Raw genomic sequence first — 144,179 nt, forward strand, 5'->3', positions numbered from 1 at the left:
ACAGTTAGCTGTTTTCTGATTCTATGCTTCAAAATGTTGTGTTAATTGAATACAAACTATATACTCCTACTAAATACGTGTCTAAACAGTTTCTGAGTTTAAACCACATTCTATAGTGAAGAGAAAATCTGAACTAGTCACATTAAGGTCAAACAATAAATTAATTGTGCAAAGGGAAAGCTTCTGGTTAAAGGCCTGTGAAAATCAAAGACTTATGTTTTCATTTCAGCACCAAATGACTGTGTGTTACGTTTTGAAATGCTTTTTTATGTTTGAAGCCAAGGCAGATTTGTCATTAGTAGTACTTAATTTCATAGGATTTTTTCATGCTCAATCACCCCATTTCTTAGCCAATAGGAAGGTGATTACTGCAAACCGCATTGTAGATACTGGAAGGTCCTTGACATATATTAGCAATGCCAATTAGGATGAGGACACAAAACGTACCCACCATATCAGCTATGAAGCCTAACGTTTGACAGCAAAACTCTTACACTGGGAGGAGGCGGGGTGCAGCATGGCCATGCTACATGCAAGACGTCCGCTCCCGGGAGATGACATCCTGTACAACCGGGGTCACCTCCAACCCGAAGGATTTCATTCACATAGGGGTTTAATACAGCCAATGAAGGCATTTGTAGTGTATAAGCCAGTGCATACTGTTTCAGATTATCTAGCACATCTGGAAGCAGCAGTATCTCCAATGCTCATCTGTAAGTGTTGTATCAAATCTACATTCCAGTGTTGTCTAGCTTCAGTCTCCTCAGCCTGTTTAACATTCACAGCGCACATCATCACGCAATCTTACAGTAAGAATACGTCCAACAGCTTTGTTTAGCTGGGGTTTTTAATTGGTCAGTGGTCAGGAATGTCCTCATGAAAAACAGATCTCCTGGATGCAATTTTTTCTACATTTGTAACATTTTCTCAGTTTGGAAGCATAGCCTTTTTTTCAAAATGTTGATATTACTGTGCTGGAGTTTAGCTCACAAAAAATAAATCATATATGAAAAGCGCAAAATAAATAAGAACCCATTTAACATAATTCAAAGAGTAAACATGCAAGCCCTTGCCTGAGCTTCACAGCTCCCCTATCTGGTATCTGTACACAAAGTGCATTATACATTAGTAAGATGGGCGACAGTAAGTAAGAACATGATAGACTAAAAGGTGCTTATAAAAAAAGGCACATTCTTATTAAAACAAGCGTTGGAAGCCCGCTACAAGTCCAATGCAGACTGTTCTGTAGTAGCACACTGTGGGAAGACCAGGGCCACTAACAGTCCTGGTCTTTTTAATTAAAGCAATTTTGGCTCTATGTAGCAAGCAGAATGCACAAAGATCTTTCTTTTACTCTTGCCTTGTTCTTTCCAACTTGTTAGGGCAATACATATAAAATTTGTTTCCGATCATTTGGTGGCGTGAAAGGTAACTGGTTGTTAATATCTAGAAGATAATGGAAAAGTAAGGCTGGAATCAGTCAATTAGATTTGACTACTCATTTGCCAGGCCTGGGGGATGATCGGGTCGCCAAGTAGTCCATGATGATAGTTGGAAAGTACGATAAGGGTATATAGAAAAACTTGCAGTCCCATCCGGGGGTGTAGCGGCTTCGTGGGTAGACAGCAGTGAGAGCGTGCTGTAGTGAGTCCACCACAAGGTGCAGGTTAGGGTTGCCTGTGGTCGACAGGTCCACAAGATTTTTGACGTCTAAGGAGAGAATATTGAACATGAGCAAACAGTTAATTTTCATATGCCAACTCTTGCAGTACCGCACTGGCTCTGCTCTTGGATCACCCATCTCTGCTCCTCCCCTTTAGCAATAACACCTTTATTCCCTCCTGTGGCACTATCTCTGCTATTATTTATGACTATTCTATTTTACTTTATGTCGCCAAGGCATTCATTACGGGTGAGCTGTGGGTGTGATAAATAGCCCTTACTCCAAGTTTTTGCCTTGTTAGGGAGGACTAACATGCATATATTTATGTTTGCTACATCAAAATCAACATATTTTTTAAATTAGCATACATTTCCCCCACTAAAACTGACCTAAGGAAAATTGCGATGGTCATTACTCCTTTAAGTATTTATCGCATTACACAAAATTCAATATATGTGACTTAAAGAGTCCCAGCATATACTTACTGGCTCACACGTAATGAAGGCCTCACTCTGCTGTCAGTCTCGAGCACAGACACTATTGTATCATATCATCACTCTTGTTTTGTTATTCTATAGCTAAACACTCAAACACTAACACTTCATAGTTCCTACAGCACAAACTAAATTGCCTTCTCTGCCATCTTCCTTGAAGCAGTCCTAACAAGTTGAAAAAATATCTTTCCCACAGTTGTGTCCCAGCTGATGAAAAATACTTCCCCCAACATGTCTGCCAATTTCCAGCAGTCTATACGAGGGGAGAAACTTAATAAATACTTCCTATATAGGTCTCGCCTACGCAGTGCTCATGCACAGTACAGGTGGACCTTTAGCCGGCGCACTGGTCATTTTCAAGCACACACTCATAGTAGCATCCACCTTGCGGGAGCGAGCAGGGGTGCGCCACAAGCATGTGTGCAGTGCTTGAAAATGAGAAGACTGTGCGCGCACGCACTCACCACTCGCAGAGCTGCTTATGTTGACAGGCCTCGCCGTTCTGAAATTTAGCCCTGATAATAGCGAGCGAATATTATTTTGGGCGCACGTTTTCCTCCCGTATGGTTTAATCTATGGCAGAAGCTGGTATAGGCTTTCCCCATACTCAGTTTACAATGTAGGTTAAGTGTTTGGTATCACATGATGTATCAAATTATTAATTTTCATCATACATGAATTGTTTGCATTCCACTGCAAGTTTGAAAGATGGCTTATTTTCCTGCACACTGCCCCTGTATATAAAATGTCTAAACAGAAACTCTCAGTTTCATGTGCTGCTGCATTTTACAACACCCCTCCCCCCCGCCTTAAGCCAGCCCCGTCACTCGATAGACAGGAGGGAGGTATAGGCAGTGCAGCAACACTGTCCAAGCCGTTTCCACTAAAAGCCTTGCTCAGACAGTACAGTATAGGGGGCGAAGTATCATGTCCATCTGTAAGTGCTGCTTACCTGTTATGTGATCAAACACATTGACACACACCGTGAAAAGTGAACGATTTAACAGAATGTTGTCAGAGACGTTCTCTCTGGGTACAATGGCACAATGCTATGCCCTGTTGCCAGTTACCGCATTTAGTTATGACTACCAATCAGAAGTAATGTGACAAGGAGGTGCCCTGCAAGTGAAGGGGGCTTCAGAGGCAGCATAGGCAACTGAAATACAAAGGCTCTTTCATACAGAACACGCAGTAGAGCAACTTACATAATCATGTATGGTTGGATGGAACTTGACAGAGGCATGGAAAAACGTCATGTAGGACTTTGACTATATAAGTATTAGTTCTGTTCTTTGCTGTGTTTTTCTCTTAATTGCAGAGGGCACTATACTTATCCACACAGATCCAAACATGTGTATTGTTATGCTGTTTTCCTACAAAACTGAGGATTTTGAATATGTTTTGACTTGCTTTAACATGCCAAGGAGGGCTTTTCTGCAAGCTAATTTATTTCTGATGCAACATGAAGGTTGAGTTCCTTGCCACCTTCTCAGATCTCCTCTGTAACCAGGACAGTTTATTGCTTGCGATCGCTCTCAAAACGCATTTGTGGTTCATCTCTTAAGGCTGGTGGATTTCCTGATGCACTGACAATGATTAGTTATTCGTTTCTCACGAGTCAATGATGAAAAGATAACAGGAGTTTTCACTCGTTTAGATGCATAGGACTCATTATATTGCCCATTCCTTTGAACTCTGCATCTTGCTTTGCGTATACCTAATGCAGTTTTTTCCCCAATACTGTTTAATCTGTCATGCCTTAGTAGTGCAGACCGCTGTTTGCACTTTCCTTCTTCAGCGACTTTAAATTAACAATTAGCAGTATGCCTTGCCAAGAGTTCAATTAGAAATTGATTTCTAACTGGTAGGCCCACTTAGCATTTCCTGAGATTACCTGTGCTGACCAGTTCCTGTTGAGTAATACGGAGATCTTTGTTAGGTCTTAATACAAATCTGTTTTCCAAGGGACAATATTAAACACCAAACCAAGTTATGTACCTGGAAAAATGTTAAATAGTTGAGTAGCTTGGAGTAAAAGGGCTAAAAAAGTTTACCAGATTTTTTGAGGTGGCACTCTTCAAATGGGTGGATTGTTTTTATGTTCTTCTGTGTTCAAGTAAATGGTCAATCTTCTCCTATAAGGAGAAGTTCCTAAGTTTACTTTGCGTAAATGTTGCCTTTGCATTCGCTAACAATTTTTTTTTACAATTAGATCTATTGGAGTTTAAGGGCTGCACTTTCAGTCGGGGTTTACTTTTTGTTTCTAGTAATAAAAGTATGCGTTTATAAAATTTAATGGTCTTTCAACTCTCCCTTGCCCCTATAAAAAAACATGCGTTTGCAATGCAATAGGTCTTGCATTTACGCAAGTTCAAGATTTTGGCATTGTAAATGACAATGCCTTTTATTTATATTTTTTTAAAAACCAAAACATAAATAAGAGGCATTGTCTTTTACAATGCCAATAGCTCCAACGCACGTAAATGCGAGACCTATTGCATTGCAAATGCTTGTTTCTGTAGGGCTTCGCAGACTAAAAACAAGTAAAGCAATGTTTTTCTTTTTCATTGTAAATGTTAATTTTTTTCCTTCTAAAACAGTAGATTAGCTATATCAATCTCCTCAATTACATACACAGTCATTACTGCCTAGCTTTAGTAGGTTGGGGCGCTTCATATGCTCGCTGCACTTAAGTATTAGACTTGCTTGAGCAGTCTAGTCTTCAATGATGCAGCTATGTTGATCATAATCTCCCTCCTCAACAAATTTGGAGGTCTAATTTATAATTTTGTAATAAGTATCAACTCAGTGTACCGATCGGTAGTCCGCATAATCCAGGATGGCGCCTCCCGCCAGTGTACGCTTGAGATCTCAGTTATTTAGAAACTAGCAGAAACAGGTGGTTTGGTTTGGTTTTCGATCTCAGAGTGCCCGAATCCTAGGGAGATGCTCCTTTCTCCGCTGGCAGCTGTTTTGAAATACTTGTGCTTTTTAACTTTCCTGTGTATTGGCAAGTTATTTCTTGGCATTGTGACTCATGGAAGATTCAATGAGTGATGAAGGTGGGCCATCCACAGGTCCCAACTATAGCCAATTTAAAACGTTTGATAGAAGCTGCAATTGAGGTGGCCTTTAAAGCTAGACAGGGTCCGCCTCCTGCTAAAATTCCTATGGTTCAAGCAGTTGGGGATACGATTAATGATCCTGATGAGGAGGAGAGAAAAAGCCGATTTATTAAGTGTCCACACTCGGCAGAAATTCTCCAGCATTTACGAGATAACTTAAGTTTGCCAACTTCTGTCTTATCGGCAGAAGAAGAGGATTTCTTTACATAGTACCAGTGGCTGTAGCCAGAGTCTGTTCCGCTGCATAGTGCCACATGCTGTGTGCTGTCCCATGAATGGAAGGAAGCAGACAACACCTCCTTTCCCAGTTATCTTTCCAGACCCTACCCTGTAGATAAGTGTGCAGATGAATTCCCTGCAGTAGTGAAGGTTGGCAGCATCATGACTAATCTGTCCTTGCAGGGTCATATAATTTTGGAAGATGCCTTTTCTCCTAGCTCTACAACTAAAAAGGTGGAAAGGGCGATCAAGAGATCATATGCAGCTTCCAACTTTTCTTTCAGGGCGAAAATATACTACCTACACTGTCTAATCTCTTCTTAAAGATTTTCAGTCACTTGCAGATCAGGTGAATGAGGGAGTAGACTGTTCGGCAACTCTGGCCAATATGGAACAATAAGTCAGGTTCCCATCAGATTTTTTTTGACAATCTATATGCCTTAGCTGCTGCTTCAGGAGCATTGATTGTCATTCATTGTCACCTTTGCCTACACTTCTGGTAGGTCGATGCCATGCAAAAATCATTCTTGGTGAAATTACCATTCAATGGGTCCCGACTCTTTGAGTAACAGTTAAAGGATATGGTAAAAAAAAGTTAAAAAATAAGAAACACTTATTTCTAGTCCAATCCTTTTCTAAAGGAATGGGTTTTGGATAGAGAAAGGCTTTTCCAACTGGTTCTTCCAGAGGTTCTTTCCAACCCTTTCAATGGAGGGGTCACAGCTGTGGGACCTCAAATCCAGGTTCCAGTCATCTGGTTCCACTCCCAATCCCCCTCCAACAAAAGCATGACTACTTGAACGTCATCCATGAGGGAAGCTGCTTGTTACTGTTTTAGGAGACTTGGCATCATTCAGTAACAGACCGTGGGCTTTAGATGTAGTCTCACAAGGATATCAGAAAGAGTTTACACAGACATTGAACTCATTTTTCAGATCAACTCCTCTTTCAAGGCAACCACTTCCGCGACAAGCTCTTCTAGTGGGAATCCATATGCTGCTTCAAAAAAATGTTATTATTACAGTGCCTCCAGTTGAGCAATGCCGAGAATTCTACAATTTTCTTTTCCTTGTACAAAAAGCCTCAGGGGATTGTGGTCCAACGTTGGACCTGAAGGACATGAATGATTTCATCTGTCATCACACTTTCAAGATGGTGACTCTGTAGAATATTTTTCAATTGATGAACAAAGGAGGCTACCTAGCATCACAAAATATGTTGGATACCTGTTTTCACATCACAATTCATCCAAGCCACCAGAAGTACCTCAGAGTTTTGGTGCAAGATCAGCACTACCAGTTTTCTGTTATAGAATTTGGTTTGCATTCAGTGCAAAGAGTTTTTAGAAAGCTCTTGGCCCCATTCATGGGTATTCTGCATGCTGAATGAATGCAAGTCTATTCCTAACTTGATAGCTGGTTAATTGCATCTTCTTCTTTCCTAAAGGCATAGAAGGGCATTGGGCAGATTTACCATATTCTGTTGGATCACAGGTTCAACCTGAATCTCAGCAAATCACATCTTCATCCGTTCCAGTCGAATTGATGCAGTATTCTCTCTTTCTCCATTTCTGGGAGATAGGTCTGTGGGCAGAACACACTCTCTCCACTCTCTTAACTGCAGTGTATCTTCTTGGGGGAAGGGGTGAATGGGCCTGCTGACTAGCTCAGTCAGAGATTCCCATTATCAGAATACCTATTTCGTTCCCCTCACATTTTTCAAGAGCTCTTGCAGAGGTTTGGTCATCCTTGGCTAGACCTTGTTGGCACAGAGTCCAACTCCCTCTTACCACAGTTCTGCTCTCTGATTCCCTCCACAGCAGCTTGGGCAAAATATGTTATTTCAATCCAGTGGCCAAGGGGGCTTCTTTATTATGTCCTCCTTTTAACTAATCCAACAAGTGTTAAAGTAAATTCAAGAAGATGAGGTATTCTTAGTGGTACCAGAGTGGTCTAGGAAAACTTGATTTCTTCTCTTACTTCAGACAGCGGTCCATCCTCCCTGGCAGTTTCCATTACTTCCCGCTCCAGTGAGATTATCTCCTTTGTCACGAGTCCCTGAAGTACCTCCATCTTGGTGTATGGCTGTTGAATGGCAAATCCTATTAGGACAGGGTTACTCATCAAGTAGTGGAATGTATTCAGAATTCTAGATGCCAGTCAACACACAAATCATATCGTTGTCACTGGTGACATTTTTAATCATAATGCCATAGTAGTAATCTTATCCCTACAACTTGTGCTTCTGTCAACATTTTAGACTTCTTACAAGATAGTTTTGAACTAGGTCTAGTTGTATCCACAATTAGGAAACAATGGGCAGCTATCCAATCTTTAAGTTTGGTGGGGTGGTCAGTGTTTCAGCAGTGGCTCCTCTAGCATCGTGTCACTTCTGGAGCTTTTTTCTCAAAAGATCCAATTTCCTTTCCATCTTGGGACTTACCCTTGGTCCTTCATGTATTAACGGGTCCTCCCGTTAAGCTTTTGGAAAAGTCTTTATTAAAAATACCTGACCTCTAAGGTGGTATTCATAGTTGCCATTTATTCAAGGAGAAATATTGGGGAAATTAGAGCTTTGCTTTCCTTCATCCGTTTTTTTCCAGGTAAGGTTTGTCGGAGCACCCTCTTCTTGCCCAACATACCCTCTTCTTTTCAATGCTCATAGGACATTGTCCTTCCAGTGATCTATCCTCTTCCATCCTACACAACTCCACACACTCTTGACGTGCAAAGAGCATTTTTCGTCTACTTAGAGAGAATGTAAATGTAAATGTAAATGTACAGGAATTTATATAGCGCAAATCACCAACCGGTTTCTAAGCGCTTGCTTAGGGAACCCGTCCTGGTATTCCCCTGTGAGATAACCCCGGCAGGGTATCCGCAAGGTGAAAGGCAGGCATCCCGCCGCGAGGGGCTGTTGTGGAGATTAAGCAAGCTATTGCCCAGAGTCGCAGAGTGTGAACACGTGAATCGAGTAGGCACCGGAGCGAGAATTCTCGAGTCCATAGACATTTTAGGACTCAAGACCCCGCTGAGCCAGGAATTGAACCCTGGTCCCGGGCTGACCTCTGCTTCCAGGTCTGCCTCCTCTAACCAGTGAGCCACAAGTGAGAACTTCCTCCTTTCGGAAAGTAGACTCTCTGTTCATTACTTTTGGCCTTTTGAGTAGAGGTATTCGTCCATCCACATCAACTGCTTCAAGATGGATCATGACAGCCATAATCAAACGTTATGAAATGTCAGGTTCAGAGGTTCCCACTCAGTTACACAGTAGATGCACTAGGGGAATTTCAACATCATGTGCATCAAACATCACTAAAAGGGATTTTTTGTGCATCTAAATCAAAATCCGCTCACACCTTTCACATTACCAGTTGCATTTTAGTGGGAATTTTCCATTGGATTTTGGGAACCATGTATAGTGTCTTCTCTGTCTGAAACATAAGATGTCATAATGCAACCGCACGTTTAAAATAACATTAGAAAGAGGAGATTTGATAAAAAGAAAAATATTCACAGATGTGCAGCAAATCTATTGACACATTGATTTATTAAGTGTGTTGGAAAATAAAGTGTTCAATCATTTCTGCTTGGGTATTGTTTAAACTTTTAAGGAAAGCTTTGAGGAAGATGGACGAGGAGGCCGGCAATGGCCTAGTTATTGACCAGTAATCTTTAATTGTTCTAGTCCAGGTCTTCTTCAATGCAGTACTGAAACTAACTCCCCCCTCGGGTGTAAGGGTTGATTATTTAATATCCTAATCTTTTTTAAAGGCTTGATGTGCAACAGGAAGCATTCACTAAGTTCCTCCCCTTTTATAGACTGCTGGGTAATGGCAGCCATGTTGGGGGTACTATTTTCGTCAGCTGGGGAACAACTTTGGAGGGAACGTTATTTTCTCTGCTTGCCAGGACTGTGGCGGGGAAGAACTTGACTCGGAGTAATGAAGATTACTGGCAAGTAACCAGGCTATTGGATCCTACAGTTCTAACTTTGCTATTGCAACGTAGAGCACAGACAACACTGCATACTACAGTACAAACACCAATACTTGCCGCGGCATTAACTCTGCCAATAAATTGTACAGCTTAAACACTGTTCTACCCTACCGCAATAACTTTGCTATTAGATCCAAAAGTCAGTTGCATGTTCTTAGATGCAGCAATGTGATAATTGAATTTCAAAACATATATGTAACACCCCTCATAAACAAGGGGATATAGTTATTTTAATACTCTTATGAGAAAATGAATGTAAAACAGTAAGTCAATAGATCTCCTACAGATGCCTTCCCCAACCCACAATAGATGACCAAGGAACTCACAGGTGTTGTAATATTGCTGTCCATAGCTCTCCTTGACATCGTTCGGCACACGGGTCCACACGGCATGTAAACTTTCCTCCACTATTTGCTTGGTGGAAAAATTAGTCTTGAAGCAGCCAGGCTCCACAATTGAGACATTAACGCCAAATGCCTTGAGGTCACGCCTAATGATTGACACAGAACACGCAGAAAAAGGTTGAGGAATGGTTCTGAATCGCAAGACACTCTATAAAAAAACAAGCACTGCAAGCATAAGACCACACACTGAGAATGTAATGCTCAGGGTCACATTGCTGCTGGAACACTCCATTTTAAAATCTCAGTAACATTGAAACATCTCAAGTGAAATAAATTCCATGTTATGAAACGTATGCCCGTTTCCATCTAAAATACCTACTCTCGAGATCTGTACACCTTATTAGGCTCACATCTCTACCGAATCTTCTTGAGTAGCATTTTCATGGAAGAGAAAGGGGCTTTGCTGGAGCACTGGAAAGTTGAATGGGGGATTATATGGTCTTAGTTAGAGGTTTGTGGACACTGTACTGAGGCACAGAAGTTGTGGAGTAGCTTATATGCCAAACTTGTAGGTCCTCACCATATTTCTGCTCGGGGAGCTGCCATTTTTCTACCTGAGATGCTTCTGCTGGGTTCGCCCTCAGAAACCCTTGACCACTGGCTCGACTGACATTGGACGACCAGCCAAAGTTCCTTTGTCCTTTCAACATATTTAAGCTGGATGTTCTGATTTATTTTTCACTTGTTCGGGGCCACCAAGGAAAGCCTGGCTGTTCCAAACAGGATAGCAAATAAATTACCTCCGCACACTTAGAGAAAACTCCCGGCATTTCTTATTTGTTTTTCAAAACAATGTTCTGCTTGGTAAGTTTTTATTTACAAAAACAAAGAAGTTTTCTGTGCAGGTGTTGTCCACACAACAAGCCTTCAGGGCTTTCAGTGGGGCCGCCATGGTATCTCTCCTCTGAGGGCACAGAGATCTTGGTGCGGGTCTCTAAATAAGGCACGCTGAAATCCACCAGGGCAGCCAAGAACATCCCTCTGCTGCCCTGGCAGAACAGAGTATAGCCTCACGATCCATAAATGAGGGCTTAAGTACGTATGTAATGTCTTTATATAGGGGCAGCAACTAATCTGAAGTAATCCATGTTTTTTTCTTTTTAAATGTGTCTTATTTTAATTTTGACACAATTTGGTCAACGCAGTTGTAAAAAGATGACAGGTTAAAAAAACTTTTTCCTCCAAACTCATGTCAGTCATTTGACTGGATGGCCATGCCAGCAATGTGTTCCTTACCTCAAGCTGTCAGAGAAAGCCTCCACTCCATACTTAGAAATGGAGTACCCTCCGGCAACGAGTGCGATCCTCCCAAAAGCACTGCTCACATTGGCAATCCTGCCCTTGCACTTCCTCACCAGGGACACCAGGCTGAGGGTCACATCGATGAGGCCTAACAAGTTCACGTCGATCACCTTTGCAAAATCGTCTTTTGTCAACCACTCATTGGGTGCCATGGGGAAGCCCATACCGGCATTGTTCACGAGACCCCAGAGTCCTGGTAAAAGAACAAAATAATAGAGTGAAGCATTTATACCCTTGAATCTTTTATACCCACACTGAAGGAAGGTAATTATTTTAGGAAATAGTAAAAAAGAGTGGGAAAGCCCTTGGTTTAGGCGGATTAAGCTTCTTGCTTGAGACATCCATTTATAGCTGGACAACGACAACAAAAAGTTCTGCAGTAAGCATAAGTGGATCGCAGTGCAAATTCTCCATTTGTATTTTTTCTGTCTACTGTGAAAGGAAACAAAAGGTGGAAGGCACCTGTTAATCATGTAGCAAACCTCAAACCACAGCAAGAATACAAACCTGCCCATTTTATCACTGTCTCTATCTTATCAAAATATAATTTGTAGTTAATCTCTTCTCATTTACTGATGGAAGCTGATTTAAAGAAAAAATAAATCAATTGCCTGGTTATGCTTCTTAGCATTTTTTAGGAGAGTATGGCATATGACCAGATGCAATTTTTTGTTCTTTCGCAAATAACTCCACAGTTTCTTCTCGTTCATCTGGTAATGGTCGTCGTTTTTTTTGTCCCTGATATGAGGAATTATCTGCATTAATTATGATGTGTGAAGTTGCTCAATGTCCCTTCCTTTCCCATCTTTTGGCCAGTAGCCTGTACTCCTACTTTTAGTACAGGTGCTACAGCAATGCCAACTACCTTTTTCAGATTGACTCCAATGACCACCAAATCCCCATCTGACTTGAAAAAAATTGTAAGTAGTTGGATTGTATAAATCTATGAATTATAAAGAACATTATCTGCTATACCAGAGCCAAACTTCATGTCCTTTCAATTAACATACCAGCTTAGGATCTTTAAAAGACATGCCACAAAAACGTAGTAATCTGACATAGATCTTCCATTTGAGCCACAGGTCAATGCTGTGGTCTACATAGTCCTAAGAGAATGATTTACTGATTGACTGCAAAGACTTCAAAGCGGGGTCACAGGGCTGTGTTACACTCTGCAGAAACATAACAATGTGAAACAGTCCTCAAAGTGATGAAAATTCATACAATGGTCCATAGTGGAGTCAAGCACTAAGTTCAAAACACTCTGCATCTTGTGCAATGTTAACAGAGCGAAGACGAATGGTACCATTGTTATCTTATGACTTTCTACTCAATAAACAGAATCATACACTTTGCCACCTAAGACCTACCGTTAATACATTTTCAAGAGATAAAGTCACATAGACATCAGTCGTTAGGAGTCCTGGGGTCTCACACTCTGGATAACTGTGGACCGGTATCTAATGCAGAAGTGAACCATTTTTCCAACTCTACACTTAAAATATAGCTGTGCAGGATTATCATTCATCTCAAGCCATAGCACCAAAGACTGTAATTGATGAATGCTTGGTAGAGTATCGTCCCTGCATCGTACTGAACTCTAAGTTTTCCATTGGATGCCCAGGGTAATACTAGGTGTCTGTGATAAAGCATGCAACGTGATGAGTGGTGAGGAGAAGTCAGCAAAGGAGCGGTCAGTTGCCCTGCTGGTAGGTGGAAGTGCTTTACTTCGTCTCATCCAGGATTTTAAAAAGCCAAACTGTTGCTTGAATGAAACTGGAAAAGGTTGCAGATCTTCACTATGCCTCTGTTTTAAAAATAAATACAAATATTCTCCTGAAAAAATTTTTTATTCCCCACAAAGTATTTGGCACTTATTGAGAGAACTGTGTGTCAACTATTTTAAACTGTAACTAAGAAAGAACAGTTTCTTTCCAAAGGAAGTAGGGATTGTATGAGACAGGTGGACCAACACCACCAAACATCAAAAGATGAGATAAGGGAAAACTCCAGTCCTATGCATAGCAATAATCTGGAGAAAGAAGAACATTACCCGATCTTCGAGATATGGAGCCTGTCTCCTGAACTTTGGCTTCCCTTCCTGGTTAACAAGCTATTTCTCCAGTAACAATAATGATTTTAAATCTCCATGAACAACCCTCAAATACCCCATATCTGTCTGAACTAGTTATCAACAAGGACCAACCATCGTACAGAGATGATTTCAAATATGCCACATCTTCCTAAAAAATCATCACAAAACTAACTTTTTATAAATCTGAAATTTCTCAGTGGCCATCACACTTGGAGAGCTCAATAACAATAATCTCCAATTGGTCAAAATTTGCATACAAATTCTGGTTGTCATTTTGGCTCCCTCTACCATAAGCGTCAGCAATTTACACAATATCTATCGTTTTGCATAGACACCCTTTTGGAACACCAGCCAGTAGAAGAAACACTAAAAATGCACTGTGTATCCTCTTATACACATCTATATTTAGAATGAATTACTTTTTATGTCCTATAATAGAGTAGTTTGATTTGTTTGTGAGCACATCAATCGCCCAGCAAAAATATGTCAATGTAAAACAAAATATTGTATTATCAAATTTAAATTTCTGTGTTTAAAATCTGATAGTCAGCCACTTGATGTACTTTTTGTTCAATGCCAATCAATTGATTTTACAAATGCTATTTATATTTTCCATTTATTGGGTGTAATGTATTTTTATAGACCTTTGTATTTGCATTTCCATTTTGTAAATCAACATACGCTACATTCAAAAGAGATTCAAAGATTTTTATTATGATTTGGAACTCAGAGGCCCACATAATGTACAATAATGATTTATTTAACGCAGTTTATGCAATGTAAATATATAAAATTATGAAATACAAAAGGAAACCAATCGGCGTACAACTATACTATAATTTAGATAAAATAGGTCCTACGCACAAAAAAAAGTGCAAATGCGCAATCAAATTAATTAAACTTTATAACACAATACTAAACATATTAAACATTATAACGCAATACTAAACAAGCATAATAAATGTTACAAACAAGTGGTGCAGAATGTTTTACAATACACCACTAAGAAGGTAGTTCTGTTTGTGCAATACGTCCAGCAGAACAAGCAAAATGGATACAATAATTTTATTTATTTAATGCAAAGTATTTGAGACCTAAAATGCAACATTCCACAAATTCATGACGAAATACAGTTATTATAAAATTACAAAAATTCAAACATTTTAAAAATAATTTAAAATTGTTTAAAAATTTAGAAAATATTTGCACAAATTATTTCTGCTGGTGGCACAAGGAGATATTTCTGGGCCTCGGCTACAATATTTATGCTGTACTTTAAAAACAATGTCTTAGCAATTGGCGCCACAATGAATGAAGGTGAGGACATACAAAAAGGGCATAATTTAAATCTTAAACACTTTACCACTAGAGATCACAAAACCTCTCCTTCCTTGGTAGCCCCTCCCAGGATCCAGTAATAATTTGTAACGGAAGCAGATTCAACGTTAATAACAAAATAGTTTTGCGCACACCATGGGGGAGGTTTCATAGTACATACGGTTGTGATTTTTACAAATGCTACTCGCCAGCAGTATTTTGTTCCAGGCATGCGGAGCACACAGTATGATGTCTTTTTTCCGGCTCACTTCATAAATTAATTTTTTAATCACATTTTCTAAGGTGATCTTTGGAAGGGGTGCAATCTTATTCTGACCAATTTTAATCATATCCAAGAGCTTTCATATAGTTTGAAAAGACAGCACTTCTTTCTTTCCAACAGTAAACAATTTCATATTTTAATGCAGCTTTGATGGAACCAGATTCACTATTCAGTAAGTTATCCCCCCACCTTAAAACAGAAGCCATAGCAAACACATTCGTAGATAGAAGCCCAAATTCAAGCCGAAATGCCAATGGTACGGCAGAAAATTTTAATTCCAGATTTGGCACCAAATATGCCCTTCAGCCTTCTCAAAAAAGGACCAATGCCGCTCACCCTTTACCTCACAGGCATAACTCCATGAAGGCGGAATCTTAAAGCTATAAAGCGCCAAAACATGGCCTTTGCCCGTAATACTTATATTGTCTGGTTAAGGCCCAGGTGTGAGATAAAACCTTGCTTCTACACTGACTGATGTGATCTTTATTTAAGCAATTGCTAGCAAAAAATCTACTTAGATATGGATCCAACTTCACCACTTCCAACTTGTCATTCCTCGGAAACCAGTACAAACCCTTCCTAATTCTGCACCCCTGGGACCTAAAAACCCTGATTTTACTCATAAAGATATTTATTTTTAGAAAGACTTAATCAGCTTAATTTCCTAACTCTGAGAGAAGCCTCTGTAGTTCTATCAGGGTTAAATCCAACATAACATCATCATCAGCGTAGAGTAGACAGCCAATGCTCATTGTTCCTAATTTATGGTGGGCCCCCCTTAGGCTGTCAAACTCTGCAAGGTAGGTCATGGATGAAAAGGAAGAAAAGAAGGGGTGCAAGTAAGCCTCCTGCTTCAGTCCATTGTACATCTCTACTTTTCTGGGCAGACCCTGGTTCCCTCCAATCAGAACCTGAGTCCAAGTTGAAGAGTGCAGAGCAGCAATCAACCTAATCAAATGTGTGAGGATCTCCAATGCCACCAATTTCCTACACAGCGTCCCACGGTCAACCATATCAAACGCTGTGGAGAAATCAATAAAAGCAGACTAAAAGGCCATTCCCTCGTCCACAGGATACTTCTTTATCAGTGTTTAGCAGGCCATAATATTATCTAAGGTTCCACAGATCTTACAAAAACCATCTTGTTCCACAGGAACAAGGTTATTACTAAATGCCCAGTGCTGAAGATGCAGGAGAATAGTCTTGAAGAACAGTTTGTCAATCACGTCCAATAGTGTAATTTGCCTGAAACTAGAAGGAAACGTTTTAGGACCCTTTTTAAATAGAGGCACAACAACACTTCTTTTCCAAGGAGATGGTATAACCCACAGAACAAAGCCCATGCTGAAACCTCTTGTTTAATAACAAATATCGGGAGTTCATCTGGACCCATTGCGCCAAAGAACCTTCCATCCTTAATAAAATTCTCCATCTCCTCACAAGAGGGTGGGGCATCCCTCGACTCCAACATCCCGCAACTGGAGATGACATCATAAATTGCGAGACACTTTGGGTCCACTTTGCATCGGATACAGGAATGGCCTCAGGCAAGAGAAGAAGCCATGTCCCAAATTGTTTTTCTTGGGACAATGATCAGAGTGTCAGCAAAACAATAAAGGAGCCTGGGGACTCGGGGGGAGTATCATCATTTTGAACATTGCCCAGCTACAGATAATGGCAGCTATCTCCAAAAGGTCACTTGTAAAAAGCAATGCCCCTATCCTACACCACCGGGAGTGATAGAGGTTCATCCCCAGATATCTTAAGGAAGTGGATTGCCAATTAATAATTTCTTCCCCAATTACCACCAAACTGCTTGATATGTCTGATTTCATTAGGTATAAATAGGACATTTCCCAATTCAGTTTGAGTCGTGAGATATTTCCAAATCATCGTAGAACATTCACCATAGGATTCAGATCCATCCTAATAGGTGTTATATAAAGTAGAAGTTTATTCACATGCAAGAAAACTATTTGAGTATCAGAATTCCCCAGTCCAACCCTTCTCGCCACATCCTGGAAGCAAATGGTTTCATTGCCAGGGCAAATAACAGCAGCAACATATTTATATATTTAATTCAAAAATTCATCAAGACCTAAAACAAATATTGCCATCTCAGGAAATTGAAGGCGTTCTCTGTGTCTAAAGACAATAGCACAGAACGGAGTACTTTTGTAACAGCCCCATCCATTACTTCAAGTACACTCCTCAGATTTTGTAATGTGCTACTTCCAGGTAATAACCCTTTTTGATATAGACGAAAAAGCGTTGGCATGTGAGGAAGCAGTCTTTGGGTCAGGATTTTAACCACAATTTTGCAATCTAGGTTCAAGATCAAGAGAGGACAGTGTCATGTCATATTTAACTGATATTTTCCTGGCTTCAACAAGGACACTATCTAGTTAGTTTATTGAGATACATGCTGCTTAGGTCCTGTGGGAGCTTACTCATACCTGGGACATTCCCAGTAGCTAAGTCAAGTAGAGCCCCTATGATTTCTTGACCCAAAATTGGTTATTCCATTTCCTCTCTTTCTCCTAGGTCCATTTGTGGTAGATCTAGTCCCGCTAAGTATGCTGCCATCTCCTTGTGTATGCATTTTCTTCGAGCATTGTATAAGGTAACATAGTAATAGCATTAATACTGTTGTACGTATGCCGAATATCCCCACAAACATCCCTTATTGCTGTCAAGGGTATCCCCAGGATCTCAGGTTTAAACCCAACTCATCTCCCTCCCAGTGGTGCTTTGCTATGTAAGCTGCATAATCTAAGAACAATATATTTCTACTAAGGAGGCATGCTCTTCCTTTGCAACATGAATGCCCCATGTTCAAATTGCTTCCAATCAGCACCCGGAAAGTAGTCAGTCCTACCCGTTTGTAAGCAAGATGGACTAGGTAACACTCTCCATGCAAGGATCAGGAAAAAACGAATCAGAAGGCTGCAGACTATTCAGAACTCAGCGGCCAGAATCCCTCTCAGCTTCCCATAACACTCACATAACACACCTGAAGAAGCTCCACCGGCTCCCCATACACAAACAAGCACAATTGAAACTCATCACCCACACCTTAAAGGCACTTCAAACACTGGTTCCTCAACTAGGAGCCAAAGGGGGTGAGAACAGGAACAGGTCGCCCCCCGACTCAATAGCTACACCACAACAAGAGACCTGCTCCTACTATATGTATGGACAATGATCCATCATGTGTCTCTTAAAGGAGACACCCAATTTTGAGTGTCACAGCAGTGGATCTAATTCTCACAACTGCCTCTCAATGTCCTAGATCACAACTTAAATTAAAATATGTGGTACTGTGTCTGCTAGTCCGCCCTCCCATCAATGTGTGAAGGACCTGAAAGAGGAGAAAAGGATGAGGAAAAGTTGGCAGAGCCTCACGGGAGTAACACCATGGGAGGTTACAGGCTGGTAATCGCCTGTGTCCTCAGGTTCTCATCATTAGCATCTGCCAACTGTAAGAAATATTAAGTAGATAGTGCAGAGAAAGAATAACACCAAAAGTGTGGTGTGTATTCTGAATATGACCCTATAGGGGTTCTGATATCTGACGTAGAAACCCGGTATCCCCCAGTTTAAAAATAAGCTAGGCAACACTGGCTATACTATTTTATTCCTTGCTGTGTGCCTGCTCAATTAAAACCAACATGTTTCATTGCCTTACAAAATTTTGTGGCAATTTCATCAGGGTTAGGGTCAGCGGCTTCATTGCACCTCATTTCTCCTCGTTTATTGTACCTGCAGAGAAACAACATACCACATTACATCAACATATACACCAGACAAGCATCAAATTAGAAGGATATATCTGTGGGAAATCAAAGATACCACGTGTGATCTATTTACTGGGTAGTTGCCACTCAGCGGCATACCTGCAACCCCGTAGGAGAAACTAATACACCCCCTGTAAATTCTTTACAGGTCTCGTTATGGTCACTGCAATAAGTCAGTCTGTGTAGGAAAGTTAGAGAAATCATTGCCAGTCTGATCAACCTCCTTGAATATTCCTAATACCCATAACACTTTGATCATGCCCTCAGGTCAGGGTGTACTGAATGCTGTATCTCACGCTGTTAATTACTACTCTATACGTGTCTCCCGTATGTGCATATACAACTCAGAGCACTACAAGTGGCACTGAGTGATTTTAGCCCATATTAGATGATAGGGATATGCCCAGAAAAGACAGAGGGTATCCCATTATTGTTGCATGAGAATCATGGGGCAGCAAGCGTAGGAAGGGCAGCGGAGCGACATAGCAGATTAAGTACCACATATTTTAGCTACAAACACTGGCCCAGCATCAGCTATCACAATCTTCAAGGCACATTCACTTGTTCAGACTCCTATTTGCAAACATCCTGTGCATTAGGAAATCTACATCTGGCGGTCAAGCCTTCTTCTACATCACTCCAAAAGTGTTGAATTACCTGCCACTAGACATGAAAGCCTCCTCTTCACATCATGAATTTACAAGGAGCTGCAGACTAGGCTTTTCGAGTAGTCGATCTAGGCTCTAGGTTTTGCTAGACTCACACCTGCTCTGCCCCAGGATACCCTCCCAGGTGATAGTGCACTCTACAAATTTGTATACCATAACATAACTCTATTCTGGTCAATTAAAAGTATGTGGATGATGCTGCCCAGCCCTGTCCTCAAATATTAGTAGATGGCCTCCCTCAGTGATGTCCAGAAGGCCAAGTCCTTCGGCATCGTACTCTGCACTCACCAAGTTGAAATGATAGTGAGTCTTCTTCCCCATAAGATGGTAGTTGCCTGGAGTTTGTGTTATTTCTCTGGCAACACCCTTCTGGAACAGACCATGTATCGAAGGCTACCATGTAAATTATATATCAGTGGTCAAAATAAATAGTCTCAGGTTTGTGGGTTCTTAGTATGTCAAGCATCACCTAATGCCCAATTCCCAAGCCAGTCACCTAAGGCCATAGCAGTTTTATACAACTTGAAATTGTGGGAATGAAGGGTAAGAGCAATCCAACTGAACAACAAGTACACTGTTAAAGCTTTCCCCACGGTATTAGGAAAAGAATAATCCACTCTGCCAGCATTTTGGTCGTGGAGTTATACTATGTTGACTGATTTATGCTGGGTTCAAAGAAACTAACGTTAATGGCAGGCCCACCAGTCAGCCTCACTAAAACAGTACATGCTTTTCTCACTGTCCATCAGTTTGCTAACTGCTTCAAAGAAGCAGTGGGTAATTTATAAAACTGTAGTGAGGCTCTCGTCAGGAGGCGGCTTGCACCAGCCCATTTCATGTGTTAGCACCGCCTAAAACAGAACCAAGTACTAACCATGAAAGTGGGGAGAGGGTGTGGCATAATGGCCAGAGCTGCCAACTTCAGAGCTGAGGAACCAGGTTCAAGTCTCGGCTCAACATCATGTGATTCTTGACAAATCACTTATTCTCCAAGTAATTAATGTGTCTTTAATGGGTGCTCATGAAAAGCTCTGGTGGTGATGATTAAGTGCCGGTGCTAAGCACCAGAAACCACTGGTTCAAATTAAGCAATGCAGAGATCCAAGTATCTTACACCTGTCCCCTCTATCTGGATTGCAGCCTTATACTCTTAGCACCTGTCAGGTGATATTCTTGCAACAGTGCCACATGAACCCCACTATGCCACAAGAATTTTGTTGTCACTGACCATGTCATGAGTGTTGTAATATGTGAGGTCATAAACAGTGCATTGCGGGGTCGCAAGTTATAGTTAGCTCAGCTAACTATAACTGCAGAATTTCTCTGGTTTTGTACAGGTGAAATATCAGCCTAACTATAACGTCCCTGTAACCCTTGTTTTTTCAGTGATATATATATATATATATATATATATATATATATGCAACACGAAATTCCAACCACCTCCGACTTGCAGCGAAGAAGGAAACTCAGACCACCACAGCTCTTCAGGCGAAGTTTGTTTTATTCACATCACATCCTGCAACGACGCGTTTCGGGCTACCAGAGCCCTTGATCACATTCAGCTAAGTACAGCGCCATTTTACTTTTTTATATATGCGTGTAAAGTGCACACCTCCTCACAAATGCATTTCTGGTCATATGATCATAAACATAGGCAACAGACTTTTGTGTCTGACGTGTTTTAGCAGGTATCTTCGCGTAAATGCATGTTTATATTGCTAGTTAAAAACAATAGTGCATTTTAACTTAAGCAAAATCCAAAAGCAACAATTAATGTATAAATACAAAAATGTTAGTCAAAGATAGAACATATTTTAGTTCATCTTAATTACTGGATAAATCCAACAGGAGAGTCTTTGTAAAGAATGTTCCCACTATTCTTTTCGAAAAAACCTCACTAATGTATTATACATTTTTCACGGTATTGTAAAGGATAAATCCAGACTATGTTTTAGAATAAAGTGTCCAAGTGCCAAACAATCTCCTAAGTGCAAATATAATTCTAAAGTGCAATATAATATGTGCAACAATCAGCAAATATTAAATATTAAATATAAACTGCAGTACTATATATAATAAGATCAAAGTTAATATAATTATATTAAATAGCAAACATACATTCCATATTTTCAACAGTAAAAATACTTTTCCAGCCGGAAAAATACCATTAAAACAATATATAAAAAAGATTAAAAGTTTGCTAAAAACATAATATCAACATTGATCATAGAAAAATTTGATTTGAGAGAAGATACATTTCATATATTCATATGATCGCAGACTGCAACAACACATCCAAGAACCATCCTACTACTGTAAACAAATATATCCATAAATATCTCACAATAAATACATTTACAGAAAATTGTGCATATCTTCTGCATTGTTCAACCCCTGTGGCCATTTACTATCAAGTTCAAGGATAAACTTAGTCTCTAGCTGTCTTAATTGTTGTTCCCTGTTGCCCCCCGTTTTAGATTTGGGTACGGCACTGATGACAAAATAGGAAAGGCAATTTATATCCTTGTTATGACATTTACAAAAATTACGTATATATATATATATATATATATATATATATATATATATATATATATATATATATATATATATATATATATATATATTCACTGAAAAAACCATAGGTTATAGACCATATATAGTTAGGAATTAGCATTTACAAAACCTTGAAAATTCACTGAAAAAACCATAGGTTATAGACCATATATAGTTAGGAATTCGCATTTACAAAACCTTATTTTACTCACACAAAACCATTGAAATTCCATATATAGTTAGTTGCACTAACTATATATCGCGCACCCGCAATCCACTGCTGATGATGTCACATATTACATCATTCATGACATGGTCAGTGACATCACTGATGACATCACTGATGACATCACTGATGACAACATCCAGTGACTGTATGTTTCTGTAAAGTTAAAATATGTCTTACATATTGAAGAATGAGTGGATGTATAAGTGTCTGGATGAAGGATTTAGTAGGTGCATGACTGACTGTATGAGTGAGTGATTAAATGTGTCTCACTGAGTGCATGGGTTAGTGACTAAACTGTCTTAATTTGTGCATCATTGTGTCTGTTGTTCTGTAAACTGTTGCATGTGTTGATAAGTAGCTATATGAGTAACTATATGGGTTATTGATTGGCTGCCCAAGTATTTGTATGGGAGACTGAGTGTGTGTGTGGGTGGCTGGGAGGTGTATGACTCTGTGCATAGATGTGTGAGCAGTTGATTCACTAGATGTATGGTTTCAAAAGTGCATGTGGAAACAGCTGTATGGGCGGTTGACTGTGTGCATGAGTGTATTGGTGAGTGAATGGATATCTCAGTGCTACATGTCAAAGTAAGTACATATGTAAAACACAGTACATGTGAGAGTTGACATATATAAATAACTGTGCATAAGAGCCAGTGAATGTGTGAGTGGCTGTATGGATCATTGTGAACTTGTATCAGGGATTGTATAAGAGAGTAAATATGTGTTAGTATATGTTTGAATAAGTAAAGTTTGTATAACTGTATAGTTGAGGAAATGGAGGTGTGATTGATTCTTTGCATGACTGACTAGGTGTGTGAGTAACTCCATGGATGAGTGACAGTCTGTGAGTGTCTGTTTACACTGATTGTATCTAAGGTTATATTAGAGTCTGAAGAGGTTCATCGTATTATCACATGAATGATATCATCAGTGATGTGATCAGTAATGTCAAATGAGATGTCATCAGTGATGTCATCAGTGATGTCATTTGAGATGTCATCAGTGATGTCATTTGAGATGTCATCAGTGATGTCATCAGTGATGTCACTGACCATGTCATGAATGATGTAATATGTGACATCATCAGCAGTGGATTGCGGGTGCGCGATATATAGTTAGTGCAACTAACTATATATGGAATTTCAATGGTTTTGTGTGAGTAAAATAAGGTTTTGTAAATGCGAATTCCTAACTATATATGGTCTATAACCTATGGTTTTTTCAGTGAATTTTCAAGGTTTTGTAAATGCTAATTCCTAACTATATATGGTCTATAACCTATGTTTTTTTCAGTGAATTTTCAAGGTTTTGTAAATGCTAACTCCTAACTATATATGGTCTATAGCCTATGGTTTTTTCAGTGAATATATATATATACATACATATATAAACATATATCATCTGTATATCTATATAAATACAAACATAAATGAATGCATACATATACTTATATGCATACAGATGCATGTTATTTACATGAAAGTTGAAAAAACACTAATAAAAGCAAAGCTAAAAAGCCACCTCATTACAAACAGAATGGCTTTAACTTAAACGAGGGCGAGATCTATTGCATTTTCAAAGCTTGTTTACTTTGGTTCCATCAAGAAGGCATTCAGATGTGTCACACATTTGCCATAAATTCTGAATGTTAGCACTCTAGTTGCACATTAGATCACTGTAGTAAAGCTACTGCTCACCAGGGACGTCTGCTGCTGGTATTCAAAGTGCATGTTTCAGTCTGCATGTCAGAATTTTTTTAATAAAATAGAAGAGGATTTGAGAAGTCACTCAAAATGATCCCTAATTTTTCTTTCTGAAGCACTAATCATACTTTCTATGGCAAAATTAACCCTCTCATGTTGTTCCTTTATAAATTGAGTGTTTTCAGACTTACCACTTCATTCCAATCAAGATGGCTTCTGGTGTGCCATACTTTTGTCATAAGTAAGACTGTTAGCGCTCTAGTTGTTCTTTAGAACACTCTGGGACATTCTGTCATTGGGCTATACTTGGGGTACATCTGGGTGATATTTGGGCTACATTTAGGCTCTTTTGTCTCTGGTGGCCATCTTGGGAGACTGTATGTCAGAATTTTTTAATGAAATTGAAGAGGGTTTAAGAAGTCACTCAAAATGTGCCCTAATTTTTCTTTCTGCAGCACTAATCATAATTCATATGGCAAAATGTACCCCCTCATTTTGTTCCTTTTTAAATTAAATGTTTTAAGAGTTACCACTTTATTCCAATCAAGATGGCTTCAGGTGTGCCATACCTTTGTAATAAGTAACCCTGGGCGTAGTGGGCATAGTGGGGCTTCGCGGAGCTACACGGAGTGGGAGAGAAGCTACGCCCACCCCGGCACTCCGCGTAGCCCCACTACGCACCTCCCTCCCGCTCTCCCCTACATACATTATTTAAGCAAAAGAGCATTAAAACAGCAAGTTTAAAGCACTTACTGTGTCCGGGGCTCGTCCAGGGCTCCCTCTTGGAATCGCGTCCGTCATGGGTATTAATGCGCATGCGCGAGCGGCCGCGCATGCGCATTTCTCCCGAGAAATGCGCATGCGCGGGTGGCCGCGCATGCGCATTGGTATCTAAGATGGGACGCTATTCCAAGAAGGAGCCCCGGACGAGCCCCGGACACGGTAAGTGCCTTAAACTTGATGTTTTAAATCTCTTTTGCTTAAATAATGTATGTAGGGCAGGGCGGGAGGGAGGCGGGTGGCGGCCGACTCGGCTACGCTCACGGAGTGGGCGTAGTGTAGCCGGCTACGCTGTCTACGCAAAATGCGGAGGAGGCAACACTACGCCTACTCCGTGAGCGTAGCCGATTCGGGCGCCCAGGGTTAGTAATAAGTAGGACTGTTAGCGCTCTAGTTGTTCTTTAGAACACTATGGGACATTCTGTCATTGGGCTATACTTGGGCTACATCTGGGTGATATTTGGGCTATATTTGGGCTCTTTTGTCTCTGGTGGCCATTTTGGGAGACTGCATGTCAGAATGTTTAATGAAATAGAAAAGGATTTGAGAAGTCACTCAAAATGTGCCCTAATTTTTCATTCTGCAGCACTAATCATACTTTCTATGGCAAAATATACCCCCTCATGTTGTTTCTTTTTAAATTAAATGTTTTAAGAGTTACCACTTTATTCCAATCAAGATGGCTTCAGGTGTGCCATACCTTTGTAATAAGTAGGACTGTTAGCGCTCTAGTTGTTCTTTAGAACACTCTGGGACATTCTGTCATTGGGCTATACTTGGGCTACATCTGGGTGATATTTGGGCTACATTTGGGCTCTTTTGTCTCTGGTGGCCATTTTTGGAGACTGCATGTCAGAATGTTTTAATGAAATAGAAAAGGATTTGAGAAGTCACTCAAAATGTGCCCTAATTTTTCATTCTGCAGCACTAATCATACTTTCTATGGCAAAATATACCCCCTCATGTTGTTTCTTTTTAAATTAAATGTTTTAAGAGTTACCACTTTATTCCAGTCAAGATGGCTTCAGGTGTGCCATACCTTTGTAATAAGTAGGACTGTTAGCGCTCTAGTTGTTCTTTAGAACACTCTAGGAGGCTGCAGTAGAACACAAAGGAATCAACTGACAGTCTCTGTCCTTGTTGGATGTACATGTTTTACTGAGAATGTCAGACTTCATTTTCACATGACTGAGAAAGATAATGTGAATTTACAGAAAATATGCTTTCAGTTTAGCTTATAGATCCCCTTCCAAACCACTGTGGGAAAATCATGAGATATTAGTTTTCTTTCAAACAATATTCATGATATCACAGCAGAAGGTTTTTTCACATGGTAAAATCACCTTAGAACCCACCACAATTCCTAAAACGAGTATGGTACCATCAACAAATGATTTATAATGTAACTAAAGTCCTAAAACCCTCTATTAACTACAATGCTTTTTAATGAGGTGCTATCATGTATATTGGTCCCAAGATGGCTGCCAACACTTCTTGGATGAAGTGCTGACAGCCAATCAGATCAGATGTGTGGTTAGGCTCCGCCCAGATATATATCTTTTTTTGAACTTAAATTACTCAAAATCCACTGGAGCACATATATTGAGACCTAGCAAAGGCACATCGGGCTAACAGTCCCTACAATTTTGCCAAGTTTCGTGCAAATCCATTCAGCCGTTCGAGCTAAAAGTGAGGCCAACCGCCCTATGGAAATTAACATGGGAAAAACGCGTTTTGGGACCCCCCTTTTTTCTCGGACCCCCCTTGATGAAACCCCCCCCCCCAAATTGTCAGGGGCTGCTCAGAAACAAAATGTTCCATTTTCCTGAAAATTTCAGCTAATTCCGTCCACAAACGCCAAAGTTATTAGACATAGAATTTTCAAAAATCCCATAGAGAAAAAATCCTAACTATATATACCTACTGGCGACCGCCAGTAGGTAATATATATATATATATATATATATATATATATATATATATGGTTCAATGTAAACAGAAAAACTGCACTCACAGGGGTCAAATCCAGCCGGATTTTATTGCACACAAGTTAAAGATAAAGACGCGTTTCGGCAGTACGCCTTCGTCAGTTACAGGTGGCCGCCATTAAGCTGCAAACATATACACATAACGCCTCACTGATTCTCGCGGGAATTGTCTCACCAAGACGCCATTTTTACATCAGGCAGTTTCACTGGCGTAAGATAGTAAAGAAAAATTCGATCAGGTTCCGTATATCATATAAGCATATAGTGGGGTAAATTATATCTAACAGACATAGTTTGAAGCAAAGCGGCAAAAACAATTAATTGTGTGGCATGGATAAATCAAATGTATCTGACGGGGAAAAACAAACAATATGTTATAATTCAACGTGTTAATACATGAATCGAATGTTTTAAGTTGATTAATGCCCTTCTATTTACAAAAAGTAAAATGAAGCCCTGAATGGGCAAATTCATAGATGTATCCAAAGCAAAAGGTATAATATACAATTCAATCTCTTTTAAATCTAACCAATACTCCCTTACTCCAACTAAAAAGGTGATATATACAGATGAATATGTACAATATATACAGAACTCGTAATCAATGTAAATAGAGATTATCTCTCAATATATCTGATGAGCTCCAAAATCCCAAGGTGAGGCTTATGTGAAAAAATATATCAGTAAATATATACAATTCTGTACAGTATTTACAGGTGTACCTTCAACTCCTCCCCCATGTTCAGACCCAAAGGAGTCTTAGTTGCTAGATCGATTATGTAGCGAGACTCTGGTCTCCTGAGTCGTTTCTCTCGATCCCCTCCCCTAGAGTCTGCAGCAACATGATCTAGACAAAAATAACTCAGAAGTTTGCGATTGCTGTTATGGTGTGTATGAAAATGGCGAGCCACTGGGTAACTGCTGTCATTGTTTTGAATCGCTCTTTGGTGTTCTAAAATGCGGATCTTAGCTTGATGTTTCGTACTGCCTATGTATCTGAGGCCACATGGGCAACTCAGAACTGTCTGACATAGGGTGCCAGACAGTTCATGAATTTTTTGATCATGACTGGATCACTTTTGCCAGGTACCTGATAGTTGTTGACTTTCTTGCTATCGGCACAAGCCTTGCATTTATTGCAGGGATAGAAGCCTTTAAGACCTTGGATCCCCCTGCTGACTGGTGCTAGATGGCTCTGTACGAGCAGATCTTTTATTGATCTTGTCTTGCGAAAGGTTATGGATGGTTGCGCAGGTATGTCTCGGCCGATGATCGGGTCGGATTTAAGAATTTTCCAATTGGAAACGATTATTTTCTTCAGGCTCTTTGCAGCGTTTGAGAAGTTAGTAATGAGCCTGCGATTGGTGTTGGTGACAGTTCTACAGTTCTTGATAAGATCTGTTCTGTCTCTGCTCTGCGCCTTTTTCCAAGCCTCTCTCAAGATCCTTGTTCTGTAACCTCGCTGTTTGAATCTATTGAGGCTCTCTGCACTCGCTTGGCAAAAGTCATCTGGTCTGGAACTGTTGCGCTTAATGCGCAAGAGTTCCCCATAGGGGATGCTGTTCTTGAGGCTTGTTGGATGGCTACTGCGTGCATGAAGCGCTGAGTTTCCCGCAGTCGGCTTTCTGAAAAGTGATGTGTGCAATTTGTTTTCACTGACAAACACTTTAACGTCAAGATAGGTTACCTCAGTCTCGCTAATTTCTCCAGAGAATCTTAGATTTAAGGTATTGTTGTTGAGATGTTTGAGATACTCCTCAACTGACTTTTTGTCCCCTTTCCAGACCAATAAGAGGTTGTCGATATAACGCCTCCAAATTATGGTCTTCTCGACCCAATGATCACAGGAGTCAGACCATGCCGCCCGCTTCTCCCACCAGCCAACGAATAAATTTGCATAGCTGGGGGCGAAGCAGGCTCCCATGGCAGTCCCCCGTCGTTGGCGATATAGTTGCTCCTGAAAGGTAAAAATGTTGTTAAACAGACAAAAGTGTAAAAATTCAATGAGCATCTCACTGTGTTCTCTGAGTTCGTGTGGTCTCTGCAACAAAGTCTGAGTGATAGCATCTATACCTAGTTCATGGGAAATGCTGGTATATAAACTAGCTATATCTAGAGTCACCATCAAGAAATCCGGATCCCAAGGGCTTCCCTCAATGTAGCACAGGAAGTCTTTGGTGTCTCTAGTGTAGCTGGTGAGTTCCTCCACAAAAGGAAACATATAGAAGTCTATGAATTTGGACATGTTTTCTAACAGTCCTCCGATTGAAGAAATTATAGGACGGCCTGGAGGTTTCAACTGGTCCTTATGCACCTTCGGAAGGTGATAGAAGGTAGGTAGCCTGGGTTCAGGAACCTGCAGAAATTGAAATTTCTCAATCGATAACATCCCTTTTTGATGCCATTTTCGGGTCAGTGCTTCATATTGCATGATGCTCTCCAAATAATCTTTCATAGAAATTGGAGTGTAACTGTCACGATTGCTCAGTTGAGACAGAGCTTCCTTGCAATAGTTTGTTCTGGTCTGCAGCACCACGTTGCCGCCCTTGTCGGAGGGTTTGATTATTATATTTCAGTCCGCTTCCAAGTTCTTTAATGCACTCCTTTGTGCGAATGTCAAGTTCCATTATGGTCTGGTACTCTCCAATGGGTCCTCCCTCATTTTTTTGAGGTCACATATGACGCGTTCATGAAACAAGTCAATCATATCCATAGTCGTTGGTGGAACAAATTTTGATGTTGGTTTGAATGGGCTTGGTTGGCGTTTTTGAACGGTGTTGCTGGAGGGTGTAGGATGAGTGTATGCTTCTTGGCTTGCTGTTGAACCTTCCACATTCAGGTCTTCCATAATGGCCAAGAGTTCCAGCTCCTTTTCATTGATGCTAGTCTGGTTGGAAATTGTCATGTTCTCCATTCCATTTAAATTTTTAAGTTTGAAAAATTTATGTAATTTGATTTTCCTAACCAGTTTGAAAATGTCTATTCGTGTTTGCACGAATTCGAAGCTGCTGGTGGGGCAAAAAGTTAATCCTAATTGTAGGACTGTTGTCTCTGCAGGTGTCAACGTTTTTGGAGTCAGGTTGATGATTGTCAAGTTCTCTGTTTCACTTGCTGTTATCAGTGGCATAGGCGTTACTGGGTTGGGTTCTCCTTCTTTTTGTTGTAATTGTTTGCACCTCTTTTTGGACGGGTGCCCCCCACCTCTCCTTGTGCGCCTGTGGCTAGTTCGGGTGGTCTCCCCTTCCCTCCCCTCAGCCACGCTAGCCTGACAAGTTCAATTTCCTCGCGAAAATGGGAGGTCGTTGGTGTACTTAATCCTGATGCTCCTGGTGCCTCGTTATCTGAAAGCTCAGCACCTGATACCTCCGATTCCGAGGTGGCCGGTGTGGTAGTAGGTTGTTGTTGTTGTTTCAGACGATTCTTTCTCAGATCCCTCCTTGGAGCATCATATTTACGAGCGAGCGTCAGAATTCTCCCTTGCTCGTAATCTTGCGCGAACTTTTGGTGTTTGCGTTGTTTTATTTTGCCCTCATAGGATTCCAGTCTCTTCTTCATTGCAGCTCTTAAAGCTTCATGTTCATCCTTCTCCCCTTCTTCAGCAATTTTGGCTTCGAGATCGCTAATCTGGTCCAAAGTTTCTTGTCGGTCAATCCACACAAATTTTACTAGGATGACCAATAGACCTTTGGAGGAAGCCGCAGTGTACTCCGCCCATTCATCCAGCAACTTAGGATTCGGGTTCTCATATGCCGGGATAGTGTATATTCTTAATCCTCTGGGCACCCGATTAACATCTATGTAGTGTTGGAGCGATGTCGCCTCCCACCACTTCCTAGTCTCACGTTCGTACAGCCTTTCCAATGTAAGATACTTGGCTTTGAGTCCTTGAAGGGGTTGAGTTGAAGTCCCCGGGTCTGCTGTCGGACGACCACGGAGGACCTATATCATTTCCTATAAGTTGGTTTATGTAATCATAAACAGATGCGTCTATACCTTAACATTTCTGTCCGTCTGGTTGCTCTTTTGTTCCGTGAGGTTTCCGGTTAAGCTTCTCGCCTTCCCTCATTGTTTTTTCTTCCAGTCATTTTTTCCTTTAATTATATAATTTTTGCACTGGGGGCTATCTTAATTAAGAATGGATTATATTACTTTCCATTTCGAGTTCAACACAACATATTATGGTGTTATCAGCACATTTAAGTTTAAACATAGAGATCTACCAGATGGGTTGTGAACTAATGAGAATTACTGGGTTGCCATCATTAGTAGATGTCCCTAAACAATTGGTTATGACTCACAGGGTTGTCATCATGTACAGATGTCCCTACAGGATTGTAAATAGTATTTATGTGGTCTTAACAGTAGAAGTATCTATATTTTGCAATTTGCACAGAGTGTAGAAGTTTACAGTTTTGCATTTTTTAAATACTTGCATAAGGCAGTTTTTTATAAATAACAATTTATTTTGAATTGAGAAGTTTTTAAGTATTTATACTTTTATAACTGAATTGCCTGTTTTGCACTGAGTGAAATGTTTACATTTTGCATTATTTTGCACATCGACTTTGCACTAATGATATTATACTGTTTTGACCTTATTCTTGCATTTATGCAGATACAATCGTGCGACAAACCATTGAATTTATTCAGTCATATTAACATCTACTCTTCTTTGCGAATGATAAATGAGAAGTACCTAATTGTAACCCATGTACTCAGATGCACATAAATACCGTAGTAGTATTTTCTCTATGTCTAGTGAAATCACATGGTGTGCACTGGCATTTTAAAAAACCAGGCATTATGGGTAATGTTTGACTGTGAACAAGGGCAACTGCCCGAAACGCGTCAGTTTCGTTTGCTGCCATTTACCAAATAAAATAACAACTTGCCTTGACTTTGGGATTCGTGCTGCTTTCTGTTTCTGGGGGACCGGAGTTGCAGTTTGCACTTGATGTGTATATATATATATATATATATTCACTGAAAAAACCATAGGTTATAGACCATATATAGTTAGGAATTAGCATTTACAAAACCTTATTTTACTCACACAAAACCATTGAAATTTCATATATAGTTAAATGCACTAACTATATATCGCGCACCCGCAATCTACTGCTGATCATGTCACATATTACATCATTCATGACATGGTCAGTAACATCACTGATGACATCACTGATGACATCACAGATGACATCTCAAATGACATCACTGATGACATCACTGATGACATCTCATTTGCCATTACTGATCACATCACTGATGACATCATTCATGTGATAATAGGGTGAACCTCTTCAGACTCTAATATAACCTTAGATACACTCAGAGTAAATAGACGCTCACAGACTGTCACTCATCCATGGAGTTACTCACAGACCTAGTCAGTCATGCAAAGAATCAATTACACCTCCATTCCCTCAACTAAACAGTTTTTCACACCTTACTTATTCAAACATATACTAACACATATTTACTCTCTTATACAATCCCTGATACAAATTCTCAATGATCCATAGAGCCACTCACACATTCACTAGCTCTTATACACAGTAATTTATATGTCAACTCTCACATGTACTGTGTTTTACATATGTACTTACTTTGGCATGTAGCACTGAGATATCCATTCACTCACCAATACACTCATGCACACAGTCAACTGCCCATACAGATGTTTCCACATGCACATTTGAACCCATACATCTAGTGAATCAACTGCTCACACAACTATGCACATAGTAACACACCTCACAGCCACCCACACACACACTCACTCTCTCAAACAAATACTTGGGCAACCTATCATTAACCAATATACTTAATCATAAAGCAAATGATCAACATAAGCAGCAGTTTACAGAACAACAGACATAATGATGCACAAATTAAGACAGTTTAGTCACTAACCCATGCACTCAGTGAGACACATTTCATCACTCACTCATACAGTCAGTCATGCACCTACTAAATCCTTCATCCAGAGACTTATACATCCACTCATTCTTCAATATGTAAGACATATTTTAACTTTACAGAAACATACAGTCACTGGATGTTGTCATCAGTGATGTCATCAGTGATGTCATTTGAGATGTCATCAGTGATGTCATCAGTGATGTTACTGACCATGTCATGAATGATGTAATATGTGACATGATCAGCAGTAGATTGCGGGTGCGCGATATATAGTTAGTGCATCTAACTATATATGAAATTTCAATGGTTTTGTGTGAGTAAAATAAGGTTTTGTAAATGCTAATTCCTAACTATATATGGTCTATAACCTATGGTTTTTTCAGTGAATTTCATTGGTTTTTTAAAAGCTAATATCTGTAGCTGTAAAATGTATTTTTCTTTAAATCCAAAAATATATTTTATACGTTTATGTTTCATTTTTTTTAAATATTTTTTTTTTCGCTCCCGGTTCGCGAACCAGGAAGCTTTCCGTTAGCTCAATTTGATGCCGCGACCCGGTCCGCTAACCGGTAAATGTTCCGTTTGCGCAACTGCCGCGTTAGAAATGAACATCGTGACGAGTCGCGGAAGCGCGACATATCACGTTGCCACATAATGCGTCTTATGAAGCGCCGCGTTATCGCACACAGAAGTGCTCCGGACCGCGAACTGAGGCGCGAAACGCAGCTTCCCGGGAGCGATGCGGCGCGCAGTGCGTAACATAAGCGTAACTGGTCATGTGACTTGTAAATAAAACTTTTCATTGGTTCATTTCACTTTTGGTTTCCTAATGATGTAAGTCTAGGTCAGGTGACCTTACAATAACACTTTTCATTGGTTTAGAACTATTTTTTTCCCAAATGATGAAAGCCCCCACCTTTTTTCTCACTCTGACTTTCAACTTCGTGAAAGGAAGACCTATTTTGCACAGTGGGAAATGGCTTCAGTTGTAGCTTCAGCTGGTGGACCCCCCCCCACCACCACCACCACCTCCTCATAGGAAGAGAGGACCACCTCCACAGTTCCTTGCAAACCCTGAGGAGGAAGAGGATGAAGAAGAGGAAGAGGAAGAACAGGCATCACAATTTTTAGAAGAGTTGCCCCGGGTATCTCATTATAAAAATAGTTTTATTTGGCAGTTTTTTTCATTTCCAGCAGGAGAGAAAAAAGTTAATGCACGCTATGTGACGTGCCTAATATGCAAGCAGAACTTATCCAGAGGCACAGAAAAGAAGTATAGTTATGGGAACCATACTATGCACCGTCACATGCAGAGGTGGCATCCTCTAAATTATAGCCGGGCAGAGATGCGTGACCTGCAAGACAACCCTCCAACTTCTGTGGCCAGGACATCAGCAGATATATCTCTGTCAGGGCCAGAGGCACGAGAAACAGTGTCAAACATCCAGGAAAATTTTGTGCATATGAAGATTGTTTGTTTATATTGCGGCACCTTATTTTCATGTGCCAATATGAGTATTAAGTTAGTTAATTTAGCATTTGAAAAACACAAATGCTCTAAACGCCCCAAGAAATAATTTTCTTTTTTTTGCTCCTGTTGAGCCCTTTTCAATGCCTGTTTTTTATTCTTTCCCTTTCAAAAAAACAAAAAAAAACATAAAATTGTTCAAAAAATACAAAAAAAACAAATAATGTTCAAAAAAGTAAAAAAAAATATAAAACAACAAAAACATTAAAAAAAAGTTCTTTTCAGAACTACCTCCCCTTTATACAAAAATTGCTAGAAAGTGTAACACTCTGGCAAGCTGTATTTTTTTTTTAGTTCGCTTTCCGGTTCGCTCGCCGGTACGCGAACCGGGAGCTAACCGCAAATTTTTTTTTTTTTTAAAAAAGGAGTAAGTACAAGGGAAGTAAACAGAGAGTAATGTTAAAAGAAAGACAGCTATAGGGACTAAACCAGAGATGCTGTTTAATAGATTTATTTACCGAAGAAAAGATGGAAGAGGATATAATTGTGGAAAACAAAATAGATAAGGAAGTGAAAGAATCAAGCATTGAAAATGCAATAGGTCTCACAATAGAAGAGTTTGTCCTTTTGGTTTTGCAAATGGATGAGTGGCGTTGCGTGGATGAGTGGCGTTACGTGGATGAGTGGCGTTGCGTGGATGATTGGCGTTGCGTGGATGATTGGCGTTGCGTGGATTAGTGGCGTTGCGTGGATGAGTTGCGTGTGTGAGTGGCGTTGTGTGTGTGAGTGGCGTTGTGTGTGTGAGTAGTGTTGCGTGTGTGAGTGGCGTTGCGTGTGTGAGTGGCGTTGTGTGTGTGAGTGGCGTTGCGTGTGTGAGTGGTGTTACTGTGGGGAGGGGGGGAGGAGAAATTCACACGGCGGGCAGGGGAGGGGACAGAGCGGGGAGAGCAGAATGAGGGTGTGAAGCAGCCGGGGCCTTTGAAGTGAAGCTAATCTTCACTTCAAAGGTGTGGGAGGAGTGCGGCTGAGAGAACAGACGGCGATTTGGTAATGTGCACACGCATTTTAGGTCAATGCACTTGCGCATTGACCTAAAAGCCACGGGCACAGCTCCAAATTGCAACATTTAGTTAAACTTTGTTTAAAGCTCTATAGTCTGAAGCCCTATAGTAGGTGAATGTGATAGAAATGTAACGAAAAGAGTAGAAAACATTTACCTTATAATTGTTGTTAACTTATTCACTTTTTTTTCATACTTTCAATCTGTGAAAGAGAGAACAAACATTTGAAAAATATTAAAACGTATTTAAAAATTAGAAAAGACAAGGGAAAAGGTGGAAGGACAAACAGTTTTTCAACAACTTTGACATTTACAGAAGCCTCTGCTTCTCCAGGCCCCCATACACAGTCCTAAATATATATATTTTAAACTAACAGTATCTTGATGCTGATGAAGTGAGGCCTATTTTTGAACATGGTGCATCTTTTGCACTGCTGATGTCTCACAACAGTGATGCAATGGCAGCGCAAAAGAGATGTAAAGCCATCATAAAATTGTCCCTAACATTTTAAATGATTGTTTCAGGATGCATATAGGATGTGTCCTATCCAGAGGTTTGTTTGAGGTGAGGCCTACTCAGGTTTCAAAATAAAACAGTACCCAGAAGTGCAGCACTGTATGCATTAACTTTGACACTTACAGAAGCCTCAGCTTCTCCATGTTTACCTCACATTTCTAAATGTATATCAGAAGTACAAAAAGTAGAGAATTAATTATACATGTTAAATGGTTTATTTTTGCTGTTCTCAGAATGTATCAAATTTCACTAAAATCAGTGACTTGAAGGTATTCATCATGTAACAGCGGGGAAAAAAAAACACAATCAAAATGATTGTGTTTAAAAAACCCATACAACATAAGAAATCAGAATTCAAAACTCCTTAAAATTAACTTACTTTTCATGACGTCGAAGGATGTCCTATGAACAGCTTACACTCTGTTGTGCTGTTAATATTTTCAGCCCGCCACTTTCTGAAAGAAAACCTCTATCGTTTTGAAAAATATGTTACATACGATAAAAGACTTCTCACATTCTACCACATGTTTCCACAAGGCCAAATCATGTTAGAGCCATTTACAACTCTTGGAATTCTTGTAAGCAAATCCCGTCATTTTCTATTTTCGCAACTTTCTGAAAGAAAACGTTTAAGATTACTTTCACAATCCTGGACTACTAATATCTTACCCTTGTTGCTCACTCATGTTCTACATTTCCTATGACACTGATACTGCTTACTATGAAGCAGAGTTACTTGCATCAGGTTTATATTTTTGAATTTTTAAAATGACATTATGATCAAAAGTTTGGATAAATAATCTAGACAGCATTGCAGACTTACATTCCCTCTACTCCATGAACCTCTTGAAATTGCTCAGAGCAAATCCCGAGAATCTGTCCCTAAAATTTTGGTTTTAAAAACACCAGGTAAGAATTTTTAAGGTCAAAAGGCAATTTCTTTTTGAAAGTTAAAAGAGAATCGTTGCAGAATGACCAGCCGTTTCTGGACTTTAAATAAGTTGTGTAATGTCCTGATGTTATTGTAGGACCGTCATGATATATAATTGCTGCAGTTATACAAAAGTCCTTCCTGATATTGACAACTGCGAAGCAACACAATTTTTTATTAAAGTTGTCAATTTTGTTCCATCAGGCCTACATCGTTGGAACATTAAAATGAAATACAGGCCATATCTTCGTAAAAATAATGTTGACATCATTTCAGATTTACATTGGCTACACTCCATGTTGTGATCAGCTGCTTTTACTAGCTTATGAAAGGACACTGATTTACTGTCTGGCAAAGTTAAATATATAAATCTTTCAGAATCTACACTAGTAGTACTTGATACCCTACAATTCTCGCAGTCATGCTGCCATTGATAAGAAAGGCCAAATAGATAATCTACATCTACACCCTCATCTTGCAATACATCAAGCATATACATTAAAAACTCCTGACAATCTTGCTGAATATTTTCAGAGAATTCTGTTTGACCTGAACATTCGTCTAATAGAAAACGAATTTCAGACACACTTTCTACTCTCGTTTTATCAGCACTACATTTCTCTAACACAGAATTCAACAAACAGCATAAACTTTGTTCCAAATTGATCACAATCTGTTCTTTGAAAGTCTCTAGTGAAAAGAGAACATTAACCACTACATTAGCATAGCAGTTGACACCAGAACTATTTTCAAATTTAAAACCAACAACATCTTCAACAGAATCCATTTTCTTTCTGCTTATAATTTCAGGTTCATCGACTTTTCGTCTTTTTGCTATAACCTCCCTACTATTGGTCACATTTCTTCGTTTCCGGCCTACCACACGTTTCTCAAACAAAGGAGATTGAGGCAAATGTGGCGCATACTCTCTTCTTAACCTATTGTATTCCTTAACACAATCTAGATCCGCACAAATGTTTGTGACATCACAGTCAATCAAGTACAATCCCGATAAAGTTCTAACTCGTGACAATGCCACATATGCCATACCCTCCTTGAACACAGAACTGCCAATATTCACCAAAGCACTATCTACACTTAAACCTTGCGATTTATGGATTGTCACCGCATATGCCAAGCAAACAGGAAACTGCTTACGGCGCACATATAAGTCTTTTACAAGCAAAAATCTAGCAGAAGAACGACCAATTAGCTGTACTTCCTCAATGCCATCAAATTTAATTTTTAAAAATTCAATTTCATCTCTATTTCTGTATTTCTCAAAATCAACAACATTACCCATTGATCCATTTACCAGACCTCTTTCAACATGTAAATTCCTTCTCAAAATGATTCTGCAATTTAAGCACACATTCAAAGTCTTTTCAAAACCCGCAGTTTTAGATATAGTCTTCTCTAATGAATCCAATTTAGATTTCAAATTCTCAGACAAAATAACTGTTGCTCCCATATGCTCTATTTTGTCAATAGCTTCAAGTTTCACAATCTCTTGTTTTTCTAAATTCAACATTTTGTTGTTGAAGATGGCACATTCTGCAAGAGTTGGCATCAAACATATTCCAGATTTCTTCTCAGTAATTTTCTTAAAAATATTCTCAGGCACAATGTCTTGTTCTGGATATAAATTTGACAGTAATCGTGCATGTAAAGCTTCTTTCGCATGCTCGGTCACTTTTCCAATTCTAACATCTTGTAAAATATTCTTGTAATCTTCATCCTTCGCCTGACGCATATTTTCATGCAGTTCAGCATAATTGAAGTTTAACCATATATTGACGTTGCCAATGCTCCCTAGGCACTTCCTGGTATCTTCATGCGTGAGTATTTTGAACACAGGTTGTCCTTTCACTGGTGTTAGCTGCAGAAGATCTCCGAAAACAATGATGTGTTTGCCACCAAATAACACATCATACTCTGTTTTAAGAACTTCTTGCATTCTCAAATGCACAAAGGCAAGCATGAGATTTGAAACCATGCTTACTTCGTCAATGATAAGAAGTTTCATTTTCCTCAAGACTCTTGAAACTTCACAACAAGCATCTCCAGATAACTTGTGGTATTGTAATTTGTTGTCATGCTCCACTGGCAACATCAGTAGACGATGCAAAGTAATTCCTTTAATGTTATGTGCTGCCAGTCCAGTTGGAGCGGTGACAACACAAGACAGCGATGACTCAGTCCTTTCCTGCAAATAACAAGAAATTGCTTTAATGAGGAAACTTTTTCCAGTTCCCGCTTCTCCACTCACGTACAATCGGACAGGCTTCAACGACGTACATGAGCACTCTTTCTTCTCATGACTTAATCCATGCTCAATTTGCTTAGTAACTTCGTCATATATTTTCCTCTGCTCAACGTTGAGTTGTCTTTCCAAGTCTTCTAAGTTAACCGCATCCTCCTGAGCATGTGCCATGGCTCTTTCTACTTCATTCATAGCAGTGGCGGCTTCATTTTCGATAACAGGTCCTCCTAGTGGATCCTGACTCAATGAAACAGTACTCTGACTGTCCTGAGAACTGTCTCTAGCAATCTCGGCTGCAATCGTTGCTTCCTGCTCGATTTCCAAAGTCAACATTTCTAGATATTTGGGAAAAGCAGAACATTCTATGGTCTCCTTGGCGGCATTGAAAGAGTCTTCGTAACAAAGAAAATCTCCAAGCAGTTCTTCTTCTGCACGCCAAGGCTTGAAAAGTTGCAAGCGTGCTAAATTGAAAAACTCTTTTTTTTCTGGAGATTCGCCACTCAATTTTCGATGGTTTACCAAGTGGCATTTTCTTTGCTTGACCAGACATCCCTCACTTCCAATTACAGCATACACTCCTTTCTCAATATCTTCTTTGATGTTCCTCTTGAATATGTAATTTTGTAGAACCTCATATAGACAAACATTCTCGAGGTGACTGCTTCGATTTGGATAATATGTATCCAACATGTTGGTCTTCAAAATGTCGGTACTGTTTGGCTCCTTTTCCGCCAAATACTCAATTTCCCGGACAGGTTTTAGAACTCGATTTTGCGTTGCAGCAAGACCAAGACTCGCCCAAACGATACTTCTGGATTTGGCATAGAGACTTGCTGAAGACAACCGGTCAGAACATTCGTAAGCTCCGATTTCTCGATGCGACAACATCTTCAAACTGAAACTGTACAACTTCTTGCTGAGGCTCTTTTCATGGGAAATATCCTCCCACATATCCTTCAATTCTGTCTTTTCTTTTTTGGTGATGTAAGATGTCACATACCGAGCCACAGCCATACAGTTGTCAGCCACAAACTGTATATCCATGTTAGCATTCCACATGGACAAAATCACTGGGTTGTAGTCGTTGATGTACTTGGACTCTTCGTTTCTTTTCAAATTGTATGTGTTTTTGGGTGATTTCCTCGTCACATTGTGTCGCAGCGAAGACATCAAACTGTTTACTCTTCCTTTAGAAATCACCGGTCGTGGAAAGTTGAAACGACATTTGGTGTAGAACTTGTCCTTGTTTCTGAATTTACGACGACAGTACTTTCCACAACGATGGCTTTGGAAACGTAGAACTTGTTCTCTTAGGCTTTTCTTCTCTTTTGCGTTTGGAACAGCACACATAGAATACTGTTCTATGAAACTCATCACTAAGTCATCCGGATCTGTTCCAAATTTAGGTGCATCCTTGATCCACAACAGCATATGTATATGAGGAGCACCTCTTGCTTGGTACTCCTTTCTCCAGAAGAAATCCAACACCTCTCCAAGAGGTGGATTCTTCTTATTCATGATGAAAGACATCATAGCTTCAAATCTATGATTGAAGTACCTGCATACATTCACTGGATCCAAAGAGCACAGTTCTCCGGGTGTCTTGAATTCAATATTTTCAATGTTTCCATTTGCCTCTCGTAGAAATTCAAGTAAGTCTTCCCAGCTATACTCGGCACAGCTGAGAGTGAGGAACCATGTCGGAGTTCCGAAGTTCCTCAGCATACATTTTAAATCACCATGACGACGGTACCAGTACTCATTAGTACCACGCTGACACGCCATGAGATTAATTAAGTGAGAATCCAAAATACTGTCTTGGACATTGACTTTATCCATAAAGTCCCTTGCCGAGATGTTTCGCATCTGTATACCACTTTTCAAGATGTGGTTCACTGCATATGACAGTCCTGACAGATCGCTTTCAAACAGGAGATGAAACAAATAGGGAATGCATTGTCGAAACCTAGCATCTTCTGCATACAATCGTAAAGTCCGGTATTCTGAAGCAGGAATTTGAACAGGTCGCTCATCATATCGTCCTCCTTGACCTGTGGGAAATAGCTGTGGGAAACACCGAGCTTCCAAACTTTCCTCCCAAACACTAATGGGACTCCCTTTGGCTTGTTTCATTTGAAACAACCCATAACTTCCTTGGAATGCAAAGGATGAACACTATAATGTTCATATATTTCTTTCTTTTTAGAGGCTTCTACTTTTTCAATTTGACCAGGACACAAATCGCTATCCTCTTCCTCACTTAGTTCCTCTTCTGCAACATATACATTCTTATAGTACTTATTATTTTTTTTTAAATACAATGTTGCCTTTTTGACTTTCCTAACATCCACTAAATCTTGCCATATTTTCTTACTCTTTGTCGGAACACCATTAACTATGATAACTAGAGGTTCCTCTTCCACTTTCTCTACTCCAATTGTGTTAATGTTTTTGTTCAAATCTAGAGGCAAATAAACAACTCTTCCTTTTAATCCTCTCTGTAAATCTGATGGAGGCAACTTCCCTGTCTTTGGCTCCATTCTTACAATAGCCTGAAAGGGATGGATACTTTGAATCAAAATAGATTCATAAGTATTTAAATCCTTCAATTCAGAAGGAATCTCAACCAATTCCAGATTATTATGAACCGCCCTAGCAGGCATCTGGTTTTGGTTTAATTTGTTACAACAATAAGTACACACACGTTGATCCGATCCCAAATCAAAACAATTTTCTACCATCAAGTATGTTGCGAAATCCTTCCATTCACTATTATTTTCCCTTTCACTTTTTGCATATAAATCCACTAACTTAGTCTGATTCTTATAATAAGTGCGTCGACAACACACACAAGTGAAATTAGGCCTCTCACTTGATTTCACCTGAAACGTGGCAATTTCCTTCTGAAAATTATCTGTACTGGAAACCTGTACATTTTCTTCAACATTACCCTCTTCTTCTGGGTCAATTTGAACATTCTCCTCTTTACTTCCAAAGTAACAAAACTCAATTTCTTCACAAATATTCTTCACATCTATTTCAGAACCATGGAAAAGAGCAGCACATAATTGTTTAAGCATAATTGCTGGACTCTTAGCATAATACAACATTCTAACTAATTTCCTCACTTTATTATGATGCACTGCTAGCATCCTAAAATGATGAAAAACACTCTGGCATACTCTCCTGGAAAGACAAGCCAGTGAATGACCATGCAAACCTGTCACTTCTCTCACTCTGCAAGGATCTAATTCTTGCAACAACTTCATTTTCTGCTTCAAACTTTTCTTATTAAATGTCCGTACAAAATCACAAAGCAAATCGATTGAATCCTGTCGCACACTGCAAATACTACTACAGTTCCAGGTGTACACAGGACCCTTAGGACGTCTTCCTAAAACCTCATTACCTAACACCTCTTCTGTCTCTGTTGTCACAAGTTTTTCTTTTTCAACTGGACATCCATCTTTCACTTCATAAGCTCGACCACTGGTGTCAACTGCATGCACCAAATCATTATCCTGGAAATAACTCTCCTCATTAAAAAATGCCTCAGAACTTGAACTATGCATCCAGTCTCCTGAGAAAACATCACAAAAATTACTACGATTAATTATTCTCTTCCATCTACTATTTGTTTTGAAATCATAAATTACCTTGTTTACCTTCCTAATTCTGTTGATTATCAAAATAAATAACTTTCGTTTAATTTCAAATGCCTGATCAATAACTTTCTCAACTTTTTTTTTCTCTTATAAAAAACCACTTTCTGTTGACCTTTGTTAATATTTTTTAACAAATTGCCAATTATCCTGTTGCGGAACATTCGTTTACGAATGTCCCTAAACTGTTCTTTCCTTCTGCTATCATGCACAGAGTTATCTCTTGCTCTAGCAGTAACATTTTTGATTGGCCCTTCCTTTCCGTTTAAATTGCTTCTCTTTTTCTGGACTGAAACATTTTCTGTAGAAATACTTTTTTTACTACAAATTTTTCTTATGAATGATTTCGTGGTCTTACCCGGTGCTTTCTTGGTGACTTGACAAGTTTTTTTTGTAGAGGACTGCTGCCGTAATTGATGGACCTGCTGTCTTTGACGTCTTGTAGCCTTTCTAATTCGATTCTTAGTTGGCATTTTCAAATTTTGAAATAATCTGCAGTTGAATCTGTGCTAAAATATAATAAAAAATGTTATTAATCACTATTACCAAACAGTAAATCAATAACAGTCATCAAAAACTTAACATCCTGCTTGTTATTTTAACATAGAATAATTTTTAGTGCATTGGCAAATTTAGAAATCACAAATAGTAGCAAAGAAATTAAATGCTTCTACATTTTACCTGTGTTGTTTTATATGTGAATCTGAACTAATTTTACGAGCATATTTGATTATTTTAATAAAGACACTACACACAAACTATTTTTGAACTTTTGTTTAATTTTAAATGAAACGGTTTACATTTTTACTACATAGGCTCAAGCACATCAGCTTCCCACCCTATATCATACAATTCTGACAAATCAGCATTCTCATCATATTCTTCATCATCCTCAGGATTTAAATGATCTAAGGGATCTACTTCCACTGACGTTTCAATGACAAGTTCAACGATAAGATCGAGATCAACTGATTGCTCATTATCACTCATGCTTGATGTTGTCGTTATCTTTAAAAAAAGAGAACAACAATGAGATGTTGCAGACTAAGACACAAATCTCAGAGACTAGAAAAGTAAAATTGTTTAACAAGAGTATCATTTTGCAGCTATTATTTAGCCATGTCCAGCGATGCTGAAGAGGTGAGGCCTATGTCTAAGTCTTCAGTAAACAGGACTCATCTCTTCTTAACCTAGGATAAGCCTCACCAACTCTGTGTCCCCTGCACATACTTAAATGTATAGGGACAGATTTATGTTAACTGGCACATCCCCAGGGATGCACCAGTTAACGTGCACCACTGCTCTGCTACTCATGGTGTGGCACATTTACATTGTGGAGCACCATTGAATAAAAACAGCACAGATGCATCACGCATCAGTGCCGCAAAAGCAACACATTGCACAAGTCACGTCGTAAACACGACATGTCTACTGCAATGCACAGGAGGAAGACACACATTGCATGGTGCTTCACTCCTTATGCCTGTTTCAAACAGCCATAAGGATTTGATTCAGGAATGCTATAAAGCTGACTCAGTGAAATCTTCTAAATTTCACTGTGTTACTTTTACAGGGCTTTCATGCAAATGAATGCCCACCCTGCAACAAAAAACCTATATGAAACCTGACGCAGGTTTCATGTGGCACAGGACTTTACAGCATGACACATCTGTCTAAATGCATCAAGTTGAAAATATGTCGCCACATAGCAAATCTTTTGCACCGCCGCTGCAGAGTACAGAGGAGATAATACATGTGAAGGCCTACCAATGAAGTAAGTCATGTCCACTTCACTCTTGAACAAAGGCCAGACCTCTTTTGTGTCCGTGGACAGACCTAAACTTCATCTGCACAATGTTATTCATAAACTTAGGAAACACAGGTGATGTAATTGAAAAATGTGGAGTTTCTTTTCCTCATTGCACAATCACATCACCTGTGTTTCCTCAGTGACTTAAAATGCCCTAAGACACATGAAAGTGTTTTTTTAAAGCCTTTGCACCATTTTTGGATCACTTTTAACATGGCTATGTAAGTCAAATAATCAAAATCTAAATTTGCCAAGCACAGATGGAAGCATATTTACAAGGAACGTGCATCACGGGGAAAGGTCTTAAATTAAAATGGTAAAAATAACATCAGAGACACTTAAATGCCTTATAAATATGCCCCAAACAACCTATGAAGCTCTAGCAGTACATATCCAGAAATGTAATTGATTTGAAAAAAACGTTTTTAAACACAACATATAAATCAATTGTATACCTACATTCAAGTGGAAATGACTTAAAATGTCCTTAAGACACATGAAAGGGGTTTTTGATTGCCCTTGCACCATTTTTGAGACACTTTTAACATGGCTATGTAACTCAGAGAATCAAAATCTAAATTTGCCAAGCACAGGTGGGAGCATATTTACAAGGAACAAGCCCCACGGCGAAAGCTCTTAAATTAAAATGGGAAAAATAACATCAGAGATACTCAAATGCCTTATAAAGAAACAGACACCATTTTTTCCTTGTGATAAATTTTAAAAGCATTCCTTTTCCTCAAAAACGATTTTCAAGTAATAATTTGAAAACACTGCACAGCTCCTATGTACAAAAACACCCTGACAGTGCTAATACTTCACATTATTTTCAATTACAATTTCTCAAAGAAACAAAATCTATTTGTAAAACACTTTAGACAAAGCAACATTTTAAAAACACAGCTTTCTTCATAATTTTGTCCTTAAAGCATACTATAGTCTATCTAAATTAAATAAATCTTTTCTCACCTTAGCAAATTCTTTATGAGTTTCAAAACAGTCTCAGAAATACACCAAATTGTCTTCAGCAGAACAAAGAGTATGCACTCCAGAGGCTGCAGCTATAGAAAGCACAGAAATGCTGATATTCATCACACATATCTCTCATGTTAGCCAATCAAAACTCTTCCCTCACTTTTTTCAAATCAAAACCCTTCCCCCCTCTGCCCTCTCTGCCTTTTTTGCATAGCAACCACCACCTGAAAGACCTCTGATGTTTGCAAGTTCACACAACAATGTTTCAATTGAACTCTGAACTCTCAGTGCACCTGCGTATCCAGTGCAATCTTTCATTAAATGTTTTTTCCTTGACCATTCAAATTACATCTTTCAAAGAACACATCCATGCACCCTAACTTTCTGTTTTCAGAAATGGAAATCCACCAATCACTGCTAGTGAATCATTAGCACTGAAACTCCACAGTTCTTTTTTCTTTACAAACTCCTACTGTTTCATCTGCCATTTCATTACCACACTTCATCTGACTGCAGCAGAAACTTCTCTCACCATGTTTACTGTCTGGATTGTTGGACATAGTTACATCTACTGGGCTCAAAGGTATGCTGAGAACAGAAATTTACCTAACCTCAATTTACAAGATGTGGAAATTAAGTGGTTTGGCCACAGAGGATTAAAATGTCACCAATTGATACCATTGGTGAAAACCTTTATGCATTTGCCAAAACCTGACCTGTTAATTGTGCACTGTGGAGGTAATGATTTGGGCACTTTGACTGGGGTAGGTCTGGAAATGCTTTTAAAGGACACCTTTGAGCAATTAATGGCACTTTTTCCTCAAACTGCCTTGGTATATTCAAATATATGCCAAAGACAGAAATGGAGGTGGTCGAACCAATTTTGTCCACAAATTGAGAAGTCGAGGAAGCATGTAAACAAATCTGTTTCAGCTTACATGAGAGACCATGGAATGGGCTCCATGTACAACAATAACTTGCGTTTTTGCATGCAAGATATCTACAGAGGAGATGGAGTTCACTTCTCAGATGAGGGCAACAGAATTTTCATTTTGAATTTAAGACTGTGCATTGGTACCTACTTATAAGTACATAAATGTACCATAAACCCAAAAGCTCTTCTCAGAGCTACCCTACATCTAATCACTCACAATTATTATTTTTCACTAACTTTTTTCACTAATTTTCAACAAACTACGCTCCCCGGGGAGCTACCCGGTACGCGAACCGGAAGCTAACCACGCGAAATTTCTTAAAAAAATGTTTTTTTCCCGCACATATGAGCCTCCTCAACCACCCTCAGAAAACCTAGGGGGTCAAGATAAGTCTACCGTGCCCCCTTCTACCCATTCTGAACACTATTTGCCCTCCATCTTGTATCTTAATTCAACTGAAACACAAAATGGTGGACTCCCGTAACGCTGCTGGTTCGCGTACCGGGGCGCTACCCGGAAAGCGCTCCATTAAAAAAGGTGGGAAAGTAATTTACAGAAAAACGACTGGAAACACTTTCACCAAATATAGATTAGCTCATACTACATACCAATCCCTACCATTTTCATAAATTTGTTTGGAATTCCATTTAGCCATTTAGCCTGTAGACCTCTCTAAATACCCTGAGGTAAATTACTTCACAAAACACATCTGAAGTGTTGGAATTGACAACCAATGAAAATGTTACTTTCATTTTCAATTTTTTTTTACCTGACATTTGATTGGTTATGTACCTGAATATATATAAAGGAAGAGAAGGAAACACAGCCATTTTGACTACTACTTCCTGGTGTACATTTCAATAGGATTTTCACTATAACTTCAACTTCTTTTTAAAGGTAAGATGTTATTTTATAAATTTGAAAGGAGAACTATGTTATGCACTTTAAATTAATTTGGGAAAACATTTTCAGATAGTTATATACTGTCCCTCTGTACCAGTTAAACATTGAGAAGGGCTTGTTTATTATAATTATGGATTTATTTAGGTTTCTATGATATAATTATGAATTTACTTAGGCTTCTTCACAGGCACTTTTTAATAGTACTACTTCACGCCTGAAACCATACAGTGCCCAAAGATAACTTCTCTGTTATAAACTCACAAGTACCTCTCTGAACTTAAACCCAACAGTGCCCTATCTCTACTGATATATTTTTTTTAATGCAATTTACAGCAAGAAAATGGAAGGAGAACAGAACGTTTCCTTTGAAATTGCCCTAGAGATGAACAATGAGGAAATAATTGAAAGCATTGACTTGGAATTCATGGACGAATCACGAGACCAAGAACTTCTACAATGTGTAGAATCTGTGGATTTGTTACTTCATTATGAGGACGGTAAAATGTGGGAAGTTATGTTCACTCAACAAGAGGACATTTCTGACAGTCAAATGTTAGACAGTCTATTAAATTTTGAAAAAGAATCAGAAGAATAAATTTATATTTAATAATCAAAAATTGTTCGAGTCTTTAATCATTTTTATATGTAATTCATAAACTAGTACCAAATTGATTATAATGTAAAGTCAGACTTATAGTATACTGTGCAACTTTTTTATGTTACTGCATTGGTACCTACATTTTGCTACTTAAATAAAAAAAAAAACAACAAAACGAACAATCAATAAACATACAATATTTAAAAAGTCTATCATTCTTGTTTCCTTATAGTACGCTCCCCGGACGGCTTTCCGGTGCGCGTCCCGGGCGCACCCTACGCAAAAAAAACATTTTTTTTTTTTTTTTGCCCCGCGGGGCCCTTTTAAAGCCTCCACATCAAACCTAGGGGGTCAGGGAGGATCTACTATTCCCCCTTATGGTCATTTCCCCCTTTGTTTTGGCCTCCTCTTGTCACTCGATCCTACCGAGAAACAAGATGGCGGCCGCTCCGGACTGTTTAGAATGTTGACAGACACCGGAGAGCCAATCAGCTTCGCTTCGCGAAGTTCCGTTACGCGAAAAGTACGCGAACCGGAGCGCTACCCGGGACGCTGTTACAGATATATATATTTTTTTGAACGTTAATTTATCAAAATCCACTGGAGCACATATATTGAGATCTAGCAAAGTCACATCGGGCTAACAGTCCCTACAATTGTGCCAAGTTTCGTGCAAATCCATTCAGCCGTTCGAGCTAAAAGTGAGGCCAACCGCCCTATGGAAATTAACATGGGAAAAACGCGTTTTAGGACCCCCCTTTTTTCTCGGCCCCCCCTTGACGAACCCCGCCCCAAATTTTCAGGGGCTGCTCTGAAACAAAATGTGCCATTTTCCTGAAAATTTCAGCCAATTCCGTCCACAAACGCCAAAGTTATTAGACATAGAATTTTCAAAAATCCCATAGAGAAAAAATCCTAACTATATATACCTACTGGCGACCGCCAGTAGGTAATATATATATAGATATATATATGTAGATATATTCTTATATGATTAGTTTTAATGTTGCTATAACCCATTTAATGACTAAACATTTGCACTTCATTTTTAAAAAGATTTTTAATAAGATTATTTTTAATAGTATTAAGAGCTTGGAAGACACCGGAGTTTCAGCATGTCCTGAAGATTTGTCGCCTTCCATACTGAGCTTGCACCATAAGCTATATCTATATTAATTTCAGTTGAATTACTTCACCCTCAAGATTCCTTTTAGCTCAGCACTACAATTTAACAGTTCAAGAGGCGCATGCTTATCTTTTCCCAAAGGAAAGCAAATAGTACCTGTCGTACTCCTGATTCCTTTCATGCATTATTGCTGCTGCTGAACAGCACAGGAATAAAGAATCCTCTAGCACAGCGTGATAAATTATATGTGTGCTTTCTGTTTGAATACCGTCCCAAGAAGTATACAAACGGGCATAATTTAGAAAGGACCACACCAGGTAGGAAGTTGCAGCAGCTAGGGCCCACCAGGGTCTGATTAGAAAGCAAAAAGAAAACAAACAAAAAGAAAACAATTTTTAAACAAGCATTGGTAATGCAAATAGCAGGCCTATAAATGCACTGTCAAGCCAAACCTAAAAATCCATTTGGGTAACTGCTCTCCTCCCATCTGTGCTGCTGCCTGAGAGAAACGCTATACATTTTTATTAACTAAGGCACTTCAATACCATTTCAATGGCATGTGTGTGCATCTTAAGTTCAACCTCAGGCAGTTTGGTAAATAAAGGAAATGATCACAGCTGTTTGAAGGGAAAGTGCTTTTTAGGTCTCGCTTGAGCCAATGCGCTTGCGCATTGCTCCGGCGAGACTTATGTAGGGGCTCCAGAAAATGCTGCCAGAGGGCTTTGGAATGCGGATTATGGTCAGTGCATGTGCGCCGGGCGCGCGCTCACCATTTGCTTCCCCGCATCAGACTTGAAAGGAATGCGCTACATTTGCTCCCCCGCCACCCGCATCAGACTTGAAAGGAATGCACTCCCTAACCCCCGCCACAGCAATGCCGAGAGCTTGTCTTGTGACGTGATTGGTGCGCTCTCTCTCTCTCTGGCAGTGCTCACTGTACTCATGCTGGCTCCAGAGGCCAGGCTGGCGGCGGGCATTGTGTCCTCACACCCGCACTCCGAGCTCACCTCTCGCTCTCTTTCTGGCATGCTATAGATCATGTCTGTCTGCATTCCTCGCATGCCACTCATCTCTCTCGCATGTTTCCATCTGCCTGTGTCCTCTCACCTCTCTGTAAACAAGGACGGACGTTTCCGCCCCTCTCCTCTCCCGGCCTCTCCGCACCTCCCCAACTCACCTTCTTTCGTCCCTATCCCATCCTGTCCCGTCTTTTATTGCTATCCCACCCCGTTGGGTTTTTCACCCGCTGCCGCGACGGCCTCCATTGTATAAACCTTTCCTTCCACTCTCCACCCTATCTCTCTATCTCTCTCTACGAGCCTGCCACCGAGGCTCGGGGTCTGTATTAAAACAGGGACACGCCCAGGGTCTGCCACCCACCCCCACCAGGCGCCGCTGCAGCGGGGAGCCCTCACAATAAACCGGCTCTGTATTGGGGCGCTGCACCTTTGGACCAAGCCCACCCTTTTCTTAAACTGTCACTGTGGACACCTGGGATACTATACAATAAACACAATATCTGGAATACTTAGCTCCAAGCACCGACAGTGTGCTTTATTCACAGCCAAGTCAATGAAATACTTTATTTAACGCGTATCTCTGTACTCCAGTCAGAGTAATATACTCCTGTGTGGCCCACTGTGAGTGTCTGAATGAGAGTCACGTCCTTGGATTTCATTCAGAGTCCTCTCTGCATAATCCATTCAGCTCCGTCTGTATATTACAATCAATGCTCCCCCTGTATGTGTCTGGGTGCGTCTCTATAAGCCAATCATAACAGAGTCTGTGTATTCAGCCCTGTCCCTGTCTAAATATTTCAGAGCCCGCCCTATCTTTATGGTCAAATCCGAGGCCCTTGCAGTACACTTCAGTTGTAGGCCAGACTAATACACCTCAATCACAAACCTTTGTGGCATGTATCATTCATAGCCCTGTCTGAAAAACTGCAATCGTGCCCTGTCTGGTAGGTATCAATCTTTACCCTGTCTAATATACATGAATCACCACCCTGTCTGATACATTTCAATCACTGATACCTATCAATCATCAACTTCTGATTAACTGATTACATCAATCCAAGCCTTGTCTTTGTACTACATTCACAACCATGTCAAGCAACATCACTTAATGCCATCCACACACTCTTCACTCAATGCGCTATTCATCAATCATGATGCAGTCTAGGCGCTTGAATTAGAATGCTTCAGTGAGAGCATTGTCTGCATACCGGAGCTACCCCGGTGTGCCTAAAGGATAAGTTATTCTGTGTAACTCAACCATGACCTCTCTACTCCAATGCCTTCAAAGACTGTGTGTTCAATCACTGCTCTGTGTACATAATTCCTTCACGGCCACCTCTTCATATAGGAAGAAGCCATCTTTCAATATTGGCCCAGTCCAATACACTTCAGTCATAGATGCGGCTAGCCCTGCTTCAGGCATAGCCCTGGCCATATTCCAATCATAGGACTGTGTGATGTTGTAATGACAGCTGTGTCAGCTGAGCTATGCCTCTGTCATTGTCCATTCTCTCTAGATTGCAATTGCATCCCGTTCCTCTATGTCAAGCAACTCCCTGCCTATAATGGTCCACTTCTATCATGAACAGTTCTATGTGTTCAATAATACTCTGGCTGGCAAGCTTCAGTCCTAGCCCTGTCTGGTATATTTCAATCTATGCCATGACTGTTATCTTTCTTTTAAAGCTCCTTCTATATCATGGGTGCTCACAAGCATTTTCCCAGGGGCCAAAAAATGTGGTGGATGTGATGTGCCCACACACACAACCCCACACACATACACAACCCCCCACACACACAACCCCCCCACACACACAACCCCCCCCACACACACAACCCTACCATACACACAAACCCCCCACACACACAACCCCCCGCACACACACACACAAACCCACACACACAACCACACACACACAACCCCACACACACAACCCCCCACACACAACCCCCCACACAACCCCCCCCCCACACACAACCCTACACACTACCCCACACACACAACTCCACACACACAACTCCACACACAACCCCCACACACAAAAACACACCACCCACACACCACACACACCCCCCCCCACACACACACACCAAAGACACCCCCCACTCACACAACCCCACACACACACACACACCCCACACACACCACACACACACACACCCACACCCTCTCACACACACACCCACACACACCCCCCCACACACACAACCCCACAACCCCACACACACACAACCCCCCACACACACACACACAGACACACCACACACACACACACACACCCACACATACCCCGACACACACACCCACACACACCCCCCCACACACCCCCACACACACACCCCCACACACAACCCACCACACAACCCCACACACACACCACACAGACAACCCCACACACAACCCCACACACACACACAACCCCCCCACACACAACTACACACACACGCAACCACACACACACAACCACGCACACACACAACCACACACACACACACACAACCACACACAACCCCAAACACAACACACACAACCACACACACAACCCCACACACACAACCACACCCACACACACAACCACAACCACACACACAACCACAGCCACACACAACCACAACCACACACACAACCACACACACAACTATCTATCTATCTATCTATCTATCTATCTATCTATCTATCTATCGCCCTCACTCTATCTATCACCCTCACTCTATCGCCCTCACTCCATCTATCTATAGCCCTCACTCTATCTATCTATCGCCCTCAATCTATCTATCGCCCTCACTCTATCTATCTATTGCCCGCGCTCTATCTATCTATCGCACTCTATCTGTTGCCATCACTCTATCTATCTATTTATTTATCTATCTATCTATCTATCTATCTATCTATCGCCCTCACTCTATCTATCTGTCTATCTATCGCCCTCACTCTATCTATCTATCGCCCTCACTCTATCGCCCTCCCTCTATCAACATATGGGCAGAGCCAAAGCCCCTTCCTGGTAATACTCACATAATTTGTCTGGAGACAACTGCGCTGTCAAGCTAGACCATAAAAAGCATGAGATGGGGAGGGGCTGGGGAGCAGTGGTGGAATGGACAGCACATTGGGATTCTGCAAGTAAACCCTGCAAGGAGGAGTAGGTGGGGAAGCAATGGATGAGCTGGGTGGGGTTATAAATACAAACACCCTCTTCCCTAAACAATCTGAGCAGGATGGGGAGGAACAGGGGCAGAAACAGATAGGCTTTGGGGGATTAAGCAACACTGAGAAGGCAGAGATACTAGGAGGGAAACATCATATGGGGGAGAGAGAGCAAAAAAAGACATGCCCTCCCACTGAGTGCTGAGAGAAAATGAAAAAAGTAGTTCCCTAATGTAGAGCCGTGGAGGAATACGAGTCAACCATTCCAAAAAAATGATAACGTACCTATCCTCCAGGTCACGAACAAACACAAAAAGGGGCAGAAAATGTATAGAAAGCAAACAAAATTAACAAGAAAATAGCAAGAAAGCTAACCAGTGATAAGCAAGGGGCTGATCCCTATGATAGGCATTAGGTTATCATCAAGATGCGAGACCTCAGATAAGCCAAATTGTTCACAATAAAAATATGTATATTATTTTCATAATCCATTCATTCACAACATTGATGAATCCCTTAACCTACCCTCCTGTATAATAGATATTCATGGATATTGTATTCCTATGCATGTGCTACCTTGTGACATTTAATGGATTTTACCTTGTCAGCATTTACTGAATCCTAGATATCTATTTGAGCTGCCCTCCCAAATGAAGCGTACAGCTATTTTGTTCCCTGTATAAAACCATGGACAATCATTTGATCCCCAAACTCACCCTATAACACTTTCCGTAAAATATCAGATGAAGTATAATAAAAATAGTTATTAACTAGCAATTAAACATCTTACCTTTGTCTCCCACTTGCTGCTTCACCCACTGCGCCATGGCAGCCACGCTCTCGCCCTTGGAGACATCCAGGTTGATGGTCTGCAATCTCTGAGAGGTGACTTCCTTTAATTGCTCAGCTCCCTTCCGGGTCAGGCACGCCGCCAGCACGTGCATCCCTCGCTTGTCCAGACAGCGTGCCAGGAGGTTCCCAAAACCCGAGTCACAGCCAGTGATAACAACATATTTGTCCTGGAGTTTTGGGACCGTCTGCCTCTCCCGAAGCCACCGAAGGACAAAGTACAGCCCCGTCAGAATCGCCAGGTAAAGCCACATCCTGCACCCTTAGCTTCTGGCTGCATCAGAAACAAACAAGCAAAGGCAGGTTCATGAATTCTGCTCTGTATAGACACTACATTTATGCACACCAGCAACAGAGGTCTGACACACCAACTTTTGCATTAGGAATGAGTAGAAATAATATTTCTCTTGTAGACAAAAATAAAAAAGTTGTAATGTAACCCTCTTCGTCTGTAACTAAGAAACACTTTATAAAAGCATGCAAACAGTATGACATCTGTTGCCAATCTGTAATGACGACACCATCCAAAAGAAATAAATATCCAGATCTTTAGTAATAAACTGCTGCTCATTCATCTGTACGTGTGCACCATGGCTAGGACCTTTGAACTGTTCAAATCCAACTGCCAACCAGAACACAGAACAATAGGTTCTGCGGACTTTTTACCTTCCACCATTTAGAGATATAAGGCTGCCGGCTCACATCATAATCTTTACTAATACACAAATACTACATACCTCCCTGCCTTGGAAAACTAACACATAAGTGAAAGATTGCAAAACTAAAAATAGCATAGGAGTTCACAGTAAATTCCAATTAACATCAATTCACCTAAATGTACTAAAACATATGAAAGATTTGAGGATACATAAAAATAAATTATATATGTTTTTCAAAAATGACATAAACCCTAAGCCCTTGAAGGTCTAACAATGGAAACTTCGGACACTTTGCTTTGACAAAGATAATCTCCCAATCAATAAATCTGGAGTGGAAAATTTTGAACTAACTTTGACCATGTTAACCACATTTCACCAATGTCCTCCACTCACCGTCACAGCATTCCCACATACTTTTTCAACACAAACTGGACCAATGAACGTTTTTCCTTTCAACATGTCTTCTAAGGAAACACCATCACCAACCCTCCTAGACATCCATAGCAACCAGAAAATAGTGGAAGCTTTTCTTCTTCTCAGCAACTCAAAAGGGGAAACATTAGTAGATGAATGTGGAGTGTTCCTATAAAACCACAACATAGCTTTAATGGCTTTTTGTATATCACATTTACACTCAATATCCAACCACATGCAGTCCCTATTCACTCTGTTCATGCATTTGACCAAGCCATTGGTTCGAGGGTGATAAAGAGAACTTTTCAATTTAGTACCAGTGCATTTTTTGGGAAAACGGTTCTCATCTTTTCTCATAAATTGTACTCCATTATCTGAGACAATCTTTCTGGAAAACTTTCCCTCAGAAAAACGTATTCTAAAAAATCAATGACTGTCTGAGAATTCGACTCCTTTATACATTTCAATTCAGTACACTTCCAATAATAATAAATCATGACCAAAATATGCAATGAATTTGAAGGAAGGGCATGAAAGGGACCCATAAGATCAATACCCAACTTTTTCCTAGGGCCAGTGGGATTGTTAAAGGAGGTGTAAATAATTTTTTTAATTCTTGTCAGAAGTACAACAAATTACATAATTTTAAACAAAATCCTCAATGTCACTGTCCATATGTGGCCACCAGAGAGAAACACTCAACCTGTGTTTGGTGAGAGTAGCACCCAAATATCCTTCATGGGCTTCTTATTATTTTTTGTCTCATACTAGTAGGAGGAACTAACCTATTACACCTCAACAGCAGCCCATCCTTCACAGACAACTCATAAGCCACTTTGACAAACGGTTGACACTCGAAGCCAAGAATTGAAGCCAAGATTCTTTTCCTTAGGTCATCCTTCAATAACATATTTATTTTAACTTGAGTGAGACCCTTATCGCTAGAGACATGGGGCCAGATGTAGGTGGGAGATTTTGGCCATTTACCGTCCGGTAACGGCCGAATTCGGCCGTTACTGACCAGTAAATGGCCATGGAGATGTAGGGGGATAAAACATGCATTTTTGGTAATTTTACCGAATCGGTAATTTTACCGATTCGGTAAAATTACAGAATCGGTAAAATTACCAATTCTGTATATTTTACCGAATCAGTAAATATACCGGTCGGTAAAATTAGCGAAAATGCATGTTTGGATGTAGGAGCCAATTTTAACATTGACACAGGGCTTTGAAAATCGGTATTTTACCATGCAATACAATTGCATGGTAAAATACCGATTCAGGTGTCCATGCACATCAGTGCATGTACACCTGTGCCATGTGGCACACATACATGCCCTTAGGGCATGTACGTGTGCCACATGGCACACAAGCCTAAAACAGGGGTGCCAGAGGGTGTCAAAGTGACACCCCCTGCACCCTTGCAAAATTCGGTATTTACCGATTCGGTAAATACCGAATCGGTATTTGATATTGAATCCTATGGGCTTCAAGGCCCATAGGATTCAATAGCAAATACCGATTCGGTATTTACCGAATCAGTAAATACCAATTTTTACCGATTCGGTAACATTTACCGAATTGGTACCTACATTAGAAATACCTACTCTTAATTACCGAATCGGTAAAATTCAGTAATTAAGAGTCGGTATTTCTGATTTTGCTACATCTGGCCCTGAGTATCTCCACTCATATTTTAAGCAAGAAACTTTATTGGAAATTTCAATAGAAGCAAGTATGCAATCTTCAAGTTCCTTTTATTTCAAGATAAGACCCAGAAGAGTCAAATGTGAAGTGAAGTGAAGTGAAAAAATATTTATATAGCGCGCTACCACTCCAGGGAGTATCTTGGCGCTTAGATTCCTGAAAAAGGACAGCAGAGATGTAATAGCGGTAGTTGGAAGATGCACCTGGCTACATAACATATCCTAAGAGCCTCATACATTCAGGATTTGTCAGTGAGTAAATCCAAGTTTTTAACAGCTTTCTGAACGTGGGTTCAGTAGTGGCTTGACGTAGACAAGGAGGTGCCTTATTCCAGGCTTTCGCTGCAATGACCGCTATGGATTTACCTCCTCTTGTTGCCATTCTGAACCTGGGAATGTGCAGCAGGTTGGCCTTGGAGGACCTAAGGGCACGGAGTGGTTGATAATGTCTAAAGTATTTTCGCAAATAGAGTGGGCCCTGATGGTGGAATGCTCTGTGAGTGATAATGAGCACTTTAAACAGTATGCGCTTGTGAATAGGGAGCCACTGTAGTGTGTTCAAAGCTGCAGAGGCTGAAGATTTCCTAGGCAGTCTGAGGACCAGTCTGGCAGCTGCATGTTGAACCATTTGAAGCTTGTGCAGGGCAGATTCATTGAGTCCTGCATAGAGGCTGTTGCAATAGTCCAATCTGGAATTTATGAGGGCTACAGCTACCGTGCGTCTGGCACTCAAGGGGAGGAAATCAAAAAACTTTCTAAGGCTTCTGATGATACCGAAACATGTACCTGCTACTTCCTTAGCCTGCTGATCGAAAGTAGGAGCACTGTTAAATTTTATTCCAAGATTTCGAGCAGCAATGATAGTGTTGAGAGGGGGTTCTGCTTTTTCGGGCCACCAGTCTTGGGGCGTGAAGAGGTTGTTGGGGCCGAAAAGGATGGTCTCAGTTTTGGAAGAGTTACATTTTAGATGATTAAGAGGCATCCATTTGAAGGTTGCTGACAGGCAGTCTTTAAGAACTTGCTCTGCGTTGGTATGATTTTTATCGAGAGTCAGAACAAGTTGGGTGTCGTCAGCATAGGCGACAGTACTAATGTTAAAAGATGTTATTAATTTAAGTAAGGGAACCATATACAGGTTAAATAAAGTAGGGCTTAAACTAGAGCCCTGAGGAACTCCTGTTTTTATCAGTTTTTCTTCTGAGGAGTAATCGCCCAGCCTGACAATCTGACGCCTATTGGCAAGATAGTTTTTAAACCACTCGAACACGGTTCCTGCTATGCCAGCATTTGTAAGGCAATGTAAAAGGATAGCATGGGATACCGTGTCGAAAGCCGCAGAGAGATCTAAAAGGATCAGGACAGCCAGTTTGCCCTGATCCAAAGCAGCACGTATGGTTTCAGTAGATAATAAGAGCGCCGATTCTGTAGAATGATGTGTCCTGAAACCTGCTTGACACGGATGGAGAATGTCATTGTTTTCCAGGAATGCCATCAGTTGTTTGTTGGCAAAAGTTTCCATGATTTTGCAGATGGCAGGAAGTAAGGAAATAGGGCGTAGATTAGATAAGATGGTGGGGTCCTGTAATGACTTTTTCTGTAAGGGTTTTACTGTTGCTACCTTCCACTGGGCCGGGATCTCTCCTGATTGTAAGGAGGAGTTTGTTATAGCATTAATATAGGGATTAACCTCCTGTAAAATAGATTTAAGAAAAGTAGGGGGGCAGAGGTCGGAAGGGGAACCTGATTTAAGTGCAGAGATTTCCTGTAGAGAATCTTCAAGACTAATATGATTACATTTTTCCCATCTGGGAAGTTGGGAGTTAGATACCGTCTCAATGTCAGATTCTACTATTTGAGGGTGAGGAAAGTCCTTAATGAGCGTGTCAATTTTTTGTGTGAAATAGTTAGCTATATTATCACATAGGGTTTGGGACGGAGGAATGTCATGGGTTGATATTTTAGGTTTGATAAAGGTGTTAACTATTTTAAAAATTTCTTTTTGCTTGTTTTTGGCTGCTTCAATTTGGGAAGTAAAATAGTTAGTTTTTGCAACTTTAATGGAGGTATGGTACGCTTTCCTAGCTTTTTTGTAGATGGTTTTGGAGTCAATACTATAATTACGTCTCCATTTACGTTCAAGTTTTTTGACTGCAGTCAGTTGATTTTTTAAGATATCTGAAAACCAAGGAGCAGAGTTTTTGTAATTTGTTGAGGGGGGTTTTGTATTTTGTAGATGAGTAAGTTTGCTGCCGATCTCTGTCATCCAACCTACAAAGTTTTGGTAATCAATGAGGGTATTGCCTGACAACGGGGGTTTGCTATCTTTAGCCCAGCTAATGAGATCAGGATGGCTCATAATTTTACCCCAATTAGGTGAAGGGGTCCCTTTATTGGTTGTTTTCTTGGGCAGAGTATGACTTCTTAAAAATTTGATGTCGAATTCAATAAAATAATGGTCCGTCCATGTCAGAGGTAGGGGATTTTTTACCACTAGTGTATCCAGATTGGAGCTAATACAATCCAGGAAGTGTCCAGCTTTATGGGTAGCTCCAAAGGTCTTAAGTGTCAGTCCCAGAATTTGCAGAGTTTCTTTAAAGCAAGTGGCATTATTATCGGTATTGTTATCTAAGTGAAGATTGATATCGCCCAATAAAGTAAAATTGGCGCATTTGACAGTCATATCACTCAGAAACCTCCCCTACACTTGTGAGAAATTGCTGGGGGTTTTGCGGGGGACGGTAGAGCAGTGCTCCTGAGAAAGTGAAAGTATCATGTAGTTGGATGCTAAATAAAATACTTTCAGCTTCTATGATGTCAGGGAGTTCTCTAATGGTGCATTTAAGGGCATCTCTATAGATGATTGCTAATCCGCCACCACGCTGTATCGTGCGATCTTGTCTGCAAATGGCGTAGCCGGGGGGAACAGCCTGAACGAGGTCAGGATTGGACCAATCCCGTAGCCAGGTTTCAGTTATAAACAAACAGTCCAGTTCGTTTTCACTAATCAAATCAAATATATGAAGTGCATTTTTGCACATAGAGCGGGCATTTATAAGCCCACTTTTCAAAGAGTTGGCTGACATGCAGTTGTCCATAGAATGATAAGGTGCTAAACATTTTCGACAAGTAATACAGCAAGCTGGACCCACCCAGTTATCGACATTAAGAGCATGGTGACAGTTGGTACCAGAAGAGTTCAAGGATAAGAGAAAATCTCTTGAATAAAGCATCACCTTGGTATTATGAGCAGCCCTGTGCCCGGACTCTGCGCGGACGAGCGCAGACGAGCTTGACTCAGGCTCGACTCCGGCGCGGCTATAGCGCGCTCGCTGATCGGGTTCGCTGCGCGAAATAAGCACCTTCTCCTTTTGTAGTCCCTTCAAACGCGCTATGGCGCTGGGACTTGTAGTTTTCCTATCTGATCCTAAGTGGGGCTGATCGCGCGTCTCTAGCCACAGCCTTTAATCGACTGTGAGCTAGAGGAAAGAGGCGCTTTCAGGCAGTAAGTGTAATTAAAAACACCACAAGTTTAAACCACACTTGAACGACACAAATAATAATTGGCAAATGCAAAGTACTATTTAAAATGTTACTGCCTATCACCCGGCTTCCGCCTCAGGTGAGAATGCGTGCTAATAGCGCGAATGTCTGATGCAGATTAGGTGAGATAAGTGGCCAGGCTTCTGCCTCCGTAAATGCAAGGAATCATTTAATTCATAAATGTTCCTTCAGACGGAAATCGTGGACGAAAATCTGCTCTAGTATTTATCCTGCCTGGAATATATGCAACATCAAATTGATATGTAGAAGTTTGATGGACATTTTGGCAATTCTTGGAGAACAGTCCCTCACTTTTTTCCCATTGAGAATGAACACCAAATGTTTGTGGTCAGTTTGCAGTACAAAGTGTCTTCCTTAAATATAACTGTGACATTTTTCAATGGCCCTACAACACAGAAAAGACTCCTTTTCAATTACTGAGTAATGAATTTCCGTATTTTTAAGAACACGTAAAGCTTCCTCACACAGCATCCCAGATTAACTAAACTTCTTTTTTTACAAGTTACTGCTTGGCCTAATGTTTTAAACAAAACCAGAAATGAACCTACAATAATACTCACACATCCCAAGAAGGGATTTAACTCCAATCGTATCTGTAGGTGGAGATGCTTAAAGAATACCAATAACTGAAGCGGTTTTGGATGGATTCCATCAGAAGAAATTACCTGGCCCAAATACTCAACACTATCTTTTAGAAGTTCACACTTGTTACATTCTAAAGCAACCCATAATCACAAAAAATGGACAAACCATTTTCCAAAATCATATTTTGTGTACATCGATCATGAGCAAAAACAAAGGACATCATCTTGGAAAATTGAAACGCCTTTGACATCCTTTAACATATTAAACATAACCCTTTGGAACACAGATGATGCTGAAGCCAAACCAAACAGCATGCAGCAATACTGAAAAGTGCCAATATGTGAAACAAATGCATTAAAATGCCTTAAATCAGGATATATTATCATTATATGCTAACTCCAGATCAAATTTTAGAAACCATCTGGTGCCAGCAGCAACAGATAAGAGTGCTGTCTTCACACCAGAATTGATATCCTTGTCTGTAACCCCAATATGGTCCCATTTTTCACGGACATTACATATCTAGGTCACACACTCTCTGACCACAGTCCTCTTCAGGTGATGATACATTGGGACAAGTGACAAACCTGATGCCTACATGTAGTCTGCACACACATTTCCTACAAGATTACTTTTTCTGAGAGGCTCTGGGCACACACATCACCAATAGTGGACAATATGGAACAGCAACTGACACTAGGGTGTTAAAAGGGTCATGCCGACCTATGCCTTAACACTAAGTAATGCGTGAAGCTTGCCCTGCGACGCTAAATCATAGACAAAGACGACTCCATGTGCCAGGCCGAGGTGCAGGTGGAAGAGGGCAGGAGGCATTATGACAAACTTCCTACCCTTAGATCCAACCACAGAGTTCTAGTGGAGAGTTTTGGGAAATTGGACTATGCAGGATACATAGGCAAACAGCATGCAGAGGGAGACCAAGTAGGGTGCATAATGGCTTGGCTGCTATGGGCAGAGGTGGACAGACCATAAGTGAATGCCATCCTATACCAGACTGGAGAAATTCTCAATGCCCCAGCAGACACTAATACAGTTTTCTTTAACTATTACAGCTCTCTGTTACAGGAGAGAGACAGGCACAAGGAACTAATATTACAAGACTACCTCAAAAGCCTGCTGATCACACACTTGTATATCTCTAGAGCACCACTTTCTCAATGAACCGCTATCAATTGGCTAGGTCTGCCCGCAATTGACCAAATGGCCCGTAATAAAACCACAGGGACAGATGGGTTTCCTGCATAATTTTATTCGACTTATAAGGCCCTAGCCGTGCTGTTACCGGCACCTCTGAGAAAGAGGCTATGATTGCGGTTCTCCAAAACTGGGTTGTGACCTATTGGAGGTGCAATCCTATTGCCCACTCTCTCTTGTCAATATGGATTGTAAGATCCTTGGGTAGATAATCGGCAATCAGCTGCTGCCATGCGTTCCCACGTTGGTATACCAGGACCAAAACAGTTTTATTCCTGGCAGGAATACTTTTCTCAATCTTAGGAATCTTTTTTACGTTATAGAAGAGCACACTTCAATGGTGTCCCCATATGTGGCACTCTTCTTAGACACTGAAAAAGCCTTCAATACATTGGAAAGGGGGGGGGTGTGGCTAGCAGCCGGAGGGAATGGTCGCTTGTTAACGCGACTCCCGGCCCTCGCCCGAATATCCATAAAAACGATCCGTTTCTAAGCTGGGGACTCCCTTGCAACTGGGAGCCCCCCGTCCTTGACCACCGTAGCACGACTGGTCGCGGTACTGAGCCGATCGGAGAAACTGTGCCGGAGATAGCACTGCTTCTACAGAGGTCCCCCCGGAGCTCGCAAGATGGCGCCTGTGTTCGAGCTCCGACCACGATGTTCCCTCTGCCTCTGAGTGTGGGACGGAACCTGCTGGAGCCCTAACTACCTGGCCACTTTCCATCGCGCCTGTGTTGCGGCCTTCTGCGGCTGCCGAGACCTCCGGTCGGCGGGCTCGGAGCCTGTGGGTGACCTGCGGAGGGACCGGGAGTGCATCGCCAGCCTGCTGGGAAGCCAATCACGCGACGCCCCGGCTTTGAGGCCTATCATCGCCGGAGCTCCGGTGAGGGACTGTTTGTTGGCCCTCGGATCGCGGTGGACCTGCCGCCTGCTGCCCATGAGACGCTGACACCCTGGGGACCGAATCCTCCTTCTTTGTCGGGCCACAGCGCTGACCATCAATCTGGGCCTTCTGAAGCCTGCATAGCCTTGCTGCCCTTTGCCGAGCCTGAACGGCGACCCTAAGTGTTGGCTGAGTCTCCCCCCCCCCGCCCAATGTATTAGAGCCTGTGGGAAGATCGCGGGCCGATCGGGAGGACATCATCGACATGTCGAGGCGCAATCTACGCGACGCCCAGGCTTTGGGGCCTACCACCGCTGGAGGCCCAGGGAGGAGGTCCTTGGCCCACGAAGAGCAGCGATCTCTCTGCATGCGACCTCTGCAGGGCTACTTATTTGGAGGCTGACACCTGCCAAGTTGCCTAGCTGAAGCATCGGAAAGTGGATTTCCCAGCGCCGATCTGACTCCGTATTGCCACACTCGGAACGCAGACCCAGCGGAGGCCCAGAAGTGACTCCTTTGCCTGCAGCGGCGGGGGGCCTGTCGTGGTAGCGGTGAGTGAGTTGCCGAGGACCCTCTCCCTGAGTCGCAATCCACACTGGGTCTTGTTTCCTGAGCCCTTCCGAATTGGACCACACGTGGGTCACTCGAGAGAATAGAGGAGGTTTGGACCCTACATTACTCACGCCACTGACTGGCTCTGGCCGCTCTGGTGGCCCGCTCTGCGGAAGGTGATGTCGTCTAGCAAGGGCAATAGGTCCTCGATCCAGAGGCAGATAACCAAAAATTCCTGGGGCTCCAGAGCAGAGAACAAGGACGCGCCCCCCCCCCCCCCCGCTGACTCCAAAACTGCGTCCCCGTCGCAGGGAGCGAAGTCGCTTACACTGGAAGACGTCATGGAGGCGATTGCTGGAGTCCGGTCCTCCCTAGAAACCCGAATTGACTCTGTTAATATTGAGGTGACCCTCTTGCGAGCTGACCTGCGAAAGATGGACACTAAGGTCAAGCATGTGGAGGTCAAAACTGCGGCCCTCATTGACAACACCTCTACGCTCCAACAGCAAGTCGTCCAGCTCCAGAAACAACAGAAACAGATGTCTGACTTGCTGGATGACTATGAAGGGAGGGCGCGACGAAAGAATGGCCGAATCTTGGGAGTTCCGGAGAAACTAGAAGAGCCGTCAGCGGACCTATTCGTTGAGGAATTGGTCACGAAACATCTCCGACCTAAACAACTCTCGAGTTATTTTTCCATCGAACGGGCGCACAGGGTTCCGGGGGTGTTGGACCCGTCCTCGTGGCGTGGTCCCACTCCTCCCGCATGGCGGGCCCTGGACGACATCGACCCCTGTCCTTCGGCCTGAAGCTACCCCCTCCAACCTTCACGAGAGCCGCCCCTCATGGCAAACCCCGGCTCTCCACCTCCAGAACATGGCGACCCATACTCGCCCCACGCTGCTGGTCTGACCCTTATCCCGGGCCACCCTCTCAGGCCCAGACTCCATCTTGGGCCTTCCACCTCCGGGCCCCGTGGCCTCGGCCCGACCTCGGCCTCGGCCCCAGCGAAGCCCCGACATCGAGGCACCAAGATCCAACCAGGTGGTAAAACGGCCACTTGACGGATCAAGGAGGAGGAGAGTTTTGATGGCCCTCCAGCCGTCCCCGGATGCCTAGGTTTCGATCGCCCTCCGGCCTCCCTGGGCGCTGGCTCCACCCCTGTCAGGAGTCGGAATCACCTTCATGAACAATTCCTGTTATCCAGAACTACATGTCCCAGAAACCCTGGGATCAAGGGAGGAGTATATAAGGGCGGAACCTACGGATGAAAGGCGTCGGATATTTTCGTACCTGACCCGGTGTTGGAGTATTTGGTTCCTCATTTGGAGTTCCTGTTCTTCTTGTTGCCTTGTTCTGATCCTCGCTGATTCCTTCTGCCGCTTTCGTGTGATTCCCTGTTGGCTGAGCCTTCTTTCACCGGCTCGTGCAGAGAACATTTCTTCCGTTTCCTTCCACGCCAAGCAACGGCGTGTTTCTAGTCCTGGGGGGTTCTCCGTTGGCTGAGCCTTCTTTCTTCGGCTCGTGCGGAGAACGCCCGGTGTTGTTGTCTGTTTTGCGATTACACGTCCCCGTTGGCTGAGCCTTCTTTCATCGGCTCGTGCGGGGGGCGCGTAGAGATTCCTGTTTCCGTGCTCTCCGTTAGCTGAGCCTTCTTGCACCGGCTCTTGCGGAGTAGCGCTGTTGGCGGTTCTTACGTCTTGTGGAAACCTTCCTACAGGATCCAGACCTGTTGGTTCTTCGACCAGGTACTGTACTTATATCTTTAAGGGGTGACGTAACCCCAACGTTTGTTTTTGTTTGGTTCGAATTCATAACTTGGTCCTTGCTATGATATGGTGAAACGTGTTCTCGGCCATTCATCTGATTTTTCATGGTATGTACTATCGAATAGCATTTCATTAGTAAAAGGGAAAGGGTCTACCCTCGCTAAGGTCACAGCTGATTGTGTATTTCAGGTGGAGAACCTACACGCTTCATACACATATCCAGGACCAGATAGTAGGGGAAGAGAAGTATCTTCAGGGCCATTCTTATTTACGTTACAGGTATAGGGAACAGCTATATTGAGTATTTTCCTGTGTCCGTCATTTACCTTAAAGAGAGGTGCGATCATTATTGTTCTTTTGTCGTTCCCGATCTCCCTCCCTGCTGTCCCCTTCCTTTCCCTCCTGTTTCCTTCCCCTCTGCCCTCACTTGATCCTTCCTCGACCCAGGCTATCATAGCTTTCTGGGTCCGGTTAGATCAGGAGGTGGCCTTAATTTCATCATCCCGCTGATTCCGAGGACTTGGAGGATAACAGAATATCCGACCCACGATTTAACGTCCTCCTGATCAGTGGGTTGCGGAAATGGCCACTCTGGATGATGTTTTAGCTGCCCTAGTATTAGTACAAAACGAATTACATTCTTCCAAACAGGAGAGAGCAGATTTACGCACACGTTTGGATACTATTCAAAGAAATCCTTTCAGTGCAGGGCCATCAGGGACAGCTTCTCCCAGTCCGGTGGTGGTAGAAATGCCAACCATTATACCGTTGGCTAACCCGGAGCGTTTCAAGGGGGATGCTGGTTCCATTCAGGTATTCCTTTCACAAGTTACCTTACACTTTTCATGTAAGCCGAGATCCTTCCCCACTAATCAGGCCAAGGTGGCTTTTCTAGTATCGTATTTGGCAGGTGATGCTGCACAGTGGGCAGTCCCCTTAATTCAAAGAGATGACCCCATCATACATGATTGGGAGGCATTTAGGGATGAATTCATAAAGGTCTTTGACAGACGGGCAGACTCTTATACGGCTGATAGAGAGTTGTTGAAACTGAGACAGGGGAATCAAGACCTGTTAACCTATCTGAACTCATTTAGGAGGCTGGTCACTGAAACCAAGTGGCCAGAAGCCAAGCAGGCTTCCTTGTTTTATCAAGGACTGAATGAAGATTTGAAGCATGTCATTGCCCAAATAGATCCTCAACCTGCGACTTGTGAGGATTTAATTAATTTAGTCATGCGTTTGGATCATAGGTTAAGGGCACGTAGGGGAGATCATAAGGACAAAGGCCGAACGATACCTTCTTTTGTTCCATCCAAGCCCGCCGATAATGCTACATCTTCTGGGGTTGAACCTATGGATATAGGGGCAGTAAGAGCAGCGTTAACAACGTCAGAAAAAGAGCAGAGAAGAAAGAATGGGCTCTGTCTATACTGTGACAAGATAGGGCATTTTGTTCGAGAATGTCCTGTCAAACCCAAGGTGTCCCATGGTGGACTCGGGGGCCACAGGGATGTTTATGGATTTGACTGAGGCTAGAAGAATTGGGATTCCGCTCCAAACCAGGGCCATTCAGGAAGAGGTGTATGCAGTTGATGGGAGGAAGTTAGACATCGGCCCCATCAGTTATCAGACTGGAGAGACAGAAATGGCATTTGGTGATCATAGAGAAAGGGTCACGTTTAGTATCATCAAGGCACCTCATTATGGCATAATCTTGGGGATTCCTTGGTTGAAGCTACATAATCCTGATATCAATTGGGAAACAGGCATCATTACCTTGAACTCCCCATTTTGTAAAGGCCATTGTTATGAAGACGTTGAGAGTCCCTCATTCTCTTTAGCTAGCAGCGTACATGTGGCCACCGCAGCAGAAAAGGAAGTGTTGTTGCCAGAAGTATATAAAGAATTTTCGGGGGTTTTCGATGAAGTTCAGGCTGAGGTACTCCCTCCACATCGGCAGTACGACTGTCAAATTGATCTAGTTCCTGGAGCAGTCGTACCTAGTGGTCGCTTGTATGCCTTGACCGAACCCGAAAACACACATTTGAGGTCTTATCTGGACAAATTGGTTAAATTAGGGTTCATCAGGCCTTCTAATCCTCCTGCTGCGTCCCCTCTTTTCTTCATACCTAAGGCCAATGGAGAACTGAGGGCTTGTCTAGACTTTCGGGCCTTGAATGCTGTCACCATAAAAAACCGCTGCCCCCTTCCTCTCATCCATGTGCTATTGGAACAGGTGAAGAAGGCCACCATCTATACCAAGCTTGACCTAAAGGGGGCCTATCACCTTGTAAGAATGAGGAAGGGGGGTGAGTGGAAAACAGCCTTTAAAACCAGATATGGGCTTTACGAGTATATGGTTATGCCCTTTGGGCTATGCAATGCCCCGGCGGCGTTCCAATACTTCCTGAACGATGTGCTGCGAGAGATATTGGACAGATACGTCGTCGTCTATATAGATGACATTCTGATATACTCAGATTCTGTGGCTTCCCACGTGAAGCATGTCAAGGAGGTATTGAACAGATTACAAAGGCATAGCCTCTTTTGCAAATTGAGCAAATGTGATTTCCATGTCACCACAGTCGAATTTTTGGGTGTAATTCTCAGTCCACAGGGGCAATAGATGGCAGAAAGAAAGATCCGAGCAGTCAAGGAATGGCCTGTTCCTCAAAACATAAGGGACATTCAGTGCTTTATTGGCTTCGCCAATTTCTACAGGCGTTTTATCAAACAATTCTCCCAGGTGGTGGCTCCCATTACGCATCTACTAAGGAAGGCTCAACCTTTTCTATGGACTCAGGAGGCTGATGAGGCTTTCAAGACGTTGAAAGCCGCATTTGTGTCGGCCCCGGTGCTGGCACATCCGGATCCTGAGAAACCCTTCATCGTAGAGGCGGATGCCTCCGATGTTGCTGTTGGGGCCATTCTCTCACAAAGACATGAGTCTACAGGGCAGATGCATCCTGTCGCATACATGTCCAGAAAGCTGAATGGGGCTGAATCTAATTATTGTATCACCGAAAAAGAACTGTTAGCGATAAAGGTGGCATTTACGGAATGGAGGCATTTTTTGATGGGAGCCAGACATATGGTTACTGTATATACTGACCACAGGAATCTACAGTACATGACGGCTGCTAGACATCTCACGCCTAGGCAACTCAGGTGGATGTTGTTCTTTTCGGGGTTCCATTTCACCATCACCTTCCGCCCTGGAGTGGAGAATAGAAAGGCTGATGCCTTAACCCGCCAGTCCTCTCTCAGGGTTCCGGAGAACGGGGTGGAAACGGCCATTATTGATCCGGCGAAGGTGGTATGTGTCATACAGCCAGACGCGTTCCTGCAGGGAATCCTCAAGGGAATCAATACCTTCTACTGGAGGGATTGGATACGTATGCATCCAGAATGGCAAATCAAGGATGGCTATCCAGTGAACAATGGGCGGTTGCTGATTCCCACGGAACCTCTCCGTAAACAGGTTTGCAAATGGTGCCACGAGTCTCCTAGTGCGGGTCACATGGGGGTTGACAAGACAATCGATCAGATCCTTCGGAGTTGTTGGTGGCCATCCTTGAGACCAGATGTCAAGGGATGGATTTCCCAGTGTGAGGTGTGTGCAACTATAAAGGCAGATCATAGACGCCCGGCTGGGCTTCTACAACCGCTGCCCACTCCTTCTGTTCCCTGGGAACGCATTTCTTTGGATTTTGTAGTGGGTCTGCCTAAGGATCAGGGATGCACGGCAGTGCTAGTGGTTATAGACTATCTGACCAAGATGGGCCATTTCATTGCATGCCCACAAGTACCGTCAGCTGGTCATCTAGCAGAATTGTTAATGATACATGTGGTACGGTTACATGGTCTGCCTGCTGTTATTGTCTCTGATAGGGGTCCCAATTCACCGCACGTTTCTGGAAATCGTGGTGTTCATCGTTGCACATTGAGACTGCTCTATCAACCAGCTTTCACCCCCAAACAGATGGGCAGACGGAGCGTCTCAATCAAACTTTGAAACAGTTTCTGAGAAGTTATGTAGATCAGGGAAAGGACAACTGGGTGAACTATTTGTGGCTCACGGAGGTGGCGTATAACAATGCCACTCATAGTGCCACTCGTGTCTCCCCTTTCTATTGCACTTATGGACGCCATCCACGCTTCATTCCTTTCTCCATCCTATTGGGGTGAATTCAGTGCCTGAGGCGGCCAAGAGGGTTTCTCACATCAAGGACACGCTGGTGAAGGCCCAAGCTCAGCTAGAGGCGTCCAAGAAGGCTTATAAAAGTACGGCGGATAAACGCAGAAGACCGGGTCTGCTGTATCAGGTGGGGGATCGGGTGTGGTTGTCTACACGGAATATCAGGTTCCGGAAGTACAGTGTGTTCAATCCGAAGTACATTGGCCCTTTTCCCATTCTACGGCGTGTCAATCCTGTGGTTATGAAACTCAAATTGCCACACCATTTGAGATTGCATCCGGTGTTTCATGTGTCACTTTTGAAACCCTCCTTGTCACTGGTGCGCACGATACCCCCACCTGTTGTTGTCCAGGATGGGCAAGAATATGAGGTGGATGGCATTCTTGATTCACGGTGGAAAGGTAGAGGCCTGCGTTATCTGTTTTCTTGGAAAGGGTATGGACCGGAGGGGAACTCTTGGGAACCGGGGTCTGGGGTTCATGCCCCGCGCCTGGTGGCGGCTTATCATAGGAGGTTCCCTTTGCGTCCTGGCCCATGGAGGCTCGCTTCGTGAGGGGGGATGTACTGTCAGGAGTCGGAATCACCTTCATGAACAATTCCTGTTATCCAGAACTACATGTCCCAGGAACCCTGGGATCAAGGGAGGAGTATATAAGGGCGGAACCTACGGATGAAAGGCGTCGGATATTTTCGTACCTGACCCGGTGTTGGAGTATTTGGTTCGTCATTTGGAGTTCCTGTTCTTCTTGTTGCCTTGTTCTGATCCTCGCTGATTCCTTCTGCCGCTTTCGTGTGATTCCCCGTTGGCTGAGCCTTCTTTCACCGCCTCGTGCGGGGAACATTTCTTCCGTTTCCTTCCACGCCAAGCAACGGCGTGTTTCTAGTCCTGGGGGGTTCTCCGTTGGCTGAGCCTTCTTTCTTCGGCTCGTGCGGAGAACGCCCGGTGTTGTTGTCTGTTTTGCGATTACACGTCCCCGTTGGCTGAGCCTTCTTTCATCGGCTCGTGCGGGGGGCGCGTAGAGATTCCTGTTTCCGTGCTCTCCGTTGGCTGAGCCTTCTTGCACCGGCTCTTGCGGAGTAGCGCTGTTGGCGGTTCTTACGTCTTGTGGAAACCTTCCTACAGGATCCAGACCTGTTGGTTCTTCGACCAGGTACTGTACTTATATCTTTAAGGGGTGACGTAACCCCAACCTTTGTTTTTGTTTGGTTCGAATTCATAACTTGGTCCTTGCTATGATATGGTGAAACGTGTTCTCGGCCATTCATCTGATTTTTCATGGTATGTACTATTGAATAGCATTTCATTAGTAAAAGGGAAAGGGTCTACCCTCGCTAAGGTCACGGCTGATTGTGTATTTCAGGTGGAGAACCTACACGCTTCATACACATATCCAGGACCAGATAGTAGGGGAAGAGAAGTATCTTCAGGGCCACTCTTATTTACGTTACAGGTATAGGGAACAGCTATATTGAGTATTTTCCTGTGTCCGTCATTTACCTTAAAGAGAGGTGCGATCATTATTGTTCTTTTGTCGTTCCAGATCTCCCTTCCTGCTGTCCCCTTCCTTTCCCTCCTGTTTCCTTCCCCTCTGCCCTCACTTGATCCTTCCTCGACCCAGGCTATCATAGCTTTCTGGGTCCGGTTAGATCAGGAGGTGGCCTGAATTTCATCATCCCGCTGATTCCGAGGACTTGGAGGATAACAACCTCCCTGCTGGGTGTCTGGACACTCTCATCCCGGCCCCTCTGACCCCCAGGTGCGAGGGTCCGGACATCAAAGGACTCCAGATCTATATCTGGGGCAGCTCTGAAATGGGTTGGCAGTTGTATCCTGGAGTCGAGAGCCCTGCAGGTTGAACCGCGGCTGACCCTGAGACGAACTCACTATGGAACCCTGAACCATCTTCGGAGCCCTGCTGGCGCTGCCGTGGCCCGACCTCGCTGAACCATCTTCGGAGCCCTGCTGGCGCTGCCGCGGCCCGACCTCGCTGAACCATCTTCGGGGCCCTGCTGGCGCTGCCGCGGCCCGACCTCGCTGAACCATCTTCGGAGCCCTGCTGGCGCTGCCGCGGCCCGACCTCGCTGAACCATCTTTGGGGCCCTGCTGGCGCTGCCGCGGCCCGACCTCGCTGAACCATCTTCGGAGCCCTGCTGGCGCTGCCGCGGCCCGACCTCGCTGAACCATCTTCGGAGCCCTGCTGGCGCTGCCGCGGCCCGACCTCGCTGAACCACCTTCGGAGCCCTGCTGGCGCTGCTGCGGCCCGATCTCGCTGAACCATCTTCAGACCCCTGCTGGCGCTGCAGCGGCCCGACCCCGAGGAACCCCCCAGCTCGAGGATAGAGAGCTGAGCGCAGGGTATCCCTGTACCAGGCTGGTACCAAGACTGTCCCGCTACCCCCCTGCCCACAGTTACAGAGACCTTAAGGATCCCTCGATCCATCTGTACATATATTGCTGAGATAACCTGCCTTTATTGCTGATAAAGACGTTAAGAAGCTATCCTTGTGTGGTGTCCATTTGTGGGGGTGTGATTGCTCGCTTGTACGATTCTAGGAGAGGAACCTCGCCAGGAGGCCCCTCGATGGCGCTCGGCCAACTCCAGAAGGAGAGGTGGGTCTCGGGGTGGTCGGTCAGACAACCGCTACCTCCCCCCCTAGGACCGCCTTTCTAACATTGGTGGCAGGCAGTGCGATCCGAGCCGACGCAAATCGTACAGAGAGTGACTCACCCACTACTGGCAGAAACACACAACAACCATGACTACCAAGGAAACCAGACCGACCACGGAGTTCCAGAAGGAACGGTTGGAAGACTATAACCACAAAGAATTGAAACAATTCTGCAAGGACCTGGGCATCGCTACCACTGGACTAAACACCAAGGACGATTTCAAACAGGCCCTACAAACATGGGTAGAAGCAGGAGCAACGCCACCCCAGAACGAAGACAACACGATCCCAGATGTGCACCCGGAAACCATCACAATCGCAGCAGAGGAAAGAAATACCAACGTAAATGCGGGCCTCTCCCACGAAGACGCCCGAGAGCGAGAAAAGAGCCGGCTCCACGAATTGGAGCTCGCCCGACTCCGTCTGGACGTAGAACTACAACTGGCAGAGAAGAAAATAGCCCTTGAGCAACTACGGCTACAAGGGGACCTGGAGGAGAAACGAAGGCAGAGGGACTTAGAGGAGAAGAAGCTCCCGTTCGAGCACGAGCGTGGTTTAAAAGAACTTGAGATCAAGGCCAAAAATGGGGAGGCCGGCGCCTCCGGGAACCGGAGCCCACCTCCTCCTGCGGACACGAAGGTCCACATCCCCAAAGATGTCGTCAGAGAATACTATAAAAACAACGACATCCAACAATGGTTTAAGGCCTACGAGGTAGCCATGACCTCGCACCGGGTACCGCAAAAAGACTGGGGGTCCGGCTTGTGGGGGAAGTTCGTCAACGAAAGGAGAGACGCCCTACTGGAGCTCCCAGACGCCGAGATGACCTCTTACGAACATATGAAAGCCTCCCTTTTTACTCGCTATGGACTCACCCCCGAGATGTACCGGCAGCGATTCAGAGACTGTAAGAGGATCCCCGGTACTACCTGGGTGGAGTATGTGAACTTCTATAGTAGAGCCCTCGAGGGGTGGATCAAAGGCAGCCAAGTCACCACCTACGAGCAGCTGTTCAACCTCTCGATGGGAGACCGCGGCCGAGCTCCCCCGGGGCCCCACCGTCCGCGAGGCGGCGGAGGAAGCCAGAACAGGAACCGTGACTCCCCCGCGGTGCCTCCCCCGACCAACCCTTCGTCCTCCCTGGCCAGAAGAGGGGTCCCCCCAGCACGGCCGGGGCCCCGCTCGAACGTTATCTGCCACAAATGCCAGCGTCCCGGTCACAATGCCAATGACCCCAACTGCCCAATGAACCAGCGATCCGGCGCCACCGGTCCGCCAAACCGCCAGATCGCCGCCGCCTCCCTGGGAGAGGAAAGGGGCGAAGAAGAGAACTATGACCAAGACCAGACCGAGTGGGAGCACGCCGCCATGTCCCTGGTATGTCTGGGCGAAAGAGACATGATCCCCAGGGCCCCGATCCCGGGCAACACCCAGAAGTACCGCCAGTGGGTCACCATTAATGGACACTGGGCCGAAGCCCTCCGCGACACGGGAGCCAGCGTGACAGCCGTCCGTTGCCACCTGGTGACCCCGGACCAAATCCAGCCCAATGTACTGTGCCCAGTACGGTCAGCTGACAATTCAGAGAGCCTGTGCCAGATGGCCCGAATCCCCTTTGAGTGGGGGGGAGTGTCGGGCATGCTGAAAGTGACCGTCTGGGACGATGCCCCCGTGGACTGCCTCCTCGGGAACGACCTGGAAAGTTCCCCCTGGGCCGACGTCGAGCGGAGGGAGCATCTAGGGATGCTAGGCCTCCCCGAGTGGGTCTGTGCGACCACCCGATCCATGACCGCCCGGGCCACCACCACAACCGAAGAACTGGAGTGGCCCGAGCCTCCGCCGCCCGCCGTCTCCTAAGACTCCGACCCTGAGCCCGGTCCACTGGGGCCCAACCGTGAAGAAACTGCCCCGCTCAGCGATCTTCCAGAACTGGCCCAATGGCGCCAAGAAGGTGGCCCCACACGAGAACAGTTCCGTCAAGAACAGAAAACGTGTCCCTCCCTCGAGGGGATCCAACAGCAAGCCGCCGCGTAAACCGCCGAAGACCCCTCGGGGTCCCACTGGGTCTATTGGGACAACGATCTCCTCTACAGCGAACAAAAGATTGCCGCGCTGGGTGCCAGCCGAGTACTGGTGGTCCCCCTCCGGTTCAGAGACTTCCTCCTGAATCTGGCACACAATGTGCCCCTCGCCGGGCACCTGGGGCAGGACAAGACATACAGCCGCCTGGTGACCCATTTCTACTGGCCCAAGATGAAGAATGATGTAAGCAATCACTGCCGGACTTGCCCCACCTGCCAAGCCAGCGGGAAGAGCAGCGGAAAGCACAAGGTCCTCCTGTAACCATTCCCAGTCGTCAACACCCCATTCGAGCGGGTAGGGATCGACATTGTGCGACCCCTGGAACCCCGAACATCTCAAGGTCACCGTTTTATTCTCGTCCTGGTGGACCATGCCACCCGCTATCCCGAAGCTATCCCTCTCCGGACCGTAACGGCTCCCGTGGTGGGCTGGGCGCTGATGGGGATCTTCTCCAGGGTGGGCTTCCCCCAAAAGGTCGTCAGTGACCGGGGTACGAACTTCATTTCCCGCTACATGAAGTCCCTGTGGCAACAATGCGGGGTCACGTACAAATTTACGACCCCCTACCATCCCCAAGGGAACGGACTGGTGGAACGTTTCAATCGAACCCTCAAGGGGATGATCATGGGCCTGGAAGAGCCCTTGCGACGCCAATGGGACGTGTTGCTGCCCTGCCTCCTCTTCGCCTATCGGGAGGTCCCTCAGAAGTCCCTGGGGTTCAGCCCCTTCGAACTATTGTACGGGCACCCCGTCCGGGGTCCCCTAAGCCTGGTCAAAGAAGGCTGGGAGGTGGCCGCCCAAGATACCCCCCCCCCGACGTATACCGGTACCTCCTGACCCTCCGAAACCAGACTCGGCGGTTCCGGGAACTTGCCAAAGACAACCTCGAGGCCAGCCTAGAAGAGATGAAACGCTGGTATAATCAAAACGCCTCTTCCATTGAGTTCGAGCCGGGCCAACAGGTCTGGGTCATGTCCCCGTTCGAACCATGTGCCCTCCAGGACAAGTGGATGGGCCCTTCAAAGTGGTAGAGCGCAAGAGCCCTGTCACATACCTGGTGGACATGAAGTCCCCCAGGAACCCCCTCCAGGTCCTCCACGCCAACCGGCTCAAACCTCACTTTGTCCAGATGGAACTTAGCCTCCTGATGGCTACTGACGACGGGGCCGAAGACGACTCCGAGCCCCTACCGGACCTCCAGAACGGCTCCGAGAAAGACGGCTCCGTGGAGGGAGTCAACCTCTCCTCCGCCCTGACCCCAGAACAACGCCGAGACTGCCAAAAGCTGTTGGGACAATTTGCAGACTTGTTTTCGCTCACCCCCGGAGTCACCCAGTGGTGCGTCCACGATGTCGACACCGGGGACAGCCCGCCTGTGCAACACCGGGCCTACCGAGTCCCCGATCGAGTTCGGACCTGCATTCAATCGGAAGTCTCCAAGATGATGGCTCTGGGAGTGGTCGAACCCTCAGACAGTCCGTGGGCCAGCCCTGTCGTCCTGGTCCCCAAAGCCGCCGCCCCTGGCGCTTCTCCCGAACTAAGGTTTTGTGTAGACTACCGGGGATTGAACGCCGTCACCCGGACCGATGCCCACCCCATTCCCCAGGCTGATGAACTGATCGACCGCCTGGGGGCGGCCCGCTACCTGAGCACATTCGACCTAACCTCCGGCTACTGACAGATCGGACTCACACCAGGCGCCCAAGAGCGCTCCGCTTTCTCAACCCCCGATGGCCACTACCACTTCAGGGTGATGCCCTTCGGGATGAAAAACGCCCCCACAACGTTCCAGAGACTGGTGAATAAGGTGCTGGCGGGGCTAGAAGAGTTCAGCGCTGCCTATCTGGACGATATCGCAGTATACAGCCTCCACTGGGCTGAACACCTCCAGCAGCTCCGGGAGGTCTTTGCGGCCCTCCGCCGGGCCGGATTGACCATAAAAGCAAGCAAATGCCATATCGGCCAAGGTTCCGTGACCTATCTGGGACACCAGGTGGGGAGCGGCCAGGTGGCCCCTCTCCAACCCAAGATCGACGCCATCTTGGCCTGGGAGCCCCCGGTCAACCAGACAGCGGTCCGAGCCTTCCTAGGGCTCACTGGGTATTACCGGCGCTTTGTGAAGAATTATGGCAGCATTGCGGGTCCCCTCACTAAACTCACTTCCAAGAAGCAGCCACAGAAGGTACACTGGACACCCGAGTGTCAGGCCGCCTTTGAGACCCTAAAGACAGCGATGTGTACCGCCCCGGTGCTCCAAGCCCCCGACTACAGCCGGGAATTCGTAGTCCAAACAGATGCCTCCGAGCACGGTGTCGGGCGGTCCTGTCCCAAATCAACGCCGAAGGAGTTGATCAGCCGGTGGCCTACATCAGCCGACTTCTGATGGCCCGAGAGCAACGCTGGAGCACCATTGAATGAGAGGCCTTCGCCATGGTATGGGCCCTCAAGAAACTCCGACCCTATCTCTTCGGCATCCACTTCCGGGTACAAACTGACCACCGACCCCTGCGGTGGTGGATGCAGATGCGAGGGGAGAACCCGAAGTTGCTACGTTGGTCCATCTCCCTACAAGGGATGGACTTCACTGTGGAGCATCGCCCCGGCAGCAACCACGCCAACGCTGACGGCCTGTCCCGCTTCTTCCGCCTCGGCGAGGAGAATCCCCAAGACGATGGTGACTCTCCCTGCCTTCAGCTGGGGGGGACGTGTGTTGGACCCGGCCTCGTGGCGTGGTCCACTCCTCCCGCATGGCGGGCCCTGGACGACATCGACCCCTGTCCTCCGGCCTGAAGCTACCCCCTCCAACCTTCACGAGAGCCGCCCCTCATGGCAACCCCCGGCTCTCCACCTCCAGAACATGGCGACACCTACTCGCCCCACGCTGCTGGTCTGACCCTTATCCCGGGCCACCCTCTCAGGCCCCGACTCCATTTTGGGCCTTCCACATCCGGGCCCCGTGGCCTCGGGCCGACCTCGGCCGCGGCCCCAGCGAAGCCCCGACATCGAAGCACCAAGATCCAACCAGGTGGTAAAACGGCCACTTGACGGATCAAGGAGGAGGAGAATTTCGATGGCCCTCCAGCCGTTCCCGGATGCCTAGGTTTCGATCGCCCTCCGGCCTCCCTGGGCGCTGGCTCCATCCCCCTGCTGGGTGTCTGGACACTCTCATCCCGGCCCCTCTGACCCCCAGGTGCGAGGGTCCGGACATCAAAGGACTCCAGACCTATATCTGGGGCAGCTCTGAAATGGGTTGGCAGTTGTTTCCTGGAGTCGAGAGCCCTGCAGGTTGAACCGCGGCTGACCCTGAGACGAACTCACTACGGAACCCTGAACTATCTTCGGAGCCCTGCTGGCGCTGCCGCAGCCCGACCTCGCTGAACCATCTTCGGAGCCCTGCTGCCGCGGCCCGACCTCACTGAACCATCTTCGGGGCCCTGCTGGCGCTGCCGTGGCCCGATCTCGCTGAACCACCTTCGGAGCCCTGCTGGCGCTGCCGCGGCCCAACCTCGCTGAACCATCTTCGGAGCCCTGCTGGCGCTGCCGCGGCCCGACCCCGAGGAACCCCCCAGCTCGAGGATTGAGAGCTGAGCGCAGGGTATCCCTGTACCAGGCTGGTACCAAGACTGTCCCGCTACCCCCCTGCCCACAGTTACCAAGACCTTAAGGATCCCTCGATCCATCTGTACATATATCGCTGAGATAACCTGCCTTGATTGCTGATAAAGACGGTAAGAAGCTAGCCTTGTGTGGTGTCCATTTGTGGGGGTGTGATTGCTCGCTTGTACGATTCTAGGAGAGGAACCGCGCCAGGAGGCCTCTCGACGGCGCTCGGCCAACTCCAGAAGGAGAGGTGGGTCTCGGGGTGGTCGGTCAGACAACCGCTACCTCCCCCACTAGGACCGCCTTTCTAACAGGGGGGCAGACCGAGACCGGGGGCCCCACCTTGCCCCATCATTGCGAGGGTCTTCAATTTTAGGGACCGAGACGCTATCCTCCAAACCGCCCGCTCTGGACCGCCTCTACTTCATGAAAATGCGCGCATCTCGATATTCCCGGACTTCACTATGAAGGTGCAGGCAAGAAGACGCAGCTTTCTTGAGGTCGAGAAGGCCCTGCGAACTCAAGGCATTAAATACTCCATGCTTTTTCCTGCTAAACTCCGCCTAGAGATGGATGGCAAAGCTTGGTTTTTCCTATCGCCGGAGGAAGTATGGGACTGGCTAGAGGGCTGGCGCCGAGCTGGAAGGTCTCCACGAGCCAATGAGGGGTTGGAAGACCCTCTGAGAGAGGACCAGCTGCCAGAGAGCCAAGACTTATTTACCGGAACTACTGACGGTGGACAGGGATGAGTCCCGATCTTACGAGAGCCACTTGGATAACTGTTGACTGGTCTTCTACCGACTCTCTTTTGTTTCTTATTATAACCAAGGGCGGCTGCCCTCTGTATTTCATTAGATATCTGCTCTTGAACAATGCCCTATTCGGCCCCGATCGGGCTGCACCGGCTGACTACCAAGTAACTTTTCTAATTTGTGAATGTTGAACGGGGTCTATTTGTAGTCTTACACATGTATATTACTTACATTGCTTTTTGAATCGGGCGAGTGGCTCTAACGGCCAACCAAGTACCCCGATTCTGGTGGGGAGGGCGACAGGCACTCTGCCTAGTTGGGGTGTGGATAGTTCTAAGTCTGCAGGCAGGGAAGCAGGGAGGGGGGAAGGGGGGTGGGATATGGGGTTGTATTGTTATCGTTTTGATACCTTTCTATGTTTTCAGCAAAGTCCTCTTTGGTCGTGATTTTCTGCTCACACATGGTTCCTTCCTGACAGATTGGCCACCTCGGTTGGCCTCCGGCCCCCCCGGGACCGGAGATACTTCTGATCCTATGCTCCGGAGGGTTCCAGGGTTTCGCCGTTACGAGCGGTTCCCCTCCAGCCCTCACTCATATCAGCTCCATCACTCCCGCTGCTATGACACAGACTCTCTCTAAGACCCTTACTATCCTGTCCTGGAATGTCAATGGGCTGGGTCACAAAATAAAAAGGAGTGTAGTCCTCCAATTTCTTCGGCGCCACTCCCCTGACATCGTCCTGCTCCATGAAACACACTTAGTTGGTAACACATGTCAGGCACTCCAACGAGGGGGTTACAAACTATTAGTTCACGCAGGGTTCGCTTCGGGATCCCGAGGCGCCGGGATTCTAGTCTGCAAGACTCTTGCACTTACTCGGACTTGGGCGGACCCACTGGGCCGTTTTGCACTAGCTGAGGCCGCCTGGGAGGGGCACCCCCTAAATATTATTTCAGCGTATCTTCCGCCGACGTTGATCCGAGACTCCCTTACGGAGCTAGGCGCTCAATTGCTAGGCCTTTCCCCAGGTACTCTCCTGATCGGCGGTAATTTTAATGTGACGATGTGTGACGATATTGATCGTAAACCCAAACGAAGTTCTCATCGACATAGCTCAGACTTGGCAGACTGCACACGCTATGGGGCTGGCATACATTTGGCGCCTCCACCATCCAGATACGCCGTACTTCACTCATTATTCCAATGCACATAATAGTATGCCTAGGATTGATTATTTATTTTGCCCCACCGCGGACGTCGGTTGCTTCATCCGCCCGAGAGGCCTCCCTCGCGGCATCTCCGACCACTCACCGCTTAGTGTAGACCTCACCTATAATCGCCAATTTACATGGGCCCCATTGTCATTAACCCCTGGCTAATGCAAATCCCTGACATTAGGGAAGCATTGCAGAAACGCACTGAACTCTACTTCGCTGAAAATGTTGGGTCTGTAAATTCGACGGTCACACTCTGGGAGGCGTACTTGGCGGTGATGAAGGGAGAGGCACTGGCCCTAAAGAAGGGTTACATGCGGAAGCATAACGAACAATTACTTCAGGCTGAATTGGAACTCAATAACCTCGAGACGTCCCACAACGCCACCCCGTCCGATGCTACTGCAGCTAGGCTCCGCACCCAACAACTGGTCTATAAGGCCCTGTCCCAGGAAAAGGCGCAGGCGTAACTGCTCCGCACGCGCCATCCGGTTTACGAGTTTGGGGACAGCGCGGGTAAAATGCTTGCCTGGCTGGAGCGTCGGCATCAGGGGTCCAGATGGGTATCGTCTATAGTTAAGCCAGATGGCTCCACAGTGACGGACCCTCAGGACATTGCGGAGGCCTTTGCTGACCATCTAGAGTGAGTCTATACAGCTGGTGAGGGCTACACGTCTGAAGAGTCCAGGCAACTCCTGGACGAGATGCATCTCCCAACTGTGTCAGACGAGGATAGACTGGCCCTAGACGCTGACATCACGGCGGAGGAACTAACCGCAGCACTCTTTGCTGTTAATTCCGGCAAGGCAATGGGCCCAGATGGGGTACCTGTTGAATTTCTGAAGGGTATGGTCCCAGACGCTATCCCTCATCTTCGAAATATGTTTATTAAAAGTAGGGAGAACGGGATCCTTCCGCTCGCTCAAAGGCTGGCCTCTATAGTGGTCATTCTCAAACCCACCAAACCACCCAATGACTGCGGCTCCTACAGGCCTATCTCCTTGATCAGTGCTGAGGCAAAGGTCCTGGCTAAGCTACTGGCAACTCGCCTCCTCTTGGTACTCCCCTCCCTGATTCATGATGATCAATCCGGTTTTCTTCCAGGTCGCAATACAGCATTAAACCTTCGCAGGGTGTACAATGTAATGAGTCGTCGACCCACTTTGCAGCAAGATGCAGCCATTTTGTCCCTCGAAGCCACGATGGCATTTGATTTGATCGAATGGCCATATCTGTTCGAGGTCCTTCGCCGCTTTGGCTTTGGGCCCCAGTTCATTAGCTGGGTGCGACTTCTCTATACGGACCTTTGGGGCCAAGTCCGAGTTAATAATCACACATCCAGGAGGTTTCCGCTTCATCGGGGCACCAGACAGGGCTGCTCCCTCTCCCCACTACTGTTTGCCCTCACCCTGGAACCTCTGGCCCACTGGATCTGCACAGACGCCTCTATCAGAGGCCTGCAATGGACTGAAGACGTCACGGATAAAATTTCCCTGTATGCGGACGACATATTAATATACGTGTCGTCCCCTCGATCCTCTATTAACAGCTTGTTTCATGTGCTTACCAATTTTGGGAAGTATTCAGGATATTCCATAAATTGGACTAAATCTGTGCTCTATATGCTACATGGCCCCCCGCCCGACTACCCAGAGGGTTTGCCATCACAGGGGCCACGGAGGGCTTCATGTATCTTGGCATCTTCGTTACGCCAGATTCCAGGGTGTTCTATGATCGCAACTTGTTGGCCCCCCTGAGCAGGCTTCGCACTGACGTTGCTCACTGGTGCTCCCCCCCACTATCGCTTCCGGGCAGAGCTGTGCTGTTTAAAATGTTGGCACTCCCGCGCTTCCCCTACGTCCTGCAAAACTCCCCTTTCTTGGTTCCAGACTCCTATTTTCGTACAGAGAGCGAGCTTCGACTTTTACTATGGGATGGGGGGCCGCTAGGATTGCCCTCTGTAAACTCTTTCAGGGTTGGTATGACGGGGGCATCGCCCTCCCTAACCTCCGCCTCTATTACTGGGCCTCGCAGCTAGTTGCTGTGAACCAGTGGATACACGGTTCACCCTTGAACCCGGCCTTCCTCCTGGACATATGTCAAACTGGCCGGGAGGGATACCTGGGGGCTCTCTATGGTAAGCCCTCTAGAGCTAGGTACGTCGGACCGATGGCACACACAGTGGCTATTTGGCACAAGGCTACTAAGTGCTTGGGGTGGGCGAGCAGATTCACTAAAGCAACACCTCTGTGGTCTGCGCAGGGCCTGGCTCCCTCTGCTTCTGTCAGGGTTTCGATAGATGGGACATGCTTGGGATCTCGGAGCTAGGAGACCTTGTTCATAAGGGTAAATTGTTGACCTTTAATGACCTTCAGACTAAGTATGCCCTTGCGCCCACCGAATTTTTCCGATATTTGCTAATTAAACATGCTATTCTAGCGGCTGTCCCGGATCTTGCCAACCTTCCTATGACTTCTCTCCTAGAGGACAGGTTGCTATCGGAACCTCTCCCTGAGAAGGCCATCTTCCTCACCTACTGTAAGCTATGCAATAATCTCCCCGATCCCTTTCAGTCCCTGCGGTCCAAATGGGAGGTTGACTTGGGCCCCTTAGACGAGGAGTATTGGCGCTCTGCCTTAATGTCCCCGAGGGAATTGGCTATATGCCATAGATTTAGGCTGATCCAATTGAAGGTGTTACACAGAGCGTATATGTCTGCCCTCACCTTGGCCAGAATTGGACGGCGCCCTGACACCCTGTGTCTGCGGGGATGTGGCCTCCCCGGTACCTTCTACCACGTTTTGTGGGATTGTCCAGTGTAGCAGCAGTTCTGGAATGGAGGGATCCGAAAAATGAGTAGCTCCCTGGGTAAACCGCTCTTGCCGACACCCAAGGAATGTGTCCTTAACATCTGGGGGGCCAATGACCTGACTGACCCTGAGCTGCAATGGGCGGCGCTAGGCTTCCTGTTGATTAAGCGCTCTATAGCGATGAAGTGGGGTTCGCCGGACAGAATATTGGTGGTGAGCTGGGTGGCTGAAATGGAACGCTGTATGATCGCTGAAAAGACAGTGTACAAGGTGCGAGGATGCCCCAAAATGTGGGACAAGAAATGGGGGCACTGGAATGCTTACCGGGGGGAGCTGTGTGATTCTCCTACAGCGGAACTGGCCATGTCCCGAGATGGCCATATGGGAGGACTTGTACTGTAACCATGTAACTTTATTTGGTTTGTGTATGACTCGATGTGCAATGCAGTGCTCGGACTGTTTTCTGACTCTGCTTTTCTTGTTTCAGTCTAAAAAACAAAAAAACAGGTCGTTATTACATCCTTGTGGGAACTGATAGTTCTGTATGCACTTTATTCTGCTACACCGCCGGACCCCAGGGTTGTCGGCTGAAGGGCTGTGTTGATTTGATGTGGATTTGATTTTGTCTGCCGGCCCCTGGGTTGTAGGCTTTGAGCTGTGTTTTACAGAACTAAATAATAAAGGTTTTTTCAAAAAGATAAAAAAAAATACATTGGAAAGGCCCTTTTAATCCGTGAGTATTAGTTATAATGGGTATGACACCAGAGATGCTATGTTGGGTCGATCACCGATACACAGAACCAGTTGCTTGAGTCCGCACCGGCAGGAGCACTAGACAGGGTTGCCCATACTCACCAATCATATTTGCCCTGGTAATGAAACCACTAGCTGGACTGTTACTACAACAGGACCAACAGTGGGGCACTTCTGGTGGTGATGCACGGGAGGCGATTTCACTTTATGCAGACGATAGCCTAATCTAGCTCAGAATGTTCATAGAGACCTACCCCAAGTGATGTGCTGGAAAAGTTTGGAGCGTTCTCTGGCTTGAAACTGAACTGGACCAAACCCTCCCACTTTCCTCTCTGTAAACTTCCAACATCTTTCCAGGAATAGTCCCAAAATGCTTGTGATGTATATGTATAGGGGCAGATTTTTACCATATGGTGTGGATCTGCCCGGAGATTCAACCTTATTGGACAACAGTAGTGATGGCACTGACAAACATATTAGACCGGCCTCTACAGGTAGACCCCTTATGCTATTTCCAGAGGATGACTTCACATACACTTAAGAACAAATATATAACAACGTTTTTGGTCCTGCTGTTCATTTTGCTGAAGTGGTGCATTGCCATGGCGTGGAAGTCTACGGGGGCTCCCAAACTGTCCCTGTGGCTTAGGGTTCTTCTTAAATGGGCAACAGCTGAGACAGCAACTTGGCGCTCACTCCTACTACAGTGATGGGAGGTGCTACAATGGGATGCATTCCTGGACAAACTGATGGCAAAGACAGACAAACAACCACCCCGAGGTATGGCACACAATGATTGATGGCCCCCTCTTAGGTTGCCAGTGGGGCCTGAGGGATGAGCTCTCCTGTTGTCTGTGGATGATACACTGACTGTACACTTGTATTAGTCTAGGTGGCCCCAAGACACCCCCCCCTATCATGCATTGTTTAAAACGACACATTCCTCAGAGTGCACAGAGGGTGGACAGGGTACCACCTCTCCCCTCACTCGATTCCGAGTCGACATTATGTATGGTCTAATGTCGACTCTGCATTGACAGGGCACCAATGGGTGATTTGTACATAATAGGAACAAATGGTTCTGTATCCTTGAGCACAGGAAAATTGTTGTTTAGTTACTATGAAAAGCTGTAGTAGTTCATAGGAGTAGGAGGCACAAGTGGCTCTACCGGCGGAGCAAACAGGCCCTGGACACTGACACGATCGATTAAGCATATCAGGGAGCATGAGATACTTGGTCACCTATGGAGGCCTCTGTTACTGAAAGTTATAATGTACAATTGTTCTTGTTCCTCCATGAACCACAGTATCCTACTGAATGTATATGTTTAAACATAGTAAAAAGCAATAAAGAAATACAGGGCATGATTTTAGGCAATCAATGTGAGTCCACCCAATTTTCCATAATTTCAACTCGCTCTCCAAATTTCTATCACGCTGAATGGATCCCCCTAAATGTATGCTTCACAGGAACTGACTTGATTTTAATCTTATGTTTCAAATTCTTTATTTTTCCCAGTTCTTTTGAGGACACATTAGGGAACTTTTGGGCCCACTCCTGTCCATTGTCTCGATAGCTGACACTTAGACGTTGTTCCTCGGTACCAGGGTTGAGAATCATTCCAAATAGCCCCTGTCTAAACCAACCCATTATATTCAATACCTTGACTTCGACCTAGATATTCCCTTCAATGTGTCCCCCTTTAAATTCTAGTACATGCTCAAAACAACCTAGAAGCTCAATCATACGACCCTTATAGGACACAAGCGAGCAATTAGGTGGCATCTAGCTTCTAGTATTCCAAATTTTTCTGAATAATTCTTGAGTAATCATTGTAATCCCTGCCCCTCATACAACAAGAACACTTTGTGCCCAATTGCAATATCAACGACAGGACCAATGCATTGAAAGAGATCACCTCTAACAATTTCCTGACTATCAGTAACTACAAGAATTACATCCTCACTACATTTGTGTTCTGATTTGTAATCTTAGTCCCTACATTCAGCTGCATCAGCTACCAATCTTCTTGCAAATTCTACAAGAGACATTTTTAGCTGGATAAGGTATACCCATTGTGTTATGTTGTGTATTACCACAACGAAATAACATATTAAAAAAAAATCCTAGTATGTATAGGCATTTATATAGCGCACTACTTACCCGTAGGGTCCCAAGGCGCTTCGACCGCTGCGAAACCCTTCCTGGCTTCCCTGAGAGATGGTCCCTTAGTGGGTATCTCCAGGGTGAGACCAGGCATCCCCGGCGGTCTGGTGGGGCCGTTAGTGAAGATGAGGCAAGCTAATGCCCAGAGTTGCCGAGTGTGATCGCTGATCAGAGTGGGCACCGAGGCGAGAGAATTATCGAGTCTGCTGACCCAGGTCCAGAAACCTGCCGCGCCGGGAATCGAACCCTGGTCCCGGGCCGTCCTCTGCTCTCGGGTCTGCCGCCTCTAACCAGTGAGCCACATCAGCTTTGTGAACATCATATTCAGGTCTCTTGCATAACTGCACTTGGATGAACTGTATTCACAGATTCCACATGTTTATCTTAAAGCTCTTTGGCTGAAATTTTAGACATCTCAATGTGTCTCGCAGTCTTAATTGGCTCTTCTTAAGTCGGATTGGATTGTCCATGGACTACATTTTTTGTCAAATGGATTTATCGTTACACAGACTAATAAACTGATCACAAACCAGATGATCATTTTCAAACTGACACTCCGAAATAAGCTTACTTAGAACAGTACATAAGTGTCAACATATTCTACAGCCAATTATTTCCTTTAAAAAAACTTGAGTCTGAGTACCAGTAGACTTGGCAGTGTGTAATATCTCATTTTAAGTTTCCCAGCAGCCACCTGATTTTCATCAATCTCTTCACCTTCAACTTGTGGAATATCAAGCAGATGTTTAAATGTAGATCTCCTCTTGAAACGTAGCAAATTGAATAGTAAACATTTTATTTTTCAGCCCTAAATATTGATGCACCTATGGGCCCCACATAAGTTTCAAAAGCATTGAACCATTGACTACATGAGAACTGGAATCTCCAGACATCTCCAGAAATGGTGGATTTGCCAACATGTATAACTCACACAAAAAAGAAACACACAACTGAAAAAAAAAGATCTAACAATTGCTAAGTAGAAGTGTACCACTAAACACAGCGATTTAGTGCCCGACCTAAAACACAATGCCAGCAAGGAAAACAGTAAACGTGGACCACACTTAAAGTACAAAATAGGTGTGCATATCACAATGAAGTATATGCAGCTTGAATTTCAACTGGTGTGCATATTACTTGGAAAGTTTATGCACTAATTATGAATGTATTAGTAGTGACTGGGTGTGCACATCACCATGGAGATTTGACCAGAAACAAAATGTTTAAAGTACACACCCTCGTTGATCTGAAGCGAAGCCAACCAATGATTTCCCCAAAGTTCAGTAACAAGGCCACAGATTTATAAGCATCACTAAAAACATGTACGGTTGTACAGGCTGCTCAAATAGCAAGCCAGACTCAAATAGTGTAGCCAAAATGGTGCCTAGCTTAAAAACGGCAGCCAATGATGTCACTATCCCACAATGCAGCATGCGTACGTTACAGATGGCAGACAGAGTACATCAATCAGTCAATCAAATAGGATTTATAATGCACTGCTAATCACCCATAGGGGTCTCCAGGCACTGACTGGGGGCATCAGTTGAATAGCCAGGTCTTAAGTCCCCTTCTGAACTCCAGAAGAAAGGGTGAAGTCCAGGGATGAAGGCGGAGGCTGTTCCAGGACTTTTCAGCGAGGCAGGAGAAGGAACGCCCTTCACTGTTGCTTCTGCAGATGCTGGAGTATGAGCGAGGGAGAGGAAAGGTGGATCGCAGGAGTCTGGAGGGTTGGTAGAAGCTTATGTGATGGTTGATGTATGCTGGTTCTTGGTTGTGCAGGGCCTTGTAGGCATGAATCAGAATCTTGAATTGGCATCTCTTGTGAACGGGGAGCCAGTGGAGTTTCTTCAGGTGAGGGGTGATGTGGACTTGTCTGGGGAGGTTGAGGATGAGTCTTCTGAATGATCTGTAGTCTCTTGAGAAGATTTGCTGTGATTCCTGCGTAGAGAGTGTTGCCGCAGTCCAAGCGGCTAGTGACGAGAGCTTGAATAACAGCGTGTCTGGTGGGGCCTGGGAGCCATTTGAAGATATTTTGGAGCATGTGCAGGGTGAGGAAGCAGGCGGAGGAGACTGCATTGATCTGGTTCTTCATGGTGAGTTTGCTACCCAAGATAATGCAGAGATCTCAGGCTTGGTCCATGGATGTGGGAGTGGGTCCCAGTGCAGCAGCCCACCAGGAGTCATTCCATGGGGAGGTGTTTTTCCCGAAAGTCAGTACATATTCTTGTCTGTGTTGAGCTTGAGGCCATTGTTTTGCATCTAGTCAGCCATGCAGGTCATGCACAGGTAGAAGAAGGCTGATAGCCAGAAACCGTCCTTGGATGCTTGATTCCGGTCTGGGAAAGACATGGCTTGGTAGTTCGGACTGGACTGTTCCCATGAGGCACAGGGTCAGAGCTGATTTGCATATAGCCAGTGTCTAACCCAGGGTGGTGTGGAGTGCAAAAAAACAATGGATTTAGGCCCAGATCCTTGTACTGGGGTGAATGTATGACATTGTTCTACATTCTGTCCATCAACTGTGTTTTTTGCAATTTTCACCCCAAGTGTGCTGGGGATGCTCAGACAAGAGTCCCAGGCTCTCCACACCACTGGAGTCAAGCTATCCAGGCTGATGAAGGCTGATAGCCAGAAACCGGTCCTTGGATGCTTGATTCCGGTCTGGGAAAGACATGGCTTGGTAGTTCGGACTGGACTGTTCCCATGAGGCACAGGGTCAGAGCTGATTTGCATATAGCCAGTGTCTAACCCAGGGTGGTGTGGAGTGCAAAAAAACAATGGATTTAGGCCCAGATCCTTGTACTGGGGTGAATGTATGACATTGTTCTACATTCTGTCCATCAACTGTGTTTTTTGCAATTTTCACCCCGAGTGTGCTGGGGATGCTCAGACGTGAGTCCCAGGCTCTCCACACCACTGGAGTCAAGCTATCCAGGCTGATGAAGGCTGATAGCCAGAAACCGGTCCTTGGATGCTTGATTCCGGTTTGGGAAAGACTTGGCTTGGTAGTTCGGACTGCACTGTTCCCATGAGGCACAGGGTCAGAGCTGATTTGCATATAGCCAGTGTCTAACCCAGGGTGGTGTGGAGTGCAAAAAAACAATGGATTTAGGCCCAGATCCTTGTACTGGGGTGAATGTATGACATTGTTCTACATTCTGTCCATCAACTGTGTTTTTTGTACTAAAATATCAGCACACACTCTTACAGTATCCTGCAATACGAGATATAAGCTTATATACTACAACTACCTCCATAGGGTATATATCCCGCCAAAATGCGTGAATTTGATGTTCACGGAGGCAGGGCGGGTTGCCCTAGATAAGGGCAGGAGAATGCTGCATTCTTTCACATAGTCTGGTTGTGCCCAACATTCCACCTTATGCTGGGGCAGGGCAATTTAAAATAGCCTCAGTGGTGACGGGTAGGCCGCTGGCCAAAACACCAGGGATCTGTCTGCTTGTCTGCTTCACTAGAACAAAATCAGGTGCCACCACAACTAGATTCACGGACTTGGCATTAACACTTGCTAGGTACAAGCTGGCAATGGCCTGGAGAACTCCTTTGGACCCTAAGATACAACAAGTCGGCTAGTTATGAGGGAGATGTGCCGAGGACGGAGGCAAACACGGGTCTGAGACCTGCGAGCTGGGCAGAAGCCGGGAATGAAATGCAACTGGATATACCCAATTCGGGAGTAAAAGGCAGATAGTGCACTGGGACGCTGACAGAGGCTCAACATGAGTGGACATGACGATGCGGGAGGCCCATGGAGCAGGGGGTAATCCATCCATGGCCGCATGACCACCTACCTCTAGCCACTATGGGCGAGGAAGGGACCACTGACATACAAGCAGCACACGCTCACACAGACAATCTTGACTCAGGAAGGCAGTGCCGCAAACCTTCCTGCTGCCCTACATCAAAAGAAAGGGGCAGGAATGTGCTGCATCTATAAGATATGGCTCATTCCTGTCCTTTCTTCTAGCACTGGCACTCAAAGGGCTGCCTTGCGCCAATGCAGGCACCCTTGCACCAAGGCTGTGGATGCATTTGCAGGTTTACATAACAGTGTAAATCTTGGAATGCGTCAAATGGCCATAGCATGCCTCCCCATCGCAGTGTGATGCATCACAGCAACTTGCGCTGCTTTGCCTCACACCATATCTACAAGGCCATGAAAAGCCACGCAGGTTGGCTTTATGTTTCCTTGTAGATATGGTACTGCAATGGGCGTCCCCAGAGGCTCATTAAAAATGAGGTTCCAGCGGCTCAGGGGCCTTGTAAATGAGGCCCTAGGTCTGACACTGTATTATAAAACTCACAGATACATCTACGTTACGCCACTATGGATGCTATAGTTATCCCATGCTACTTGGGGTCAAGTGGAGGGTGGGGGGGAAGGAACAAATGCATATGATGTACCTCTAATGTAAACTCAATAAAATAGGCAAAAAAAACCTGTTATATGCAAATATGAATAGTACACATCACTTAGTTCAAGTTATTGTACAGGTAGCTTTGAATATTTAGAGATGCGAAGAGAGGCTATATCCCATGGCTGAACCCGGACACACCCTCCCCGGCTAAATACTGGAGGGGGTCTGGAGAAGTGTAATCTTGATCCCATTTGAGATACGGTAGGAGTGCATCATAATCACAAGTAATGAGCACTCATTTCAATTCAAAACTTTATTCGGTTATTAAGACAAAATAACCATAAAAGTACAATAAAAGAAAAGAGGAAATTCTTGCAATACAATTGATTACAGTAGACAAAAGTTGTTTCCACACAATTCAGATTACAATTGATTTTCGTGATTTTAAAACATTTTTAAGGAATGAGGAAATAAATACGACACTTAAAATACTATCGAGCTTCTGTATGGCTAAAAAGGCAGGGCGACAACGATTAATTCCCATGGTCTTTAAAAGTGGGATAACCCACGTTCGTCTAGGTACAGAATAAAATTTACAAAAGAATAGTATATGTATATCCGTTTGTACTGACAATTCATCACAAGGACATTTTGTCATAGCTTTGGACCAATCATTCATTACTGGGAAACTAAGTAGCCGAAACAGCAAATTCAATCTAAAACGAATTAATAAAAACCTTTCATGGTCACTCATTGGTAGGCTTAAATACGGTTGTACATTCCTAGAAAGCACGATTTGTTTGTGGGCTACTACAGTTGTTTTCTTCATTTCAATCATAGTTCTATTCTCGTGCAGATACATCATACACTTTTCTTTTAAAGATTTTCTAGAAATGTTACATAAGGAAGATGCTCTGTGAAATAATGCCCCATACCCAATGCAGTGAGGAATTTCCTCACATAATACAGCCATCTAAGTTTGTCGCTTTTCTGCTGCCCTACATCAAAAGAAAGGGGCAGGAATGTGCTGCATCTATAAGATATGGCTCATTCCTGTCCTTTCTTCTAGCACTGGCACTCAAAGGGCTGCCTTGCGCCAATGCAGGCACCCTTGCACCAAGTCTGTGGATGCATTTGCAGGTTTACATAATAGTGTAAATCTTGGAATGCGTCAAATGGCCATAGCATGCCTCCCCATCGCAGTGTGATGCATCACAGCAACTTGCGCTGCTTTGCTTCACATCATATCTACAAGGCCATGAAAAGCCACGCAGGTTGGCTTTATGTTTCCTTGTAGATATGGTACTGCAATGGGCGTCCCCAGAGGCTCATTAAAAATGAGGTTCCAGCGGCTCAGGGGCCTTGTAAATGAGGCCCTAGGTCTGACACTGTATTATAAAACTCACAGATACATCTACGTTACGCCACTATGGATGCTATAGTTATCCCATGCTACTTGGGGTCAAGTGGAGGGTGGGGGGGAAGGAACAAATGCATATGATGTACCTCTAATGTAAACTCAATAAAATAGGCAAAAAAAACCTGTTATATGCAAATATGAATAGTACACATCACTTAGTTCAAGTTATTGTACAGGTAGCTTTGAATATTTAGAGATGCGCAGAGAGGCTATATCCCATGGCTGAACCCGGACACACCCTCCCCGGCTAAATACTGGAGGGGGTCTGGAGAAGTGTAATCTTGATCCCATTTGAGATACGGTAGGAGTGCATCATAATCACAAGTAATGAGCACTCATTTCAATTCAAAACTTTATTCGGTTATTAAGACAAAATAACCATAAAAGTACATTAAAAGAAAAGAGGAAATTCTTGCAATACAATTGATTACAGTAGACAAAAGTTGTTTCCACACAATTCAGATTACAATTGATTTTCGTGATTTTAAAACATTTTTAAGGAATGAGGAAATAAATACGACACTTAAAATACTATCGAGCTTCTGTATGGCTAAAAAGGCAGGGCGACAACGATTAATTCCCATGGTCTTTAAAAGTGGGATAACCCACGTTCGTCTAGGTACAGAATAAAATTTACAAAAGAATAGTATATGTATATCCGTTTGTACTGACAATTCATCACAAGGACATTTTGTCATAGTTTTGGACCAATCATTCATCACTGGTAAACTAAGTAGCCGAAACAGCAAATTCAATCTAAAACAAATTAATAAAAACCTTTCATGGTCACTCATTGGTAGGCTTAAATAAGGTTGTACATTCCTAGAAAGCACAATTTGTTCGTGGGCTACTACAGTTGTTTTCTTCATTTCAATCATAGTTCTATTCTCGTGCAGATACATCATACATTTTTCTTTAAAAGATTTTCTAGAAATGTTACATAAGGAAGATGGCTCTGTGAAATAATGCCCCATACCCAATGCAGTGAGGAATTTCCTCACATAATACAGCCATCTAAGTTTGTCGCTTTTCTCTAGGCCAACCGCATTGGTCATTATTGTGCGATTTAATTTACATTCGTCCGCTGTCCATATTCTGTGCCATAGTAGAATTGGAGCCGTTTTTATAGTATCTTCCAAGTAGGGTTCCCCTAATTCTACATGACAAACATATGTTGAAACACTCTTTGGGACCGCTAAAAGGTATTTCAAAAAGAGATTTTCAATGACCTGAAGTGAGCTCACATTGGCATGTCCCCATAACCCTGCGCCATATGTTACAATCGCTACACAGGTAGCTTTATATATGGTTAACATTTCCTCGATTGGTCTCTTTCCAATTTTACGGATAAAATTCTTTAAGGCCATAATTGATTTACAGAACAGCAGTCTCCTAGTGCTGATAGTGGTATTCCATAGGCCCTTGCAATCAATTAAAACTCCGAGGTAACAAAATGTTGGGGTAACATCAACAGGGGTAGAGTCAATATAAAGTGCCCTTCTCCTGTTTTTAGATCCCGATCCACAGGACGTAGTGAAGGTCTTGGAACAATTAATACGCAAATCTAGTGAGCACTCAAATATGTTCTGTGTGAATAGTGTTACTAAGGAGAGTGGAGTATTGCATATTTAAAGTACTCCATATGAAGAGTTTGTTAATAGAACGGGATTAAAAAAGGTCTATGTAATCTATACTACTATTATAAAGAGAGAACTTGCACCTTTTGGCAAGGTAAACTCGGGAACCACAGCGCCAATCCACACACCCAATATATTGTTGTAATCCTCAGGGTGTGTAGATGGACATAGGCTGTATAAAATAAAAAAAAAACGTAAATTAAAAAATGTAAGTTTTAAAACAAAGTAGTCCCCTAAAACAAGCGCCAGCCGCGACGTAGCGCTAACCGTGACCTACACCTGCGTGATGACGACAGGCGGGGAGGAGCGGTGACGAGCGGCGACGTGCGGCGAGGAGTGGCGCGGCACCTCAGGTAAGGCGAGGCGGGAGGCGGGAGCCGTCCAGGCAATGTCGGTGCGGGCGGGGGCCCGGAAGTGGGGGCTAAGTCCGGAGCGGAGGTAAGGCGGGCGGCGGGAGGCGGGAGGGAGTCAGGCGGCGGGCAGCTGTATACGTAATGTCGGGGCGGGAGGGCGGGAGGCCGGCCGGGACGCGGGTGTATACGTAATGTCGGGGCGGGAGGGCGGGTGGCCGGCCGGGACGCGGGGGGCCCGGCCGGGACTAAGCAAATGCACAAAATGCAGCCCCCAGCCCCCTTCTGCCCCCGGGCAACGCCGGGGCGGGCTGCTAGTATTTATATATTAATGTGACAGGAGAAGTTAACAAAATGTGTCCCATTGTGAGGTTAATAAATTAGAATGCGAATGTGCAAACAAACTTTTACATTTATATGCGTAACAAGAATTCTTTTGATGCAGGTGCATTTAGAATGACATCTTCTTAACTCTTTTAGCAGTAGCTACCAACGTACCTGTCCTTGCTGTGTCTGCACTCTGCTGTGGGGGAGAACGTGCTTGCAGTCTGGACGCACTGCTGGCTATTTCAACTCCCACCAGCCCCTGCACTTGACCCACATGCTTAATAGAGCGACGCGGGCTCGCGGCCCTCATAGCTGCCAACATACCTGTCCTCGCTGTGTCTGCTGTGGGGGAAGCTGTGCTTGCACTCTGGAGGCACCGCTAGGGACTTCAACTCCCGCCAACCCCTGCGCTTGACCCACATGCTTAATAGCGCGATGTCAGCCCACAGCCCTTGTAGCCGCCAGCGTACCTGTCCTTGCTTGCTATGTCTCCTGTGGGGAAAGCCGTGCTTGTCCCCTGGAGGCACTGATGGGGACTTCAACTCTGTCCAGCCCCTGCGCTTGACTCATGCCCTTAATAGCGCAACGCCGGCCCACGGTCCTCGTAGCCACCAATGTACCTGTCTTAGCTGTGTCTGCTGTGGGGGAAGCCATGCTTGCACTCTGGAGGCACCACTGGGGACTACAACTCCCGCCAGCACCTGCGCTTGACCCACACGCTTAATAGCACGATGTCAGCCCACAACCCTTGTAGCCGCCAACGTACCTGTCCTTGCTTGCTATGTCTCCTGTGGGGGAAGCCGTGCTTGTCCCCTGGAGGCACTGATGGGGACTTCAACTCTGGCCAGCCCCTGCCCTTGACTCATGCGCTTAATAGCGCAACGCCGGCCCACGGCCCACGTAGCCACCAATGTACCTGTCTTAGCTGTGTCTGCTGTGGGGGAAGCCATGCTTGCACTCTGGAGGCACCACTGGGGACTACAACTCCTGCCAGCCCCTGCACTTGACCCACACGCTTAATAGTGCAACACCGGCCCGCGATGCTGGATGCGCCCAGGTCAAGGGCTGGCCCATCCACGCCCATCGGAGGCTGGGCTGGACTGAGCCCACCCTCCCTCTAACTTTGGTTTTATTTTCTTTCCAACATTTCATATTATCCCCAGTTATACATCTTATTATAGCACTGTGGGCAAACAGAAGATTAAATCTAGCGATCAAGGGGCTGAGACTGTCAATACACTGGACTCATTTCTTTCAAGAGGTGTGCACGCCTTATCAAAGGAGATAGAGCTGGCCGAAAGCAGAATGTCTGGAGGATAGGTGAGACCCTCGATATAACCTATGGTCAGTATGGACGGTGTTATGCCGCCCTTAACAGTCATAACTCCTTCCGCTCTGATTGCCGGTATTCCATCTCATTCTCCAATTCCCTTAAGTATCACTGGAGATCGGGAGACTCCTATGGAACCACCTGTGAGAAAGAAGAGAGGGGGTGGGAGGTTGCGTAATCCCCCGAAATCGAACACTGATGCTAGGAGTGATACTGTCATTGTTACCCCATTAGAGACTGTGACACCTCATGTGGAGATGGAACAAACTATCTCCCGACTTTTTATACGATTATTGGACAGACTAATACAAATTGAAGACTCCTAAACCTTACTCGGCTTGCGAGGGGATGGTCTAGATGAGAGGGTACCTAAGGTATTACAGGTTATGCTGGTTAATTGTTGTAATGATAATGTAACGTCCACTCACCAACAGGTGGTTAGGTGTGAATCCTCCCTGGCCCTTTCCCAGAGGCTGGGTGGTTTGGATGATCACACGGGAGAAATCATCCCTTGCAGTCTGCACCAGAAAATCCCATACGATCATTGCCACCCCAATTGCCTATTTATTGCCACAAAGATTCCATAACCCCCCTCCTTGGGATTCAGGCTTCGCTACCTGAAACCACTAAGTGGGTGCGGCAGGTCTCGCTTTTACGCAGAACAGATCTTATATCTAGAGTGAAGCAGGGTTGGTTTGGGGAAGAGTGGGAGGGATTAAATCAGCTGAAGAATTACTCAGTTTTATTTGTGGTTACATTTTATTATACAGCAAATAAGATCTGCAGTTACATTTCTGTTGAAAGAGAGAATATTTTGACAAAGTCTCGACAGTGAACATCATACATAGTGATGCAGTAGTTTTACAGTTATAATGATTATATCTTCTCATCTGTGTCTGGCTCTGCAACAGGAGGGGTACACATATGACCTCTATATGTATTCCAATTGCCCCATAATCTCCCCCATTTCTTGGGACATCCTCTGTGAATATATGCAGCTTTCTCAGCCACCATGACCACGTCCATATCCCTGCATCACTCTATCAGGGTTGGGGCCTGCGCTGTTCCCCATTTCTGAGCTATGTTCCGCTTTGCAATCATCATCCCAGTTGCTGCCCATTGCTGAACAGCGTGGTTAAGGTCTGTTGGCTCCCATATCTTCAGTAGGCAACATCTGGGATTGAGCGGGACAGGGTACTCACTGACCTCTGTGATAGTATCCATTACTGCCGTCCAGTATAGTATAACCATCGGACATTCCCACAGTGTGTGTTAAAATTTGCCTAAGCTGTCACATTGGCGCATACACCGTGGGTCAGTGGCTCTACCTATCTTATGCATTGTCACCTGTGTGTAATAGGTTATATGCAGTATTTTTAGCTGTACTAAACGTAGACTGGAGGAGAGCGCTACCTCTCTAGGTGATGCAATCTTATCCTGACAGTGGGTGTCCTCTAAGTCTTCAACCTCTGCCTCCCAGATTTGCCTGCGTCGTACAAGGAGGTCAGTTTGATTATTGACAATTTCTCGCTAGGTAAGAGAAATTCCTTTCTTGTCTAAGTACTCTGTTAACAGTCAGTCCTCTAGGGGGGACGATTCAGGGAGTACCTCCGCTACTGGAATGGCTGTGTCTAATGCATGTTTGATCTGCATATACCTGAACGTTTCACCAGGAGCCATTTCATAGTGTTCCTGCAGGTAGGCAAAGATGACGACCTTCCCCTCTTTCCAGAGATCTCCCAGTCAGGAGATCCCTATCAAGTCCCATTTTTGAAACCCTTTGATCTTTCTCACGTTACCCAGTCAGCTGGTATCACACAGTGGGGTGTATTGCGTAAGTCTGTCAACCCATCCCAGGTGTCGTGTCACTGTGTGCCAAACATGAACCATGTGTGCTGCCGGTCCCATTAGGCCTAGTGTTTTCTGTTTGCTATAGAGTACCCTATTGACTCCCACCGGCCCCAGAGCCACCCTGTCCAGGCGGTAGGCAGGGTCAGTGTCAGGTGTGTGAATCCACTGATTGATAGCTGTTAGTTGTGAGGCCCAGTAGTATGCCCGGATGTTGGGTAGAGCAATACCCTTATCGTACCAGCTCCTAGTCAGTTTACACACGACCACTCTTGCCGGCAAGAATTACTCACATTTAAATCTTCCCCCAGCCACCTGCCCATTTGTAATTATTTTAGTAAATACCCCAGAACTGAATTGCACTCAGACAGAATCTACACAGCAACTGATGAACAAAGCTTTACACTGGTTGACAAAGTATGCTTATGGTAGTCCAGTTCCATCAAACCACATTATCATGGCGAGAAGCGTCCCTTGGGTGGGTAACACAGCTAAAATGTACAGAGGGGTTTGCATAGTATTAAATTTCAGTGACCAACACCTCGTGAAACACTTACTGGATACACTCCCCAACCGCCCCTCGACGATTACGCAGATTAATGAATTACCATTAGGATTTTTTATAGTCCCCAGGAGCTATGTAATTTGGTTCAGGTTATGGTAGTAGTCCCATTCCCCCTTTTTCAAGTGTTCAAGAAAAAACAATTATCCTGGGGCTATATCATTAAACAATACATTTGCTGTCTTGGAAGGTCTTGAGGCATGTGACTGACAGGAAGCAGATAGGGTGGGCCAGGAAACATCTTTCCACTCTGTAGATAACCTTTTAATTGGTATTTACGCATACAAACCCAATAAAGGCATGATAAAAACATTAAATTGGAATATAGCTGGGCTCAGATCTAAAATAGTCAGTTTGGAATGGCCCAGGCTTTTACACCTATTCGATCTAGTATGCCTTCAAGAAACATGGGAATCCGGTCCCACCCATATAGATGGATTTTGTACATTCCATACCCTGGCAATTCCCTCTAGGTCAAGCAGCGCAAGAGGGGGTTTACTTACAATAATTAGACACACATTAAATGTAAAAAATGTTGGCATCTATGATGAATCTCTTTACTATCACCTCATAGTGGGTGAAGGACCTGGAACTAAGGGCATTTTGCTAATACAGTTTTTTTTTTCTTTTTTTTTTTTTGTCCTCATTTGCCTGTACCTCATGACCAGAAATTATGTAGCCAACCACCTATTCATGCGCCCAAGACTGAAGCGCACGCTCCACCACCATAACCTTGTATACCAACCTGGCGGGAGACTAAATCTGGGTTTACTGAGGCATTGATGGCGAGTGACAGACTGCCAAACTCATCCCAGACTCCGTCGAGGTAGAAGCTACCGCCAGGCCCAGCTCATATCTAACGGAACCACCACAATGGACCCTGGAGTTTGGAGGCATAATCATAGGACCCGGGGGGAAAAAAAACTGTTATAAAACTGTCAAGCCTGCTTGGTTGAGGCGGAATCACTTGTTCTCGGTGGATCGAGCTTATTGGTCACCACAACGGCTTGCGAAGTTTCAACCTGGAAAATGTTGTAACAAGTGTAGTCTCCAGGGCGCATCAGATGTTCACATGTTTATGGATTGTCCTCCAATCAAGGCGTTCTGGGCAGAAGTCCTGTTTACACTGGGCTCGATACTTAAAGTAACTTTACCCTGCACACTAACACTGGTAATCTCTGGGATGGATGATAATGTTACTGGCCCAGCAAGGCAGTTGTTGTTCTATGCAATTTTACTCGCGCGGCGACAGATATGTAAATATTGGATTGACTCCAAGGCACCAACACACGCCAGTTGGTTATCATCCCTTTTTGAAACATCAAAAGTAGACCTGGCCAGATCCTGCAGCAGTAATAACCTCACCTTTTGGAATCCTTTGATTTCTTGGAGTTAGTGGTAGTATGTTTAATACCGGGTTTTTTTTTTCCCCCCGGGTCCTATGATTATGCCTCCAAACTCCAGGGTCCATTGTGGTGGTTCCGTTAGATATGAGCTAATACATTTTTATAACAATAATTTTGAGGGCGATATGACTCAGGTGATTGATTCACTTGAAAAGGCAATTGATGCTGCCATGACTAATCATTATGACCCCCTAAATATAGTATGGATGGCTGACTTTAAAGCTCATAGTTGTATTAGGATAGCGAAACTAATAAGCGGCCTAATTGGTGAAGAGGGGGATGTGCCGCCTCATTTTCTAAATAACCCTTATTAAAACTTGCTGGAAAGGTTTCTGACCATAAGGAATATGGTAATACGTAATTCGATTGCTGAATCCACAGGTCTCTTGGAGAAAAAAATTGGGTCTAGTATACAAGGCTCTACTATTGATTATCTGGTGATCTCAGCTCCCCTAAAACCCTTCTTTAGTCATGTTAAAACTCTTAATACAACTTTTAGTGATCATGCTGCTATTGCATCCCAAAGAATGTTTGAACCCGTAGGATAGGAGAATTCCCACACCTGTTATAGTAAGAAGGAACTGTATAGTTCTTAAATTGGCCAGGATAAATAAATATGAACTGATACCTTCGGTAGTTGGGACTACACAAAAATACATTTTGCTTTGCCTTGACCTGTACACCAATCCCTCGAGTAGCCGGCAGGCCTTTGAATCAATACTGAGTGTCCTGAAAAGTAAGCTATTGTTTCCTAAGACGTTCTCTAAACCAACAGAGCATCACTGGTTTTACGCTGCGTGCTCCAAGGCACTCAGCAATTTACATATGGCACTAAGAAATAAACCCAGAGAGAAGGAGATGGTCGCATATCTCCGCTATCAATATAAGGAATCTAGGAAGATTAGCACTTTCCAAAAATTCAAGAGAGTTTTGGGCTGTAATGAATTCTCCCTTTCTGAAACAGACACAGACCCAAATTTAGAAGTACACATGGTTGAAGACTCTTTGGTCTGCCACTATACTAATATATTTGGGTATGTTCCAGAAGGGGAACATATCATTCCTAATGGTAAATCTAACAATACACAAACTTCTATAACGTTTTCCATGGTGAGATTTGGTCTGCTGCAATGTAGTAGTGCTAAAGCTCCTGGTCTAGCCCCCATAGATTTCTTTTTTGATAATTCAAATCTCTGGATACCACTGTTGGCAAATGTGTGTAATACAATTGTGGTAGTTGGGCCTCCCGACTCTTGGAAGAAGACAGTCATTCTTCCAATATATAAAAATGGTGATAAATCATTGCTTAAAAATTATAGGCCCATCTCTCTTTTGGACGGCACAGTTAAGCTGATGGGCCGTCTATTATTAAATAGAATAGATGATTGGGCTACTGGAAAAAATATCTTAATTCAGGCACAATACAGTTTTAAAAAAGGGAAAGAGACCCTGGACCAATGTTTCAATTTGAATTTGATTGCAGCCAAGTATACCCTAGCTAAAGAAGGCAAAATTGACATGGCATTTATGGACCTCTCAGCAGCGTTCAATTGTATCTCACACTGCAAAGTATGGAGAATTATGAAGAAAATGGGTGGAGATGAGGCCATCATAATATTTATACAACAACTGTATTCCCAATCATCGGCGTGTGTACGGTATGGTAGCCAAGATGGTTCCCTATTCTTAGGGGAGTCAGGCAGGGATGTGTCCTCATTGCCTTTTTGTTCTCCGTTTACACAAACGCGGTTGAATCCGCAGTGGTAAATTCTATAATAGATGTCCCTATGGTAAACAGAATGCACATACCCATACTGTTGTATGCAGATGATACCGTACTGATAGCCAGTACGGGGGTAACACTGCAAAAGCTTATTGATTAGTATGTCCGCTATATGGCTTCATTGGACCTTTTGGTCAATGAAACAACAACGTTTATTCTGATTACAGGGAAACAGCACAAACGATCTCCCTCTTTTCATATTGCTGGCAGTAGAGTGGAAATTACTCAAACAATTGTATACTTGAGTGTTTATTCAATAGCTTAGCCTCATGGACAAATATGGTAGCTAACAGATGTATTACATTAGAAAGAAGAATTATGCCATATTTTTCTTTATGACAAAACTACGTTCTAATGGGCACATGCATCAAAGTAGGCTTTTGCGAGTCCTTAATTGCGATTATTAAGGAATCACAATTAGGGACTCTCAAAAGCCTATGCATGTAGAAATCGCTATTAAAATAGCGATTTCTAAACATTCCTCAATTGCGACTCACAAATTACGAGTTGCAATTAAGGAATGGCTTTCCATTCATTCCTATGGGCCTATAGGCCTCTAGGAATGAATAGGAAATTGCATGCGCAATTTGCGAGTACCAATGGGTACTCGCAAATTATGCATGCAATTTCAAGGGTGCAAAGGTGTCAAAGTGACACCCTATTACACCCCTGAAATTGTGATGTGCACCCATGTTGCGCACACACATGCCCTAAGGGCATGTGTGTGTGTGTAACCTGTACCCTTGAAAAATGTACTTTAGTGCATTTTTCAAGGTTTTTGTAAAATACAGACCAGAGTAATTTCTCTGTATTTTGCGACCCCAAATAGCGAATTTGCTATTTCTAAGAAGTACATGCATTGCATTTAAGGAATTGCAAATTGCAATTCCTTTAATGAAATTGCAATTTAAGAAATTTCTTAAATTGCGAGTGCTGACACTTTAATGCATCGCAATAGACCTTTTTGCGGGCACAAACGGCCGATTTTTGCGAATCGCATCGTTTGCGCTCGCAAAAACCGTTGATGCATGTGCCTGTAAGCCTCTGGAGGTAATTCAAAAGATCTATTCAGCTAAAGCAATCTCAGCAGTTACATATGAGGCAGGGATTTGGGGTATAGCAAATGGTGACACCCTAAAAAGTATAGAAGACTGCTTTTACAAAAAACTTCTCGTACTACCTAAAATCTGTTCTGATTTTAATCTGCATAACGAGTTGAATGCACCTTACATATCAGATTTAATCTGTTTAGCTCCGGTTTTATTATGGCATTCAATTTGGAGAAGGGAATTTGTGGCCCTAACACAACATATTATTAGACATTGTTTAACACTTGATCACTTGAACTGTGGAGAAGTGTGGCTCAGGGGTTAGAGGGGGCAGACCCGGAAGCTGAGATCGACCCTGGACCAGGGTTCAATTCCCCGCCTCAGCGGGTCTTGGGCTCAAAAATTCCACGGACTCGATAATTCTCGCTCCGGTGCCTTCTCAACTCACGGGTTCACACTCTGCGACTCTGGGCAATAGCTTGCTTAATCTCCACAATGGCCCCTCGCGGTGGGATGCCTGGCTTTCACCTTGTGGATACCCTGCCGGGGTTATCTCACAGGGGAATACCAGGACGGGTTCCCTAAGCAAGCGCCGGGAAACCCTTTGTGGGTAGCTGTGCGCTATATAAGCTCAAATACATTTACATTTACATCAGGCACAGAGTGTTCCCTGCGTCCAGTATGTAAGAGAAACATTAACTGCTTTGGGACTGCAATCCCTTTATAAGGATCCAGATAATTGTCAAAAATCTTTTTCTAACATACAGATGGAATGATAGGCATGAAAGAAATCGTAACAAAACTATGGCAATGTTACACTCAGGGTTACCTTCTATCCCTTTTTGATTCAAATTCCTACTTAGTTTTTGTTACTAATATGCGACACCGCTTTATATTGGTAGGATTTCGATTAAATCTCATTCCGTGTATGATGGGCTACCCCGCCAGAATCTATACCCTAAATGAATTGCCAGTTTGTCTGTGTGATGGAACGTCCTCACAATCCAATTTGCACCTTATTTTTGTGTAAATTTTATTTGACACACCGTAAAAAGTTCATTGCCCCACTTATGCGGAAACATAAATTCACACAATGCGCCCTGCTCTGTAATTTTGTCAAATGCTGTCTTATCCCTTCGTGTGCTATTGCCTTGCATCCTATCTCTGTCTGGTGATTACGACCAGGAGAGCCATTGTTTTTTTTAATAATAATCAATCAATTAATTGATCACATCTTTAAAAAATGTATTAAGCTGTATTATGTGGAACCATGTTTATTACATTATGAATTGGATGTTTTGGAGGCCTGTCATGGATGGTTTTTATTTTTTGTATAACTGGGTTTTTATCCTTTTTTTAATTGCTATATTTGTATAATTCTTATTAGGTAAACTTTGAGCTGATATGTTTTGCAAAATATGATTGAATACCATGATATTTGTGAGATTACACTGGTGGATGTATTGTACTTTTATGATCTTATTTTAAGATCGAATAAAGTTATTTGACTGACTGGCAACTAATTTAGAATGACATCTTCGTGACTCATTTAGAAGGGCATCTTTGTAACACTTTACAATGTATACATGTATTAAGAAACTGCCTTTGTGATAGGGCAGAATGCCATCACTCTCAGTGAATTTAGTCAATGGCTGAAGTGTGGTGACCCACTGCCCCAGGCAGCAGCTATTGTGGGAAGAAGACAAAGGTGACTGTCACAATAACAGACCAATGGATGAAGAGGGCTTTCTGAAAACCCCTTCAAGTATATCATACACATAACTAGTAAACACAAAAGGTCTTGGATTATGCAAGACCTGAAAATAATCATTCTATCTCTCTTTGACCTTCTCCTTACATCGTCTACTTGAAACCTCCCTTTACCTCTTTCTTTGTGCTTCCCTTTGCTTGTCTCTTCAAATGTATGTACTCTTATCTCCTGCGGCTCTCTACTTCATTTATGCCTATCTAAGTTCCCTCTCAATGCAAATATCTATCCTATCTCTCTTGCCCTCTATCTCTCATGAACACACATTTCTCTCTACCTTTACATCTCTCTCCCCTGCTGAACCTCTTTCTCACTCTGCTACCTCTTACCTGCACCTCACTCCCCTGTTCCGATCCTCTCTAGATCTTTCCTTCAACAACTCTACATTTCTGAAACTCACTTCTATTTTTACCTCACCTTTTTACTTCTCTCTCCCACTGTGCACCTCACCTTCCTCTACTGTCTCACTGCTTTTGGCTTCCTCAAACTGCACAATTCCATATACTCTGTAGGGAAAACAAAAAAAATATGCTTAAATGTTATATGTGTACCACTCTTTCAACCCTCTCTCTGCCTCATCTCTTTCTGACTTATCGCTCTCTACCTCATCATTTTCCAACTTATCTCTCTCTACCTCATTTCCCTCTCCCTCAATCCCCCTTCATTACTTCATCTCGCTCTCCGCCCTACCTCTGTGTCCAACTTAAAAAATTACCTAACCATTTCTTTGTTACTTCAAATTTGCACCTCCCTTCTCCATCTCTTTCTACCTCAGGTCCTTCTACCTTGCCTCCCTCATCATCGTACTCCTTTCTTGCTACCTCTTTTTCTCTATCATATTTTGTTATTATTACCTTCTCCTTCTTTATCTTTCTCCCTCGCTCTCCATTATTCCTTTCTGCACCTCCATCTCTATTTCAACTCACCCGCCACCTCACCTTTCTATCCTTATTTCTTTGCACATCTCTCTACCTCACCTCTCTCTAGCTGTGTGCTTCAGCATCCCTGTCTTTTCGCTCTGCCACTCCTTCTCAGTTCCTACTGACCCTTCGTATTTCACCTTACTTTATACGCCTTCATACTGATACGTCTCTACCTCAGTTTACCCAACAATTTTACATCACCCTGTCTCTCTTTATACCTCTGCATCACTTCACCTCTCTTTCTCTAACCCACCTGTCTCTTTTCTTTCTGCATCTTATCTCACTTTCTCCTGTTCACCCCTCTCTCTAGCTCCTTTTTTCACTACTCTTTTAGCCTCTGTGCCTTTTCTCTGTTTGCCTGTCTATCTGCTTCTGCACTCTCTCTACCTTGCACCTCTCTATACTTCCTATCTCACATCTCTTTTTACCTTACTTCTCGCTCTCTACCTCACCCCTCAGAGTACACCACCACTCTCCCTATCTTTAAATTTCTATCTTGTTATCAATAGCTCTCTCTGCCTCACTCTAAACTCTGCCAATCTTTTGACCTCTTTATCTTTCTACCTCACCTTCCTCTATTTACATTTTATATCTGTCCACCTAACCTATCTCTCTATCCCCTCTGTCTCTAGCTCCCTTTTCCCTCTACTTCACCTCTCTCACTACACCTCCCTTTACTTCTATGTCCTTCTCCTGTTTCCCGCTTTTTCCTTCTTCAGTGTCAGATGTCACTGTCTTATCAAAGCTGTGTACAAGAAAAGAGGAGGGGGCATGGCAAAGGAACATTATTAAGGAGACTGTTACTCCATCAGATTTCACCCCGTGGAACGTTTTAAATCCTCTGAGCTTCCAATTTTACTTTCAGCAAGAATGCCAACGCTCTGGTAAATAAAACTATGATTTCAAGTGTTATGGGGATATGTTTTGTTTTTATACTATGCACTAGATCGCTATACATTCACCAAGTCACTCTAAACATGCTTTTCCTACGAGCTCATTATTCACTGAATTCCATGTAAAATATGACACACACACATTTTTAAAGAATTTTTTTTAATTAAACTTCACAAAAATATTTTTTATTTAACATGATATACATTGAAATTATTTAGAGATATACGGCAATATGTATCAACCTAATTTTTAGTCGCAAACGCGATTTGCAAAAAACAGTGTTTGCGATTAAAACAATCGCTATTTCCTATGTATGATCCACAATCGCATTGCAAAATGAGGAATCGCAAATATAGTGATCCCTTACGTTGCGAGAACCAGAATTCTGCGAATTCCCTAGCAATGTCTTAGTTTGCGATTTTCTCAGTTTGTGAAAATCGCAAATGGGATATCGCAAATTAAGATATCGATGTGCAATGTATGAAAAAATCGCAAATAGCAAATTCACGAAAATCGCAATTTAGAGAATCGCAATTAACACCAAGTATGAGCAGGTGGTAACCAGGTGCAAACTATATAAGGAGTCCCTAATTGCAACCGACTTTTTCCACAATGGCTGGGCTGTACGTGATAGCCAGGAGCTGCTGCACAGAGGAGGAGACGCCAGGAGAGGATATTCCGTGTGCACATTACCCTGTTCCAGTGGACTGAGGCGGACATCCATACACCCTACAGGCTGGATGAAGAGAGCATCCTTGATTTAATTGAGGAACTCAAACCCATTCTTGAACACCCCACACACAGGACACACTCCATCCCCACCCACATCCAGGTCCTGTGCTCACTGCACCTTTTGGCATCAGGTAGTTTCCAGGGGGTGATAGCCTCAGCAGGAGGGGTGTCACAGAGTGCATTCTCATGCTTTTTCCACGCGTTCCTTGGTGCCATGGTACAGAGGCTGCATCACCACATTAACTTCCCAAGCACCCCACAGGCACTAGACCAGACCAAGCAGGAGTTCTATCAAATAGCCCAATTTCCCCACGTCATTGGATGCATAGATGGGACACATGTCGCAATATCCCCCCCTCCCAGAATGAGTACGTGTTCAGGAATCGCAAATCCTACAACTCCCTGAACATACAGGTGGTGTGTGATGCCAAGCACATCATCACCGACATTGTCTCAAAATACCCAGACAGCACACACAACGCTTTCCTCTTCCGCCACAGTGGGATACACCGTCGACTCACAAGTGGGGAGTTTGGTGAGGGATATCTACTAGGTAAATGCATTTGTGCAGAGGCCACACTAGTTAAGGATAGCATGTGCAGGACAGTGTTTAACCATATTCCTCCCACCCCACAGGTGACAGTGTGTATGTGGTCCGTGAGTTCATACTGACCCCCTACCCTAATCCAGCCAACGCTGGGGAGCAGCGGTACAACAGCGCCCACATAGTAACCAGAGGCACCATTGAGCGGACCTTCGGGATACTCAAGAGCAGAGTCAGATGCCTACATAAGAGTGGAGGGGCACTACAGTACAGCCCCCAGATCTGTTGCAAGATAGTGGTAGCATGTGCCATGCTGCACAACATCGCCACCAGGAAAGGCACACCAGTGGAGCCCAGTGAATCAGATTCGTCAGATGTGGAGTAGCCAGCTCCAGGCCGCATGCCAGCCGGTGTAGTTGGTGCAGCTACTGGGTGCCAGAGGCGAGATGAGATTACACGCAACTATTTCTAGGTAAGAAAATATGACACAATGCGAGATATAATTTGTGAGACTGTGTTTTATTTCCTTAACATTAGGATGAATGATGGCACACATCCTGAGTGACACACAATGTATCTCCCAATGTCCAACACATGTTACTGTCACAGTGCAATTGCTTCATCAGGAGCAAGTGTCCATGTAAAGTGGGTAGCTGCACCCATCCAGTGGTCTTATTTAGTGCACCTCAAATGTGGCGCTGGCGGGACGAAGCCCCTGTTTGGGGCTGCACAGTGCCCTCCTCACTTGGCCCACTATGCCTACGGGTACGCCCACTACGGCGCCTATACATGGGTGGCGGATGGGTGATGCTGCTCCTTCCTGATTGTGCGTACTCCTCTGTGGGTGTTAGGGCTCCAGGCCCAGTAGTGCGAGCTCCCCGTAGCTCATCAACAGCAGATGTGACTTGCACCAGGGCCCTTGCAACGTCCTGGCTGTTGTCTGCCACCTCGCGCTGCATGCAGGTGCTGCGCCTTTGATAGGACATTTGTAGCAGAGGAGAGGCGATTCACTGCGTATGTGTACAGATCTAGGCGCTGCATCTTCCTGCGCCTAGCAGCAAGGTCGGCCTTAAGTTCCGCACAGAGTGCCTCCAGGGCACCCGTCATGCCCCTGAAGCCTACCCTGACTTCCCTCTGTAATAATGTAATGTTTTTGGCCTACAGGCGCTGTTCTTGCAACATGTGCATCTCCAGTCTGCCAAACACTGTGTCATCTCCTGGCTCTGCAGCACTGCTGGATGCATGGGACCTGGGCCTTGTTGGAACTGTTGGGATCTGATCAGCACGTACACGGTGTTGTGGCTCTGGCTGTGTTGGGACAGGTTGGACATCGCCATCGGTGTCCTGGCCCTCGTCCTCCAATGGGGGCAGTGGTGGCACTAAGATCCTCCTGCAGCGCTTTGGAGGGTTTACTGGGATGTCCTCCTTCTCTGTTTCCTCCTCTTGCCCTGCTGCTTGTGTGTTGGGGGAATCGTCCTGTCTTCCACTGCCTGTTGCCTGTGTTCCATATGGTGCTGTGGACGTAAAAGCACACATTTATTTACTGTTCTGACTTGCACTTGTCATGTATTAAAGATCACTGTTTGGGATTACATGTGTCTTGTATTTGCCTTTCCTGCTGTGCACATGCTATTGGGGACTGGCTGGGTTTCAATGCACCACTGTAATGTGCATGTGACTACATCTCCCATAATGCGTTGCTGGGTGTGCTTGTGTACCTGCACTGGACTTCTAGTTTTGTCCTGCCCCTGGGTCGCTGCTGGGTGTGTGGGGGTAGTTGGGGGGTATCAGGGGTGTGATGGCATGCTTCTTACCTTGTCTTGGTACCGGGGGGTCGGAGCTGTCAAGGTCGGCCACACCCATTACACTTTCTGGTAGCAGGGTCCCCTCGACCAGTTCCTCTAGTGGTGTGGAGTCAGTGGCAGTGAAGATCCCTCCACCAGTCTTCCGGGCCTGCTCCACCCTGGCAGCCACCTTTTCCTTGGAGCGCTGGTGCATATCGTACCAGCTCTTTCTTAAATCTTCCACACTCCTGTGTGTGACACCAACAGCGCTCACTTTGCGCTGATTTCAGACCATATTGGCCGCTTGCGTATCTCGGGCACCCGGAGTGATTTCTTCCGAAATAGGTGCTCATGGCTTATCACCATTTATTGTATCAAGCCCTCCAACTCAGCTTCAGAGAACTTTTGCTTTCTTTTCCTCTGGGTTTCCCCCTGCTGCTGTGTGTTCTGGCTGGCCATGTCTCCTGTGTCTTCCATTGTTTGCAGCCCTGCAGAGTTCCCTCTCCACCACTCCTTCTCTCTAACTGTGCTTCATAAACTCAGGTGCAGCCTGGGTAGTCACACTTCCTCGTTGTGATGTCATTAAGCTGCACCTGAGTTTCCGATTCTCATATTTGCGAAATTCGCAAAATTGCGATTTTTTCCGTTAAGGAATCGCTATTTGGGGTGCCACAATGAAAATAGCGATTTTTACAGAATCGCTATTTTTTTGCGATTATTTACATACATAGCGTTTTGAGATTCACAAATTGCGATTCATGAAAAAACGCAAATTGAGATTCGCAAAAGGGGTGCTTGATACATATGACCTTTAATCTAAATTAAGTTAATAGTGCTGTAGACTGTTTCTCATGTTCTACATTTAAAATAAATGTATCACATTCATTAGCAATAATATTAACTATAAAACATATTTTACAAAATTATTATATAGTTTTATAAACTTCTTACATTTTCCCTCTACGTTACCATAGGGAGAAATCCACCCCGACTGTGGAGTCTCCCTATGGTAATGTAAAAGGAAGATTAAATACATTTATTTAACTCAAAACAAAATAGAATGTTTGATTAAATATTCATGTAAATGAATGGCATATATTTATTTTGAATGTGGAACAAAATTAAACCATTTTACAGTACTAAATTAATTCAATATGTAATTAATTCATTTAACTATACTATATTAAAAGAAAATTAATGTTACATTAAATAATAAATTACAATTTAAAGTAACACAGAAATGTTTTTACTATGTAATAATAATTAAAAGTGATGTATAGAATTAATTAAAAGTAATGTAATTATATTTTTTTGTTCTGAAAAAAAAAAGTAATGTAATTATATTTTAATAAAAAAGTTACATTAATTTATTAATTCAAAAAGGTTGTTAAAGTATATTATAATTAGGCTGCCCGGAATTTGGTTAAAACCGACTCTACCCAAAATTACACTACGGAATGAAAATCAGCTGACCCGGTTGAAACCCAGTATCACTGATTTTCATTGCTGTTGCACCACTTGTCCACTTGATGGAGCCAAAGCACTGCAGATCAAACTGCAATTTAGGCCCGAGAAGGAAGCACCTCCGAAAGTGCGTCACCCCCATTAAATTCAGGGGAGACACATTGGTTGGCACGGTTGTTGGGTGTGACCAGGTGCCATTGAAAATACTGTCCGGAGTTTGTTTAGCCCCACACTCCTCACCATACTTCAGGCAACAGGACGAGGCGACGACCAGGCGACAACCGCCAGTATTCCAAGGCCTATTTTATTTTGAGCCATCCAAGGTAAATGCTGGGAGTGTTGTGCAGTTCTATAAAGCGCTTGCCATCTGTAATGTATGTGGTGCTGTTCTTACACCCCTTCGTAGAGCCCCTGCAATGTTTTAAGTAGGCAGGAAATTATTGGGCGACGGGGGGGTGGGCACCGGGGAAAGCGGTGCCGCGCTCAAGTGTTTTGCGTAGTTTTTCTTGAAACGCTTAATGCGGCCCATGAGCAAGGCCCCCTGACTGGTTAACGTGGGGGAGAGAAGCTGTTGTAATCTGCCGTTTGTCTGCCTGCTGCCGCACCCAGCTACTTCACAGGTCTTTGAAATGACCATGCACGCAACAAGGCTTTGTTGTTGGAGGACGTGTTCCGAGGTTACTAGGGAAGGAAGAAGTTGGACTTCTGTGAAGAATACTGAGCTGACAGAATGCATTACCTTCTTCTTGAGAAAATGTTTAACTTTAAAAAAAATTAACCTTAACCATGTTCTGGTACCGCTATATGTATGTCTTCGGCTCCACCAACTGTAAAACATATTTCGCATGTCTCCCACTGCGCCCCCCAGCACCCTCTCCCGCCCCAGAGTGTGCATCTAATTGTGTGAAATTATGGTAAAGGGCTTCGGTGTTCATTTGCCGAGTATTCTCGAAGGTAGATCTTTAGCTGTTTGCTCCCCCTCCTGCCCATTTACTTTATTGGCTGCCAGGGCACATTTTAACGCTCTCCACCCCCGCACACCCTTGAAGATCAGCCTGGGGTGTTTTACATGAGCGGGCTTTAGGACTGCGACACCCTTCTGCTCTAAAAGATTGTAACCCACCTTCAGTATAGGAAAGCCCAGAATGCTTTTTTATTTTTTATCAAAGTCCAAAGTATTTGTAAAGTAAGTACGTAACGTGATCCATATGCATTTCCAGGTACTTCAGAATGAAAAGCTGAGCACATATTAGAGCCATTCATTGCCTTGGCTCAGAGGCTGTAAAATCGGCAAAGAGGGGGGCGGGTGTTAAGCCTTACAAATGCTGACCAGGCATGAATCTTCCCTAGCACCCATTGTACTAGAGTTTCAGAATGAATATTTTGAAGGGTTGCTTTGAAACTTGACATGTTTTCACTAAACAAAGAGTCCGTCACGGGCCAAGACAATGACCATTTCTTATTATTGGTTGAATTTATTTGTTGATTTTTTTTACTTGTAAGAGATCTCTGACTGCTGAGATCTCTTTGCTGTGAAGGTAGCCGATGTTATGGTAGCTCTCTTCACATGAATGAAGTTTGCGGTGCGTGCGCTGTGTTTAAAGTGTCTGCGCTGTAATCACTTTTAGTATTAGAATGCAAACTCTCAAGGTAGTTACATTGAGAGTTTTCGCCCTAGTTTCTGTACTGAGCAAAATGAGCAGTTTTAAGTGAAGTTCAAACCCTTTAGTCCATTCTGCACGTGAATTACAGAAAAGGTGAGTACTCAGTAGATTCTTTGAATTGTATTCTAAATTAGTATTATGCAGCCAGGTGGGGGAAAGGAGCTGTTGTGATCTGCCGTTTGTCTGCCTGCGGCCGCACCCGGTTACTTCCCAGGTCTTTAAAATGGCCATGCACGTAACGAGGCTTTCTTGGTATTGCACCCCTTCATGGAGCGCCTGCAATGTTTTAAGTAGGCAGGAAATGCATAAATTATTGGGCGACTGGGGGTGGGCCCTGGGGAAAGCGGCAGCACGCCCAAGTGTTTTGCTGTTTTGCGTACTTTTTAAAATGTCCTTGAAACTCTTAATGTGGCCCGTGAGCAAGGGCCCCTACCTGGCTAACATGGGGGAGAGAAGCTCAGCCCATCAGCAGGGTGGTGTATTTCAGGGCTCCGGCCAAATGGATGCCCAGTGCCGCACCTATAGAGTAATTGCAAATGCAGAGTCTGTAATTAAGCTGATCAGCATGCAGGATGGAAAGATAATGGGAATTGGAATGCAGAAGAGCAATAAGCAGCATAACCATCAAGACCAAAACAGTGGCATTGTTTGGCTAATTGGAAAGATTTGAACTTCACAAACTCTAAGACTTTTTTTTTTTTTTAAACTTTATTCGGGAATGTATATTCGTCACATTTGGGTACAAAATTCACATCAGATATGCAATACATCACGTTTTTCAATTTTCTCCCATTCTACAGATAGGGGGTGGAGCCCCTTCCCCTAGATCGGTCCCATCCAGATTTGCATACAGTAGGAAATGTCTCTGTTTTAACAGGACGCATTCGTAGCCCCTCCCACTCACTCCCCAACTATCCCTCCCCCACCCTACTAACCCTGGTGCTCACTCTCTGCTGTTTAATCTTTCTCCGCTCCCCAGCGCCACCCGTTCTCTATCCAGATTCTGTAGAAGTTCTTTCGACCCCCTCCGTCCCGCTTCAGAGCCCTATACAATCTCCAGTGTTCCTTTGGGGCCTCAGTACGTTCATGCATCCTGGGACAGGGGCCGGTCTATACCCTCCAGCTCTAACAGCATGACCTCCCATTCTAGCGCCATCGGGATTTTCCGCCTCCCGCCTTCTTCCTCTTTCCTAAGGGCAACACATTCTATTCTACCCCATTTTGCCACGTCCGTTCGCCATGTCTCCACCCCCAGGCACTCTCGGGGACTTCCACCGCATCGTGATGTTCCTGATCGCTAACAGAAGGGCTAAGTCCAGGAATCTTAATTTGGGTTTTAGTGGTTTGGGCCGAGGCCGGGCTCCCGCCAGGCAGTACAGTGCACTCTCCTTCACTTGTATCTGGGATATCTCTCGTAGCGTTTGGCACACCACGCTCCAGTACCCTCTCAGCCGTGGGCACGACCAGAGCATATGGAGGAAGTCCGCCTCGTCCGCCCTACATCGCGGGCACTGGTGGGAGGCGTTGGGGAATATCTTATGGATCCGCACCGGGGTGAGATACGCCCTGTGGAGGATCATGGCTTGAATATATTTAAATTTCACATTTCTGGAGACTCTCCTTGGGTGTTTTAGGGCCAATCGCCAGGTCGTGTCTGTCAATACCTCCCCTGTATCCCGTGACCAGGTCTCCCGCAGCGTGTCAAGAGAGAGTGCAGCATGAGTCCTAATCCCGATGTACAGCCATCGTACTAAGTGGCCGCCAGCCCCCATGTAGTGCACCAGATGCACCAGTTTGTGTTGCTGTGGGTGAGTGAGTTGAGGAGTCCATGTCGTCCTGATGTAATGGGAGACAGAGGCGTGTAGTAAGTAATGTCTGTCTGAAGTCCCAGTCACTTGCACGAAGGTGCGGTGGTCCAACAATTGGTCATCCCCAAAGAGACTGCCCACTCCTTCAATTCCATTTGCCGTCCAATCTCTAAGAGCGTATTTGGTAAGTCGGCCCTGCGGCGTCGGGATACCCAGCAATGGGATATTATCTGCGTAAGGCAGCGCCGAGGACGTGTAAGCTAGCGCCTTCTTCCAACATAGAAGTGCAGTGCAGAGCAGTGGGTGGCACCCACGCGGAATCCTACTCCTGGGTAGCAGTAAGGCGTGTAAGTCACCCCGGTCAAGCCGACCCCCTGTCCAACCTATTTCGTGGAGATTCCTCCCGGCCAGCCAGTAAGATAACCACTGGAGTTGACTTGCGTAAAAATAACCTTGGAAGTCAGGGGCACCCAGACCCCCTTGAGAGGTGCTGAGTTGTAATTTCCGCAGGCTAATCCGCCGTCTGCCCGATCCCCATATCAGGGTAATCAATAAGGATTTAAGGGACTCGAAAGTGCGGCGCGGGATACACAGGGGCAGGTTCACGAAATAGTAAAGCAGGCGTGGTAACATGACCGTCTTCGCTATCGCTATGCAGCCCATAACCAGTAAGGGGAGTGAGGTCCAAAATTTGATACTACCCCGGAGACCAGCTATGGCCCTAGTAATAGTACCATCCAGCTGGTCTTCCGGTTTCCAGTATATGCGAATTCCCAGATATTTAAAGCTGGATTGGGCTACCGGGAACTCGTAGGTGCCGAACAGCAGGGAGGGCGGGCCAGGTTCCTCACGGAAATAGAAACCCACCGATTTGTCCGGATTGATAGCCAGACCCGATATCGCTTCAAATCGGCGGAAGGTGTCATATAATAACGTGTGGTCAGCTGTCCGGTCTCGGAGGGACAGTAGCATGTCATCCGCGTATACGGATAAAAGATGTGACGTCCCCGCCACTGGTATTCCCATCGTCTCCGCGTGTTGTCGAAGGGCGATGGCTAAGGGTTCGAGCGCCAACACGAACAGCAATGGGGACAGGGGGCAGCCCTGCCTGGTGCCCGGATGGACTGCGTATGCTACCGACACATGGCGTCCTGTTCTGGCCCTGGCCGTGGGATCGGTATACAGCAACCTGATCCACCACATCAGCGGGGCCGGAAACCCAAATCGGCCCAAGGCCTCAAACATAAAGGGCCAAGAGAGCGAATCAAATGCTTGTTTGAGGTCTAATGCGATGCATCCCGCCCGGTGCAGCTCAGGCGGTGATGCGGTCATGATTGCGTGGCGGCGTCTCGTGTTGAGGGAAGTACTGCGCCCCGGGAGGAATCCACACTGGTCACAGTGTATAAGTGTGGTCAGATGAGGCTGGATACGTAGGGCAATAGCTTTACTCAGAATTTTATATTCTGTGGTCAGCATAGATAAAGGCCTATAATTTGTCAATTCCAGAGCGTCTCTATCCGGCTTTGGAATAGATATCACTATGGCTTGCATGGTTGAGTGTGGCAGATGACCTTTCTCGAAGGCCTCCTTATAAATTCGTTCCAGAACCGGTACTAATATGTCGGCATAAGTGGAATAGAACTCAACAGGGAGTCCGTCCATGCCCGGAGTCTTGTTTATGTTCAAGTGTTTGATCGCAGCGCGTATTTCGTGTGGGGTGATGGGGCTCTCCATCGTTTTTTGTACCTCCTCTGACAGTTGAGGAAAGGGGAGGTCTCGCATGAAATCGGTCATGTATGTAGGATCGTCTGTCTCAGTTCGGGCGTACAGAGCCTGTAAGTGGTCGTGGAATGCCCTGTTAATGTCAGATTGCGTGTCCACTAATTCTCCCCCCCGGGTTCGGATTTGGGTAATGTCCGGTTTGTCGCGTATCAAGCGGGCCAGCAGCGCCCCAGATTGGTCCGCTTCCGTGTGTTGCCGGTGTAAATAGGCCTTGTGATCAATGATCCGCAGTGTTTCTAGTGTCTCAGCGTGTATAATATTTTGTTCCTGCAGGGTCTGTTTTTTACTCGGGTCCTCCCCCGCCTGCCGGTCAAGTTCCGCTAGCCTGTCCTCCACCTCACACAATTTCCGGTGGGTCTCTTGCCTAGCGCCCACCAATTTCCCAATCGCCACCCGCCGCACAACCACTTTCATTGCGTCCCAGACCACCAAATTGAAAGAGGCAGTATCCCAATTGTCCTCCCAGTACTGTGTTAGGGCCTCTGAAAGAGCTGCTTTGAACGGACCGTCCTCCAGGTGTTGGGGGTCGAGTCTCCATGTAGGGACTGGAGTCGGGACCCTGCCCCAAGACATAGTGCATTTGAGGAGCCTGTGGTCCAAGAAGGTCTTTGCTAAATATTCCGGGGAGCTCATCAGTGGGACTATCGTGCGGGGGCATAGGAGTCGGTCAATTTGTGTGTGCAGGTCATGTACGGGGGAGTAGAATGAATATTCTTTGTGTGTGGGGTGCATCACCCACCATACATCACTGAGTCTCCAGCCCTCCACCCAGGACCTGAAAATGTCAGTAAGCTTGGTGGCACTGGCAGCCTGTAGGGGTGGGTGTGATCTGTCGAGGGCCAGATCTAGCACAGCGTTCCAATCCCCTCCAAGCACCATGGGGATACCTGCACACGGGGAGAGTGCCCTCCCGACCCTCTGAGGGAACAGTTCCTGTTCGTAGTTCGGGCGTAGATACAACCCAGGACAATCGATTGGCCATCCAGGTTCCCTTTAACCAGGATATATCTGCCCTGGTCATCCACTTTCTCCTCTATCGCAGTAAATGGTGTCCCATGACGCACCCAGATAGTGGCACCCCTAGAAAATGCCGAATAGGACGTAGTATATATAGTCCCTCTCCATTTCTTCCTTAACTTTTGAGCTTCGGAGTTCGTGAGGTGTGTCTCTTGTAAAAAGGCGATGTGTGTCTGCTGTCTATGGAGATAAGAGTGGACCCTGTGTCTTTTCTGCACCGCCCCCAGCCCTCGTACATTCCAGGTGGTGACTTTATACACTCCAGCTTATTCAGCCTTGGTCAGTGGGCGATAAAACTAGTTTCGGAGGTGGTCGTGTGTCTAGGACCCCGGGGAGCTGAATCCAGGAGAGAGCACCCATAAAGAGTAGTAACATTTCAAAACCAAACTTGGCACAGCCAACATACATAGCCGAGCCCAACCTTAACATTAAAAACATATAGAACCAAGCAGTCGTGCCTACGCCATGGGTGGGTCGGCCCAGCACACATGTATCCATTTTGTAACCATTCCCAGTCTCTGCTGGCTCAACGGTGGCCCGGCCAGGCACTTAATGCTATAGGGGAAGTGTAGTGTGATTACAGACAAAAGTTGTATATTTAGCGACTGGCGGCTTCGAGCCTCATCCCGAGGCACCCAGTACTGTGTCCATTCCAAAGGATGAGGCATGCATTCAGGGGTGGGTCAGTATCCGCTCCTCGATCTTTTCACCCCCCTCCCGCACCTCCCGGAACCCAGTCGGGGTCTATCACCCGAGACCTAAACATAACAGAAAAGGATACTCTGCATTAACCTTTGCACAGGAGTAAGCTCGGGACGGCACCCGACATGTCAATTGTCCATGAGTTCATCCGCGGCTCTAGGGGTGATTGTAGGAAAGAGCAGCACACTGTTATCAGAGTTCGAGTGTCCAGCGGTATCTTCAGAGTCTGTGAGTAATTTTACCGGGTCCTCCCGGAACGTGCCGGCAAGTGAGTTGGCCTCCCGCCTTTCGTCCCTCTGATGATTCCGCGATGGGCCACGCTCAGCATTCCCTGTTCCGGATCCAGACGAAGAGCGGCGGCGTCCTCCCGAGTTCCTGTCCATCGTTCTTGCTTACGCTTCTTGGGATGCCTCCTGACTGCTGTCCAGTCCCATCACCTCCAGCCATTCTTCAGCATCCGTAGGGCTTTCGAAGAAATGCGATTTCCTCCCATGAATGACCTTCAGGCGGGCGGGGAAGAGCAAAGCGTATTTCAGTTGCGCACTCCGTAGTTTCTTCTTCACTTCCATATAGGATGCTCTCTGCTTTTGTACCATATTCGTGAAGTCCGGATAGAGTGACACCCTCTGGTTTTCAAAATGGATGGTGGATTTTTCTCGAGCTTTCCTCAGAAGGGTATCCCTATCCCGATAGTTAAGGATACGGACAATGAGAGGGCGAGGAGGGCGCCCCGGCCGGGGCTGTCCCATCGGGATCCTGTGCACTCGTTCCACACAGAAATATGGGGATAGGCCGTCTGTCGCTACATGTTCTTTAAACCATTGTTCCATAAACTCTTCCGCCCGTGGTTCCTCACATTTTTCCAGCAGACCGATTACCCTGATATTATTCCTCCAATTGCGTCCTTCCGCGTCCTCGACCCGTTCCATCAGCGCATTCACTTGACCTCGGAGGTCCTGGATAGATTTGCCATGATCAGCCACCTTGGGTGTAAGGTCCGCTGGTCCACGCCCCTGGTCCTTGACCTTATCCGCCAGCTTGCCATGGTCTGCCTTCAAGAGGGAGAAGTTATTAGTGAGGGTTCCCAATTGGTGCTCCAGCGCCTGGTGGGAGTCACGGATCTCCTGGAGGATGAGGTCCAGTTTGTCTGCCTGTTGAGTGTTCAGTCCTGTCTGGTCGATCAGGCCAGGTCCGCATCCTCCCGCTCCGGCTCCCGTCTGCGGGCCAGTCCCCTCTGGCTCTCCCGGGCCCTCCACGATCCTCTGGCCCTTCCTGACCATGTTGCGGTTGGCCCTTGTCCCTGGCCAGTCCTGTAGCCGGTCCGGCTCTCCGGGCTCAGCAGCACAGCCTATAGGGGTCCGGGCTCACTGTATGCCTGTTGTGGAGGTCTCGCACCGGGCCCCTGGGCGGGAAAACCGACCAGCAGCACCGTCCAGCCCCCACCGGGCCAGCTCAAAAGGGGGGGGGGTTCGCCGCCTCCCAGGATCAGATCAGGTAATAGGTTGCACCTCAGCAGGGCCTCTTCCACCTAACGGCCAGCCCAAGCTCAGTACCGTAAACAGGGGGAGCTCCCCGTCCCGGCTCCCTCGAGTGCAAGCCCGCGGTTATCCGGCAACACGGCCTCGGCCCCTCGGCGTGGACCCCGGTCCCCCAGTTGGGTCAGTCTTTCGGCAGCAGGGGTCCGAGGGGGGAGGGGGGAGTTTCAATATGTATGGAATTAGGGCCGCGGTAGGTCCTTGAAGGTCCGTGCACCGTGAGGGCTTGGCCGTCACCACAAGGCTTACTCCTGACTGGTCCCGGCAAAATGGCAGCTCCGCCTTTCCCGGGGCCTCTCCTGGGCTCCAGGGCCCAACTTGTCTCCCCTTGTCCTCCTCACCGTGTTCTGTCGGCTCCACTGCTGACCAATGTCGTCCGCGGGGGTGCAGGCAGCAATCACCAACCTCCGCCGGGGCGCTGGCTCCGCCTTCCGATCCGGGCCTCTACCCTCCAGCTGGTCCCAGGGTCCGGTGGACCACTGCCGGATCTCTGCGTCACTCCACCTCCCGGCTTCTCAGGCCTTGTGTCGCATTCTGTAGCGCGACCCGCAGGAAGGGTTTTCTCGGCGTTTCACCCCGCCGCTGCTCAGTGTCTCGTGCTCCGGGTGCTTTTCTGCCTCGGGTCTGCGTCTCTCAGCCGGCCGATGGTCTCCTCCGGTCTGTGTGTTCCGGATCAAGCCCGGCCGGGCACGGAGCTCTAGCAGAGACCGCCCGCCATTGTGGCTGTTTGGCCACGCCCCCCCCACAAACTCTAAGACTTAAAGCATAGACTCTCCCACAAACTTTGAAAATAACAGCAGGAGAGGATGTAGTCTAATAGACAGGGCAGTTGACCTCACATCTAGCGGGGTTCAAGTATCGGCAATGACACTCAACATCCTGTGATTCTAGGCAAATCACATATCACAAATCACATCTACCCATCCCTATCAAAAACAAGAATGAATGTGCCCTTGTGTAACGCAACAGGTGCTCATGTGAAGCGCTTCAATACCTTCAGGTCGAGTTAGCACCAGATAAATCTCTGAGGGGGAAAAAACAGCAGTGAAAACCAGCCTAGCTTTACTCAGAGCTGTGATGCATAGAAATGTCCCTTCACCAACCATGGCGTTTGAAGCCAATGAAGCCTCACTGTGGTACTCTGCACAAGTGTTAGATCCCTTTCGTAAAGGGGATTTTCTCCGGACTTTGAAAAATACAGCTTCATTTTTGACCGCTTTAATACCTCTGAGGCCATATGCACCCAGTTCAATACATATGTCGCAGAACCTGGCCCAGAGAATGTCAACCTTGAGGTGCACCAGTATTGGCATGGAAAGCTACGTCAGTGGCCAGAGTTGGCAAATTGTGTACTGGCTGTTTTGCTGTTGCCAGTCTCAAGTGCCAATGTCGAGAGGGCCTATTCACAAATAAGTGTACATGAGAAGGAAAGAGAGAGCGCGAATGACCAAAGAATCACTGAAGAAATATTGTATGGTGTACTAAAATAAATTTGACTTGTAAACATTTATTTGGGCTTTATATACACTGTACGTACACTGTCTATATACCATGCATCATTGAAGAAAGCCAGCAATAATAAAAGCAAAGCCTTCCATAAACACTGATAAAACTGTTTCAGTTGTTTTTTATGGTGCGAAAATTAGTAACCACTGAAAAGCACTGTTTTTTCCAGGTATTGAAATAACTGGAAAACACTGACAAAACACCACCAGAATTTACCAAAAATAGAAACTGAAAACAGGAAAGCCTAATTATAATAAATAAAATATGTATTATTTTTAGATTTTTAACATTAACATATATTTATTTTTATTTGTAACTATCTTTAATATAATTTAATTTAACATTGTTTCCTATGAGGATCTATTTTAAGTCCCTACTGCCCTTATTTTGTGTAAAGGGGTGTTTTAGTGCCAGTGGCCGGCTATGTGTGGTGCAGGACTTACTCCAGCTCTGAGCTAAAGTAATTTACTACTGCTTTGGGCTCCTTTTTGGCTCTAGTAATTTTAAAAGTGCAGTTTGCGAATATCAATGGTCTTACTGTTTTGGGGCTAGATGCATGTCCTTCCATAGACCACTCCCTAACCCTTCCTAAAACCCTACCTACTCCTAACTAAATCACTCCCATTTAGTAATAAATATGCCCTTTTCCCCTTCACTCCCCTTATTCTCTCCTACATTTACTACTAAGCAGTAAAATTACGTTTGAGAATCTCCCCATAGAAAAGAGAGGTGAGGTAGAGGAGAACATTTACATTCGTAGGTCTGCGAATACCATTTTGTAGTGCTTTAGTAATACTACTGTAGTGCTACTAAATGTACTACAAAATGCATTTGTGAATAGTCCCCTTGGTATGTAAGGTAAAACATGTGCTTTCAAAGTACATATTTTTAGTAAAAACCTGTACCTAATGAAAACCTTTTTAGTTTGAGCCTACCAGATGGTGCAAGCTGCATGTTTGGGTAAGACATATTGTGAATATACAGTAGGTTTAAAGTTCACCTATTGCTTACCATTGGTTGGCTTTATTGTCACTCTCATTTGATTGATTTATATTCAATGGCTTGCCATACTCTTCTGTGATTATCACTCCCCCTCTTCGGTTGTCCGTATGTTTTGGTATGCACGCTGTTTGGGAAGAAAGGAACATGCATGTGATCTGACCGGGTGACTGCGGTGGGGTCATATGTCTTAAGGTTGGGGGAGTTGGAGATTATCAGATCCAGAATGGCATCTTTTTGGTATGTGTGTTTATGACAGTGATGTTGGAGATCATTGGCATTAAGAAAGTGGGTAAAAGTGTCCATATAACTGTTACCCAAGCCTCCCCAGTGGATGTTGAAGTCACAAACGAAGATATTGTTGTCTGAGCTGTCAAGTTTGGAGGTGAAGAACTTCATGCAATTCTCGCTGTAGGTTTTGATTTGACCCGGTGGGTGGTATATAACATGCAGTCTGCAGTTGGTGGAAGTGGATGTTGACAGTTCCAGCGACATTGGAATCTTAGAGAGTTTTGATGAATGAGTGCAAGACCCAGGGGCAGCCGGCATTGCTTGTCGGGCATGGGGGGTTGCGGGCGGTTCACACAGGGGTTGCGCATGGACACATTACACTAAAAAACAAATTTAAAATAGACTTATCTCGCCGCCGGCCGGGTCCCGTGTCTCTGCTCTTGCTCTTCTCTGGCAAATCGAGAAACAGGAAGCAGGCCCCACCACTAACCAATCACAACGCTGCAGTGCAGCATTTTGATTGGTGAGCACCCAGGCCTCCCTCAAAGAGCAGAGCAGCTCCGTCTACTCGCCTGCACGCAGAGCAGCAGGAAGCAGCCTAAAATGATAATAAAGGAAAGGTATTATCATTTTAGGTTTCTGCTTCCCACTGCTTAACCCCTTCGATGCTCATGACGAGCTCAGCTGGAGTAAGAAGATGTTAGGGCAGGGGGCGAAGAAGGTGGGGATTCATCTGTGCACTTTAAACCCCACCATTCTGCTCTCTGAATGCTTGGATGACCCCACAGAGACAAAGCTAGCCCGGTTCCTGTTGGACTTCAGTCCCACTCTCATATCAGCATGGAGGACTTTTGTGCAGTTTTCAATGTGCTCTGTGATTGCTATCTCACTGAGACTCCTTGATAACAGTGTAAGGTACAGGGCATACTACCCATTATGAGGAGTGGAAGCATTTCAGGTGATTTGCTCCAGTTTTATCTGATGGCTTCTGAGAGTTATGTTCTTTAAATCATAACTTTACCCTCTTGTGCTCCAAAGTGTCTTATTGCTTTCAGTGCAGACAAAGGCAATGTGTTTAAATTGAAAATTCTCAGTTAGACGTCCAGTCCCTCCCTTTAGAAGTATGCATTTTTCCAGCTACCATAGCCCCAGGCCTTTTTGATGGAGAACCACATAGATATGGTAAATTCCTACGCTTGTGTTTTTCTTCACAGTATAGCATTGACAGGCTTAAATTGAGACTTCACAGTCCTTGTTACGAATCTCAAATGATTTAAAGCTGCAGTGTGCTCAGGTGGGTAAGTGTGATACGATTTTGCGCAAATGCAAACTGTATATTTTAAGATTTTGCACAAGCATGCACCTACCAGACAGTGCACACAGTCTGACTGGATAGACCTTTTGGGAACTTACAGTGGGCTTACAAACTGCTCATTGCTTACTAGGGGTTGACTTTATTGTCAGTTGTATTTGCTTGCTTCTTATTCATGGCTTACCTTCCCTTTCCTTTGTTTATCCATTCCTCAGAGAAGAGCCTGTTTATCAACCATTTTATGGGCTGACTTGTACCCTTCCACTGCTCATGTTTTGAAAACATGAGAGTGCATGTGTTTTCCATCTGTCTCCTTTGTGTGATTCTCCCACAACCAAACACCTCCCTGTGCTAAGCATTGCTCTCTGCCTCATCTGCTACTCCTCCACCCTGATTTTGCTCTCTTCTTTGTGTATAGCTTGCTCTCTCTTGTGTGCGTCTCCCAGGCGACCTCCCTCTCCATGTGTTCCCTGCCTCATGCCCTGCTCTTCTGCCACCGTGTTGCTCTCCCACTCGTGCTGTTTTCCATCTCCTTCCACCATATGCTCCTCCCACCCACTCCTACATTGCTATCCTTTGCACTAAAAAATAAATGTTTTACTCACTGACCCAATTGGTGTCCACCATCTTTGATCTGTGAATAAAACAAGGAAAATTGTGTCCACGTCACTCTGTAGGTGCTTGCATGTATGGAGGAACATGCTAGTACCTGCAGAATGAGGAAACTGGCAACTTGGTGCTGTGAATGTAGTGGAATCTGGATTGAGATGCGTCCAAAATATTGTAGTTCTCCAGGTGTTGTGTGAGTTGGCATAGAAAGAGTGTGAGTAAGATTGACACCCGAATGTGTGACTGTGTTAAAAATGAAGGAAGTACGAGATATAGGGAAATAATATTTTTGAGTGCTCCTATATACATTGAAACTAGAAGAGGGGACCTGTCAATTACAGGTCGCTCATGGATTCGGTTGGAGAGATAGGTGTGCCACACACTCATCACCCAGTTACAAGAAAGATATCAATGAAGAAAAGCACAAACCTCTCTTTGTGTTGAACATCACAGAAGTGAACAAAATAACCAAGTATACCTTGTTTAGAATTCCAAACAGATTATGAGCAAACAGAAGTTTTCTAGGGGGAGAAACAAGTGGGACCATTAAACAAAGCAACGTATTTTTATCTTTGGATTTCCTAAATGCATGCGTCTCATGAATTCCCCTAACCAACAAGAATTAGCACAAACATAAGTACATCATAGGTTTGTGCTGAGTAGCGAACCATCATGGGACCGTTATGTCTAAGGTGAAAAACAAATTCAAGTATCACCAAGTTATTCAACCCACGTGTCATAAAAAGTAGCAGTCAATGAGGACAAGTAAAAAAGCACCCTGAGTGTCTGTTGTGTTGAGTTCAGTGTTAGAGAGTACAGTCTTGCAGAGTAGAGTGCTATAGAGTGATGTGGCATACAACACACCTGCACAAAATAGAGTAGTGCAAAGTACTGTGGTAGAGAGTACAGTGGCAAAGAGTGCTGTGATGCTTAGCAGAGTGGGTTAGAGTGCACTCGCATAGAATAGAGTGGTACAGAGTAGAGAGGCGTGGAGCAAAGTGGTGTGGAGTGCAGCGTCATAGAGTCAAGTGGTGCACAGTAGATTAGAATCAGATAAAGATGATTGCTGTAGAGTGCAGTGGTATAGAGTGCATTGGCGTTGGATGCAGCAGAGTGGTGTAGAGTAGAGTGCAGTGGTGCAGAGCAGAATGGCGTAGAGTGCAGTGGGGTAGAGTGTTGCAAAGCTGAGTATAGTCAGGGGCATATCTTAGGCAGTATTGTTTAGGTGGTGTGAGTTTGGGCATCCCCAAGAAAATACTTAGCATACCTAACTAAAAGGGCCAGAGGACGGGTTTGTGCTGCTGATTGTATGGTTTATAGAGATGCATAGAGATATTGGTTTTCTGAAATTTAAAACCAAATTAAAATTAAAAAAGCAAATCAACCTTATCCATTTGCTCCATTTGAGCAAGTAAGTACACCAAACCCTGAAAAGAGACTCTTCCCAAGATGTGCCTGTCTCCATGAACTATCTGAGCTACAACCTTCCAAATCTGGTAAATGGAAATCCTGTCCTGTTTCTCTACTTCAGCTGATCTGCGGCTCCATGCATGGAAAAGTCACTCTTTTGAGGTTACTGTGCTCTCCTGATTCTTCTGAGGCACTGTACATCCACCTACTCCTCAACCCGTAAGAAAAAATAAAATAATTCATAATAATAGGGGAAGAGTATCTATAAGACTCTCCGCCCCCCACCACTTCGCTCCATCTGAGCTGCCATGCCCAAAGAAGCAAATTCAAGGGCCTATGTTACCCATCTTCAACTCAATTACCATTACACCCTTCACCCTTATCGTAGGCAGAAAGTACAGTCTTCCCTGTGTTCTTGCCAGTGACACCTGCCTCCAAACTAGTAATTAAATCCTGACATAGCAGGTCGGCTCAATGATGCGACCTCCTCAGAAAGGAGTCCCTTTTAGGCGTGCTGACATGTTTCTGCATACCATAGCCTTTTCAAACATCTGGTTGGTAGCCTTTCTCTGCTTAGGGCAAACCGAATGGCATTTACAGAAGATCATTTTGTAAACCACAGGAGACATCAAAGAGCATAACAGGAGAAGAGTATCTGGTGAGCTGAAAGGGTCCGTGGGTGGGCTAGGCTGCAACTATGTTGCAAACTCTATGGAAAACACATCTATAGGGGCTAGAGCAACTGATGTGGCTGAAAGAACTCAAAATGGACTCTAATTGAAGAAGTAGTGTGTTGGAACTGGCATTTTCTGGTTGGTTGAGCCGATGCCCCATTCAGGCAGAACATACCACTCTCGACAGGGGTGGGTAATTACACACACTGTATAAACTGTGTTCACTCTTGGGTAGCTTGGCACTGAGCAGTCAGGCTTACCACAGAGGCAATGTGTAAAGCAATAGTACAGCACTCACTCACAATAAATACCTTGAATGTCGCAAAAGAGACTTTTCCCTTGATGTATGAAAATAATATTTGTATTCAACACACATAATAATCAACACAACATGAACATCATGTATTTCTGGGCATAAATCACTTTCGGAATTATTGCTAGCAGTACTAGGCCCAGCCGTGTTTAAATGACATTAGCAATATGCACATATGGTAAAGATCCTAACATACACCCCTCATCACCCTTATGCGGTGCAGCACATTGTCTGACTACCTGGGAAGGGGACACATGTGTACCTGCCCTGCCTTTCACCTACCACTCACTTCACCCCTTAGAAAGTACCCTCTGGAAACTTGGGTGGAAATTAAATGGATGGCTAGTGACTAAAACAGGCCAGCCTGGGTAAACGCACAATTGCGCACATCAGCTTGCAATGGCAGGCTGGACACATATTTTAAGAGCCCCATTGATGCAGAGAGCACCCCAGCCTGCAAGGGCAGGCCGGACACGTATTTTGAGAAACGAGGTAAGCACCACTTCCTAATGTGTGTAGGAAGGCACGCACACGTTCACACTATATTTGCAGAGGGAAAGTGCCCTATGCCCTAAGGCCACCACAAGAGAATCAGCAAAACCCAGGAGAAAAAAGCAAAATGTTTGGGTAAATGCTACCTTAAGGGTTCTGCTCTAGCATAGTGTTTACACAGCTTTCTGATTTTCAGATGCTCTTAGTGTAAACTGATGATTGAGACATTCAAGAATTGTGTCCTTTTACTGCAAACCATTGGTACGTTTCATATTTAGGCCTGTGTGTCGCTCTACTAAATTACTGAATCCCTTTGGCCTATTTTAAGGGTGTGTCTACATACAGAATTTACAATTAGAATCCTCTTAAATAGAAGACTGAAAGGCCTCCATCACTGAGGCATGTACGGGGGCGTGGCCACGAGGCGGATGAGGGAAGACGTGTGAGCACAGAGCTCCGCGCCGACCCCAGTTGTTATCCTGTGCAGGGACATTGTAGAAAGCCCCCGAACCCCTGGGGTAGCGGCGGCGGGTGCCTGGAGGCACCGGCCGCCGGGAAGGAGAGACCTGGTGTAACGCGACTGAGGAAATCGCCAGTTAGAATCGGAGCCTGGCTGAAGACCCAAGATGGCTGCATGCGGGCTTCGCAGCCCCACTGGCAGGTTAGACGGACTGCCTTGAAGTAATTATTGAGGATCGCTTGAGGGAGAGGACGCCATCCGTTGGCACCCAGAGCCGGCGCCACTACGGGGACCTAAGGACCAAGGACTGCCACATGCTGCGGCCATAATAAAGAGTCCGGCAGTTGAGAGGATCTAAGATGGCAGTAAGGGCGGCCTGACAAAGATCCGTAGCTATGAGGTACCGATGCCAGGGCCCAGCTCCGGGGTGTGTGTGGCCAGTGAGAGACCCGGATTCCCGCCGGAGGTGGATGAAGAGGTTTGGGCCGAGGTGCTGCGCAGATAGCAAGTGGCCGTAGACAGATCGGGCGGTATCAAAGGACCCATCTCGGCGGAACCAGGTGGAGCAGACCGCACCCATTACCAGCCGGGGTTGAGGCACTGGAGCTGCTGAGACTGCCTCGGCTGCTTTCCCCGAACCGCCAATGAGCCTGAGAAGGATGTGAGCATGAATGTAGGAATAGCTAGCTGGAATCACGATACCAGGCACGCAGCAGAGCAGATAATGCGGGCTGACCACGGGAGAAGCTAATGCCGCCACGCAGAAAGACGGTCTGGAACTCGCCAGGTGGAGCTGAAAGCGGAGCTGCAGGGGGGCCAAAACCTGACTGCGAGCGCTGAAGTGGGCAGTGGCGTGGCGGTAGCCCTGGACGATGTTTGGAGCCCAGGAGCTGCCTGTAACCACCAAGGAGACAGGTGACTGCCGCGGGGGAGAGTTGAGACTGAGCAAACTGCTCCGGTGGGGAACCAGTAACATGGAGACAGTTGTAAAGCAGAGATCACGAGGCAAGAAAACGACCTGCTTTCAGGAACTGCTTGAGGGGCGTAGAATTTCCTGCGGAGGGAAAAGACACAGTGGGGTGTGGCTGGGCTGCTGGAAACGACTGGCAGGAGAGTGGAGCCGGTAGCGAGAGCGGGTGGCCACCCCCGGTGAGTCTACAACCAGTCCGACTGCAGCTGGAAGACCGGAGGAGGGAGACACTCCGGGCAACTGAGGAGGCCAGGCTGTAAGCAGCTCGTTTGAGTTGGCGGGGGCCAAGGTGCATGGAGCCACTAATGGGTGAAGCCAGTGAGAGGTGGATGTCATTGAGACGCTGGAAGGGTAGCAGGGCTGGCAGAAGTGGCATGTAAATAGTCTATTACAAAAACACACACACTCTGTTCTGCATTCTGTCCATCATCTGTTTTTTTTTTACAATTTTCACCCAGAGCGGGCTGGGTATGCTCAGACGTGAGTCCCAGGCTCTCCACATCACTGGAGTCAAGCTATGCAGGCTGAAGAAGGCTGATAGCCAGAAACCGGTCCTTGGATGCTTGATTCCGGTCTAGGAAAGACATGGCTTGGTAGTTCGGGCTGGACTGTTCCCATGAGGCACAGGGTCGAGGCTAATTTGCATATAGCCATTGTCTGACCTAGGGTGGTGTGGAGTGCAAAAAAACGATGGATTTTAGCCCAGATCTTTGTACTGGGGTGAATGTAAGACATTGTTCTGCATTCTGTCCATCATCTGTGTTTTTTGCAATGTAAATAGTCTACACTGCTTGCATGATTCAGTGGCCAGCCTGGAGGCTTGGCAGGAGTAGCCTCTGGAGAGACGGCGAGGCCTGTTGTTTTCAGCCCTAGAGGCAGTGGGGCCACTGACAGAGATAATAAGAAGAGTGTAAGAAATGGGGGTTACCCAAATCTCCAAGGGGGTAGCATGGCATCAAGCGGGCAGGCCAAACTTCGAGGACATGTGAAGCATTCACGCAGTACCCACAGACAACACACCAGGCACACCACAAAAGAGGCAGGACACCAGTTTGAATTGGAAAAAGATATGTAGTTTAGTAGGGTTTCCAACCTGCAAGGCAAAAGAATGCAAAACAGTAGTGTCACACAGGACGCCAAATGGCGCCAGAGCCAAGTGAATAATGGGGGGGATTATTTACATAGGAAGTAGTCCATGCTGAAAGAGAAAAAGGATGGAATCAAAATGTCATTAGATCTGGGGCCAATCTGGCGGGGCCAACTCAGACTCTCATCCTACAGGGAAGGCTGTAATTGCAAAAGTTCTACATTAGCATAGTTAACCATCATGCACATTAACACCAACCCAACCCCTGTTAGGGAAAGAAAACATTAGGGCATCACGGCATAACATGGGCAGGAACACCTGCAATAAATCAGCCTATCTGGCCCATCAATCTGATACATAAACAAGGGCCTGGATTAACACATCAGGCCAACCCATTGACCAACCTAGGCGGAACATACATCGCCCAGCATAGATATCAGGTAGGGGCCCTCCTCATAGATCAGGAACACCTGTAAGGAAATAGCTAGGCTCCCTCTACCAACAACCTTGAGGTATCAACAACAGGGTGTACACAACAGCCCACCCTTATTACTTCTAGACTCCCTTAGACATTTCCTTGCCCAGACTTCCTCTCTAACTGGGGACCTCAGGACAACCCATAAGGTAGGTACCTAAATTTGCAATGAGGGGGAATAAGACTCTACCCCAGAAGATGCAATAAGGGTAACCGGCTTGCTCCTGAGTTGTCTGTTAGGGCAGTTAGTGGCAGGAAAGTTAGGGCAGTTCAACAAATCTGGAGCCCAAGTCACAGGTGCCCTCCGCAAAACGGGCGCCTGTCAAGGCAACACAGTCCCAGGGGGCGGGCACCGGCAATGTACCCCGTTGCCCCCCCTCCACCAATTTAAGACAGGCCCCACTCACCAGGCTCTCCTCGATGGCTCCTGTGGGGCTCAGTAGGTCCTGCGGGGCGTCCTTTTGGGGTCTCCTCTGCAGGGGGGAACCAGGCACCAACAATGTGCCTCGAGTCGCAGGATTCCCCGGTGATCTGCGCCGGTCACTTGGCCCACAAGGCCTCACTCAGGCCTCAGTACCGCAACCGGGGCTCCCTCTTCACTATGGGGGGCCCCACTACACAACTCCTGCTGGCTTCACTCCTCTCTCAGGGACCCGGGCTCTCCTCATCAGGACGCAGGGCTCCTTTCCAGAGGAGGGGGCAGGCACCGGCAATGTGCCTCGAGGCCCCTCCTCTCTGCGGCAACACTCGGGCCCCTCCTCCTCTCGGGGGCCTGGGGGGGGGCCACTATACTTCTGGGCAGCCACACTCGCCTCACCCGGGCCTCCTTTCCTCACAGGGGCCCGGGGTTTCAATACACCCTCAGAGAGGCCTCAGGGGACACACGCAGTGTCTCGGCACACGTGGGGGAAAGCCTGCTTGGCTTTCCTCCCACCTTGCACGGCTCCCGCAATACTCTCTGGGCTCCCTTCTCCGGTCGCCTCTGGTCGGGAGGCGGGGCTGGCACCGACAGTGTGCCCCGGCCCCGCCTTCTTCACCGGCCCCTCGCGTGGGGCACAGACCGGCGGGGTGGCCTCCCGCTCCGGTCGCTTCTCTCGGGGCTCCCTCCTTGGCACGGGGGCCCCGCAACGGAGCTTCACCCGGGTCCCCCTCCTACCTCACGGGGACCCGGGGCTTAGACTCTGCTTCTCCTGGCCTTCCCGGCCGATAGCCAATCCCTGCGCGGCCTTCAAAGGTCACGGCCGCGCAGGCCAATCAGTGCGCGGCGGGGGCGGGCCGATGACGCGGCCGGGCCCCCGTCATGTGATGGGGGAACCTAACGGCCTCAGGGCCTAGCGCGGCCCTCCCTGCATTTCGGCGGCCCTCTCCTCACACCGGGGGTCGCCGCAATGGTATCCACAACGGTGGGGGTCCCTTAAAGGCGGCGCCGGGCCGCGGTGGTGATTTTCACCAATTTACGACCGGCGCAAGGCAGCGCCAACACTCCTCGGGCTGCGGCGGTGAAATCGGCGGCAATAAAGGGTAGGCTCCCTTTTAATTAATTATTTATCTGTCGCTCTTCTCCACAGCAAAAGGGGTGCTTTTCTCGGAGGACAGCTCCTCCCTCAGCCCACACAATCCTCAGGGCCGACAGCACTTCGGGGGCCACACCAATCACAGGGCACAGTCCCTTGGGGGCACAATCCTCCCCAGGCAGCTCCACAGGTAGCAATAGTCTTTAGACTCACAGAGCTTAGGGGGCGATACTGCAGTTTACGCCAGTCAGCTGTCCACAGCCCTTCACCATAGGCACCTCACAGCCCAGCGCTTCCAAAGGGGCCACAGCTTCCTTGGGGGCATCAACCTCCCCAAAACAGCGCTATTGCAGCACAGCGCCTGGCAGCACACCGCACAGGGGGGTGAACAGTCCCACAGTCCTTCTCAGGGGCACAATCCTCACCTCCTGGGCGCTTCTTCACGCAGTGCTGGCGTGGTACCCGGTCCAACAGCGTCAGTGACCTGGGTAGGGGCCCTCCCTTGTCAGGGGCCCATGGGGACAGCAGTGGGGGGGGTTTATAGGGGTGCAGGGCCCAGCTCGCAGGCCCATGTGGCGGTAGCACCTCACAGCAGGTCCCCTCCCTTCCTTGTCCCAGCGCTGACTGACTCTCTGGTGACACTTCTCCCTATTTATACCCTCCTCCCAGGCAGTGCCAGGACCTTCTAGAATGTTGGCACATCTAGCCTAAACTGGTTCAAGGGGAGGGGGTGAGCACCCTGGGTGCCAGGCTTTCCCTCCAAAAGCTAGGGGTAGCTGAGTAATATTAACTAGACCGCCAACCTAACGCAGTCAGGTGGCACTACCCAGGGCCATGGCATCCATTTTAAAATCAGAGTACATTTTAGTCAGGTACATTTTCAAAATGGGGGATATTTTATGTACACCATTTAACAACATGTAATTTTACATCATGGTAACTCTTACCACACATGGTCCTTATATGTTTAATACCATGGGGGAGACATTCAATTTAGGGGGGCAAAAAGCGAAAAATTTTGGGGGAAAAGGCCAAGTCCAACAAAGAGCAACACGGCCGGCGGGTACTGGGCATTGCAAGTGAGGGCTGGAGGCTTAGACTGGCCCGGACTGGGTCTTCCTGATGGACCAGTGCCTTAGACACCCACAAAGAGCGAGGTCTATCAAGAGCGCTGGGGAAATGGAATCGTGGTGCCCAGGTGGGCCTGGAAGGCGGCTCAGACGAAGCGAGCGACCCTGCGAGAGAGAGAGGAGCGGAGCAGGGGGGAAGGTCCGCCTGCCTGAGGAGTGGGTTTACAGGTAGAGGCTGCTGAGGGGAGGTGAGTCCCGGAGGAGAGCCGGTCGGATCAATGGATCTCACGAGTTGAGCAAACATGGGGAAGCCAAGAGGGAAGCAGGCAGGAGCCCCAATGGAGCAGGAAGAGGACATGGCCGTCACAGAGGCGCAGGAGAGATCGCAGCAACACTCGGAGGGGTTGCCCCAGCAACAGGTAGATCAAATACTAAAAGCCATCACTGATACCAGAGAGGCCCTACAATTGGATATTGCGCATGTGATTCAGGGTCTTGGACTGCTCCGAGCGGACCATGCCAAACTGGCCGACAGGGTTAAACAAATGGAGGTAGCACTAGAGGCCCTGGAAACGGCTAAAAAAATGATGGCAGCACAGAAGACTGATTTCCAACACAGGCTGCAGAATTTGGAGCGGAGAACAGCGGATGACGAAGGGAGGAATCGAAGAAACAACATCCGGGTGGTAGGGCTGCCCGAAGGCGTGGAGGGGACCAATATTGTGGATACTTGGAGGATTGGCTGAAGGGGACCGTCGCTCCGGAGGGCTTGTCATCCTTCTTTACCCTGGAGAGAGCCCATGGAGTGCCGGCCAGGCCACTGGCCCCCGGGAGACCGCCTCGGCCAGTGGTGGCTAGGCTGCTTCATTATAAACAGAGATCTTCTGCTGAACAAGGCCAGGGCTACGGGACCATACACAGTGGGCAAGAGTAAGGTGACATTGTTCCCGGATTATACACTTGAGGTTCAATGCCGCAGGGTATCATTCGTGGCTGTCAAGAGGGCACTACGGGACGAGAGCATTCAATACTCTCTGATGTTTCTGGCACGCTTGAAGGTAACTGTAGATGACAAGATGTCTTTCCATGGCAGTCCTGAGGAGGCCTGGCACTGGCTAGAGATGTATAAAGCGGGCGCCGGAGAAGCAGGTCGAGGCGCGAATACATTAACAGAAGGACCTCGACCACGCAGGCTGCTACGCAACAGGCAACGCCAACCAGCAGCCCGGAAGCCGATGGAGACCCAAACAGAGAAGGAGCGCGCAGCCGCATTGCAGGCCGTCGCGGCTATCTCCCGAGAAGAGGGAGTAGCACCCCAGGTGGAGACAGAGTCGGAAGGGGGGTCTCTAGAAGAGGAAAACGAACAGTCGGACACTGGAAGTCTGAAACTAACTCATGTAACAGCTGGAACGGCGGATGAGATCGTAGATGGATGATGTAGCGGCTGGCTGGACATGGAATGAGAAATAAGCGAGGGTTTGGCCATGGGGGGGGGGCTTGCTGTGGACCTGGCTGATTGGTGACTGATTATTGAGGGTTGGGGGTAGGCGAGGACTGTGGTATACAAGTGAAGAAGGTTCCGCTGTCATATAGCTTCGGAGGGAGCTAGTTAGACGTCAAGGGGGCCAAGCTCAGGATGGTGGTCTACTAGGAGGTCGACTCTCTGAAGCTTGGGACACACCCCCCATAAGTTTGTGTGGGTATAGATCCTTAGGGTTTTTCGAGGGTAGCAGTTTGAGCATAAGTTTGGAAGGGTTCTAATGTTGGAGCGCCTGTTCTGGAGGGAGGGAGTTGGGGGGGAATTGGAAGCAGGTGGGGGAGTTAGTATCACTGAGCATAGAGACTACCTAACATCTGGTGGTCTTCTTTTTGGGCGCCTAGATGCTCCTTGGAGCGATTGCCGCGCGATACAAATTGGCATTTACATTACATTACATTACACTGGTGTGCTCCTAAGTGAGGGGTGTGTGCGAAGGGGGAAATGCTCGACAAATGGGGACGTTACATGATTTTAAATGTATTACATGGAATGTACGGGGGCTTCATACAATGCAGCCGCGTCGCAAGGTGCATGCTTACCTGGTGCGGCGAGGGGCGCATATAGCGTTCCTTCAGGAAATGCATCTTAATCGATCTGAGGGCTTAGCCCTGAAACGAAGATGGAGGGGGCTTATTCAGCTTTTGCCAAGGGCGCCTTGGTGTGGGTCAGAGTGGGTGTTCCTTTCCAGCCGATGCAACAGTTGGTGGATACGGAGGGAAGGTTCGTAGTGGTGTTGAGAGACTAAATGGAGTGGAAGTACGTTATGTAGCGTGTATGCCCCCAATGTGGACCAACCCTTTTTCTTTGAAAGCTTATCGGGGAGTTTAGCACCATACCTGACTAATGCAACGATAATGGGAGGAGACTTTAATTCAATAGAAGATGTGGAAAGGGACAGGTCCCACCCCCCGCTTTCTGGCACTCCGGTACATAGAATATACAAAGTGAGAAGCGCATGTCAGACTGATAGGGGACTTGTTGATACATGGCGCGCGCATCATCGGGAGGAGTGGGTTTATTCCTACTACTCTGGCCTCCATGTCCTGCATATGAGACTAGATGCAGTATTGTGTACTCCCGACGTCCATTCCAAGTTGATAGATAGTGAATACTTGGCCAGGACGATATCGGACCATTACCCGCAGTTAGTGCAGATACGATGGAACCAAGAAAGGGCGGCAGTACCGACCTGGCGGCCCCGACTGGAGGCGTTGGAAGACCCGGCCTTCTGTGAAGAGCTGGGGACGGGCATTGACCAGTATTTTGAGGAGAACGGGGGGACAGCAACGTCGGTGGCAATTGAGTGTGATGCATTTAAGGTGGTGGTCTGAGGTATCTGTATTAGCAAAATAACAGGGGTAAGGAAAACATTATTGATAGACCTAGAGAAAGCAGAGAGTGAGCTGCGTGAAGCGGAGAGAGCCAGGCCTAGAGAACTCATGGGCACAGAACGAGCTCTTGGAGGCTAGAGAGGCAGTGGCAGTACAGATGGAAAGATTGCGTTCCTTTGACTATAAGACTTACAGAGCAAGGATGCATGCAGAGGGGGACAAATCGAGCACTCTATTGGCATGGTTGGCTAACCTGACTCCCAGGGGAGCCCCAATATTGGTACTGAAGACCCACACAGGAGACGTGGTGAGCACACAATCAGGGATAAATAGCTTGTTCTTAGAGTATTACATCGGGCTCTACAGCAGCCAATTGACTCTGGGTGCTGATGGCGTTGGGGAATATCTTGCAGATGTGGCCTTGCCGAGCTTGGGAAAAGAGCAGGGAGATCTGATGGGCAGCGAGATCACGGCGGGAGAGATCAGGAGTGCAATTAAGCATATGGCCTGTAACAAGACGCCTTGGGTAGACGGTCTCCCCATAGAATTGTATTCCAAATACGTGTATTGCTTGGCCCCGTGCTTACAAGTAATATATCGGGAGGCACGTAAGACGGGGCGGTTACCTTGGACCACTAGGGAGGCTATTGTTATCCCCCTTTTGAAACCAGGAAGGGAACCCACAGACATGTAGGCATATCGTCCACTATCAATGTTGACGACCAACTTCAAAATTCTGAGCAGAATCCTAGCATCTCAACTCCTCCTGTATATGTCGCAATTGGTCTATCAGGATCAGTTGGGTTTTATCCCTAAGCAAAACATGTCTGTTAATGTGCAGCGGCTGCTCCGTATTCTAAAGGAAAACCATGGTTCACTATCAACTGCTCTGATTCTCTCGGTAGACATTGAAAAGGCTTTTGATAGCCTAGAATTGCCGTTTCTTTTTCAAGTCATGCACAAGCTGGGCCTGAGGGAGGCGTTCGTGGGATGGACTCAAACACTATATAATTCAGCAAGTACGGGCTGGAACGACGGTGTCGTCACCCTGTCTGGTGGGGCGAGATATGCGACAGGGTTGCTCGCTCTCTCCTCTGTTGTTCGCACTGGCAATTGAACCATTAACGGTGCGAGTTAGATTGGGGAAGCATTATGTCGGGCTGGAGTTACATGGGGACATGCAAAATATATCTCTTTATGCCGATGATCTGCTAATGTTTTTGGCTGCCCTGGGCATGATCTTAGCTGGAGCTACGATGCTGCTACGGAAGTTTGGGGAGATCTCAGGGCTAATGGGGGAACTGAGACAAGACTTGCCTGTTCCCTGTACATCAGGCGATGGAGAGCCCAGCCAGCTTGGACTTTATATGGTTGGAATCCTGCTGCCTGCCTTACCTGGGAACTAACATCTACCATGGGCAGGCGGATCTTTTGCTGGGTAATGTGGGCAGAGCGGTGCGAGGGATCAAGGGGAGCATTGCATTTTGGGGGACGGTGCCGCTTTCAGCGGCATGTCGAGTAGTACTTCTGAAGATGGTAGCACCACCTAGACTGTTATATTATTTTAGGATGCTACCGATCTGGATCCCAGGCTCAGTGTTCAGGACGTTTCGGTCCATGGTGGGGGGTTTCTGTGGGGGAGTTGCAGGCGGCGGCTGGCATTGACCACGATGATGAGACCCCGACCTGAGGGTGGATGGGCGGTCCCGGACTTCGAGTTGTATTATTTGGCAGCCCAGTTGCAGTGACTTACGCAGGCGGTGGCCCAGGAGTTCAGAGGCCCGGAGGGCCCAGTGGACAGATGGTTCCCACGACATGTTCTGTCATTTGTTGTTCTTGGCCAGTGGATGGTGTAGGTTTATTGACATATGAGGAGAAAGCGCTGAGAGCGTGCTGGAATAGAAGCAGGCGCAGGGGTGGCGTCACTCGCCGGTATGCCCCGGAGATACCTCTGGGCATTTGTACGGCCTTCCCGAATGGAGGAGACTGGTCTGCGCTGACAGAGTGGGAGGAACTGGGGCTGAAAATGGTTGGGGACCTGTACGGAGAGGGAGTCCTTTTGCCTTTTCAGACATTGCAAGAAAGGTATAGTTTGCCCAGGGGCAATTTCTTACTGCATGCCGCTCTATTGTTAGCGATCCAGTTATACTGGGGAGAAGGGTTATCGAACCACAGACATCTTTGACATATCAATATGTCGTAATGGAAGCGGGGACAGTAAAATCAGTAATGTGCTTGTATAGGCGAATGATGGAGGAGAGACTGCAACCCCTGAGCCAATTGCGAGGGAAGTGGTAGGCAGATCTGGGCAAAGATATTCCGGAAACGACTTGGGCTAAAATTGTTGAAAGGGCGTGGAAGGGCACGCGGAATGCTAGATTCCAACGTATCCACTTCTATACAATACACAGGGCGTATTTAACTCCAGAGCAGATAAATGAATATTTTAATGTGGATACAGCTCGTTGCCCCCTGTGCCAGTCGACGCAGCAGATTTCCACCATATGATATGGAGCTGGTTGTTGCCTTGTGTGAAGTGATGGATAGGCAGTTAGAACCCGATATGGGAGTGTGTATACTCCACTAGCTTCCCCATACAGCACGAACAAAGGTCACGAGTAAGTTCATCAACCTAGGGCTGCTGCTAGCTAAAAGAGAATTAACAAGGCATTGTAAATCCAAGCGGGGTCCTAGCATAAACCGGTGGAGAGCAGAATTTTTGACATGGGCGGATAGTGATAGTGTGGTTAGGTTCCAGCAGGCTAGGAGGGCGAACATCGAAAAAGCAATAGAAATTGCACAGGCTTGGGACGCCTTGGTGGTATTGCTGACGTTGCCAGAACCGGATGAGACACAGACTCCTTGGAGGCGCCGCAGGAACTCACCTGAGTACACAGCTTATAACGAGGCTCAGGTTGGGTTTGGAGCTCTGGATGCGGGGTTAGGAAGGGCCTAAGCCGGGGCGCAGTACTAATGAAGTAGGGGAGTGCACACTCTTGCACAGTGATGACGATTGAAAATCCTTGGTTTAGATTAATTGGAGCACACCAAGGGAGGGGGTGGGGGGAGAGGGAGGGAGATAAATGTAACAAAGGGGGCACCACTCTTGGACAGCACAGTTTTGCATGATGTTATGGAAGGCATGAACAGTGTGGTCATTATCCGAAGGTTGGAAGGCCAAGAAGGTTAATGGGATAGTGAATATGGCGTGAACACAAGCTCAACAGAAGGGAATGTACAATCATAAAATGTAACAAGAAATGTGCCCCTACTGATACTGTGCCATAAATATAGGTGTTGTGTTTGTGTTGAAAAATCAAGAAAAATATGTGTTAAAAAAAAATCACTGAGGCACGCACCTTCACAGGGTACATGTCCTAATTCCCAGTCCTATCGGCTCCACTCAACTGCTGATCACTCGACCAAATGAAAACCAGAACTGTTCTACTTTGTGCAGCACAAATAGGTATTGTTGATGTATTTCTTTGTTTAGGAATTTCATAATGTGTTAGGTGTAGGCAATAAGTTGCTTTAGAGTGCCGAATGCAAAAACTTTTTCAAAGACAATACTCGTTCCAAGAATTAAAAAATTCTGCATGTGCCATACAGCAGCAAAGCCTACAAGACGTCACCAATATACACCTAGGATCGCCAATAGGTACAGTGAGATAGATACCAGAGTCATCGACCTATTAGGAATGCCTGCAGCCAGAACTTACATTTGTAGACAGTACACCAAGCCAAACCTGTTCACACATCTACAGCCATACACACATACCCTTTCCTTACTCTGCTGTCAGTGTCCCACTTCCACTGGTGCTTTAATTGTGCATAATTTTATAAGCTGGTAAGAGAGTGTGCACTTGTGGAAAGGACCCTTCATTACTAAGTACGAGGCATGGAGAAGAAGGGGTGACATAAGTCTGCTGACTGGGTCTGGAATGTCTGACAAAATATAGACAGACAAAAAATCCACCTACAAAAATATCGACACAGAAATATCGAAGTCAAAAATATTGAAGTCCTATCTACATAAAGGTAAGTACAAAATTATCAAGAATAAAAATATCGTAAAAATTATTGATGTAAAAAATTTTGTTTTTGTAAATGTTTTAATAATAATGTAAAATTAAGTACATAATACATATAATTAAAAGAAATATAGTTAAAAATATTAAAACATATTTAAAATTAATAACTAATAATTATAATGTTAAAATTAATTAAACATATAAATATAAATTAATATGTATACTTACTCCACATATTGCAACATTAGGGAAAGCGTTGGATAGCGTCAGGGTAAAAATTACTGTTCCCACTCCAGAGAGTGCAACAGTAGGGAAAGCGCAGGATAGCTTAGGGGTAAAAATGACTATTCCCACTCCAGTGAGTGCAACAGTAGGGAAAGCTTTGGATAGCGTAGGGGTAAAAATTACTATTCCCACTCCAGTGAGTGCAACAGTAGGGAAAGCGTTGACTAGCGTAGGGCAGTAGTCAGTGGCGGCTGGTCCATGGGGGCGTTTGGGCGCCGCCCCCCCTGTTTTCTCGCCGTGCGAGGAGGCAAACAAAGGTAGTTATTACCAATGATAATAACTACCATTTGTTTCTGCCTTGCCTTCTCCGCATGACGAGAAAACAGAAGTTCCTGTGTGGGAGGTGTTACGCGAGGGCAGGGGGGAGCGGCTTGCCCACTGTTCGTAATACTGTCTGTTTGGGCTGCCTGAGAGGCTACCCAAACAGACAGTATTTACACAGTAGGCAAGCCGCTCCCCCCTGCCCTCGCGTAACCCCTCCCACTCTCCCTGCTCTCTGTATGCTGCTGTGCTGCAGCATACAGAGAGAAATGACGTCAGTAGGGGGCAGCCGGCCGAACCTATCACAGCGCTGTGCTGTGGTTGAGGGGAGGGGAGGGAGGCTGCCTGCAGCCTTCCTGCTGCGTCACGACGAGTCAACACCACGGAATTCAAACAGGACGGCGCCGCGGGAGTCAGGACCTGAAGGCGGGAAGCGGAGCCTAAGGTAAGTGCAGGGCCCCGGATCACTGGCGCTGCTTATTCTGCTAAATGATCGGTGTACAGCAGCAGAGGCACTTTTAGGGGTGGGACTGAGGACAGCAAGGCAGCCACCGCGGAAACAGGGCTGGGAGACAATGGAGCAGCGCTCTACAAGGTGAGGCCGGAGGGACTGTGGCGTTGTAGGAGAGCAGCGGCGGGTGGAGTTGTCCTCGGGAGTGAGTGACTTCACACTCATTTGAAGAGTACTACCGGCCGTGAGCGGGCACCATGGCGAAGAGCGGCCGGGCGCTGAGGAGGGTGATCACCGGCTTGGCAGAGTGCCCGGCTCACGGCAGGGTGACGGCTGTGCGGCGCGCCTCTGTTACCGGACATTTACCTTCTTGTGGTATACTGATGAGCAGGTGCTCCGCTTCACAGGCGTTCCTACCTAGTCCTCTTGCCTCGGAAAGAACATTATTCAGCTTTTCTGCACCATTCTCGGACAAAAGAAAAGAGTATGCGGAGAGAAGAATTCTCGGGTATTCCATGCAGGAAATGTATGATGTGGTGGCGATTGTTGATCAGTACAAACATTTTGTACCCTGGTGTAAAAAATCAGATGTTGTATCGAAGAGAAGTGGCTACCTCAAAGCACAGCTGGAGATCGGATTTGCCCCTGTGGTGGAGAAGTATACATCAGTCGTTACTCTAGTGAGACCACACTTAGTTAAGGCATCCTGCACAGATGGGAAATTGTTTAATCACCTTGAAACAGAATGGCGATTTAGCCCTGGAATCCCGGGGTATCCTAGAACATGCACCTTGGATTTTTCAGTCTCGTTTGAATTCCGGTCATTGATACACTCTCAACTAGCTACCGTATTTTTCGATGAGGTTGTTAAACAGATGGTTGCAGCCTTTGAAAGAAGAGCATCCAAACTCTATGGCCCAGAGACTGTAATCCCGCGTGAATTAATGCATCATGAAGTGCACCACACGTGAAGCTTGACAGAAATACATCCACTTCTAGGAGCAGATTCTGGAGCTTTGATATATCCCCTCCAAAAGATATGCCCAGGGTCAAAGTGCAGCCGCCCTTACGTTCCAAACGCCAGAATAGTGTTTTAACCACTTCTGAGGTGAGGGATTAAGTACAGTGATACAGCGGACCTGAGGTGCGGGAGCAGGGGTGAAGCCACGGTTTACGCAAGAGCAAGTAGAACAAGCCCATGGGATAGTGGTGTCTGGTGTGGTAACTCATTTGAGGTGAGCAGGTGATCCCCATAGTTTTTTCTCAATCGCTATGGTGCTCTATGAAATTCATTTTCCGCCTCACCACTAACAAATGTCACCAGCCGCCACTGGCAGTAGTTCCCAAACTGTGCGCCGCTGCACCCTGGTGCGCCGCAAAAACCATCCAGGGGCGCCACGGTCGCCGTTGCTGAGCAGAGTGCATCATGAATTACACAGGGCTCTGGAGTGCAGACCCGGTACATTGTGTCTGGTGACCACTAGGTGGTGCACTTGCTGCCTTTAGTCGACGCATCAGAGAGCAGGAGACATTCAAGCAGGCATTCTTCTCTTCTGCTAAAGTCTGCAAGTGGTTTGAAAAAATATATAACCCACTCTGATACATACCACACCATGACGCACCAGAAGAAATTGCCAGCGCACATGGACTGGATAGCAGGCTAACTACAGCATCTTCTTGCTGAGTTAGCCGTAAAGGTAATGTTATCACTGGCTGTAATTGCAGATTCCACTGCAAGCACTGGAATGGCGAGTGGTCAAATCACCATAATGACGAAAACAAAGCATAATGGTCAGTGTCTTCAAAAGACACACAAGTTGTAAACACCCATAGGCTAGCAGAGGGCCCATTGCCATTCATGTTTACATGCAAAGTGTATGGTTCTTGCACTATTTCGGATGACTTTAGGATCTGGAAGATGTATCCTTTTATTTCTGGGACAGCATCGATTTGTGCAGCGCTTGGACCTCTGGAGGGAGTGACACAGAGCCAGCGTTACAAGTGACCGTGGAGCTTTCAACAACAGCAACCAAAAGGGGCAGAGAGGAAGAGGAACTCCTGACATTTAAAGAGGTGTGGTTCCTTTAAATTCATTGGGGGTTACAGATATTTAGCTTAACAAAAGTGAGCAGAAGTTTTGATTCCCGCAGTAGAGTACAACGAAGTGGGTGTTTCGAGAGTTCAGTTTAAAGCCTGCAGTGACCCCTGCAAGAGAAATTAGTGATGTTAGCTGATGCAGAACAGGGTAAAAGGATACTCCTTGAAGTGTAAACATACGTATTTTTTCGTGTCAATTCTTGCTTGCAGGAAACTGGTTTGGAGGAGAAATATTTTTCAGGAACTGAGAATCTAAGAGAAGTGGGCAGTTATCACAGCATGGAGTTTCTCCTTTCGGCAGGGGTCATCCAGTGAGGTCCAGGATCAGCCAGGAGATATAACTGACATGGTATCTCAAAGCTGGCTCTCTTGTTTTTAAAAGAAAAAAACCTGACATTCCTCCGGAAAGAGCAACTCACCCCTGTACGGAATGAAACTTTACCCATGTGAATAAGCGGCACACCCATTTGCAGTACACTGTTTTCATACACAATAAGTATATGACTATAATTCATTTTAAAAATCCAGATCTTTTATTAAAAATAAAACAAAGAACAGAGATGACAAGCTTTTAGTTGTTAGCCTACATGCCAGATTTCTTTTGATACTTGAACCAATCAGTTGTTTCCCAGTGTATGTTCCTCCTATATTACTGGTACGGATAGCATTTTTGCCCCAATGAGACAAATTTTTCTTTTATATTGGTTAAAAATATATCTATGAAGATATGTACAATTATATATTTTGATAGGCTTCATATTGACCAAGTGTCTTCCTTACTCAAGTGGTTCACAAGCTGTATACAAAATTAGATAACTTTACACACTGTGTTGCACGTGTCTGGTCAGTTTTGACAGTGCATTACGCCCTTTGCAGTTTTTTCTGATTGTTTTAGTAGGGAGTTTTGTCTGTTTGAAGATAAATACAAATATACATTTTTTACAAATGGCTTCTATGTTGTATAACCTTTAGGCTAAGAATGTTTCAGAGTGAGTCTGATGTTAAGCAATAAATTATAGAAACATTATTTTCCATGGCACGTTTTTTAGAACAAAAAAAAATGTTTTGAATGAATGATTCCTGAGGAATCAACTTCATATGCTTCTTTGTTCTACCTAGAGTCCTTAGATTTGAGGTCAAGTCATGGATTGCTTTACCTTCATCTAACAGCTCTGAAGCAGTCCATTTAATTCTGCTGTCGAGTCAACCTTCTCAAGTCCATCAAGCATACCCAGAATTAGTTCACCCTCATCAGCAAGTATAAATACTACAGCCCTGTTCTCTATTTGTAAATAATGGCTTCAGATTATTAACACTTCCATGGAGGCTCCATGGTCAATCCATTCCCTGACCAAACTATCTTTTTAAGGACAACTTAGAGGCCACAACATTTGTCTTCCAGTCCAAGGATTAAACAGCCTTAACCCTTCCCATTCTCGTGACGGAACCGTTCCGTCACGAGCCTCGGGTGGGCTGTGCTGGTGACGGAACGGTTCCGTCACAACCCTCTCGCTGCGCCTGCGCTAACGTTCTGAAGCGCGGGCGGGGTCGTGACGGAACCCTTCCGTCACAAGCACAGCTCACCCGCGTGCCGTGACGGAGCGGTTCCGTCACGAGCACGGGACCGCCGCGCGGCCCCCCACCCCCTTAGCACTGCGGCGGAATAGCTGCCGCAGTGAAGGGGTTAAGATAAGGCCAGCTTGAGTACACATTTCAGTCATACCACTCCTTCAATATTCTTTGCAGACCTCAAGGTTGCCCATTAAATGTGGATAAACTAGTTCATCTTCTTCCTAATACCCAGTACATAGTGCAACACACCATGAGAACCTTGGATTTCCCTTTCAACCCTCCTTCATCAAAGTGAGAGAATCACAGTTTATCAGGGAAATGCATTCTTTAGAGACATTATTTTTATTGTAGATGTTGGTGAGGTACAGGGTTATCACTTAAAGACTATTGTCCTATGAATTGAAGAAGATGAGTGAAAGTACTGTAGGAGCGACTAAAGCAAAAGTGAAAATTAGAGTTTGAAAAAAATAATAATAATAATTTGTATAAACTTTATTCGACAGGGATGTCATAAAAGCTACAGTTTAAAAAACACATTTTTCCTTTAAACCGGGAATACATAAATAAAACATTTCCATTATGCGTAAACAGTTAATACATTGAAAAAAACACTTAAGCCCTGAATCCGATGAACGATGTTTCAGTTTCAGCGTATTAAAAGGACAAGATAACCTTGTAAATCAATTTATCAAATTTGTTCCTACAATTAAAAAGTATAAAAACAGTCAATTCAGCATCAGGAATGGTGAGGGCCACTTTCCTTAAAGGTTATTCAAATATTAAAATATACCTTTCCTGGCAGCGAAAGTTTAACATTTAAAGTGCATGTGCAGAATGTGTGCAAAATATCTATAATGGTAAATCATGACTTCGTCGCTGTCCCAGCTTCAATTAAAATGATACCACTCTTGCACGGGCTTTCGTCCAAGAAACCATGCTTGTCCCAAAAACTTTGCTAAGCAACATGCAAAGAGCTGCCTAGAATCGGTCCTTAAGATGTGTAGTGCTGTGTGGTGGTCCCGTGTTCCCAATTGCTGGTAAAATGGTTTCAGCCATTTCACCCGTGGTATTTTGTATGCTGGGCAGGCAAATAATAGATGGGCAATGCTTTCTACAGAGGCTGGGCAGCAAGGACAGTTTTCCCATTGCTGGTAGCCCACTTTGCTGTCGCCTCGCAAACAGGAAGAGTTCCAAACCTGAAGTGTATATACAGAATTCTATCTCTTGGTACCTGGATTGTGTCAAGAAAGGGCTCAAGATATCTTGTATGTTTGTGAGACAGAAATACTGCTGTCAATCTGCCCACATCAGGCATGGAATTCCCCAGTTGATCCACCCAACCCCAATATTGACGTTTAAGTTCTTCTCTT

General features: G+C 45.3%; 1 protein-coding gene and 1 pseudogene across 1 annotated transcript; one reads left to right on the top strand and one right to left on the bottom strand.

Moving 5' to 3' along the window:
- Positions 1-836: 836 nt before the first annotated feature.
- Positions 837-54,089, bottom strand: LOC147749089 (retinol dehydrogenase 7-like). Its single transcript, XM_086966036.1, has 4 exons — positions 53,758-54,089; positions 11,140-11,398; positions 9,826-9,989; positions 837-1,710 (listed from the first exon to the last, which is right to left on the bottom strand). The coding sequence occupies exons 1-4, from the start codon at positions 54,068-54,070 to the stop codon at positions 1,499-1,501; spliced, it is 948 nt and encodes a 315-aa protein (XP_086822162.1). The 5' UTR covers positions 54,071-54,089; the 3' UTR covers positions 837-1,498.
- An 85,308-nt stretch (positions 54,090-139,397) lies between these two features.
- Positions 139,398-140,112, top strand: LOC147749090 (coenzyme Q-binding protein COQ10 homolog B, mitochondrial pseudogene; annotated as a pseudogene).
- Positions 140,113-144,179: the final 4,067 nt, after the last annotated feature.

The sequence above is a fragment of the Lissotriton vulgaris genome, chromosome 1_1, assembly GCF_964263255.1.
Source record: "Lissotriton vulgaris chromosome 1_1, aLisVul1.2, whole genome shotgun sequence".
Taxonomy (NCBI): Eukaryota; Metazoa; Chordata; class Amphibia; order Caudata; family Salamandridae; genus Lissotriton; species Lissotriton vulgaris.

Excerpts from the sequence above, each read along its gene's own strand:
- LOC147749089 (XM_086966036.1), bottom strand. The coding sequence starts at position 54,070 with ATGTGGCTTTACCTGGCGATTCTGACGGGGCTGTACTTTGTCCTTCGG. Across the intron at positions 11,399-53,757 it reads GCAGCAAGTGGGAGACAAAG|GACTCTGGGGTCTCGTGAAC; the intron begins GTAAGATGTTTA and ends TTCTTTTACCAG. Across the intron at positions 1,711-9,825 it reads ACAGCAATATTACAACACCT|ACGTCAAAAATCTTGTGGAC; the intron begins GTGAGTTCCTTG and ends TTCTCTCCTTAG.